Genomic DNA, 125558 nt, shown 5'->3' with positions numbered 1-125558 from the left:
CCTAAATGATCAAGGCTGGAGGGTGTCCTACAAGACCAGCCACAGGTTTGGGGGAAATGGATTCGCCCTCTTGAATCAAGATAAATGTCAGTTTAGACAGCACGACTTCAGCTTCAGCTCTGGCAGAGGGTCATCACGAAACGTCATCATCCACATGCATGTAAAGCCCTTATCAGAGTGCCCGGCACATAGTTGATACTTTACACGCTTCATTTCATTTAACCCTCTCAATCCTGTGCACACAGGATACTGAGACCCAGAGAAGGTTAGGGGCTTGCCCACGATCACCCGGATGGTAATATTTGCAGTGGTCTGCATGTCCTGTTTCAAATGATTGGCATCAGCAGTTCTAAATGCCCGGCACAGCCAAAGCACTCCTTCTATAATCAGAGAAATGCAGGTTCCCATTCGAGAATAGATGGAAAGGAACGGTGAGATATCGTTTCCCTGAAAGCTCTCTAATTATCCCAACTCCTTGTCCCCCATCTCTACTTGTGATGCCAACCTGCGCAGGAAAAACTCAATGCCTCTTCCGTTACTGTCACATGCAGTACTTTGAAACCTGTTGGGGTTTCTCCCCACACCAAGCAATTCTCAGTGACACCAGCTGGGTATCCTTCAACTCAATTCAATTCTGACACTAACCAGACTTAACCAGACTTAACACTAACGACTTAACTGCAGACCCCACAGGTTAAGGGCTCAGTCCCACAAGACTGCCCCCCACTTCAGATGCCCATCACAAGAAGAAGGCCCCAGGTTACCCACAACTTGTGTCCAACTTGGCTATAAATTGGAGGCTCCCACAACTTCCCTTCTTGGATCCAATCATTTGCCAGAACGGCTCACAGAACTCAGGGAAACACATTGACCAGTCTGTTATATAATAAAGGATACGATAAAGGTTACAGATGAACTGCCCAGTGAAGAGATACACAGGATGAGTTCTGGAAGGTCCTGAGTGTAAGAGCTCCTACCCCAGTGGAGGGGGATGGACCACCCTCTAGGCAGGTGGCTGTGTTCACCAACCTGGATGCTCTTGAAACCTCTTATTCTGGGGATTTTTAGAGTCCCATCACCGAGCGACGATCCATCATTGACTCAATTTGACTCAATTTCCACTCCCTCTCCCCTTCCTGGAGGATGGGGGATGGGGCTGAACGTCTCAAGCTTCTAATCATGGGGCTTGGTTGTTCTGGTGGCCAGCCCGCATCCCGAAGCCCTCCAGGAGCCCACCCAGAGTCAGCTCACTAGAACAAAAGACGCTCCCATCATCCAGGAGGCGCCAAGGGATTTAGGAGTTCTGTGCAAGGAACCAGGGGCAGGGACCAAATATTAGAACAAAAGGTGCTTCTACTGCTCTTATCACTTAGGAACTTACAAGGGGTTTAGGAACTCTGTGCCAGGAACGGGGGGCAGAGACCAAGATACGCATTTTCTATTATTTCACACAACCAATGTTGGAACCAGCTGCAGAATGATTCCAGAGATCTTCCTACACGAGATGCAGTCCGTGGCGGAACGTCGCCACACCCTCCCTGCTTCCTAGCTGCTGCAGGAGACGCACAGTGCTGGGACTGAGCAGGGAGTGTGGCGCCAGGTGTCATCTGTTGCACCCCAACAGCCTGGTCCAGGCAAAATGCTGAGGAGTCAGACTCAGGTCCTGGAATGAGCTCACAGCAGACTATGGCTTTTGGATCCCATTTTCCAGGCTGAATTTAGGAAGCGAATGGCCAGTGGGTGCTGTGGAAGGTGAGGCTCCGACAATCTGAGGCCCATCAGCTGGAGAGGACGCGGAGTATTTCCATTTGGTCAATAAAACGTCTCCTGAAGCTCCGTATGTGTGAGCTCCCACGTTGCTGGCTGCATGAGATGCAGAGAAAAAAAGTTTAGTGCGAATGAATTTACCTCGCCCCATTCAGATGAGGTGTCATCTTGCTTTTCATGTCCAATTCAACCTGACTTGGAGCCCCCACTCAGGTGGGTGATGGAAACTCAGTACCCCCAAGGGCTTTCCAGGGATGCAATGGGGTGGGGGTACAGAGGCTAGCAGGAGATCCACAGCCTGACCTCTTCCAAGGACTTCCTTCCAACCTGTCCCCTTAGCAAGGAAGATACTCCATATTTTCTCCCAGTGGATCCTTGGAAACAACAGTGGATCACACTGTCCAGGACTCGGGGAAGAAGAAGCTGGAAAATGTCAAAGTGTTCTTAATAATTTACCCCATTAGCCTATTAATAATTAAATTAGTACTAATACAGTACTTTGGTTTTTGCTGCCATGTATTCAGTACCCACTATATGCCAGCTTCTATCCTAGGCAATTTATCCTACACAATTTCTTTTTTTTGTTTGTTTGTTTATTTCAAACCCCAGAGCAGACTCTGAGTTAATTAGACTCTCCAGGTCCTGGGGCCCGGCCACCCAGGTCCACACAAGGCTTGCCTCTTGCTTTTTCACTCACTCATTGTTTTTCTTTTCCTCTCCCACACCACAGGCAACCATTCAAATGTGTTTAATAATGCAATCTTTCTGTTTATATGTGCTCCTTAAAATGTATAGTGTTGATTTTTGCCTGGATGCTTTAATTTGAATAAGTGGGGCCACCCTGTGCATGTCATTCCTTCCCACTCTTCAGCCAGCACGGCTTTCATGGTGCTTCTGTTTTTGCTCCATGAACACGTCACCCATGCTCCTAATCACTGTCTAGCATGGCGCGGTTGACACCCATTGCCCTTTGCCTAAATCCCAGTGACAGATGCCAGGAAAATGAGATCGAGAGGCCAGAGTCACGAGCTCATCTCCCAGATCTGACCCTGGCTCAGCGCTTCACCTGTGCCAGGTGGCCTCCAACTCACCAGTGATGCTAAAACAGAGACATCTGTCTCCTTACAGACCTTGTGACCATGTCTGTGGGATACGCCGAGGAGTGACATGTCCGAATCATGGGATATGTGTACACTTAATTTGACCAAACACTGCCTTTTTGATTTACAGAATGGAGCTCCAGTTCGTATTCCCACAGGCAGGGCATGACGGCCCCCCACCCCCATTCCCAATAAACAGCCCAGAATTCCTCAGCCTCAGCACCACTGACATTTGGGGCCGGATAATATTTGCTGTGGGAGCTGTCCTGTGCCTTGCAGGACATCCACCATGACCTCCACCCACTAGGTACCAGCAGTGCCCCCATCCTCCACTGTGGCCACCAAAAATCATCTCCAGATATTGCCACACGTCCTGGGTGGGGGAAGGGGGTTTGCCCCCAGTTAAGAACCACTTAGGTTTATCTAGTATTCTGGTTTTCGTCAATCTAATAGTGTCCCTTGAATACTCAACCATCCCACGAGGGGAGCAGTATTACTTCTAGCTTACAGCCGAAGAAACAGAGGACGGAAGCGATCTGCCTGCAGTCCCTGATCCAAGAGGTAGAGGGACTTGCAAGAGCCCGCAGTTTACCATGAAGACACATAATCCAATCATAAAACTGGTGGTATGGGACCGAGCACGTGATCTGGGCACAGGAAGGAAGGAAGGTTAATTCCACCAAGGGTAGCAGGGAGGAGAGAGAGGGGACGGCATGAAGTGGAGGTCCTCAGAGGATAAGAACTGGAGGCCAGATTCTTCTGACATGGAAACCTGAGGTTCCCACCACTGGGTCACGAGATCCCCTCTGCATGTAAGAATACAGGTTATTAGAATTCCAGTAGTATTATTTTTCTTTCTGGCTCCTGTGCTGTCCTCTGCTCCAAGGCCATTAAACAACCATACCGCCATTTCTCCTCCAAGAAGTCTTCCCCGGTTAAATGGCTCAAGAACAGCCACTCCCTTGCCAGCTTCTGGGGAGACCCAGAGAATGGCTAGAAGGCCATTTCCAGAGAGGCTGGGTGGGTTTCAAGTTTGCCTGTCACGAGGCGATATTGCCAGGAGCTCACGTCCCGCTGCTCCCACCCCTGTGTGGACGGGGGCCTTTCCTAGAGGCCCCCTCGAGCAGTGAGTCACCAGCTCCTGGGCCCCAAACCCCACAGGAAAAATGCAAATGAATTCTGGTGAATAGGGAGCTAAAGCCACCTCTGTGTGGGAAAGGATGCTATAATATCAGGCTGTCGCCAAATTAACGTTATTAAACAAATGCACAAAAATAGCAGCCATAATTATTCCTATACAGTAGCTCAATCTGGAGCTGTCGGCATGTTTTGTGCCCCCTAAACACAGGGCTGTCGCTGCTCCAGCTCCCTCGGTCCTTCCTTCTTTCCTCTCCAAGATGTTGCAGAGGAAAGAGGCCCCAAGCAAGCTCCCAGAACCTCTTTGTTTCCTTGGGAAACTATTATTTCTTCAGCACCTACTATGTGCCTGGCCCCTGACATATGGAATGCCATTTAATCCTCAGAACCAGCTAATGAACGAAGTATTGAAACTCCCATTGGACAGATTAGCAAACTGAGTCTGAGAGAGGTCATGTAACTTGCCTAAAGGTCACCGGGCTGGCGGATATGATGGCTGGGGGCAACTATCTCCAAACCCTATGCCCTTAACCTTCTGATATTTTGACCAATATCTCCTCAACCGCTCCTTCCCCTCTGCACAGGTACCTCACGTCAAAGCACCTGCCCACGGCACAAAGCTTTTAGAGTTGGCTCTGTCCCAAGCAGGCTCTGTGTCTCCCTGTCCATGGCCTGCCTGCTGCACCAGTTCAGCCCCAGGGCCAGGCTGGGGCCCGGATCTCTGGCAGGAGAGCGGAGCAGGTGGGAGGGAGGAGGGGCGAGCTCAAGCAGAGGCTGCCTTCCTGGCAGGCTGGCGTGAGGACACCAGGTCATGGCAGGGAGGTCGGAGGCTCAGGAAGGGGGCGGCCAGCACCAGTCTGGTCACCAGGCCAGCCTGTCCAGCAAGGGTGGCCACATCATCTTGGGAGCAGGCACACTGGGGCACGCAGTGCCCTGTCCTCGCAGCAGCGGCCTGGTCCTCACTCCAACCAGACCAAAGGCGTCACCTCTCTGAGTCTCTGTCTCATCCATCAGGACGTAATGACGCCATCCTCTGTGTTCGTGTTATAAACGTAATGCGTTGTACGGAGGGTGTGTCTACCGGTTGGCCATTAGTTCAGTGGGCGCACAGCCATTAGGACCTGCCCAAGAGCAGGCTCTGGGTTGGAGCTGGGGGTAAGGGCAGCAGAGGGCAAACCCAGATCTTGTCCCTTTGTTCTCAATAAGCTCACAGGGGAGCAGAGAGATGTGGCGATGACGATGATGGTGGTGATGACGACTATTACCGCCTGGTGGGCACTGTGAGCACAGCCTGGGCCCCCCTTCCGTGAAGGACTCTTCCCTGCTGCCTGCAGGACCGTGGGCGGACCCTCAGCATCCGCCTGCCTTGGGAACTGCCTCAGCTGCAGAGAGCCACCGTGCCACGATCACGCCCTTCCTGGGCACCCGACATCCAGGGACCGCCCCATTTGGGACCCGCTACCCCAGGCCACTCAGGATAACCCTGGAGGACCGGTCTGCCTTCAGCGCCCCCTAGCGGTGGGTCCTGGGCCACCAGCTCTTTCTCACCGCGGGCTTCCCCGGGGACCGAGCCTGCACCAGGACAGCCCTGTGATTGTATCACTGCTGATAAAATCTCCTGGGGGTGCTCGTGGGTGAGCCTGGCGGGGAGGATTCACAGGCTGTTGCAGGCACGGGCCCTCTCTCCTTTTTCTCTGCCCAACGAGCACATTCCCCTTCTGACCAGGAGTAGGAAGGGACTCAAGCTGGACAGTTACAGGCCCTCACCCCGGATGAGCTAAGGCGGGGAGCGCTCCTGCCCCCACCCCACTTCAGTGAGGGCAGCTCACCCTGTTCCCATCTCACATGCCAGGCAGACGCCTCCCTGTGCTGGCGTCTCAGGCAGCCTGTGCTTGACGTCCCCAGCGTTGCAGTGACTTTCCCCTGCAGAGGAGGCTGTGGAGCTGGATAGCTCAAACAGCTGATGCTCCTTCCTGCCAGACACAGGTCTATCTCTGCCTCAAGTTGCTTTAATCTATTGGCTCAGCCCTTAGGAACCGCAACAAATAAACCCTGCTTTGCAGCTTCACATCTGAGAGTAGACTCAGTCCCCACAGGTAGGTCACCTCTTTTCCAGACAAACCATGTCCATGTCCCCTTCACAACTGGTAAGTTCAGTGATGACATTTTGTCACCCTGGTCACTGTCCTCTATGGACCCTCTGGATTGCAATGTCTCTTCTAAATGTGATTTCCAGAATTGATTCAAAACTCCAGCACCAAATGCTAGAGACCGTCATTTTCCTTGATGTGGGCATTTGTCTGTTTTCTTAGTGGAGAAAATGACATATACCTGCAACCCAAGGTGCGTCCAGGCCAGTAGTCTTTAAGCCAGTCTTTACCAGCCTGTACCTGGAAAACTGACTTTTGGAGTCCAACGTCAGTATTTCACATTCACCTCCTCTCTTTATGAAATGACAGACTTGTTCATTCAACACAGAACTTGTACCCACACAGAAGCATTTTTTTTTCCTTCAAATTCTGAATACTTCCCCAGTCTTAGAAGAAAAAGGCTAACAACTCTGCCCCCTTATGGCCAATTTATTTTTTTTCCTCGTTAATAGATTTCCTTGGAATAGAGTGGAACCAGCAGATTTCCTTCACACTTTTGACATTACCCTGCCTGTGCTGCCTTCTGAATAACATGAATCACACACATCTGCTTGCAGAAATGCAGAAGAGCCTGTTACCATGTGGCTGATGAGGTTTCCAGAGCCTGGCTTGTCAACTCCCAGACATCTACCTGCTGCTCCGGTGTTCTGGAGCCTTCTGGCATGCCGGGGCCTAGGAGACAGGAGACACTTCTGTCTACAAAGAGCCTCCATAAAGACTAGGTGTCAATCTTAGTACTTCATGCTTTATTTTGAAACAATCTGAAACTTACAGAAAAGTTGCAAATCCAGAACATAGAATTTTTTTCTCAAGTTTCCCTCCGTGTCTCAATAATGTTTTCATGGCACTCCAAACCCCCCAATCAAAAAAAAAAAAAGTAGCTCACAGTTCCATTTATTAAGTAATTAGGTTTCTGTTCCTTGGCCATCATGTCGTCAGTATGCATGTGCCCAGGGTCCAATGGATGGACATTTTGATTGATTAATAGTTGCTTAATTAATAGAGGCTTAATATATGCTACTGTGCTTCCCTGTACAATGTAAAATGCCCTGTGGTGCTCCTGGGAGTTCGCTTCAGTGCCCTGGGATGCTTTGGCACACAGTTTGGGAACAGTGGTCCGAGGTCAGTAAGCTGCTGACTTGAAGCCCCATCACCTTGAATTCTTTTTTTTTTTTTTTTTTGTAGATAATTATTTTTTATTGAAGGGTAGTTGACACACAGTATTACATTACATTAGTTTCAGGTGTACAACACAGTGATTCAACATTTATATACATGATAATTCTAGGTACCAGCTATCACCATACCAAGTTGTTACAATATTTTGACTATATTCATTACATCCTGGTTACTTATTATTTTACAATTGGAAGTGTGTACTTTTTTTTTTTTTTTTTTTGTGAGGGCATCTCTCATATTTATTGATCAAATGGTTGTTAACAACAATAAAATTCTGTATAGGGGAGTCAATGCTCAATGCACAATCATTAATCCACCCCAAGCCTAATTTTCATCAGTCTCCAATCTTCTGAAGCATAACAAACAAGTTCTTACATGGAGAACAAATTCTTACATAGTGAATAAGTTACATGGTGAACAGTACAAGGGCAGTCATCACAGAAACTTTCGGTTTTGCTCATGCATTATGAACTCTAAACAGTCGGTTCAAATATGAATACTCATTTGATTTTTATATTTGATTTATATGTGGATACCACATTTCTCTCTTTATTATTATTATTTTTATTAAAATGCTGAAGTGGTAGGTAGATACAAGATAAAGGTAGAAAACATAGTTTAGTGTTGTAAGGGAGCAAATGTAGATGATCAGGTGTGTGCCTGTAGACTATGTGTTAATCCAAGCTAGACAAGGGCAATAAAACATCCAAGTATGCAGAAGATTTCTCTCAGAACAGGGGGGGTGAGGTTCTAAGCCTCACCTCTGTTGATCCCCAATTTCTCACCTGATGGCCCCCCTGTGACTGTGCCTGTCTTAGGTTGTTCCTCCCTTGAGGAATCTTACCTGTCTCTGGCTAACCAGTCATCTTCCGGGGCCATACAAGGAAATTTGAAGTTGGTGAGAGGGAAGCCTTATTGTTTGAAAAGGTTAGCTTTTTACTTCTTTGCATATTTATGCCCTGTGGCTTCTATGCCCAGCATTTGTCTTGAGGTGTCTTTACCACTTGGAAGAATTATGATACTCGGTAAATTTCATATGAGGCACGAATTCTATTTAAGGGTTGTAATTAGGAAGGAAGAAGAAAAGCTATAGAAGTAGCAGAAGGAAGAAAACATGGGAAGATTGATTATTTCTTTGACATATCTTCTTGTAGAGTAACTTCAGCATGTATAGGTTTTAAGCTACTACTTAAATTGCGCACACACATTAACATAATAGGAGTACAGTTACCTAACCAAAGCAGACCTGTAATTACCAGCCATCTCCAGTGAAACCAAGAAAACCAGTTAGGCACCTTAGGCATTTGTGAAAACTTATCTATGATATGGTGGATATTGTCCAACTGAACTTGAACAGTCTGAGAGAAATCAGACAAATTAAAACAACCCATTCCTGGGGACTGTTCACATCCCATATGTTCTTTTAACAGTAAATAGTCTGTAGTTGTAAGATTTTGGAGCGCTACAATTTGCACTTCTCCTAATTCTTGATTGAGTTCCAACAGTATAGATCCAGTCAAATTTGTTGTTTTACTGTATGCACAGGCCAGCTTAGATATCTCCTTCATTCCCATGGCAAGTCCAGGAGCTGGTGGGATGAGTGCATCTACAGCTGTAGCAGTGCGTGGATCTTTGTTGGGGTTTTTTGATGATCATCTTCTGGCATGAGTCTTCCAGAGAGTGCAGATGTTGGAAGTTCTTTTTCATATCGTATCTTAGTTCATTTTCGGGGTAGCCCAATTAGGCTTTGATCCTCTGTAAAAACACAAACAGACCCTTTGCCTACACTTTTATATGCCCTTTATACCCTTGTGTAGAACTCGTTGGAGGTTACCACACAGGAACTGCCCTTTTTTTTTTTTCCTTTGTTTTTGGTATCACTAATCTACACTTACATGATGAATATTATGTTTACTAGGCTCTCCCCTATACCAGGTCTCCCCTATAAACCCCTTTACAGTCACTGTCCATCAGCATAGCAAAATGTTGTAGAATCACTACTTGCCTTCTCTGTTTTGTACAGCCCTCCCTTTTCTCCTACCCCCCCATGCATGTTAATCTTAATACCCCCCTACTTCTCCCCCCCTTATCCCTCCCTACCCACCCATCCTCCCCAGTCCCTTTCCCTTTGGTACCTGTTAGTCCATTCTTGAGTTCTGTGATTCTGCTGCTGTTTTGTTCCTTCAGTTTTTCCTTTGTTCTTATATTCCACAGATGAGTGAAATCATTTGGTATTTCTGTTTCTCCGCTTGGCTTATTTCACTGAGCATAATACCCTCCAGCTCCATCCATATTGCTGCAAATGGTAGGATTTGTCCTTTTCTTATGGCTGAGTAGTATTCCATTGTGTATATGTACCACATCTTCTTTATCCATTCATCTATCGATGGACATTTAGGTTGCTTCCAATTCTTGGCTATTGTAAATAGTGCTGCAATAAACATAGGGGTGCATTGGTCTTTCTCATACTTGATTGCTGCATTCTTAGGGTAAATTCCTAGGAGTGCAATTCCTGGGTCAAATGGTAAGTCTGTTTTGAGCATTTTGATGTACCTCCATACTGCTTTCCACAATGGTTGAACTAATTTACATTCCCACCAGCAGTGTAGGAGGGTTCCCCTTTCTCCACAGCCTCGCCAACATTTGTTGTTGTTCGTCTTTTGGATGGCAGCCATCCTTACTGGTGTGAGGTGATACCTCATTGTAGTTTTAATTTGCATTTCTCTGATAATTAGCAATGTGGAAAATCTTTTCATGTGTCTGTTGGCCATCTGTATTTCTGTTTTGGAGAACTGTCTGTTCAGTTCCTCTGCCCATTTTTTAATTGGGTTATTTGTTTTTTGTTTGTTGAGGCATGTGAGCTCTTTATATATTCTGGACGTCAAGCCTTTATCGGATGTGTCATTTTCAAATATATTCTCCCATACTGTAGGGTTCCTTTTTGTTCTATTGATGGTGTCTTTTGCTGTACAGAAGCTTTTCAGCTTAATATAGTCCCACTTGTTCATTTTTGCTGTTGTTTTCCTTGCCTGGGGAGATATGTTCAAGAAGAGGTCACTCATGTTTATGTCTAAGAGGTTTTTGCCTATGTTTCCTTCCAAGAGTTTAATGGTTTCATGGCTTACATTCAGGTCTTTGATCCATTTTGAGTTTACTTTTGTATATGGGGTTAGACAATGGTCCAGTTTCATTCTCCTACATGTAGCTGTCCAGTTTTGCCAGCACCATCTGTTGAAGAGACTGTCATTTCGCCATTGTATGTCCATGGCTCCTTTATCAAATATTAATTGACCATATATGTCTGGGTTAATGTCTGGATTCTCTAGTCTGTTCCATTGGTCTGTGGCTCTGCTCTTGTGCCAGTACCAAATTGTCTTGATTACTATGGCTTTATAGTAGACCTTGAAGTTGGGGAGTGAGATCCCCCCTACTTTATTCTTCTTTCTCAGGATTGCTTTCGCTATTTGGGGTTTTTGGTGTTTCCATATGAATTTTTGAATTATTTGTTCCAGTTCATTGAAGAATGTTGCTGGTAGTTTCATAGGGATTGCATCAAATCTGTATATTGCTTTGAGCAGGATGGCCATTTTGACGATATGAATTCTTCCTAGCCACGAGCATGGGATGAGTTTCCATCTGTTAGTGTCCCCTTTAATTTCTCTTAAGAGTGACTTGTAGTTTTCAGAGTATAAGTCTTTCACTTCTTTGCTTAGGTTTATTCCTAGGTATTTTATTTTTTTTGATGCAATTGTGAATGGAGTTGTTTTCCTGATTTCTCTTTCTGTTGGTTCATTGTTAGTGTATAGGAAAGCCACAGATTTCTGTGTGTTGATTTTGTATCCTGCAACTTTGCTGTATTCCGATATCAGTTCTAGTAGTTTTGGGGTGGAGTCTTTAGGGTTTTTTATGTACAGTATCATGTCATCTGCAGATAGTGACAGTTTAACTTCTTCTTTACCAATCTGGATTCCTTGTATTTTTTTGTTTTGTCTGATTGCCATGGCTAGGACCTCCAGTACTATGTTAAATAACAGTGGAGAGAGTGGGCATCCCTGTCTAGTTCCCAATCTCAGAGGAAAAGCTTTCAGCTTCTCGCTGTTCAATATAATGTTGGCTGTGGATTTATCATAGATGGCCTTTATTATGTTGAGGTACTTGCCCTCTATTCCCATTTTGCTGAGAGTTTTTATCATGAATGGATGTTGAACTTTGTCAAATGCTTTTTCAGCATCTATGGAGATGATCATGTGGTTTTTGTCTTTCTTTTTGTTGATGTGGTGGATGATGTTGATGGACTTTCGAATGTTGTACCATCCTTGCATCCCTGGGATGAATCCCACTTGGTCATGGTGTATGATTCTTTTGATGTATTTTTGAATTCGGTTTGCTAATATTTTGTTGAGTATTTTTGCATCTACGTTCATCAGGGATATTGGTCTGTAGTTTTCTTTTTTGGTGGGGTCTTTGCCTGGTTTTGGTATTAGGGTGATGTTAGCTTCATAGAATGAGTTTGGGAGTATCCCCTCCTCCTCTATTTTTTGGAAAACTTTAAGGAGAATGGGTATTATGTCTTCCCTGTATGTCTGATAAAATTCTGAGGTAAATCCATCTGGCCCGGGGGTTTTGTTCTTTGGTAGTTTTTTGATTACTGCTTCAATTTCGTTGCTGGTAATTGGTCTGTTTAGATTTTCTGTTTCTTTCTGGGTCAGTCTTGGAAGGTTGTATTTTTCTAGGAAGTTGTCCATTTCTCCTAGGTTTCCCAGCTTGTTAGCATATAGGTTTTCATAGTATTCTCTAATAATTCTTTGTATTTCTGTGGGGTCCGTCATGATTTTTCCTTTCTCGTTTCTGATACTGTTGATTTGTGTTGACTCTCTTTTCCTCTTAATAAGTCTGGCTAGAGGCTTATCTATTTTGTTTATTTTCTCAAAGAACCAGCTCTTGGTTTCATTGATTTTTGCTATTGTTTTATTCTTCTCAATTTTATTTATTTCTTCTCTGATCTTTATTATGTCCCTCCTTCTGCTGACCTTAGGCCTCATTTGTTCTTCTTTTTCCAATTTTGATAATTGTGACATTAGACCATTCATTTGGGATTGTTCTTCCTTTTTTAAATATGCTTGGATTGCTATATACTTTCCTCTTAAGACTGTTTTTGCTGTGTCCCACAGAAGTTGGGGCTTAGTGTTGTTGTTGTCATTTGTTTTCCATATATTGCTGGATCTTCATTTTGATTTAGTCATTGATCCATTGATTATATAGGAGTGTGTTGTTAAGTCTCCATGTGTTTGTGAGCCTTTTTGCTTTCTTTGTACAGTTTATTTCTAATTTTATGCCTTTGTGGTCTGAAAAGTTGGTTGGTAGGATTTCAATCTTTTGGAATTTACTGAGGCTCTTTTTGTGGCCTAGTATGTGGTCTATTCTGGAGAATGTTCCATGTGCACTTGAGAAGAATGTATATCCTGTTGCTTTTGGATGTAGAGTTCTATAGATGTCTATTAGGTCCATCTGCTCTACTGTGTTGTTCAGTGCTTCCGTGTCCTTACTTTTTTTCTGCCCAGTGGATCTATCCTTTGGGGTGAGTGGTGTGTTGAAGTCTCCTAGAATGAATGCATTGCAGTCTATATCCCCCTTTAGTTCTGTTAGTATTTGTTTCACATATGCTGGTGCTCCTGTGTTGGGTGCATATATATTTAGAATGGTTATATCCTCTTGTTGGACTGAGCCCTTTATCATTATGTAGTGTCCTTCTTTATCTCTTGTTACTTTCTTTGTTTTGAAGTCTATTTTGTCTGATATTAGTACTGCAACCCCTGCTTTCTTCTCGCTGTTGTTTGCCTGAAATATGTTTTTCCATCCCTTGACTTTTAGTCTGTACATGTCTTTGGGTTTGAGGTGAGTTTCCTGTAAGCAGCATATAGATGGGTCTTGCTTTTTTATCCATTCTATTACTCTGTGTCTTTTGATTGGTGCATTCAGTCCATTAACATTTAGGGTGACTATTGAAAGATATGTACTTATTGCCATTGCAGGCTTTAAATTCGTGGTTACCAAAGGTTCAAGGTTAGCCTCTTTAGTATCTTACTGCCTAACTTAGCTCGCTTATTGAGCTGTTATATACACTGTCTGGAGATTCTTTTCTTCTCTCCCTTCTTGTTCCTCCTCCTCGATTTTTCATATGTTGGGTGTTTTGTGCTGTGCTCTTTCTAGGAGTGCTCCCATCTAGAGCAGTCCCTGTAAGATGTCCTGTAGAGGTGATTTGTGGGAAGCAAATTCCCTCAGCTTTTGTTTGTCTGGGAATTGTTTAATCCCACCGTCATATTTGAATGATAGTCGTGCTGGATACAGTATCCTTGGTTCAAGGCCCTTCTGTTTCATTGCATTTAATATATCATGGCATTCTCTTCTGGCCTGTAGGGTTTCTGTTGAGAAGTCTGATGTTAGCCTGATGGGTTTTCGTTTATAGGTGACCTTTTTCTCTCTAGCTGCCTTTAAAACTCTTTCCTTGTCCTTGATCTTTGCCATTTTAATTATTATGTGTCTTGATGTTGTCCTCCTTGGATCCTTTCTGTTGGGGGTTCTGTGTATTTCCGTGGTCTGTTTGATTATTTCCTCCCCCAGTTTGGGGAAGTTTTCAGCAGTTATTTCTTCCAAGATACTTTCCATACCTTTTCCTCTCTCTTCTTCTTCTGGTACCCCTATAATACGGATATTGCTCCTTTTGGATTGGTCACACAGTTCTCTTAATATTGTTTCATTCCTGGAGATCCTTTTGTCTCTCTCTATGTCAGCTTCCATGCATTCCTGTTCTCTGATTTCAATTCCATCAATGGCCTCTTGCATTCTATCCATTCTGCTTATAAACCCTTCCAGAGTTTGTTTCATTTCTGCGATCTCCTTTCTGGCATCTGTGATCTCCTTCCGGACTTCATCCCATTTCTCTTGCGTATTTCTCTGCATCTCTGTCAGCATGTTTATGATTCTTATTTTGAATTCTTTGTCAGGAAGACTGGTTAGGTCTGTCTCCTTCTCTGGTGTTGTCTCTGTGATCTTTGTCTGCCTGTAGCTTTGCCTTTTCATGGTGATAGGAATAGTTTGCAGAGCTGGGACGAGTGACGGCTGGAAGGACTTCCTTTCTTGTTGGTTTGTGGCCCTCCTCTCCTGGGAGAACAGCGGCCTCTAGTGGCTTGTGCTGCGCAGCTGCGCGCAGACAGGGTTTCTGCTTCCTGCCCGGCTGCTATGGAGTTAATCTCCGCTGTTGCTGTGGGCGTGGCCTGGCTCGGGCAGCTGCTCCAAAATGGTGGAGTCGCGTTGGAGCAGGAGCTGCTGGGAGGCTATTTATCTCCGTAAGGGGCCTCCCTGCTCCCTGCAGCCCAGGGGTTAGGGTGCCCAAAGATCCCGGGATTCCCTACCTCTGGATTAAGTGCCCCGCCCTGCCCCTTTAAGACTTCCAAAAAGCACCCACCAAAACAAAACAACAACCACAAAAAAAAAAAAAAATTTGTAAAATTAAAAAAATAAAATAAAAAATGGCCGCTCGTTTTTCTTTATTCTCTGGTGCCAGCCTCAGGCATCTGCTCACCGGTCTTGTTGCCCTGTTTCCCTAGTATTGGGGTCCCTATCCCTTTAAGACTTCCAAAAAGCACTCACCAAAACAAAACAAAACTCGCTTTTCTTATGTCCTCCGGTGCCAGGCCTCCGGTGCCCGCTCACTGTTCTTGCTGCCCTGTTTCCCTAGTATCCAGGGCCCCCACGCATGCACTGTATCTGCGCTCTGGCCCGGATGGCTGGGGCTGGGTGTTCGGCAGTCCTGGGCTCCGTCTCCCTCCCGCTCTGCCTATTCTTCTCCCCCTGGGAGCTGGGGGGAGGGGTGCTCGGGTCCCGCCGGTCCGGGGCTTGTATCTTACCCCCTTTACAAGGCACTGGGTTCTCGCAGGTGTGGATGTGGTCTGGATGGTGTCCTGTGTCTTCTGTTCTTTACTCTAGGAAGAGTTGTCTTTGTTATATTTTCATAGATATATGTGGTTTTGGGAGGAGATTTCTGCTGCTCTACTCACGCCACCATCTTGGCTCCAGTGTCCCACCTTGAATTCATAATGCATGTTTCCTGCAAAAGTGGCCATTGCCCCACACAGCCCAGGGCACCTTCACCTGGAGAATTAACACTGACACGTCACCACCATCCAAGTGTCACTGTGGAGGTCCGTATAAAGGGCCACAGTGGACTAACAGAGGGAGTGACCAAAGAGCTAATGAGACTGTTGAAGAGGTGAAGGGTGCATGGTAGCCTCTATTGCAGGGGGTACCCACGCCACGCCACACAAATGTAGGGAAGCTTGGTGTGTTTGCAAATGGTGAGCTTTCTGAGGCTGAAGCTCAGAGACGGAGACATAGGCTGGGGCCAGAAACTCAGAACCTTGAACTCCAGGTGAAAGATTTTGGACTTCCTTTTGGAGGCAATGGGTTAAGGCAGGCCAGACTCATTTTTAACAACAGGATCCCAGGCTGCAGAATAGAGGGTGGAGAGGAACAGGTGGGGCTGGGCTGGGGAGGAGTCGGGAGGCTGTCCACGGGCAGGTGGCATGGATGGAGGGTGAGCCCCTGAGGAGCCAGGCCCTTCTGAGTTCCCTTCCCACAACCCCCAAGAGGAGGAAGCAACACGGAGGGGATCAGCTCTCAGGACATGGCCTGACATCTAGGGTGATTCTGGAAGCTCTGAAGTCTGATGACTGGTGTTTGTTTCCAGGCTTCACGCTCTCCTCACCTAACAAAAAGGTGAGAGGAATCATCCCAGGGGTTGTCATGGCTATTAAATGAAGATGCCTGTATCAGGTTCTTAGGCAGTGCCTGGCACAGAGTAAAATAAATATTAGCTAACGTCATCACGCTTCTTGACAGATCTGTGTCCTCACAAAGGAGTCACTTTAATCATAGACCAATCCAAGAACCAATAATTTATTCAATCAATAAATTTTTAAGAACTAGGACATTGGCGGGGGTGGGGGCTGGGCTCCAGGAAATGGGGAAGGAGCAGAGTGGGCTCCCAGCCTGCAGAATGGGGAGTGAAGAGAAAGGAAGGTTCCAGAAAGGAGGCTGGTGTCCAGAAGCCAGTACAGTGGTCAACAGATGGTTGACTCAGGGGCTAGGCTGAAAGGCAGAGATGGAGAGGTGATGGGTGGACCGGGGAGTACCAGACAGGATGTAGTGTAGCTGGGAGAGGCTGGCAGGCACGGCGTGGGGGGAAGAAGGGACACAGGAAGCTGAGTCGTGTGCTCCATTCACTCTGAGCACAGGAGGCTCCTCCCATTCATTCCAGGTGTCTTCACGGGCAGAGGGAGACAACAGGAAGGACTAGTGGCCTGGGGTTCAGGCTCAGGGGTGTACCTATGGGAGAGGAGGAAGCACTCCCAGCCCAGGCTCAGCCCAGCTCCCAGGGAATGTGCTGGTGTGCATGGCCACAGAGAAACCATGATAAAAAGGGAAGCCATTCCTATGGCATTTCTTGGCATGTATGCAATCACTGGCACATATCCTTTAAGAGAGAAGGGGATTTCCTTAGGGATAGCAGTCCAAAGGTGATTAAAAATTGGTTTCTTTTAAAGAAGAAGCACCAAAGCCCACCACATTCAAACACATTGACCTGAACAGAGAGAAAATGTTTGGCAAGAAAACCCCAAAGACCCACCCCCACCAAAATGCCAAGCTTCTGAAGGCACAGCATGGGCATCCTGCCTGGGGGACACTGCAGTCAGGATGCTGATAATTAAGCCAAAAATATGTATGGAGACACTTCTTTGGCCAGAGAACGTTGCAGATTGCTTGGAAATCCCACCATCTCTAGGCAAGAAGAAGAACATGCTGAATCTAATGATTACCTCTGAAAGCTTCCGCTACGGATGGACTCTGAGAATGAGGAAGAGGGCAGAGAGGGGCTGTGAGGGAGGGCAGGCCCCGGACACCAGGGTCTGAGCCCAGGTGTGTGAGAAAGCAGGAAAGGAAGCTGTGGTCTGGGCTCCCAACCTTGGGTCTGCGGGTGCACTGCCCATTCCTCCAGGCTTCGTCTTGGAGAATGAATTTCTCAACAGCAGAAATCCAGTTCTATGACTTCACAAACTGTAACTTTAAAACAAGTTTCCTGCCTTAGTAAAAGCACGTCTGTAGTTAACCTGGGGGGCCATTTAGGGAAGCAAGTGCTCCTCACTGGGGTCCAGCTGGTTGGCATGGAAATGCCAAGTGCACAGATGCAGGTTCTGGCAGGTTCTGGTATATTCTGGGGCAGAGCATATCTATCCCACTGTTCTGGGGTAGGCATCTTGGTGCTGTGGATATTCTGTGGCTAAAAAACAAGCCACTTCATAGGGGGGTATTAAGATTAACATGCATGGGGGGGTAGGAGAAAAGGGAGGGCTGTACAACACAGAGAAGGCAAGTAGTGATTCTACAACATTTTGCTATGCTGATGGACAGTGACTGTAAAGGGGTTTATAGGGGAGACCTGGTATAGGGGAGAGCCTAGTAAACATAATATTCGTCATGTAAGTGTAGATTAGTGATACCAAAAACAAAGCAAAAAAAAAAAAAAGGGCAGTTCCTGTGTGGTAACCTCCAACGAGTTCTACACAAGGGTATAAAGGGCATATAAAAGTGTAGGCAAAGGGTCTGTTTGTGTTTATACAGAGGATCAAAGCCTAATTGGGCTACCCCGAAAATGAACTAAGATACGATATGAAAAAGAACTTCCAACATCTGCACTCTCTGGAAGACTCATGACAGAAGATGATCAGAAAAAAACCCGAACAAAGATCCACGCACTGCTACAGCTGTAGATGCACTCATCCCACCAGCTCCTGGACTTGCCATGGGAATGAGGAAGGAGATATCTAAGCTGGCCTGTGCATACAGTAAAACAACAAATTTGACTGGATCTATACTGTTGGAACTCAACCAAGAATTGGGAGAAGTGCAAATTGTAGCGCTCCAAAGTCTTACAACTACAGACTATTTACTGTTAAAAGAACATATGGCATGTGAACAGTCCCCAGGAATGGGTTGTTTTAATTTGTCTGATTTCTCTCAGACTGTTCAAGTTCAGTTGGACAATATCCACCATATCATAGATAAGTTTTCACAAATGCCTAAGGTGCCTAACTGGTTTTCTTGGTTTCACTGGAGATGGCTGGTAATTACAGGTATGCTTTGGTTATGTAACTGTACTCCTATTATGTTAATGTGTGTGCACAATTTAAGTAGTAGCTTAAAACCTATACATGCTGAAGTTACTCTACAAGAAGATATGTCAAAGAAATAATCAATCTTCCCATGTTTTCTTCCTTCTGCTACTTCTATAGCTTTTCTTCTTCCTTCCTAATTACAACCCTTAAATAGAATTCGTGCCTCATATCAAATTTACCGAGTATCATAATTCTTCCAAGTGGTAAAGACACCTCAAGACAAATGCTGGGCATAGAAGCCACAGGGCATAAATATGCAAAGAAGTAAAAAGCTAACCTTTTCAAACAATAAGGCTTCCCTCTCACCAACTTCAAATTTCCCTGTATGGCCCCGGAAGATGACTGGTTAGCCAGAGACAGGTAAGATTCCTCAAGGGAGGAACAACCTAAGACAGGCACAGTCACAGGGGGGCCATCAGGTGAGAAATTGGGGATCAACAGAGGTGAGGCTTAGAACCTCACCCCCCCTGTTCTGAGAGAAATCTTCTGCATACGTGGATGTTTTATGGCCCTTGTCTAGCTTGGATTAACACATAGTCTACAGGCACACACCTGATCATCTACATTTGCTCTCTTACAACACTAAACTATGTTTTCTACCTTTATCTTGCATCTACCTACCACTTAAGCATTTTATTAAAAATAATAATAATAAAGAGAGAAATGTGGTATCCACATATAAATCAAGTATAAAAACCAAATGAGTATTCATATTTGAACTGACTGTTTATAGTTCATAATGCATGAGCAAAACCGAAAGTTTCTGTGATGACTGCCCTTGTACTGTTCACTATGTAACTTATTCACTATGTAAGAATTTGTTCTCCATGTAAGAACTTGTTTGTTATGCCTCAGAAGATTGGAGACTGATGAAAATTAGGTTTGGGGTGGATTAATGATTGTGCATTGAGCATTGACTCCCCTATACAGAATTTTATTGTTGTTAACAACCATTTGATCAATAAATATGAGAGATGCCCTCACAAAAAAAAAAAAAAAAAAAAAAAGGACAGACTTCCAATGGTAAAATAAATAAATAACCGGGATGTAATGTATAGCATAAGGAATATAGTCAAGATATTGTAACAGCTTGGTAGGGTGATAGCTGGAACCTAGAATTATGTATATAAATGTTCTACCACTGTGTTGTACACTTGAAACTAATGTAATGTAATACTGTGCGTCAACTACCCTTCAATAAAAAATAATTATTTAAAAAAAAAAAAAAAAACAAGCCACTTCAAGTAACCTAAGTGTCCATCAGTAGATGAATGGATAAAGAAGATGTGGTACATATACACAATGGAATATTATTCAGTCATAAGAGGAAAACAAATCCTACCATTTGCAGCAACATGGATGGAGCTAGAGGGTATTATGCTCAGAGAAATAAGCCAGGTGGAGAAAGACAACTATCAGGTGATTTCACTCATCTGTGGAGTATAACAACAAAGAAAAAACTTAAGGAACAAAACAGCAGCAGACTCACAGAACCCAAGAATGGACTAACAGTTACCAAAGGGAAAGGGCCTGGAGAGGATGGGTGGGAAGGGAGGGAGAAGGGGGAAAACAGGGCATTACGATCAGCACATATAGTGTAGGGGGGTAGGGGGGACACGGGAAAGGCAGTATATACAGAGAAGACAAGTAGTGATTCTATAGCATCTTACTACGCTGATGGACTGTGACTGTAATGGGGTATGGGGGGGACTTGATAATAGGGGGAGTCTAGTAACCATAATGTTGTTCAAGTAATTGTACATTAACGAATCAAAAAAAAAAAGCCACTTCAATTTTCAGATATTGCCTACTGACAAGGTATCAGTCAACAAATAGTGGGAAAGCTAGACACTGAGGAAGTATACAAGTTTGAAGAGCAGAACCTAAAGGAGGTTTTTTAGCGTGAATGTTTTTTAGTGTGAATGATTTTAGTGTGAATTTTGTGTTTAGTCTTATTATTTCCCCAGAAAAGAGTGGGAAACCCTCATTTTGTTAGGTTGCAACCACATGCCAGGTGCTGGATCAGCCACTTGACATAAATTATCTCCCACTTAATCTTCAGAAGGACCCAGTGAAATAGAGACCATTTCCCCATTGCATAAATGGGCCAGCAGGCTTGCCTGACTCTAACACCTGTGCCACCTGCCACCTTCAACTAAGTTTTTAACCCAAGGGTCCCTCACTCAGCCACGGAACTATCTACTGAGTGCCTACGGTGTGCCAGAGGCCATTCTAGCCAGAGCCCTCGTTCTCTTTACCTTCCAGTGGGCGGGGCTGGAGATGGAGCACAATAACCACCTTAACACACACCTGAGGTTCAGATGCAATGATGACCGTTAAATAGGATCAGGAGAAAGGGAGTGTGGGGGAGGGGGACTCTCTGAGGAGGTGACATTTGGCTGGAGCCTGAACTGTAGGGAACATCTGTGGAATCTATTAATAATAAGGGTTTGGAGTAAGTTCAGAAAATGCTGGCATAACTCAGAGGGAGAACTGTGCAGTCAAGGCTGCCAGCTCAGACACCAAGTCAGAAGCCCCATCTAATGGCCAGATCCAGCAACTGCAACGACCAAGCCGAGAGACCCGAAGAACTTAACGCACTCAACATCCACAGGTAAGAAAGAGACACAATCCATCTAAAGCCCCCTGCAATTCAGACAGTACAGTGCGCGCTCGTAACTCCCAAATAAGTAAACAAACAAATAGATAAATAACCCCCTAAATTAATAATTAATCTCCAAACTTCACATCTCTGTGCATGCACTTATTCTTTATTTTTTGCCACATCTAAGTACCACTTGGAACATGAGTATCAATTACCATTTTTAACAACCAACTCACTTGTTTACTTAAATACATTTCATTAAAAAATCTTTTGCCAATCTCTTACAGTAAGTGGAAATCCAATATCATGTGCAAAAGAAATAGAAAATTATCATCAAAATGAAACCATGGAACTTCAAGTTGCAATGTTGACTTCTAGACAGACGGCCTCCTGAGGGTTCTGGACACTAAGAAGAGAATAACTTTCTCACTGGGAAATCAAATGTTATTTAAAGGCATGCCCTTGCTCCAACTAAAGTTCTAGGGTGCCCTGCCCTGGGGACTCCGAAAACACATGACTGTGTGCATTTGCTTGTCCAGACATGGAATCTCAATGATGAGCCCTGGAAATGGCCCTGGGACCATAAAACAGCCTTCCACCCCTGCATTCCTGAGAGATTAATTGACATGAGCAAGACCACACAAGGTAGGAACCAGAAACTAGGTCTCCAGCGCTCTTACTGTGCACCTGGGGAGGCGAGTGTGATCGGTAAGTGTGGCAAAATCCTCCTTCATTACAACTGTTGCATTCCTTGAAAGCCACTTTGAAACAAATCTGAATGATATGTATGATTTTTTGAGTATTGTTGAGTAAGTTCTGTGCATCACGATTTAGTAGTTAATGGGGGAGAAAGGGAAATTATTACCCCAATGTAATTTTCTTGCATCTTCAAAATTTTCATTTTTAATAGGCTTTAGTTTCTAGAGCAGTTTAAGGTTCACAAATACAAATGTCAAAGTAACATTTTCAGAAACTTTGTCCATTGCAATTGTTCTTCAAAACCCCTTTCACAACCTCACTCCTGATCACTCTATAGAAAGAGGTATTTTTCTGATCCACCTGGGGGCTTGGGGCAGGCTTGCTGGGTGAGGCTGCCTGGACAGTGACCTGGGCAGGATGGGATCTCATAGCAGGTGGCTGTGACTTACTAACACGTTCCCAGAATCAGACATCCCTAATCCATCACTTGCCAGTTCCCGTATCTGACCCAGGTGCTACATTTCCAGAAGGAAAGGCTCCACCTATCGATATCTGGGACCCAGCCTGCAAGGTTGGGAAGGTGAAGCAGAGATCCCCAAGGCTGAAGAAAGATCGGTTGTGCATCCATCTCAGGGTTACTTTTCTGAGCCTGGGACCCAGAGCGACTCTCCCACCTTCCCTGTGTCCTCTCCATTGGAAGACAGTGGAACTCAGCGTTTTGGTGTCCTGGGGAATAAGACTTTGACATCCCCCCGACTGCATCTGCTTCCCTGCCTGGTGAACTCTGTTCTGCAGACACAGAATCCAAAAAGACAATGGCCTTGACTCCTTGTGGGGGAGGAGAGACCTGGGAGAGCTTACTTTTCTTTGGGTTTGACCAGAGCTTCCTAGATTTGGAGGGTTCTGGCCTTGTTTCCATAGGGTCCACATCCCAGCAGTTGCCCGGTTAGTATACACTGGTCGAGAATGTACAAAACACATTAAAAGTTACTGAAAGTCTGCAATGCTTGGGGAGAAGTTTGTAGTTGATTCATCACAACAGCGGTTTCCAAACACAGCAACCTGTACAAGCACGAGACCCAGCATTTACTCTGTGGGCAGAGCTGCCTTCCACGTGGACTTTGAGACCCTGAGAATCAGTCGCAGTCCCTTTGCGGTCTGTGGCCTGGCAGTTGGGAGCTCCTGCTTTAGACCGTTTGTGAAAATAGCACCTTCATTCCAGGGGGTGCTGGGAACAGGGGCTTTACCTCACTTTCAGTTCTTGTTTATATTTTAGTTTGATAATCTCTTTTTCAAACTCTGGGTTTGAGGTTCCAGAATTGCAGATCAAGCAGTATCTTTGGATTCATGGGACCTAAAGAGCTTCCCTCCCACCTGGGCCCAGGGCGCATCTCCCTTTCACCATCTCTGTTCCGACTGAGTGGCTAATTGAGATGAGTGGGTCCTGCCCACTGCTATGTGCCAAAGAGAACATGGCCTTGATTGAGACAAGGCTGGGGACAGAGAAATGCTGGCTTTGCCGGGACATGTGAGACCTTCACCTTGGAAATATTCTGATTTGAGTATTTAAGTGAATTCTAACTCTTTGTCCTTTTATTCTGTCAAAAATACTGTACTGCTATTCACATAAAAAAATTTATTTGTGTTTTATACATTGCAGAACATGATACACGTGCATATCAGGGCAGAGGTTTGGATGCACAAAACAGGAATTTTTCACTTACAAGGCATGTTCAATTATTTTCAAGGGTAATTTTTTATTACACTGTGTTTCCTCCTTAGGTGATAACTTTAGGACCTGGCGCCTAAGGAAGGGTTAACTTTGCAGTGTGAGAGAGAAAGGGAGTCTTTCATCATAGCCCTGGGGGTGGCAAAAATGAATGATGCAATCATTGTGAGGACTTTCACTGACAGCGCATGACACAGCTGTATGGCACTGGGGATTACGTTGTAAATATTCCTCACTTACTTGGTATGATTTAGACAAAATTTTAATCCCCGCAAGAAGGGATTCCACCCAAAATTTCATATTCGAAACTGTTACAGGTACAAAAAGCTGGACCCCACTTGTGTAAATGATGAAACTAAGGCCAGAAATCAGTGGGTTCATTATTCAGTCAATGAACACCAATTACATTATTGCATAGCTACTGTGAGTCAGGCTCTTTGTTGGAGATGGAACAGCCCACAGCGCCCCTTTACTAACTGCCAAGGCCCCAGAATTCTAGATGCTTGCACCGGGCCTGGCACAGCCAGAGGACACAGGAGAGACTCAGACTGTTGAATGTGCTTCTTGTCCCTCGCAGACAGTGGGTGCCCAATGGGTTTCACTGCCCCAGCCGGCAAGGCAGCAAAGACCTCAGGGCCGGGAGCCAGGAGCCCTGGCTCCTCATCTCAGCTCTGCCCCAGACCCCAGCTGCCCTGATCCTTGCCCAGTGTGGATGCCAGTCCAAGCCTGCACTGGCGCCCCTGGGCCCACACTCTGCTTCCCTGCCACCTGCCGCACCACCGCACCCACCTGGCGGACCCCAGCCCTGCTGGCTCCACCTCACTCTACGCTCATCAGGAGCTGCCACCCGGTCCTCAGGGCTGCAGTCAGACGCAGTTCCCATGTCCGGCCTGTCTCCGCACGCTTGCATACGTGCTGACCCTCCTCCCCTTGCCTCAGATCCTTGGCAGTGCCCCACCTCCCTCTCAGGATGGAGCTGCGCACCTTCCTGCCCTGAAGACACAGAAGCAGCCCCTTCTCTGCTTACACCCATGCCCTCATCCTCTGCCGTCCCTCCCGTCACTAGGGATGGCGGGTCTGTGCCCCTCCACTCGTGTCCCACTCAAGGCCACGGTTCCAACCAACCTCCCTTCCTCTCCTGCATCACCAGATTCTTCCTCAAAAGGAATGTCTCCCATCTTTACGACAGAACAAGACGAGACAAAGCTTTTCTAGGCCCACGCCCCCCTCCGCTATGCATGTGCTGCCTCCCAACCCTCCCTCCCATTGCTTCTTCACCCCATCCCGTCAGACCCCAACCCCTGCCCAGACATGGCTCTCCTGGAGGTCACCCAAGGTCTCCACATAGCTAAATCTAATGCTTCCTGCTCCCAATGACCTTTCCTGGTCCATCTGCAGTCAGATGCCCTTGATTAGCTCTTCCTTCTCAAAGCATGTCATCATTTGGCCTCCAGGACACCACCCTTTCCTGGCCACTCAGCTGCCAGCTCCTTGCTACGTTTTCCTCATCTCCAGCACTGTAAATACTGAAGGGGCCCAGGGCTCAGTTCTCAGACCTTGTCTCTCCGTACTTGTTCCTCGGGGCCCCACCCAGTCTCCTGACTTTACATCTCACCTACATAGCTACACGGACGCCTCCCTGCCACGACCTCTCTCCCGAGCTCCAAACACTGCTGGCGGGTTGACATCTCCATTGGGAGAGCTATAGACATCATTCGTTAACTGTCCAAGCTGAACTTCTGATTTCCTTGGTCTCCCCCAACTTGGTAATATCCACACCACCTTCCAATGCTTGGACCAAAAGCTTAGAGTCATTTTTAGTTCTCTTTCTCCCTACCCTCTCCCAATCCAATCCTCTTGGCTCTGCCTTCAAAATACATCCAGCATCTGTGTCCATCAATAGATGAATGGATTAACAAGAGGTGGCATACCTTGCAATGGAATATTATTCAGCCTTGAAAAGGAAGGAAATCTGACACATGCTACAATATAGATGGACCTTGAAGACTTGTGCTAAGGTGATTCTGCTTGTGAAAGGTCCCTAGAGTAGCCAAATTCATAGAGAAAGGAGAAGGGTGGTTGCCGGGGGCTGGCAGAGGGGAGAGGGGAGTTAGTGTTTAATAGGTAGAGTTTCCATCTTGCAAGAGGAAAAGAGTTCTATAGACAGATGGTGCTAATGGCTGCACAACAAATACACTTAACGCCATTGAATTGGATGTTCAAAAATGGGTAAGATGGTAAATTTCATGTTATGTGTATTTTACCACAGGTAAAATTTAAAAAAAGAAAAAACACAATCTGGCTGCTTCTTACCCATTTTTATTGCAGCCACTCTGGTCTGAGCCACCATCGTCTCCTGCCCTGCTTATTGCCGTAGCTGCCTGCTGCACACCAGTTTCCTTTCAGACTCATCTCCACCCAGCAGCCAGAGGATCTTGGTAAACCTAGACCTGCTCCTGGTAAAATTCCTCTGCTCTGAGCCCTCAGTGACTCACATCTCACTCTGGGTGCTGGTGGCCTTATGACATCAGGGCTTGGTTCTCCAGATGGTCCCCAAGTGCTCAAGTCCAGGGTCTGGGTGGGACACAGAGGCAAAGGAAAGATAAGGGCCAGTCCTAAGTCTGCACCTGCACCTCGATGACCTCCTTCCCCAGCTATTCCCCAGCTGTGCTGGCCCTCAGCATTCCTGCCCCAGGACCCTGGTTCGTGCTGCTGCTTCTCCCTGAAACTCTTCCCACCAGTATCTGCCTCTCCTCTCACTTCCTTGAGTCATTCCCTTACTGGCCCACTGAAAATTGCACCTCCAGCCCAGACACCCCATACTTCACCTCCCTGGTCTAATTTCCTCCAATTTCTCACATACTACGCACTTTGCTTTCTAATTTTCTACATTGAGTTTCTCTCCCAACTAGAACATAAGCTCACAAGGGTGGGGATTTTTGTCTAGTCTGCTCACTGATGTATCCCCAGTGCATTAGACCATTGCCTACAGATAACAGACACTCAATAAATCTTTAAAGAATAACTGAGTGAAACCACGGGCCAGTTACTCCACCCCACTGTGCCTCCCAAACCTTGGCATATATCAGAATCACCCAAAAAGCTGTCTGAACAGACCGTGGAACTCTCCCACCCACCCCTCCAGAGACTGATTCAGGAGATCTGGGGAGGAGGCGAGGCTGGGCATTTCTAATGAGCTCCCAGGTGTTGCTGGTCTCATATCTCACTGCCTTCGGGCTGGCTGGGGTCGGGGGTTAGGGGCCCAAGGGCAGCCCGACACTCGCACCCTTGGAAGACTGGCCTCGGGCTCCCCTGGCACACGCCAGGGCTGGGTGAGACCCTGGGGCGGAGAGGGAGGCCGGAAGAGACCTGGGGCAGGGCCGGGATGAGAGTCCCTCCCCAGCGGAGCCCTGGGGCTGCGAATGCCCACGAGGGGGCGCCTCAGCTCCGCGGGGAGCAGGCAGCCCGCGGGGGGCGCTGCGGGAAGTGGCCGGGAACAGGCGGGGAAGGTGCCCTTTGTAGACAAACAGTGTGACAGAGGTGGCGGCAATGAATTCACCTCCAAAATATGGAGACATCACTGCCATCCACACACCATCCACAACACCCAAAACTCACTCTAAGAAAGGTCATCTAGAGTCTCTGCACAGCCAGGCGCAGCCCTGCTCCCAGGCTCTGAATCCCGTCAGCACGCAGCCTCAGGGTCAGAGATAAGGCAGAAAGCTGATTTTACAGAAGCCAAGCCATCCTGTCCCAGAGAATCGAGGAGGAACCTCTAAGAGAAACAAAAAGCAGTTACCTCCGTGCAGGGATGTCTGCTAAGATCCTTGCAAGTTGCTACTTTATGTGTCTGTGAACAACCACAGCCTCTTCCCCACTATTTCCCCTCAAAAAGCCCTAACTGCTGGTGTGTGGCCAGGACAGTGGTTCTTTAAGACGTGAGCCTGCCACTCCCTCATTTGCTGACAAATTAATAAACTTTTCCTTTCCTTTCCTCAAAACCTTGTTGTGCTTTGGGATTTGACTTTGGTGACAAAGACCAGTTTTCAGTAACACTCTGACGTCTTGAAGACACACCTGCAGGGCACACCTCCTCACACCTAGAAACCCAGCACGCTGCCCACCCCCACTCCAACTGCCTGGGAGACCCCTGGTCTGCCCACCTGGCCAGCCCCCCACCTGCAGGCCAGCACTAGGAATGAACACTTACCTTCAGACACACTCCGGGAGCGGCCAGAAAGCAGCATCCTAGGATTAACATGGATTATTTCCGCTGGTGCCTAAGAATCAACATTTTGCTGGTGTGCAAAAGCACCTACAGGGTGCCAGCTGCCTGGCACCTGGTGCCCCTTGCCCCCAGAAATAAGGAGGTGCAAGCCCTGCCCCAGTGAGCTCACTCTCCAGTGGCAGAAGGGTGGGGGTGCAGCTCTGGGTATCACTGGTACCGTGGGGACCCAGAGGGGGTCAGAGCTACTTGGACAGGACACAGAGGAGGGGATGCTCGGGCTGGACCTTACAGAATAAGCAGGCGCTTGGCCAGGCAGCCAAGGAGACTAAGATGTCCGGGCAGCCAAGGCCAGAGACCTCAGGTGGAAAGCTTCTTCTGGGGCGGTCCGCTGAAGCCCAGTTCTCCAGCCCTCCCGAGAATACCCTGTGTCCCTAACATCCTTCCAACAGGTCTCCTCCGATTATGTTCACCAGAGTCACTTTCGCCACTGTCTCCCCTCAGCGTATCTTCTTCTCAACTTTGCTGTGAACCTAAAACAACTCTAAAAGTATTACATCTTTAAAAACAAAACAAATAAACATCTATTGAGCACCTACTCTCTGTCAACAGCAGGACATACAGTGAGATAAGACGTCAAGAGTGCCCTATGTCTCTCTTGCATCCCCTGGGGTGCCCAGGACATAATGAGAGAATCAGGTTGGATTCTACAGACCCATTTGTGTGGAAAGCATGTCATCTAAGGGAGGAAGATAAGTGTGTCCCTGTGGTTGCCTTTGGTCAAGGTTACGAAGGGCAGGAAAGCCACTCCCAGTTAAAGATAGGCCTATTGTTCTTTCCTTCTTCCATAGTCACAGAATTCTTGATGTTTGGCTGGACATAAGACTGTCTTGAATTAAGACTAGTTTCTTAGTTTTTCTTTGCAATAAGCTGAAACTCATGGGACTAAGTTCCACCTGAAAGGATGTAAGCAGAAGTGGTATATGTAACTTTCAGGAATTGTTCTTAAATGGAGGGCTTGTATGCCTTTTTCTCCTTTCACTTCCTCCTAATTGGAGTGTAGATGTGATGCCTGGAGCTCCAGCAGCCATATTGGACCATAAAATGACTGTGGGAATGGAAGCCACTTACAGAGGAACCACAAAATAGGAGACTGGGTCCTGACACCATGAAAGTCACACAAGCCATACCTCCAGACTTCTTGACTAGGAGGGAGAAATACAATTCTATCTTGTTAAACTACTATTATTTTGATTTTTTTGTTTGTTTCTTATGGCCACATCTAATCCTATGATATATCCATTGGTACCCTTCTGTCTCTGGTTATATTTCCACTCCAGTCCCTCCTTCCTGTCCCCACCAGTGTGACCCCCTCACAGCACAAATCTACTGGCTTCCAATGGCTCTATATCACCCATAGGATAAGAAATAAACTGGTTGTCCATTCATGATCTTGGCTTGGACAAAACCAGTTTAATTTCTTCTCCTTGCAAGGTGCCTGGCTACGACATTTAAAAGACATATTGGTGAAGATGCAGGCCTGGGCATAGAACCTGGGGGTGAGGGTCCCTCACTGATCAGAGGAGAGTGAAAATGTAAGACAAGCCTTGTTGTGATCTGGGAGAAAGTCAAGCCATGTGGATGGCCCAGCAAGCCTTGAGTCTAACAGGTAACACAGTGGAGAAAGAACCCAGCCAATCATTGGGAAATCAGCCAAGGCCTGCAGTCTTGGGTTTCAAGAAATAATGGTTCCTTAATTGAAATGAAACTGATACCTTGTTAGATTCTAAGAAAGGGAATCACGTGACTCATTCAGTCCCCATATCCTTTACTGTGGCATCTTAATTTGGTATTTGTGTGTCTGGAATGAATACTAAGAAAATTGCAGCCACAACCCCAAGGGAATGGATTTTCTGTTCTAATCCCTCATCCAGGGCGTTGGTTTTCGGCTTGCCTGATGAAAGGGGCACTGTGACCATTTCAAGTCCTCTGGCTTCTGGGTGGCTGCTGGCACAGAATGTGAACCGTGTTTCCAAGGAGTATTTGACCAGTCTGTCTGGGGCAGAGATCCAATTTTATTTACTGTCCCAGAAGCCATGGTGGAACCAATAAATGTCTGATTACTATGTACTGTTCTTCACAAGCAAAGATGGTACTGTACAGGGGAAGGAAGTTTTTACCAGCTTTTATCAGAGCTCTTCTTAGGGAAGGAGAAACGACCTTTGATTAGGAGAACATCAGGATCAACCAGTTTGGGATGGCAAAGGAAGCCCCGGGATGGAGATCACAAGTGCTAAAGATAAGCAGAAGTCTGGTGGTGGGTGTGCATGGAGGACAGGGATGTGGAGGATCATGTCTCATGAACGTGGCCACATGAAGTGCCCAAGTTAGTGGAAATGACCAAGGGACTGCTTAAAATAATGAAGTCAACTTCAAATGCTCTCTCTTGGGGTGCTATGATGTGCCTTCCTCTTGCCTTACCAGGGTGGCCCCTGAAACAGGTAGTTTGTGAAGGATGCCAGGTAAAGGGCAGTATTCCACGCTGGGGACAAATCCAGGGTGGAGCTGGAGGAAATCCTATGAGATAAGGAGCCAGAGGAACCTTGTGAAAGTCTTGGGGAGGTGGGATGGAGATTCAGGCAGATCTCATCTTGATCAGTGGGACTAGGTGTCTCTCCGGAGAGCAGATGCTCAAAAGTATTTCTCCAGGAGTCGGAGGAGGTGAGCTGGGTGGTCTGGGTTGTCATATGCCCAGTATGGGTACACATGAGCCGCTAGGACTCATCCACCTAGACCCGTTTGGGACCAAACGTTCAAGTTTGGGAAGATGCTAGTCTGGTTAGAGGTGCTTCTTATGGCTTTGGGGAAAAAGGAAGTTAGCTGAGCCATTCAGGCACTGAACTCATGACCTCAACGTAGAATCTGTGCCTAACTCCATATACAAACAATTCCCACCTTCCAACAGACTGTGATCGATGGCAGGTTCAGGGCTTAGAAAACATTTTTCAGTAGAAATGGCCCTGTGCAAGATTCTTAGGTCTTGTCCAGCCCACAAAACTGAAGTTACTATTCACTATGTCTGGCCGATGGGGCTAAGAGGACTCAAGACTTGATATCCTAACCACCGTTTAAGATATTTTTGCCATGAATGAAAACACAGTGCTACTTGCAAGTTTAAAGCAAAACAAGCAAGCCAACAAGGAACATGGCTCCTCTAAGCCCATCGTGAATGCAGTCACCCCCAGGCCCTCACTGCTCACTCCCGTGGGGGGCAAGTGCGGAGAACTCAGCTAAGAGAGAAACTCTGAGAGTGGAAACTCACGGGGGGAGCGGGGGAAGCACAAGTTCAGTATGTGAATCAGTTAGGAAAGAGGTACCTGACATCGGGCATTACTTAGTTACGCAATCAGAGAATCTCAAAGATGGAAGCACCTACGCACCCACCATCCTGAATTCTCCCTACACATCCTTGCCAACTGGTCATTCAGCCTCTGCTTGAATACCCCCAGGGACAGGACACTTACTACCACCCAAGAAAGAACTTCCTGCTCTGGAGAGCGATGCATTGCTAAAAGATTACATGAATGTACCATCTTCCCTAATCTCGTCCTTGGAGTGGGAACCCTCCGGCTTCTGGGGCTGGGGAGGAGGAACAGGTGGGGAGTATGCCTGTCTAGGGGGGAGAAGCCAGAGCTGGGGTGGTTTTCAGAGATCTATGTAGAAGTCCCTCTCTGCACGTCAACACGTGCCAGTGTCTGATGGCACTGTGACTATTTGTCTTAGTTTCTGCTGTTGTAAGAAGAATACTCCAGGCATGGTGGCCTATCCAACAATCATTCATTTCTCACAGTTCTGGAGGTGAGGAGGTCTGAGTTCAGGATGCCAGCATGGTGGGGTTCTGGTGAGATCTCTCTTCCTGGTTTCCTTACAGGGTGGAGAGAGGGAGCTTGGACTCCACCCCTGTGACCTCATCCAAATCTGCTCACCTCCTGAAGGGCTGACCTCCAAATACCATCACATTGAGGTTTAAGACTTCAGCATGTGAATTTCAGGAAGGGGATGGTCACAAACATGCAATTCCTAACACTAATGTTGATTGAGCAATTATTATGCTAAATAGACACAATTATTATCCCCATTTACAGATGAGGAAATCAAGGCTGGCAAGGTTTAGTAACTTGCCCAAAGTCTGTCCAGGAAGTAAGTGGCAGAGCTGTCTGCAGACAGCTGTCGGGTGTCTGAAGTCCCTGCCCTTGAACCACTATGCACAGTCCTGCCTGGAGCACTTGATGGGCCTGCATCCCCTCCATCCTTCCTGGACAGCTCTTCCTCTTTGCCTTGCAAGAAACTCAATGTACTCTGTATCCACTGGCCACAAGAGGACCAGGACAGCACAGGGCCTTTTCTGGGCTCCTCGCTCTGTATTCCATGGGAAGTTGTGAGCTCTTCAGAGGGAAGGAGGGTCTGGCATAGATTGTGGCCATGCTTCTGTGCTCCCGTCTCAGTGTCTGGCCATCTCAGCAGGTGTAGAGCAGAGAGGTAGATGCACACAGCAGATTCAGAAGCACTTGCTCCCTGGAGAAGAAGACATCGATTTTTTAAAATAAAAATCCTACAGTAAACCAATATCTTCAGAGGCATTCTGTATTCTGTTCTCAGAGATTGGAAGCTCACCACGTCCCCCTACCCCAACACACACACTCCCCCCAGCCTTCTTCCCCACTGGCCTCCCCTTGCTCTGAAGCTTGCTCTTCTGGAGTGTCTAGACTTGGTATCTGTGGTAACATCAAAGAAATATTCATATGCCTGTCTGCTTGTGTCTAAACCCAGGATAATGACTGTCTCCTAAATGAATAGATCTTTGCTGTTTTCTCTCCCCTATGAAGTGAAGCAGCCAGCAGTTTGCTTGCACTGGATCAGGCTGCACCCCGTGACAACTCAGCATATTGTTTGTCTTAGAAGAAACCTTTCTTTGCTTTCATGTGAATTTGTCCCTGAATGATTTAATGTGACATACCATGCCAGGGGGAATAAGAGCAAAGCTTATTGGTGTAGTTGGTAGGAGGAGCTGAGGCTGTGTGAGCTCTACATCCCTCCCTCTGCAAATATTCCCTGAGCATCTACTATGTGTTTGGCACTCTGAGTGGGTGAGATTGTATTCAGGTGAGATGTATATGTCTCTTCCCCACTGACAGTAAAGACAGTGTACTTAGCACAGTGTGTCACTTAGAGTAAATATTTGTCAAAGAAATGACTCTTCAGTATTACTATATGATAGACTGCATAAAGCACCACAATACTCTGCAACTTCATCCATCAGGACATGAAGTTGTCAGTTTCACTACCCCTTGAATCTGGGCTCGGCTTTGACCAATAGAATACAATGGAAGTGACACATGATTTCCAAGCTTAAACTTTAAGAGTCTTGGCACCTTCTGCTCTTGCTGCTCTTGGAACCCTAAGCCATCATGTGAAGGAGTCCAGACTAGTTTGCTGGATGATGACTGACATGTCACCCCCATATCCCCCAGCCAACAGCCAGCTGGCTTCCAGAGACAGCACCACCTAACTAACTGGCAGCTAAGCACAGACACATATTTAAGCCCAGCCAAGATCTGACAGAAACCCAACCAACATCCGCTGAGTATGACCCAGTTTATCTAAGAACTACATAGATTATCACAGAACAAAATGCCAACTCACAAAATTGTAGCCTTAAGAAATCATAATTGTTTTTTAATCTTTAATGAAATTTCCTCCACTTTTCAATTAAAAAAATAAAGCATGGTTTTTATAGAATACTTAGAAAATCCATAATACCACCATTAATATTCTATATTCTTTGTCTTATGCATATGTGGATAAACTGTATTTTTTAAGTGGGATCTTAAAATTCCCTGAATTATATCCCCTTTTTAACTTAATGAATTGGGAACATTTTTGTTACAACAGACCACTATTATATTGTGATTTTTCTATGAACTGTATATAGTCTATTACATTGTAATTTATTGAAACAATCCCCTATGCGTAAACAATTCCATTGTTTTTAATACTTTATTATCTTAAATAATATTTTGATGAATATGTTTACAAAAATATCTTGATATATATCACTGATTATTTCCTTAGGACAAATTATTTTTAAATGGAAATGCTAGGTTAAAGAAAAGCTCTATTTTTAAGGCTTTATCACATCACTCTACAAAAGCATTTTTCAAAAAATAGAAATACCATTTAACCCAGGAATCCCACTCCTAGGAATTTACCAAAAGAACACTACTTCTCACATTCAAAATGACATATGCACCCCTATGTTTATCACAGCACTATTTACTATAGCCAAGATATGGAAGCAACCTAAGTGTCCATCAGTAGATGAATGGATAAATAAGATGTGGTACATATACACAACGGAATACTATTCAGCCATTAGAAAAAATAAATCCTATCATTTGCAACAACATGGATGGAGCTGGAGGATATTATGCTCAGTGAAATAAGCCAGGCGGAGAAAGACAAGTGCCAAATAATTTCTTTCATTTGTGGAGTATAACAATGAAGCAAAACTGAAGGAACAAAACAGCAGCAGACTCACAGACTCCAAGAAGGGACTAGTGGTTACCAAAGGGGAGGGATGTGGGAGGGTGGATGGGTAGGGAGGGAGAAGGGGATTGAGGGGTATTATGTTTAGTACACATGGTGTGAGGGGTCACAGGGAAAGCAGTGTAGCACAGAGAAGGCAAATAGTGAATCTGTGGCATCTTACTACACTGATGGATAGTGACTACATTGGAGTATGAGTGGAGACTTGATAATATGAGTAAATGTAGTAACCACATTGTTTTTTCATGTGAAACCTTCATAAGAGTGTATATCAATAATACCTTAATAAAAATAAATAAATAATAAAATAAAAAAGGGATAACTGTTAAAAAAAAAGCATTTTTCAAAACTTTCTAGTCTTAAGAGCTTCTTTTATAGTCGTAAAAATTAGAAAGAGCTTTTTTTATGTGGGTTATTTTTGCCAATACAAGCCATTTTAGAAATTAAGGCATGGAGATTTTAAAAATATCAATTCATTTAACCTAACAATAAGAAATGTATTGTTAATACACATGATTTATTAATAAAAAAATAAGTTTTACAAAACAAAAAATGTAATAAGGAAAGTGGCATTTTTTTCACATTTTTGCAAGTCTCATTAATTTCTGACTTAAAAAAAAGATGCTGGATTTTCATACCTGCTTCTGCATCAATATGTTGCAATATCACAGAGCAGGAAGCTTCTGGAATACTCCACTACACACTAGTGAGAGAATGAGGGTGAAAAAAGCAAATAACATCTTAGTATTATTATGAAAATAATTTTGATATTTCAGACACCCTGAAGGGCTTCAGGGAGCCCATGAAACATTGTCTTTAAAAAAAACAAAAGCTTTGCTAATGTGTTAACCAAAAAGCAGGATCTCTCTGTGTTGCTTTGTTTTTAAAAGAAAAAAACATTTTTTGAGATATAAATTACATGCTATAAAATTTACCCATTTGAAGTGTATAAATCATGATTGTTTTAAGCCACTAAGTCTTAGGGTAGTTTGTTACACAGCCAAAGCTAACAGATATAAATTATACATTAATATTGACAGAAGAAAAGCATTAAATAATATATGAAATAAATAGCTTCTGTACAGTCAGGACAGCTAAATCAATAAGTGGCATTATTATTGTTATTGTTACTCTTTGCAACAGTCAAATATTTATCAAGTTCCTCCTATAAGCATTTATTATTCTCTCTCTCATTCAGATTGGTTCATAACCAACCTGTGAAGGAGATTTTATTAGCTCAGTTTCTGTCCTTATAGATTTTTAGGAAATTGCTATTGTCTACCACAGTGGTGCTGGGAAGAGCCCAAAAGAGTGAGATGATGCCATCCCAGCTCACAAAGAGTCAGCAAGATGTACAAATGTGAAATGTGTAAAGGACACCATCCATTCATTCTTTCATTTATTTATTTCATTAACAAGTGTTGATTATCTACTTTTCACAAGGCTCTGTGTTGGACTCTGAGGGACACAGAGCCTAAGCATGGATTTCCCCCACCTGAAACCTGCTCCCACCTTAAGGTGTCAGCTGGTGGCGGTCTGCATATATAAATGCTGAGTGACACATCACAATGTAGATTCCAAGAAAATAAAGATCTGGGATGTCGCTCCTGCTGCCAACATGAGCACCTCGGCTCACACCACAAATGTGTCCTACGTGGGCGTCCCCACCTAGACCAGTACCACTACTATTCCTGAAAGTCGGCCTCTCGCCACTGAATGGTAAACTGCAATCTCTGTGGCCTAATACCACTCTGCCGATGGAAGGCAGGAGCAAGTGCGTGGTCTGATGGCGGAGTCCAGGCCCCGGGACAGCACTGAGGCTGCAAGGAGTTCTGGATTCTACCTGGGGCTGGGGGCAGGAGGACTCACAATGTGGGAAGTTCTCCAAACATAGAGAGGGCGGTCTTCAGTGTGACGGACGAAAGGAATCCTCGAGACCACACTTAGCCTGAACTTTCAGTGAGCACGTGAGGACACTGAGACCCAGAGAGGCCCAGGGACTGGTCCAGCATCACACAGAGAACCATGACGCTGGGCTGACTTCTGGGCTAGTGTCTTCTGGTTTTACCACCATGTCTTCATTCATTCCTTCAGCAAGGATTCAGTGAATGCGTGCGCTAGCGAGGTCTCTCCAACACGCATATGCCCCAGTAATGCCAGTGTAAGACTAGGGCACAGGGTCACATGTGACCTTCCTCCTGCCTTCTGGAAGTGTACTTGTAGTAGGGAAGACCCCTGGGTATGTGAGTCAGGCAGTGCCAGGTGCTAAGCGGCCCCCTCCCTGCCACCCGGCCAACGCCCGGCTCAAAGGCCCCTCCCGGGAGCCTCCTCCCACCTGCGCAGCCTGCAGCCGACGCCTCCCAGGAGTGGCCCCTCCTCCAGCCGCATCGACCCCGCATGCTCAGTCCGGAGACGAACCTGGAAACTGCTGAGAGACTTAACGTATCCACAGGGGCTGTTGTGGCCCAGAAACGGCACCGGAGGGAAGAGGCATTCTAGTTTCTGCATACAAATTTCTGAAGTTTCTGGGAATTTTCCCCAGAAGAGATGTTGCTTCAGTTGCTGCTTGAAAGATGGAGAGGTACTTTCTGGGCAGATGAGGTGAGGAAGGGCATTCCAGGAAGCGGGAACAGCACGAACAGGGGCCTGGGGCAGGCGGCGGGGCAGGGTGGCGAGTGGCCTTTGAGGCCCTGCAGGTCACGTGACCCCGAGGCACCCGCCGTCCCAGGCCACGGGCCTGTTTCTCAGACCCCTGGGGAGCGAGAGCCCCATCTTATTTGTACCAGGGGATTGTCGCTGCACCTCCCCGTTCAGCACGTCGGCCTCCCAGGTTCCTGTTCATTAGCCACATGGAGATGATTTAAGCCTCTCCGTGAGTGCCATTTTCTTTCCCTTTCCTCTTCATGTAAAACATGTCACCACATTTCTGCACCTAGTTGCTCTCTGGTGAAAATAAATAGGTAAATAAATAATTTTTCACAAAACCAATTAGCAGAGAGGAAGATGCTAACGTGTTCTGCCAAGTGTATCTCTCTGCCGCTCGCCTCCAGCCGGCCGGGCCTGGGGGGCTTTCTGGCTGGAGCCTGCGCCTCCAGGCCCCCGGCGTGGGACGTGCCTCTCCACCTTCTGGCTGACCGTCCACCACCTGTTGGCCAAGCGGACTCTGCTTTAAGGATAAATGAGTCCTTGTGTTGGTGGAAAGGCCTGTGATGATGAGCCCAGGTTCTACAGCTGGACAGGCCCAGGTTGGATTTCTGTGTCTGATGTTTACTAGCCATGAGACTGTCTTAGCCTCCGTTTCCTAATCTGCAAAATGGGGTTGCTGAAGATGCCAATCTCCCAGGGTTGTTGTGAAAATTCACTGGGGTGAGGCACGGAAAGCCCCAGGACCAGGAAGTGTGATCTGCATTTTACAGTTAAGGGCCCTGAAGCTCAGTGAGGTGACGTGGCCTGGCCAAGGTCACACTGTCAGTGAGCTGGGATATGTCTCCAGGTCTGCCTAGTCCAATCTTCATGATCCCCCGCTGGGACATCCTGCTTGGCAGACACTGTGATGTCCTCTGAAACAGGCCTGGGTCTCAGGTCCTCTGACAGTGGGAAGCAGAGGGAAGTCCAGCCCGCCTTCCTCTGGGGCGTCCTTGGGTGTCCCGCCCTGAGACAGCTCTGATCGCTGCAACATATTCTCCAGCCAACACTGGGACCTGGGGTCTGACCATAGGGCTCCCTTTGAAATCAGGAGGCTCCTGGGAAACCTTCCTAATGGGCAACCTTGGCATGGAGAGAGGGGCACACTGACAACCAGTGAGCAGTCTCCCAGAGGGCTGCCTCTCTTCTTGCCTCACTGGTGTTTGATTAAATGGCTGGATGAGAGGGTTCCAGGGTGGTGGAGCAGGTTCTTAGAGATTTCCTTTGAAAGTTGTCATATGTACATTTGCCACTTCAGTAACTGCTATGGAATCAGAGGCAGGAAGGGTCTGAACCTTGTTTACAGTAAATGCACCTCAGCACCGTGCTGAGCACGGACATGCAGCTCTAGGAGACAGGTCCTGCACCCCTTCCCACATTCAGATGAGGAAACCGAGGCCCAGAGAGATGAAAAACGTTGCTCAGTGACACAGTCAGTGAGTAGCAGAGCCGGGCCAGCCCTGCAGCAGCAGCACGCAGACTTCCCAAGTTTCACCGCTTGATCAGGGGGCAAGTCGACAACACTCCCAGGGATTACACTTCTGGGAAAGTAAGAATTATCAAAGTTATGTTCACACTGTACTGTAGTCTATGAAGTGTGCAATAGCATCGTGTCTAAAAAACACCACACATACCTTAATTAAAAGTATTTTATTGCTAAAAAATGCTAATCATCATGTGAGCTTTCAGCCAGTCGTAATCACTGCTCACAGGTCCCCAAAAATACACGTCCTCAGGCTCAGCCATCAGCTGTGACCTCGCACTCACAGGTCCCTGTGAGGCTCAGCTCCTGGACAGGACACTGGAGGGCACCACTGAGGGTGACAAACCAAGTCCGGGGGACAGAGCAGGACGCTGGTAGGGAGGAAAGGAGGAGAGGGCTGGTGGTGCCACCTCTCCTGTGGGCAAGTAAGGGAGGGGGCTGCAGCCCCCCAAGCTGCCACCGCCCTTCGTTAGAAGGGACACCTCATTCTTGCTTCACTGAAGCTCCCTAGGGGAGACCAGAAAGACGGGCCTCGAGAAGGCAATTTTGTATTACATGTTGTCTCTCTCCCTTTGCCACCTGCTGATTCTCCTCCCTAAATAGCTCATGGATCCACTCCTCTCCATTTTCTTGCCACCACCTTAGTCCAAGCCATCTGTGTCTCATCTGGGTCATGACAACAGCCTCCTGCTGGAGCCTCCCTGCCTCCAGCCTCACCGCTATCAATCCCAACTCCATGCAGTACCCTGAATGACAAGTCCCCCACGATCTAGCCAACCTTCCAGCTCCTTCTTTCCCAGCACCTACAATACTTAGTTGTCCAGTTAATTTTTGCATTAACTGTCCTCATCCCTCTTCCTCTTGAACTCTAGTTGCAGCAGTTCTGACCTTTGCCCAGTTCACCAGGCAACCCATGCTCTGCCTGGACAGTTCTATCTCCACCCTGCCTGATCTTGTCCTGCCAAAACATACCAGTCTCCCCAGACGTCAATTTGAATGTCCCCCCCATCTCCAGGGAGGCCTGGCCGCTAGATTCACCCAGCCACCCACTGTTGTACCACGACGCTCAGGGCCCCTGCCTGTCATTGTGTGTTTAATGCCTGTCTGCCCTGCTCGCTGCTACCAGAAGTGAGACCTGCCTGGTGCATTATCATGCACCCTGTTACCTCTCCCTAAATATCTGTGGGAGCCCCCCACCCTCCAGAGAAGAGAGCATAAGCCCTTGGCTCTGCTCCCCCAAAAGAATGTGATGTCAGCCCACCGACCACAGATTCAATGAACGCACGTCCGACCCTGGGCAGCACCCAGGAGCCCAGCTTCCAGTCTGCGGCTCTTTGCCCAGAAGAAGCCACGGGAGGGAGAAGAGCACGTCAGGGGACAGCTGGGCCTGGAGCGAAGCGGCCTGGATTCCGACGCTGGCCCTGCCCCCTGGAGGCTGTGTGACACAGGGAACGTTGCCCGGCACCTTTGCGCTTCTGTCTCCTCTCTAGAACGGGGATGCTGACCCTGTCCTGGGCTGTTGAGTTGTCAGGATGCGTGGAGGAATGGCTGACTCACAGAAAGCACTCAGCACTGTCTGCCATTAGGCCCATTCTCCAGGCTTTATTCCCCCTCTTCCACTTTATTCTTGGGCTTCAAATTGTTTACCTATACGATAAAAGGGTCGGATCGAATGGTCTCTGAGTTGTCTTCCAGCTCTGGAATTATAACCCTGCGTACATCAGTGAGGTTATTTTGGTTGCACGCCACGGATTTGCAACTCTGGCTCACTCTGCAGAAAGGGATTTGCAGGATGGGGTTGGGGGTCGGGGTGGGTATCCCCAGAACTCAGGATAAGGACAGAACCAGAGGGGCTGGTGAGCAGGGCTGCGACCTTGCAAGGCCTTGTCCAGGGAACCAGCGCCAAGAGGGGTCCACGTCTGCACAGCAACCTCTGGAGAGCCTCACTCCTCCACCAGCAGAGGGCAGGGCACTCAGATCCACAGGCCCGCCAGGCTGCACCCAGGGAAGACCGGGTCCTTGGGGTCTCCCCTTTTCTGTGGCCCACAGAAAGAGGAATAAATGCCCCAGGGCACCACCAGCTGACACCCGCCATCCTGGGCGATGCAACAGAGGTCTGGAAATACTGACTTCTGATTCTACTGAAGGTGGTGAACAAACCTAAGTGAACTAGGCTGGCTGCTGTTGAGAACTCGGAGATGCTGTTTTTTCCCATGGTCACTGTCTGTGGGGGTGGGTGTTCCTTCCTCTCCAAAATATCTGTGCAAATACCACTTGCCCAGGAGTTCCTTGAAGGCCAAGGTCAGCACTGACACAATGTCCAGCACGCAGTAGGTCCTTGATAGAAACCAACTGAATGGGGATGGTCAAGTAATTTCCCTGCAGAGGAAATGTCCAGACTGACTAAGGGAGGCAGCAGCATATTGCCACAAAGGAAAGAAGTGCACACAAAGGAGAGGAGATGGCTCTCTGGATCTGCAGGGGCTTCAGTGCTGGGTTCTGAGTCAAGGTGTCCAGCTCTGCCAATTACTAACTTGTCTGACCCTCAGCTTCTTCACTTGTAACATGGAGATAATTACAAAACCTACCTAATCAGGGCTGTTGTCAGTTTTGATGAGTTAATTATTCATTCTGCTAACATTTGTTGAGCACCTAGTATGTGTTGGTCGCAGTTCTGGGTGCTTGAGATACTTCACTAACCAAAATGGACAGAGACCCCTGCCCTCGGGGAGCTTGCATTCTAGTGAACATACACAGCGACTACTGCGATGTAGGTGCTCTGATTGTTACTAAAGTGTGAGTGACTTTCTCCTCTACAAGCAGTAGCAGTGTGGTTGGCTGGCAGCTCCAGCCACTTCCGTTGGGATGCATTTGCTAAGACTTATCAGAGATTTCCACAGTCTCATCTTTGTAGCAATGTCTTAGCAGCTGCCCAGGAAGCAAAGCTGTAGGTCACCAAGTGGAGAATGCAAAGGTAGAAATTCTGCCTTGATTCCTCACTCGATCAGTGAAGGCACACTGGACAATGGCCACATCTCGAATTTACTGTTTTGTATGAACAGTGGCTGTAGGTCCATCAGCACCGTCTCCAGGATGTTAAGCAACTATAGGCCCCAGCACAGCCTGGAGGTGGCTGGGCCTACATCCGGCGTCCTCCCTGAGCCCAGCAGACTGGCATGTCCCAACATGGATCCCGTCCATCCAGGCCTCTCAACCTTGTCGAACTCAGGACCCCTCTTCCATCCTCCCCTTCCCTCTGATCCAGCACCCATCTGCTGCCCTGTCTTTCCATCTCTGTATATTGGGGCCTCCCGTGACCATTATTTTGGGGAATAGGCAAGGAGAAGGGCACGGCATGGATGTGAAGCAGGCTGGCCCAGAACCAGTGTGCCAGGCTCCCCCCCTCCAGCCTCCACTTCCCCAAAGCCCTCCCGGGGAGAGGCTGCTTTCTCTCCCGTCTTTTGCCCCAGCACATGGGGCGACACTGTCTTTTCCCCTTAACTTTATTCCATCTTTGTGGGTGACCCTGCTGGCCCAGTACCCATTCCCAATGCCTTTCCTCCCTTCCTGCCTTCCACTGTTGGTGCTGGGAAAGTTAAAATTCACTTTCCCAGCCTCCCTGCAGCTAGGGATGGACATTGACTCACAGGCAGAAGCTTCTGGAAGGTTTTTTTTCCCTTGATTAAAGGAAGCTGCCAATGGCTGTGGCCACCTCTTTCCCTTTCTTGTTGCCTTGAATGCCATGAAAATGTCTGGAGCTGCAGAAGCCATCTCACAACCATGGGGTAAAAAAGCCAATACACTGAGGATAGGGGAGCAAGGAAAAGGAAAGGTCCTAGCCTTTAATGATACTATTGAGATGTTACACCAGCCTTAGATGGCTCACCTCCAGATTTCCCAATATGTGAGATAATTAAATGTCTTTATTGCTTAAGTCACTGTTAGGTTTCTATCCCCTGCTGTTGAAAAGCATCCTTAAAGAGACAGGTAACATCACCTACCCAGCTCACCAAACCAGGTTCCCGGGAAGAAGTTCACTCCTTGGCGTCTCACTGTCTCCCCCCATCACCACGCTCACGCCCACACCATAGGCCAGGGGCTCATGATCCCCATCTCTCTCTGAGGAGCCTCACCCCGCTGCAGAGAGATCTTTCTAAAATGCATGCATGGCACATTGGGTAGTGTCTCATTGTCGCTTAAAAACTTGTATGCGCTGCCCATTGCCTGCAGAATACAACCTAAACTGCTTAGCAAGGCAGGCACAGCCCTATGATTTGCCTCATCAAACCTCAGCCATCTCTCTCCTTGAATCTCTGCTAATAGTTCCCTGAAGTCACCATCTGGTGTCACGCCACAGGCCTTTGCATACTCGGCTCGGCTCCCCCACGCCCTCCGCTGCGGGCGAGGTGTCCGGAGGCCTGGGCTCCATCACCCCCTCCTCTGTACCTGCTTCTTCCATTGTGTGCACCGTGCTCTGGTGCTTTTTCTTGGCTTGATTTCTTCTTCCTCCCTTACTGGAGAGTCAATTCCTTGACAACAGGGCCACGTGTGCTGTTCCTCTCTATGTCCCCAGAGCCTGACACGCCGCGGGGACTTGATAAATGTGTGTGGGGTAAGAGAGTGAGTGAGTGAGTGAGTGAGTGAATGCGGCCATGCATCCAGGAGCCTGTGAAGTCAGCTGCAGGCTGGAGCTGACTTTTTGTGTCTTTGCCGGGAGGAGAGAACAGCGGTGACCTGCCTTTGCAAACCTGCCTAATAACCTGCCTTCCTGGAACTTTGCCCAGCAGCTTTGGGGAGGAGAACACCCTGCCCGTGTGCAGACAGAGCCGAGTCCTTTCTCATTACATAAATTTGGTCTCAAGCCACCTGCCTCTGGGGAACCATCTTGAAGCACGATTTCCCCCCCAAATGTGACCATTTGTCTTGGCATGCCGCAGGAAGGGTGGCTGTGACTTCAGAGTCACCTCCACAACGCCTCTGAGGAGTCCTGCCCCCCTCTCTCGTGTCAGAGGGGAAGGCAGCCCACGGAGCCCTGCGATTGTCACACCTGCCTCGGATGGGGAGTTGACAGGGTGAGAGCCAGGCATCCTCCTCGTGACACAAAGCACCATTTGTCCTGCTGGCGAATAAATGGCTATCATGTGAATTACACAGCCCTCCTGTTACACAGCAGCCTGGTGCCAGAGCCTCCCAAGTTGTAAAAGAAGGCATAGTAAAGAATTATAGGACCCAGTAAAATGAATATTGGAATCAATTAGTTCCCTTTAGATGAGAGCTGCTCATAGAATGCCCATTATCTTAGCCCTGCTGTGTGTTGGGGTGGGGGGTGTAGAGGGGAGACCTGTTCTCTCACAAGCGGCCACTGTCACCCTCTAAAGAGCCTCCCACACAGCTCATCACTTTCCCCATGTTCGCACCTCCCTTTGGGGAGATACAGAAGACAACAGATCAAAGGTGCAATTAACTCCAGCGACAGTCGCTGCAATCCCAGTGCCACCTCCATTTATACATTTGGACTGTTCTCAGCTGCAGCTGTAGAGTCAATGCAATTTTAGGTTTCATTCAGGAAACGGCAGCTCCTCAGCTGATGTATTAAATCAATTAGACACCAGTGGCTGCAGAGGCCATGCCAGCTTCCCAAGTGCCCGTCACAGGGAGCATGAATCACACAAGTGTCAGGATGGTGTTGCTCACTCAATGCTGAGTGACGTGTCCTGAGAGCTCAAGACAAGGCATGAAAATAAACACAGACAGCCTGTCCTAGGGGCTAGGAGGGATCAGGAAGGGGTGTGGGACATAAAGGGCTGCTTTCCTCCTCTGTGGCCTCTCTTCTCAGGAGAGAAAGCTGGGGAGGAGATGGGCCCGCCGCCAGGAGCAGAACCCATCCTCTCTACCGCACTGTTGTTAGGTTTGGTGACCACGGGAGGGATGCACGTGGGACGTGGGGCTGGTTGGAAGATGACCCGGCTCTGGAGGCAGCTGGGAAATGCTGCTTCTGAAAGGGCCACCAGAGATCTCCCCTCTCAGAGCACCCCACCCTAGGACAGGTCTCATTGGAGAGGCTGGGACAGTGGCCAGAGACACAGAGGAGAGAAATTGGCTTGAGAGGCCAGAGACCTGGATATGACCCTTAATTCTGCCACAGCTACACATTGGTGGGAAACCCTGAACCTCACGCTGCTCCTGTAATGGGGAACAATGCCCATCTAGCAGTCACTGAGGGGGTTAAATGAGGTCATGCTTGCAGAGCCTATACTATTGTTCCTGGGGGTATGGCAGTTCTTACATCAAATGATATTGTTGTGGTGACCCAGAAATACAGACAAGACAGGATCCCATTAGAGCTGCAGAGGACAGTGGGGGGTGTGCCCACAGGGACTGAGCCCAGGCAGGGGACCCTGAGCTGCATCATGAGAGGAATGAACTTGGGCTCCCCCTCGGAGCAGGGATGAGGGCAAGAAGCCTAGCTCTGTGCCTGGACTTGACCTCAGCCTTCCAGAACCCAGATTCTGTTCCTCCACTGGCCTCCCACCTGCCCGACCATGAAGCCAAGGCCGTCCTGAGGGTCCACACCGTGCCCCCTGGCAGCACGAGGGTACCAGACCTGCTGTTGCTTCCCTCGCAGGCTGCCCCGGCCTCAGCCTGTCATGCAAGGGCCCCAGAGTAGACCCCAAGCTGGGGCGTATCTGCCCCGCAGAGCCAGCTGCAGCCTGGCCTGGCCTGAGACAGCCCCCCACCTCCAGAGGGGTTCCCTTTGCAGCAGGTTCATGAAATGAATCAAGTGCCTTTCTTCATTCTGGCTTTTAATCCATCACAGCGTTCATCCCTGCTTTTTTTTATTTGAAAATAATGGTGATTATGCCTTAAATAATCAATTTTTACAGTTTATATTTCATTTATGAAGGGATGGCAAGCCTGGTGCTCTGCCTGTGACCACGGCTTCATTTTCCATTTTCCTTTTTTTTTTTAGTGCCCTTGCCAATTGGGAAGAGGAAAGTGCTGGCAGGTGGGGATGGGGGCAAGGCCTTTCTGCCTAGTTCTGATGACTTCTTTGAAGCAAGTCAGGAAATACCGAGGATCTGGGCCCAGCTGGGAAGGGAACTGAGGGGGCGAGGGGAGGGAGATGCAGGGCCCCCTTGAGAAAGCTGCCCTCTCTTCCCCGGAGCATGACCCACCTCGGCCCAATGCCTCATTAAGCTTTTGTTTTGATCCATTGGCTCTATTTCTCACATGCTCTGCTTCTGGCTGATTTTTCTGGTCAGGTTGATCAAAATATGTCAGTCTCCAGCTCACAACCCTTTGGAGACGCCCCTGCAGCCCTCCAGGTGAAATTCATGCTGCTTAGCCTGGTTCACGAGGCCAGCGTCAGGACTGCTTCCCTGGGCACCCACTCCCAGCCCTCCCACGGGTTCCTCCCTCCGTCCGGATGTCTTTCCTAGGCCCTCTTTCATTAGCCAATCATTTAAGTAGCTCTGGGAGGCCTCCCTGGGCACATCCCTCTGCCACCTCCCAGAGCCCAGAGCATCCACCACTAGCCTCCGGGCCTTTGCTGCTGCTCTTCCCGGCTGTTCCCCTCTCTGGACTACAGACCCGGTAGGGGTGGAACCATGCCTCATTTGACTGTCTCCCTGGCACAGGGTTTGGCACTTGGAGGGTATATCTGTCCTCGGGGTGCTGTAACAAATTACTGCACACTCAGTGGTTTAAAACAACACAAATATATTATCTTACAGTTGTGTAACTCGAGAGTCTGAAAAGGGTCTCCCTGCACTAAAATCAAGGTGTCAGCAGGGCTGTATTCCTTTCTGGAGGGTCTATGGGAGAATCCGTTGCCTTCCGTGGCTGGTGCCCCCTCATCTTCAAAGCCAGCAATGTCAGCTCCAGTTCTGTCCTCGCATCACTGGGACTTCCTCTTGTGCATCCCTCCTCTACTTTGGAGAGCTCGTGTCATTATGTTGGATCCGCCCAGAAAATCCAGGATAATCTCCCTATCTGAAGGTCAGCTGATTAGCCACCTTCCTCCATCTGCAGCCTGAATTCTTCGTCATGTAATGTAATATATGCACAGGTTCTGGGGACTAGGACGTGGGCATCTTTGGGAAATCGTGATTCTGCCTTCCACAGACAGAATTCAATAAACGCACGTGGAGCAAAGAAGAATGAGTGAAATGACCGGCAAACGTCTTGGACCATCACTTACCAAGAGCCTTTAACACAAATATTCTTTGCGCCTTTTCCCCGCTTATCAAACTCCTTTAAAGTGCTTTTTTCTAATCACATGCTCCACAGAGAATCTGCCCAGAGGAAACCAGCGGAGGCTGGGCTGCTCACTCGCTGGGCCCAGCACATTTCACCAGCCGGGCCAGGTGGCGGGGCCTGCCCGCTCCCTCCGGCAGCCGGGCACTGGGTGTCCTTGCCTCCGGAAGTGGTTTCCCTTCCCCGTAAGCCCCAAATGCACATCGGGAATCACCTCTCAGAGTTCACTCCCCACTCTGATACCTTCGGTGAACTCTCCAAGCACAGTGGGTGGATTCCACTCTCAAAAACCATATATAGATAAAAATCTGAATTTATAATGAGAGTCTCTTAGAAGCTGATTACTCATTATTGAAGGATCCAGAAAAGGATCTCTTTAAAAGAGCAAGTTTCTGGGAGCATTTCATACAGGAGACGGTGTACAACTTGGAGAGGGACAGAGGCATTGCCTGACGGGTACTGAGCATTCTGCTGCCCCCCCAGGAGGCAGCCAGGGAGGCAGGGGAAATGGTAAAGCAGGCTTAAGAAGGGGGCCCACTACCCACACTGAGGCAAGCGTGCAAATATCAGTTTATGCTGGTAACATGAGACGTTTCACAATATTGTCCCGTAATTCTATTTGGATAGCTCTTTCTCTCAAGCTTAGACCAAAGGTAGCTGACTTTCTTTTTTTTTTCTCTTTGCTTTCTGTGTTTTTCTGCTGGGGGAGAACCAGGACTGGTTGCTACAGCAACCAATTTATTTCTGCAAGGGCATTTTAACTTTCATCAGATGTTCCATTTGATAGGGAAGTTTTTCCTTCTGGGTGTCTGACTTTTGCAATCATGCTCTTAACTAAGCCCCCCCTTCCCCTCCTGTTGCCCTAAGAGTTAAGGCATATTTATTCCACAGGGAAAAAGAAGAAAGAAGACTTTAAAAACAAGGCTTTTGGAGGAGAGAGAAAAACAAAGTAATTACATTTCTAAGCCCGCCCTCATGAGACAATAAATTTGTAGGATCTGGAGAAAGTTTGCCATGAAAGGGTGGAGTCTTTACTCTCTCCTCCCCTATATAGCTCAGGCAAACTATTCATTTAAATTTTCATTCAACAAATATTTATTGGGCATTTCTATATGCCAGGCCCTATGCTAAGGCGGATGAGAGTCAGAATGGAATAAAACTGCCCTCCTAGGGTGTGCCAGGCTTGGAAAAGACATTAAACATAGCAACCCTCAATCACTATGTAGTTGTGGGGATAAGAGCTAAGAAGAAAGGTACATAAGAAAGAAGGCAGAGGCACTGAGTGCAGACTGCAAGGTGCTCTGGAAAGGTGACCCCTTCAGTTGAGCCCCATCCTCTGTTCTCTGCTGTGTTCCAAGTGATGAATCCAGGCCCTCACACCTGTGGGCCTCAATACTCATTGTACTGGTTTCTGATGGCTGTAATAAATTACCATAAATTGGGTAACTAAAACAAAAAAACATTTTTTCACATTCTGGAGGCTAGAAGTCTGAAATCAGGTGTCGGTAAGGTTGGCTCCTTCTGGAAGCTCTGAGGGAGATATAAAAAGGCAGAGGAAGGATGAATTTCCTCTCTCTCTTCTTGGGCTGGTACGTGCACCCTGTCCTGCCCTCAGATATCAGAGCTCCTGGTTCTTGGGCTTTTGGACTTGGACTGAATTACACCGCTGGCTTTCCTGAGCCTCCAGCTTGCAGACAGCATATTGCGGGACTTCTCAGCTTCCATAATTTTGTGAGCTAATTCCCATAATAAATCTCCTCACCTATGTCTCTGTATCCTTCTGGTTCTGTTTCTCTGAAGATACCTGATGCACAGGTCAACAAGAAATGCTGCTCCAAATGTCTTGGTCAAGGTCCCTCTGACCTTCCATCCCATCCCTGTGGACAGACATCTCATCACACACCAGGATTCAAAGGCAGCTTCCCCTTCACATGCTGACCTGTGCCAAAGGCCCCTTTCTATTGTGATGGCACCAACTGTAGGAACCGAAGAATGTCAGCTGCTGAAGACTGGGAGGATTGTTTGTGGGCTCACATCTCTGGGCAGAGAGTCCCAGAGCAGAGAGGACCTCCTGCAGGTGATATGGGGTCTTCAAAGGTCTCAGAACACATCTGCCTTTCCAAGTTAACCACAGGCACCAACACTTAGAAGGGAACCCAACCTCTCCCAATGAAGAAAGTCCTCCCCAGGACTGGTCCTGCCCCCGCTGCCCATCTCCCCTCCAAGATGAAGACACCATCTGCTGGCCCCAAGCAGGCCCATGCATCAGACAAGGGAGTTTGCATGCGTGCAGGTGGGCAGAGGCGGAGCCCAGAGGCCAGGCACCCCTCAGGGTGGGGCAGCAGCTTGTCTCTAGGGACTCACGGGGGTAGTGTGGCTGGACGGGCACTGTCAGGGGTCAGGCCAAGGTGCTCTCCCTCGGGGGTGAGTTTCTCTGAGCACAGAGCCCGAGAAGGCCCCTTTCGTGGGGAGGCTCAGGATTGCTGACTACACTGCCTGGCTTTAAAATGCCCTGACTCCCCTGAGCTGAGCCCCGGGGAGGTGGGTGGCCCTCCCGCTGGGCCTGCCAACTCAGCATGCCACTCTCTTCATTGTCTGGGCACCAGCCCTGCCCTGTTAGCTCCTGAGCCACCAGGGCCTCTTTACTCCTCTCCCAGGGGCCCCCCTGCAGGCCACGTTAGCCTGTGCTCCACCTGTAACAGTCTCAAGGCAGCTGAGTTTAAAGACACCATTATGCATTATGGATAAAGGGCAGCCCAGCTGTATGTGCTCCGTGGCTTCCTCAAGCAGGCTGGGCCGCTCTGTCCTCTGCCCCAGGCCGCAGGGCCAGCCAAGGCGCTCCGTGCCGCCGGCAGCCCCAGAACCAGGCACGGGGCTCCCGCCTGCTCGCTGGGACTGCGCTACAAATTGATGAATGTTAACGACCTGCATCCCCATCTGTTCGCAGCAATCATGAAGATGTTCCCAAATGCTGGGAGTTTGGGGTTAGTTTTTTTTTTTTCTTTCTTTTCCTTTTTGCCTTTTTTCAAATATTTATGAAGAGATTTTCCATTTATCCTGACACATCTTCTCCACCGTGGGTGTCAGATGGGAGGGTTCAGACAACAAACTCCAGAAGGTATTTTCCCCAAAGCAGCATCTGGCTCCATTGGCAAGTGCAGCCGGAGGCCTGCCGGAAATTGGCCGAGGCAGGAGGAGGAGGAGCCGTGGGCAGGCGGCCGTGCAGCCCCCAACCTGGGAGCTCGGCTCTGGGATGCCCCAGAGACCAGGGTAAGTCCACCACTTGACATCCTACAGCCCCAAGCTCCCAGGCACAGGGCCCTCCTGAGCACCCCCTGTCCACCTCCCTTCCTTTTCAAGCCCTCTGGTCTGGTGACAAAGCTCCCCAACTCTACCTGGTAAACCACCTGGGTTGACCAGCACCACAGGGCAGATCCCAATTACTGGAGGGCAGGGTGCTGGGGGAGAAGGGGCTGGCTTGGTCCCTTCATCCCTACACTCCCATTCCAGGAGGTCTTCTGGAGGCAGAGCCAGAGCCCTCCCTCGGTCTCCCTATGGGGCATTTCCCACCTGCTGGGTGGGAAGACAGGCAAATGGCAGGACAGCAAGATCCACGCTGGGGCCAGGAGTGTCAATGAGCGCCTTCTAGAATCTCCCAGAGCACACCGGCTTCGACAGCTGCCTTCCCTGCTCTCCCAGGGCCCAGCTGGTGAGTTACCACAGAGACTGATCCAGGCTATGCACGCTGCTGATGAATTCCCTGGAAAACCACACGTTTTACTGGAGAACTTGAGACTCAAGGCATCACGGCCTTGAGCTCTGAGACTTTCCTGGGCTGTACATTAGGAGTCACTTGGGGGCTTTAAAAAATACTGATGCCCAGGCCCACTCCAGAGTGGTCAGAATTTCTGAGAGTGGGGCTTATATTTCTAAAGTGCTCCTAGGCCACTGTAAAGAGTATCCAGGGTTGAAAACTATTGAACTGTGGAAAGAATATGTTTCCTGGAGAAAGGCAGGCCTCGACTAGAATCCTAGCTCTTCTGTTTACTAACTTTGACCTTGAATAAGTTACTTGCCCTCTTGAAGCCTTGGTTTCATCATCTGTAAAATGGGGGTAACAACAATCTTCCTGGTTATAAAGTGCCCAGCAGGTGTTCAATAAATTACAGCTGCTGGTAATCCATCACGAACCCATCTTGTGAGACAAGAGACTATTGAACCCGGGCATGCAGAGGAGCCCAACAAGGTGGGTCAGGGAAGTGCGAGCAGGAACACTTGGTTTTTGGATGCACAGTACTGTTACCTGCAGAACTGCCTCTGCTCTGGGCAATTCAGTCCTTGGCAGGTGCCATGCCACAGGTGACAACACTCTACAGATACCACACCAGTCAAAGAATGTTTCTCCTTGAATCATAAAAGATCTAAAGCATTTAAAATATCTCCCCCAGGAAGTCAATTTATTCTCCATCCCCTGTTTATCTGGAGATGGTCTGCTACCAGATCCAGCCCAGTGTGGAGCCAGATGCGAGTGTTTGAGAATTTACTCTGTCTAGTGCTGCCTTGAAACAGGGTGAGGTTGGGAAAGGCCCTGAGGTGCACAGTGGCCATGCCAAAAAGCAGGTAGTTCTGGAAGGACATGCCCAAGGAGACCCCAGGGATTCTGCAAACCACTTGAAGAGAACCCCAAAGTCCTGGGTGGTCACTCATCCATACAGTTAGCACTCATTTCATATCATGTGCATCTACTCTTGGCATTTGATGATGTCGGACCACTTTGCCTGGGCCCACACGCCGCACACATCACCTTGCAGTCCGGCAACAGCTCTGTGAGGGTGAGTGCCCCCGGGCCCCATGATCACTGGGGTGCACTGTGTGACTTGCCCCCATTCTGCCTCCTCCACCCCTGGGGGCCTCAGCTGTGGCCATGAGAAGATTTCAAAGAGTTTCGGCAATGGATGGCAGTGACTTGAATAATGTCTTTGTCGCTGAGAAGATCCACATTTGTAGGTTCCCAGGGGACAAGATGAACCCACAGGGAGGGCCCCACTTCGTGGACTGCAGAAGGTATCCGGTGATGGTCTATATTACAAAGGAAATTTGAGTCTGGGGAAGTCAGTGATTATTAGTGGATGAGGATGCTGAGTAACATAAATGTAATTGTTATGGAGTATTAATAAGCCAGATAATAAAAGCTACCATTTACTAAGTACATATTTAAATCAAAACTATAAAACATGTGTTCTGGAGTTTGACTGCTAAGGTTCTTAATCAGGTTCCTTCTGCACATCCCTTGGTGAATTATTTACCTTTCATAACCTCCATTATCGCTTTGGTAAAATGAAACCAGTAATAGTACCTATCTCAAAGGGTTTTTGGGAAAACCAAATGAGTTATATTTGGTGAGCATTCAGAATAAAGCCTGGTGATTATGAAGGGCTCAGTAACATCAGCTATTAGCATTGTTGTGTCAGTGCCTTACCTGGGCTTCTTAATCTGCCCAACCCCAGAGGCAGGTGCTTGGTTCCACATTTTACAAAGGCCCAGAAGGGTTCAGCCATTAGTCCAAGGCCACACAGCAGCAAATGGCAGAGCAGGACTAGAAACTTGGGTCAACCTGAATCCAATGACCTTCCCTTTTCTGTTCATAAGAAAAGACCTTGGAGAGAAAAGCAGTAAAGACCCAGCAGCTCTTTGATAACAAAATGAGCAGGAATAACCAACACAGGCAGAGTGCAGATATTCCATGGATATCCCTGATTCAGAATGACATCAGCAGTATAAAGCCCTCCCACCCAGCAGCAAGCACAGCTGGGAGGGGGCCAAGAGTGGCCGCAGCCCTAATCCCCAGCAGGCAGGCGGTGGAGAGCAGCAGAAGGTAGGAGATGAAAAGGAAGGTGTGGCTCACCAGTGGAAAGTAGCCAGACCTACCCTGAGCCAGACCTCTCATTCGGCCGCCTGGCACTTTGCAGGGAAATTCTGCATGAAACACTGTTTCTTCTTAGAGCTCCTGTGCAAGGCTGTTATATTTTAGGAATTAAAGCTCCACTTTTGCAAAAGCACAAGTGATATACATTAGTTGCAGAAGGTGCTGTCATTGACCATCTTCCCCATCTCAATTTTCAAACGTTTCCGCCTCCTGTGCTGCTGATTCCTTCTTGGAGTATTCTTCTCAACCCTTTGAGAGTCGGCTCAGTTTCAGAGGTTGGCTGTGGACAAAGAAACCTCTCGGCCTGTTTGTCCTGTCGAGTGTTTTGAAAAGAATGTTCTCAGAATAACCAGCTAACTGTCAAGCGTGCTGGGCCGGAAGCTTTTGGCCAAGTCAGGCCATAAATATCAATATATTCATCAACGGGGCTGGTTCCAGAACAAATTCTAGTGGGGGAGACTGCCCAGCATGGTGACAGAGCACAGCCCCTAATGGGATCAAGTTTGAAAACACAGTTCTTGAACAAGCCCACACGGACTTCACTCACAGTTCACCGTTTTGTTCACTGTAACACTGACAGCAGGACACTGCGTTTTCCTCCTACGACAGTCAATGGAAAAGGCCCAGGATAGGGTAGCAGCCAGAGGACTTGGGATCAGGAGCTGGCCCTCTGCCCTCCACTCTGGCCAGCACCAGAACAGGCAGCGGGGGTAGGAGCCGGGAGGGAAGAGGAGGGTGGGTTCCTAAGACTGGTAGCTTCCAGCACCTGCCATCAGCCCAGCTCACCTCCTACCTGCCCAAGAAATGGAGAACCTGCTCCACCCCATCTGGCTTGCAAGGTACAGCTCTTTATAACCTCTCCACCCCCATGTGACTTTGACAGTCATTTGAACCTGATTTCAACTGGATAAAATGAAATGAAAGAGGAGTCGGGGAGGAAGCAGATGTGGGCAGAGGGACTTTGAAGATCCTGTACCTCTGCACCCTCCCAGCAGTGGGTGCATTTTTAGGAGGTGACAGAGCCTGGCTATGCTCCAAGCAGAGCTGGGTTCAAATCCCAGTTCAGACACTTACTGTCTGTTTAGCTACAGGCTCATCTTCTCCAAAATGGGAGGGAGTAAAGGTATCCACTTCACATGGTTGCTGTCATGAGTAAATGAATCATGCACCCAGAAGGCATTCATTGAGTACTGCTTCCATTCCAAGGGGCTGGGCTGGTGTGGGGATGGTGCATGTGCCACCACTTTGTTGCAGTGGAGTTAAAAATGAACACTGAGTGCATATCTGGCTCCAACCACCTTGAATGGAATATAAGTGATAAGCAAATGAAATGGAATAAACTTGAGTACAGAAAGCCAAGTAGAATTTTCTGATCTGCACTCTTCCTCAAAGGAACCTACTGAAATATTGAAGAAAAAGAAAAATGTCATTCTTGCAGTGTGCATAATCTGATGTTAGAGAGGCTGTCAGTACCAGGATCTGGAGGCATTCTCCTTGTATTGAGCCATTTGGATAGGTTGCAAATAAGCCTCCACACTGAACCTTCGAAGACTCATCCCCGACCCTCTGCTGTAGATATTCAAAATCATTCTTTATGTCTCTTCACCCAAGATATCTCCCAGGCTCCCCAAATCACATGCCCCTACCCCCACCACTAAGCCTCTGAAATCAGCAGAACCATCTGCTTTGGGCATGAAAATGAGATATTACAAAAAGTTGTCACACAGAGGTCATTATTTCTAGAGGACAAAGGGGGAAAGCAAAGCTTTTAATAAAGGCTTTGGGAGCCACGCTCCCCTAGCTGGCAGAGGGCCTCCCCCTCCCTTCTCCCTGTGATTACAAATGCAGTCTCCGAGGCAGCTTTGACATGCACGTTACGCAGCGTGAGCAGCCTAATACTGTATTCTTCTCCAGAGCTGCTTCACCCTGGAGCTGGGCTTGTCAGAGGGTTCTGAACTCATTCAAGCTTTGTCTTCACAGCCAAAGTAAAGTGAAGAATTGTGGTAATTACCCAAATCATCTGTTAAGAGAGCAAGTATCCACTCTGTGTTGAAAAAGACAGCTTTGGAGGACTGGTTTAAATATCTCCGTCTTCTCAGCTGTCCAGAGAGGTAATAATATGCGTGCTGACTTGTCCTGTCTCCCAAGAGTCAAACTTCCACCGTCCAGCCTCTCTAGAACCAGACCAATCACGAGCCTCCTCCTGAGCATGCAAAGGTCACATCCCTCCCCCAGATCTGGAAATGTCACATGGGAGAGACCCAGGGACCTCAGGCAGCAGTTAAATACTACCATTTAGAGTTCTCTAATCTGGCTGAGCAGAAATTTCCAGATTTAAGTTGTGCTCGCCCAGGCATGATGAATGGTCTCAGCCTGCCTTGAGTTTGTTCCAGCACTCCACGGGCGGACAAGTCCCAATTTGACTCCACAGTCTACACCTCCACCAACTCAGAACTAAGCATGGCTTACCAGTTGGGTGTCCACAGGTAGAAAGGCAAACCGCCAAGCCCCCACTGGAGTCCCATTCTGCTGCACCCAACCTCCAAATTAATAGGTAATAATAACAGTACAGTCAAGCAGAACTTGACCAGGACAAAGAGGCTGTTTAGTGTCCTTGAAAATCCCTGGCCTGAAGTCAGCAGGATCTGAGCTGGGATCTTCCAGGTGAGAGAATTTGAGCAAGTTACTCCACTTCTCTGTGCCTCGGGTTCCCCCGGTGTTTTAAGGAGAGAATAGTAAGAATAACAGAAAATGTAATATACATTCCCTAGATAGAGTCTGGCTCACTGATTCCAAGAAAAGGTTGAAGGGAGTGTTTGCTACTCATTCCACAAACAGTCCCTAAGTATGTGCAACGTGCAAGGCTACTTTATTTGACCCTCGGAACAACTCTGAAAGGGGGACTGGGGAGGTGTCTTTCTCCCCGGTGGCTTTGGCTTGTCCAAGATCACCCTTTAGTCAGTCATGGAGCCGGTACTTGATAGAGACTGTCTTGCCCCCTAGTCCGGTACTGTCTGAACTCTCCACAATGCCCCTCGGTGAGTGGAGGGGTGGGAGCTGATCTAATAGGGCTCTGATGACTGCAGATTTCTGTTCTTCTGTCTCAGTGGGATTAACGTGAGGATCACGTGCTTGGAGGAAGGCCCTAGCACCCGTTTCATCTCCCTCACCCAAGAGGAGATTGAGAGAAACTACTCACTGCCACCCCCCCACCCCTCGATGCCATGCCCACACAGACCAGATCCATCATCCCACTTTCATTTGTTTCTCTCGAAGTCCCTGGCAAAGGCTGCCAGGACTGGGTGGAGGGGATGTCCCTGAGTGACCCAGGAGCTGGCTCAGGATGGCAGTTTTCAACCACATTTCTGGAACCTTAGGTCCACAGAGGTGCTTTGGGGTCTGCAGGGGCTGGTTGTGGGTGGGTGGGTACTGGCACTCTGGGTACCCTATTCAACCAGAGCAATGCCAGCTCTTATTTGCAGGGGTAACTGGTGGGAGACCTGGTTTATTTATGTTGGGCTTCTGTTTGAGATAATTTGAGGAAAAGATATGCTCCTTTAAAAAAGAACAAGAAGAAGGAAAGAAAAGAAGAGAAAAGCTTGACATCCACTTTTCTGGGAGCTTCTGAGAACAGAAGCCAGAATTTATGGACAGATGGAAATAGCCATGCTCTGAGCCAGAGCCAGGGGTCTCACAGGTGGTATGCACCTTCAAGCACACATTGGACACCTGCTGTGTGCAGAATCCCAGACCAGGTATTGGGGGGATGAAAGTAAAACAGAGGTGGTGACTCTTGTCCTTTGAGACTTTGGTGGGAGGGGGACATGAACAGACACCTCAAAGGCAGGAGAAGGGGCCCAGAAATGCTAATTAACCAGTCTGGCCCCCGGGCTATATTATCTTGGATTTTTTCCCCCTTTTATTTATATGCTCTATTTCCCCCAACCAGACTCTAATTTTCCACAGGTTAAGAAAACACCTCTCACTCAACAGACATTTCTTAAGCACTTACCTTGTATGTCAGACATGGCAAAGGTTCGCGATCTCTTGGGAGAGCAGCCAGCATTTTCAGCATGGGAACATTACTTTTCTCAAGGTGGTAGGGCCACAGAAGGTGTCACAAAGGAGGCAGGATTCAAGCTGCATCTTGCAAGAAGCACAGTAGCTGTCTGTATGCCTCTTTCCCTTTCCTGGGGGTCCAGTGCAGCATCCCAAAGGACACCCATCCGAATGCCAACGGTGCGAGCTTTCAGGAGGTATGAAGTAAAGGTGCTGGACGCCAGGTGCTGGTCTCAGGGCGTCCCGGAGGGGTGAGTTTGGAGTTGGGTTTTGAAGGAGGAAGAATCTGGGCTGGTTCCGAGGAGAAGGGAGTGTGTCCAGGCTGGGATCATGCCTGAAGTCAAGGCAACTAAGTGAAGCCACGGGGGCTGAGGCAGTGACTGGTGGTGAAAGGGAGCAGGACAGGAAAGCCAATAAAGCTCGAGCAGAGAGAAAGGCAAAAAGAAGTCAAGGTATTGAAGAGAGCTAGAAGAAAGAGGGTAGCAGCTGCGGGCTGGGGTGTTCGCAACTAACGCAACTGGGGTGTTCCCAGACTCCAGTGATGTACCCTCAGAAACGCAATAATGACGGGGGCCCCTCTCCCACGAGAGCCTCAGCACCTCTGTGAAACAGGGATCTTACGTTCTTTCCAAATGACCTCTGGCTGACAACTCCCTTCTCCCTCAACCCCGAAGTCCGAGGCCTCCGGCCCCTGCCTGCGGATCCGGAGGAGCCGGCAGGGGCAGGGGCCACCTGGTGGAGGGGGAAGTGGCCCTGGCCTGGCTTGGCCAGTAGTGCCTCCCAGCTGTGACCCACCTCTGGGGCTTCTGGAAATCGGCTCTGAACACTCCCACGCCCACCCTCAAGCCTACACATTCTTCGCCAGGTAAAGGAACGGATATGCACACGGGGAAAGGAGGGACACACGCACAGCCCACATATTAAAGAGTCCCCTGGGTGTGCTGGGTGGGGTAAGCGGGTGCCTGGAAACGCGCTTCCCTCCGGTCCTCCCGGGGAGCCCGTGCCTCGGCTTCCTGCGCTCTAATAATGTGAATGAACCCTGGGAGGGCAGGAGAGTGCGCGCGAGCGCGGGGAGGGGAGAGGCGGGGAGCGGAGAGAAAAGCGGGCTGGGGGAGAGGGGAAGAGAGAGGAGCGCAAACCCGGGCGGGGGCCGAGGCTCGAGGGGCGGCGCCGAAAGGAGCCGGGCGCGGGCCGGGAGCGCGGCGGCTGCGGGCGGAGGCGCGGAGGGCGCGGGGCGGAGGCGCGGGCAGAGCGGGGAGGGCGGGCCGAGAGGGAGGAGCCCCCGGCCGCCGCCGCCAGCCCGCACTCGCCGCCGCACCTCGGAGTTTGAGCCGCTGCGGGGCCGGAGCGCAGGCACGCCCGGGGCGCGGGGTCGGAGCGCGCAGCGCGGCGCCGCCCCCCGGCCCTCGGCCCCCCCGGCCCGGGCGCCCCCGGAGCGGCGCGAGGAAGGAGGAGGGCGGGCGGGCGCGGCGGGCCGGGCCGGCGGGCGGCGGACTATGAGGCGCCCACCATGGTGCGATGCGACCGCGGGCTGCAGATGCTGCTGACCACCGCCGGAGCCTTCGCCGCCTTCTCGCTCATGGCCATCGCCATCGGCACCGACTACTGGCTCTACTCCAGCGCGCACATCTGCAACGGCACCAACCTGACGATGGACGACGGGCCCACGCCCCGCCGCGCCCGCGGCGACCTCACCCACTCCGGGCTGTGGCGAGTGTGCTGCATCGAAGGTACGGCCGGCCCTGGCACCCCCAACCCCAGCACACGCGCGCGCGCACACACACACACCCTGCCCGGGGCGCCGGCCGAGAAGAGGGTGGGCGCGGCAGTGGCTCCGCGCGATACACAAAGGAGCCGGAGCGAGCGGGCGGGTCCCCTCGCGGCCCGCTGTGCACCAGCTCAGGGTCCCTCCCGGCAGCGGACCCCCCAGCACACCGATTCCACAAACTCTCCACTGGTACACGCACACGCCCTCGCGCACAGACACAATGAAGCACACCGAAACTCACACGCGCGCGTGCAGCCCCGGACCGGAGCGATTCCCGAAGGGCCCGCGCTGGCGCCCCCGGGGGAGGTGGAGGCTGGCGAGGGGGCGGGAGGAGGCTGGGGCTGGGGGGAGCTAACGGGGAAGGCGGGGAGGGAAGAGGGGGAGGGGTTGCTTGGCAACCGGTGTCAGTGCGATTGCTATGGGAACTGGCCATCCTGGGGCGGAGCCGGCCGGGGGCGGGGAGCGCCGGGGCAGCTCTGCCGACTCCAGGCCCGGGCCGTGGGGCGGGAGTCGTGGCTGGGCTCTGAGGGAGTCTGGGGGAACGGGGTCGCCCGAGTCTAACACCGCCGAGATCCTGCTCCGCCGCCTACTCTTCCACGCGGCCGCCGGCCGACTCCTCCCTGCTCGGTGGGGAGAAGGAAGCGTCACCGAACCTCCTCCCCGACTAGGGGAGCGAGCCCTCCGTCACAGTCCCTCGGCAGGGAGGCTGCGGGAGACCTTGGAGGCGAACTGGGGTGCCCAGGGGCGACCCGTGGACCGCAAACTGCTTAGGAGGGGCGTGGCCGCCCCGTTGGGGCAGAAGGGGCGGGGCGCTGCGCCCCTCTAGGGGCGCGAGGAGGCGGAGTGTGTCAGGTTGGAATGCCTCTGGGGGCTGAGGCTGGGTGCCCCGGGACTGCGGAGACCGCTCCCTCCGGGGGAGGGTCCCGGACCCTTCCAGTGACCACCGCGCCGGTCTCCAGTGCCTCCCGCCCGCCCTGCTGAGGAACTTAAACTAACAGGTGGCTGTGGAGGGGCGGACTGGCCCAGCCGGGTTGCGGACACGTCTGCCGCTTGGGCTTGGCATTCAGATTGGAGAAGAGATGGAGGAAGTTTGCCGAGCGTTCGTTCCTTTTACAAATCCTTGGACAGAGTTTCCTCTTTCTTTTCCGTAACCTTTCCCCGTGTATTAGATCCGCCCCTCAGTGGTTCGGGAAGTTCTCCCACACACCTAACCTTCCTTACTGCAGTTACAACCCCTGCTGAGAGTTCAGCGGGTTGGATCTTGGTGGAGGTTGGTAGGGAGCTCCGAAAGAGATGGCCCTTTTTCTGGCCGCGAGCGTTGTCACCTAAAAAGAGGCTTTGTAAAATAAAGCCGAGTCTGCTTAGCGAGGTCGAATTTATCAATCCTTTCTCTCCCTGCTAGACGATGCCTGTTCTCACCTGGAAAGCTGCCCACCTCTGTCCCCCACATCCTTGCCCAAACGCAGCTGCTTTGCCCTTTGCAATTTGGAGCTTAATGCCCGGGCTAAGTGGAGTCTTTGAGGAGCAGGAATATGCAATCAATAGTTTGGGAAACAGCCACACAAAGGATCAGTGGGCCCACGATCACACCCTCCTTTCTTTTGAAAAACATTTCTGGTGTGTAGTTGCTCAGATCACGAACACCTACTCATCGCATCTGGAGAGTGTACCCACGTCACTACCTGCCACGGCACCTGAGTTAGACACAGAATGGGGGTTGCATGCCCCCATTCTACCTCACAGGCTCCACTGGGCGCTGTCTTTGTGGCACAGTAAGCCATGCCACTGTCACCATGCAAACACATGTGTGGACCCCAGACCTTCCTGCAAACTGGAGTTAATTCCCCCAGAGCATCAAGCCTGGCCTCTGCAGAGTGGCTCAAATGCCTCCTTCATTAATTCCTCATCCTAATGAGGATTGATGCTGCACTTAGCATCTTGCCAACTGCCTCGAGCCGTTTGCACTCAGTGTTCATCAAGAGAGCCCCAAGCTGATCTGGGCAGCTGGCTCCGCTGGCAGAGGGAGGGGAATTGCCATCTGGGGGACCTCACCAAAAGAACTGGACTGACTCTGTCATCCCTCAGGGCTCAGGTGTTCCTAAGGCCAAACCAGGCCACATGCAAGGGTTGGAGCAGCCTGGGTCTAACCCAGGGCTGGGAGGGCTGGTTCAGGATGCCTTGTCGCAGCTAGGATCATTGTTGACAGTCCCTCAACCAGGGTGGAAATCGCCAGCTTATCTCATAAAAGCACATCGCAGAGTCCGACAGCTGTTGACACCTATGATGCCCCCACCTGCCAGCGAGTGTCCAGGCTGAGCCCTGCCAGCACACGTACCCCAGGCCACTCCCTCCTGCGTGGTCACCTCAATGTCAGCTTTTGTGTGTAAAACACATTATTTCCACCTGTTCTCTAGAAAAGTACCAAATCATTACATGAAAAAAAAAAAAAGGAAAGATGAAATCTGTGAGCTGAAACTAAAGGAATACTACAGGAGGCAGCCAATAAAGCTCAGGTCGTGACGGCCAGACTGAAGGGTTTACTGGCGACTCATGAAGAGTGGGCTCAATGTCCTTGTTGTTTCCTGTAAATGACGTTGCTGGGCCAGGAGAGCCCAGCCCTCTGTGTACGTAAGGCATCCACCCAGTCTGGCAGGGCTACGTGCAGAAGACTGCTGTGCCACCCTCACCAGAGCTGGCATCGCCCCAGCCTCTTTCTGTCCCCCAAAGCCTGGTCTCGCCTCTATTTGACACTTACTGGACAGCTGTCAAAATACTCAAGCACACAGAGCCCTGTGCATGTTAGCCCATGGCATGCTCACACTGGTCCTGAGAGGAAGCTGCTCCCCCCCCCCCCGCCATCTGCAGCTGAAGGATCAGAGGCTCAGAGAGGGTAAGGCACTTGCCCAGAGACACCCAGGCTGGAGGCTGCAGGCCAGATTTGAGCCTTTGTCTCTCTACAAAGCTTTTCCCACCATGTCATGCTGCCCTTTCCCAAACAGCTTCTGGGTTGCCATTAAAAATAGAACCAAGTACTTGACTACCCAGTGGAGCCCAGCTCTGAGGTTGGGCCGGTGGCAGCATGAAGGCATTTAGAACTGAGAATGTACAACTGATACACGCATTGCATAACGCATTCTTTCTCTTCTCTATTTCTGTCTTTGCCCCTGTCTGTGTTTCTGTCTCTGTCTCTGTCTCTCTCTCTCTGTCTCTCAGTCTGTCTCTGTTTCTCTGTCCCTCCACCATGTTCTGGACTAGCCTGTCCCCACCACAATCAGCCATCTGCTCCTCCTGACCTGAGACCCCCCCACCTCATTCTTTGGTGATGCTCAGCCCAAGGCTGGGACACAGGAAAGGAGTAATAAATCTTTGTGGACTTTTCGACCAAAGGTATCGCCAATGATTATTTGTTCACTCTCTAATGCATTTTGGTATCAGGCAAGCTGTGGGATGTGAACAAGCATGGGGGAGCATGCAGTGTGCGCTTGGGACAGCAGACTTCATGTAAACAGCAGAAGGGGAAGAAAAACTCTGAGCTCAGAGGGCAGCAGCCTGTGTCAGCACGCCAATCTCCCTGCCCACTGTCAGTGTCTGAGTGTCCCCTGGGGCTGCTGGGGGCCACAAGGGGCCTGTCACTGTGCTGCCGTCAGGAGAGATCTGGGCCCAGAATAAACAGTCCAGGCAGAACTCAGCCTTGGTGGCCCCCCTCTCCTCCCACGTCCCCCACAGATGAAACTGCCCCCAGCACACCCCCAGCTCCGTCAGAGCCTTACAGTGGCACCCCTGATTCCAGGGGTGGCCCCGCTCTGGCTCCACTCCATGCCGGCTCTGTCTGGACACTGGCAGGGAAGGGTGCAGAGACATTCTGAGCCCTGAGTGATGTACCTGTGCCCCGGTCACACTCACCTCCCTCACCTGGGAAGCACCTCACACCAGTGTGCCCAGGCTTTATTCACACCAGGACACACGGAGCCAAAGAAACTGTTGGTCCTGCACCCTGCAATCTTCTCTTGTAACAACCACAGGCAGCCTGTCCAGTCCGGTGCAGAGCAGGCCTCCCTCCCCACAGCTCCGAGCGCAGCAGCCAGTCACCTCCCGGCCCTCCACTGCCTCTAGTGTTGATAATAACAGTCACCGCTTACTGAAGACCTTTGGGCAGGAGTTAGATTAGTTCGTGTAATTGCCAACACTTCAAGGTAAATATTCGTTCTCTGCCTTTTCTAGGTGTAGAAAATGAGGCTTAGGATGGCCTTAGTGACTGAGCATCAGGAGTGCCTTCCACTGTCTAGATCTCAACTGAAGTTGGGTCAGAGAGCCTGGCTTTCTGTCAGCCAGGGGTTGGCCCTCATTTGAACCACACAGATGTGGGCAGGGACAGGTAAGGGGATTGTCCTAGTCCGCTCAGGCTGCCGCAACAAAATATGATAGACTCGGTGGCTTAAAACAACAGATATTTATTTTCTTATAGTTCCGGAGGTTCAAGTCCCAGATCAAGGTGCCAGCTGACTCGGTGCCTGGTGAGCACCCACTCACCCACCTCCTGGCTTGCATATGGCTACCCTCTCACTGTGCCCTCACATAGCAGAGAGCCACCTCTCTGGTCTCCCCGTAAGAGGGCACTAATCCCATCATGAGGACCCCTCCCTCATGACCTCATCTAAACCTAGTCACCTCCCCAAAGCCCCACTTCCAGATGTCCCTGGGGGTTGAGCTTCAACATATGAATTTGGCAGGGGACACAAACACTCAGTCTGTAACAGGGGCGTTCTCCCTTCCTGTCCCTGCTCATTCAGGGAGGGGTCCTGGCAGTCCCTTCTCGTGTCTACCTTCCTAATGCCCTGCTCTGTCTCTTTACCCTCCTTGTTATTCACTTATTTCTCTCTTCATATATATATATATATATATATATATATATATATATATATATATATATATATATATAAATCAGCTCCTTTTAACTGAAGCCAGCTGACTTAGTGAGGCGAAGCTGGGGATCTTGGTGGACCCCAGCCCTGCGTCTGATTTAATGGCCTCACTACAGAGCTGGCCTTGGAGGGACTTCAGAAAGGCTTGGTAGAAAACCAGAAGCTCTTTAACATAAAGCTCCTGTGTCAGTCTCCTCAGACAGATGAGAATCTTGGGATTTCCAGAACGTAGTCCTAGAAGCACAGGGTTGAAAGAGACCTCAGGTATCAGATCTGGCTGTTCTGGAATATTCCTTCCACCTCTGACTTTCTGCGACACACGCCCCAGAGAGTCCCTGCCACAGCTTCCAGGTTGAACCAGGTTCAGAGTGGCCTCAGTGTGGGCTTGCAGGAGGACGGCGGGGCAGGGGGGTGGGGGTGCCTCCCAATAGGAGAACCTTTACAACTAATTCAGTGGCTGTCAGCTTTTGTTCTGCTAAGACACACTTATAAGGGATATAAGTCACCCATCTGGGGGGCACACTTCTATTCACTCATTCATTCACCCATCCATTCATTCAATAAATGCTTGCTGAGTACCTGCTCTGTGTCAGGTGTGTGAGCCTCTGAATCCCAGCAGTGGGCAGGACAGACACGTCTGTGCTCTCCTGGAGCCAGCAGTGTAGTGGGGTAGCTGACACTTCCAGGGCTAGTGAGTGTTGTGGCAGAAGTGGCTGGGGGTGTGCTGGGAGAGGTCAGAAGGACTGGAGGAAGACACCCTCCAGGAAGAGAAAAAGACCCCCTGAGGCCAGAAAGACCCTGGTGAAGGATGGAGGGGAGAGACAGCAGGCGGAGGAGGAGGTGGGCGGGGCTCCATCGCCAGAGGGGCTGGGGGCGCTTTGAGGTCAGGGTCAGGGGCCTGCTTTATAGCAGGACAGGTCAGTGATTTTGAGGGGTGATGGGCAGGAGAATGAAGTGATCGGATTTGTGTTTTTTGAAGATCCTCTGGCTGCTTGTGGAAAATGGAGGTTCTGGAAGGCAGGGGAGGCCTCCAGGCGACAGGTGTGGACGTCCTTGCGGATGTAGCCTGGAGGCCTGGTGTGGACATCCTTGCGGATGTAGCCTGGAGGCCTGGCGTGTGGCAGCGACAGGGATGGGGAGAAGGGGACGGAGGGAGGGAGGGAGGGGTGAGGAATCCAGGATGGCCGCCTGGATCCGGGGCTAAGGCAGCTGGTGAGAGAGGGGTGCCTTGTGCAAGTGGGGAAGACCGGCAGGAGCAGGAACGGGGAGGAATTCAAGCCTGTGCTCAAGGAGCGGGAGCGGGTGGGGGTCCCAGATTTTGACACTGCTACTCAATGCCCCCACAGACAAAAGTCGTGCTAGAAAGTTCTGGAGAGCATAACTCCGGAGAACCACAATCATTCATAATAGTGCCAAGGGTTGTGAGTTCATCATAAACCACCCCTCACAACAGGCCAGGGCTTCTTGGCCTGGGCCCCATGGATATCTGGGGCCAGGTCATTCTTTGCTGGGGGGACTGTCCTGTGTTACAGTGTGTTCAGGAACCTCTCTGGCTTCTGCCCACTGCAAGTCAGGAGCATCCCCTGCCACCAAGTTGTGACAACCAAAAGCATCTCCAGACGTTGCCAAATGTCCCCTGGGTGGGTGGGGTGGGGAAGTAAAATCACCCTCTTGTGGAGAACCACTGCTCTGTGGAAGCCTCGTTTAGGTGGGAAGCAGGGCAGGCCAGGTCCTGGTGGCTGGTGGGAACCCCATTCAGTTCCCCTTCAGGGAAACACCTGGAATGAAAGTGAAGGAGCAGCTCTTCATGGGATGACCTGGCACCTGCTTTAGGTGACTGGAGGCATGCATGGTGCTCAGTCGCATTCCTTTCTTAAAAATAACAAGTCGCACACGCAGGCGACCCAGCTCACCCTGCTTGTGACACCCCAGCCTGTGTCCACACTGGGAGTGAGAACTGCTGCTGTGGCCCAATCCTTACACTCTGCAAGCAAAGGAAACTCAAGGCCAGAGAGGCAAAGTGACCTACCCAAGGTCACACAGCTCACTGGGAGCAGCTGGGAGCAGAAGTGGGTGTGGGGCCTCTTGGTTAGGGCTCTGTCAGCACAGCTGTCCCTTGGGTGGGCACCTGGGTGAAGGCTGGACAACAAGCAGCCACCACAGCATGAGGTAAGCAGCAAGAAATGCAGACAAAGGAAGGGAACTCACTCCCTCTGGGCCTCCCCCTGCTGCAATGCCTCATCCCCATCATCACAGTTAACCTGTGATACACTCAGAAGTAGCCCCTGTCCCTGCAACAAAGACGTTCTCCTGGGTGGGCACGTGTGCTTGGGCTAGTGCTCCTGGGAACGGCGTCACAAAGAGACCAGGGACAGGCTCGGCAAGCCCTGCCTAGATCCACCTCCAAGCTCCCCACAATTCTTGCCCTTTACCCCCATGGCACTCTGGGAAGTGCTGCATGACACCAGCTTTTCTGAACTGCAAGTCAGGACTTGGTACCCAACGCAGGACTTTTTTTTTCTAACGTATCAATTTCTTCATATGAAAAACTTCAAAGCTGTGAAAATCACATCAAAACAATTTTATTTTGTTTGGCGCTTCTTCCTCCAACCGAAAAAGATAGAAAGAAGAAAGGGACAAAATAAATAACAAAACAGGAGATGGACTGGGGTAGAAATTAAAAGTAGGAAAGTAAGATGATGGTTGAGTCTGGTTGGCACACAAAATGCCCACTGCAGAGGCTAGTGGCATTACTAGAGGTGGGCCACCGTTTATCTCTGAGCTTCCTGGGGGCTGAAACGAACAGAACAGACCAAACATAAGGGTCACAGACCAGCTGTAAGGTGCATTTAACCAAGGAAATGATTGCTCAAGAGAAGTCTACTTCTCCCTGATACAGAGGCCTGGAAGAAATGTGTTCCATGTCTCCTTGTAGGGATATTCTATCACATTAAAAGGCAGCACAGGGTACAGAGAAGAAACCAGGTTTGGGGGAGAGAAGATGAGTTCAAATCCGTTTTGCCAGATAGCTGTGTAGCTTCAAGAAGGTTACTTAACCTCTCTGAATTGTTCACATGTCTGGAAAATAGGATGACGCAGCGAATGTGAAATACCCAGCACATACCTACGGAGTAGGTGGTCCCCGAACTGAATGTGTGTTCAGAGAGCACTGGGTGGAATCAGGACTGCCCTGGCCTCTGTACCCTACTAGGCTCGTGAGTGCCGGCCAGGGGCCAGGCGAGGAACGCAGCTGCCAAACCCCAGCACACGGACTGTGAGGGAGGCCCAAGGGTCAGTCGTTGCCTTCGGCAGTCTGGGCAGGGGCTAGACATCCTTGCCGCTCTGCAGTCAAGGGCTCCCTGGTGTCTGCAGTGTCAGAACAGGGTTGGAGTCAACCTCGAGGGTCTTTGCAAAGCAGACAGCACCTCCCTCGAAAACCCCAGGCTGTCTGCTGGCGGGAGGACAGCAGAAGGTGACTTCACACCTGGCCAGGCCTGGCCTCCTTCTACTCCCAGCTTCCCCGGAGCCAGGACCTCGGCCGGACAGCCGTGCTGTTGGGTGCTGGAATCAGAGGTGTGATGGGTCAGGAGAGTTCTCTGGTTGTTTTTGCCCCCCCCAGAACATCAGGATCTCTCCACCACCCCCACTTCTACCCCCACCCCAGATTTCTATCCATCCTTCAAGCCAGCCTCCTCCATAAAGCCTACCCCAGCTCCTTCCTTGGGTTCCTCAAGGGAGAGTATGTCCCCCAGCCAGAGGTCTTCACTGTGCAGAGGCCTGCGAGGGCTTCGGATTTTCAGCGGGGCTGCTCTTGCCCCACCCCCATCTCCGAGGATTGCAGACCCGGAAGCAGGGTCCGCCCCTACTGTCACTGTGCTGTGCCATCGCCCCTTCTAGGAGAGTGTGGAAGGCCAAAGGGAAATTCTTGACTTAAGCCCGGCTCTGGAGCCTGAGAGAAAAACTGAATAAACTAAAAATGGTCAACCTCCCTGGCTCAGCAGCCGTCAGCATCGCTGTCCCATCGTGGCCCCAGGGAGACAGGCGGGGGCTGCATACTCGTCCTAGCTCACTCTTTCCAACTCCCCTTAGTCCACATGGATGTGGCAGCGTCAGATGGGCCACACTGAAGTCACACAGACCTGGGTGTGAGTTCAGACGCTGCTGCTTGTCGGCTGTGTGTCTCCAGACAAATTACCAAACGTCTCTGAACTCTAGCTCCTTCATTGTGAAATAGAGGCATCATTGTTGAAGATATTCAGGGTGGGACAGCCTTCTCCCCATGTCCTTGTAGCCTGAACCTTGGACATTTCCCCGGAGGAGTAAGTCACTCAGCCTTTGCGGCCTGCAAGGCCTGCAGTCGGCTCACTGGCCTCGAGGGTCTGGGAATGGGAGAAGCTGAGCCTTCCCGGGGATGCTCAGGCCAGTGGAAAGCATGGCAGCACCTCGGAGAGGCAGACCTGCTCTGAATGGCTTCTGTGAACGGTAGGAATCAGAACCTGAGGCAGCGCGGGTGGTGACGGCAGCCACCGGGCCTCGCCCGCATCCCATTTCCTGGCAGGCACTGAAGCTGCAGCTGTGATGAGGGAGGGCAGGGTGCAGGAGTGTAGAAGTCCTGATGGGAGTCAGGAGACCTGTGGCCTCATCTCGGTTCTGCCACTGACGATCTGGACAATCACCTCCTAGAGCCTTGGTTTGCCCGGCTGTCAGACGATAGCTGTCCTTCTTTCCATCCTTGCGTCCGCTCTCCCCCTGTCCTCCTGCCGTCCTCCCTCCATCTTCCCCCCTCCCCACCCCCACCCCCACCCCCACCCCATCCCACTGAGGGAAAAGGGCAGCGGCTGCTCCCACCGAGGCGCTGCAGAGGACGCAGGACTTGGGGCTCATTTTCTTGGAAACACTGTCGCCTGGGCCTCCTCCCACCTGACAGGTCAGCAAGGCCCTCACGGTGGCGGGAGCCTCCACATCAGCTGGGCTGCTGCTGGCTAGTATGGTGCCAGCCCGAGAGAATCACCCTGCTCCCTCTCCCACCCAGTCGGTCATCAGGCCCCCCACCCGGCAAACACCGAGAGCCTGCTCTGCGCCCAGCACGGGGCTGGCCACCGCAGAGACAAGATAAAAACCCCTTTCCTGTGACGTCCCCGCTGGATGCAGTGCAGCCCTCCCCGCTCCCGCCCTGCTCCAGCCTGCCATCTCTTGCCCGATGCCCCCAGTGGTGTCCTGACCCGCTCTCCTCCTTGCGGGCCCTCCCACGCGAGCCCTTCACACGCAGCCAGACAGATCTTACAAATGAGATAATGTCACTCCTTTCAGTGGGGCCGCATCTCACTTGTGACAGTCAGGCTCACTCCCAGGTCTGTGAAGCTGTACACGCTTCTGTGACGTCCCCCACCACGAGCTCTCACTGTCCAGAAGAGAGTCAGGGAAGGTGGTTACCATCCGTGTGGTGGCTAATAACACGGGTGGGGAGGGGCTCGAAGAACCTGCATTTGAATCCTGCCCTCCCCTATATGGGCTCTGTGGCTCTAGCTTCTCTGAGGCTTGGTTTTCTCATCTGTAAAATGGGGATGTAATGAGAGCTAGCCCCCGACAGCAGGGCCATTCCCAAGACGCATAACCGAGGTGGAGTGGTCTGGGGGTTGGGAAGGGGACAGGAGACCTCAGCCTCAGATGGGCTGAGAACACAGGGCTGGGACCCGCCCCTCTCTGCAGGGGTGTGTCAGGGCTGGCCTGGGGACACAGGTGTGGGAGTCACCTGCTGAGAGGATGGATGGAGCAACTTCTGCTCATGATCAGATGTCAGGCTATGAATGTTGAACCCCAGTGGCTTCACTTCCCCCATGGGACAAATGGCATGGTGGCATTTCTATTTTCTGGACCAAAACCCTAGGTAAAAGAGCAGGTGACAGATTTTCTGTTCTTGTGGAAGGTATAAGAGGTAATACAGGAGATGTTAGTGAGATCCTGAAATGCTGGCATTTTGAGGAGGTGGCAGGGGGAGGCAGGAGATTGAAAAAATTTAAAATCAGGACTGCCTTGTGCAAAGGATATAATGCAACTCTTGTCACCAGGGCTATGTTCACGGGCCTGAGACCTGTGCACTTGGACCTTATGCGTTTAATGCTCTGCTGTTACCTTTTTGAAACTTAATCATTTTTTGAACAAGAGGATCTGCATTTTCATTTTGCAGTGGATCCTGCAAATTATGTAGCTACTCCTGGGTGTTCTGTTCTGCCCTGGGAAATGACTTTGATTAGAAGAGGGGGACAGGGAAGCTGGCCCTGGAGGGTCCCAAAGTTGCATAGAAATTGGCAGCTGGGCTGGGGAACAGAGGTGGGTGCTAGAGCTGACATCCTTCCCTCTCATTTTTCCCATGGGCCCCCACAGCACCGCTCAAGACCAGGACTGCCTTAAAGAGCAGTGTTACTTACAACTCTGCCACTGGTAAGCATCTGTGGGGTGCCTGCTGAGAGCCTGGCTTCGTGCAGGGCACTGTGGGTATAGAAGGCCCTCAGGGAACTTGCTCTCAGTTTCCAGAGAACCTGCAGGAGAATAGATGGGCAGCCCAAGAGAGCACAGGGTGTGGAGAGCATCAGCACCCAGCTGGCTGTCAGGGCGTCTTCTGGGGGCTCTGATAAGACCTGTCTCAGAGGGTCGTCAGGAGGTTAAATTGGAGAATGGATGAGGGTTCTGTGTACATCTGCCTCCCCATAGACTTGAAATGCAGAGCAGCTCTTATGAGGAGCCTCTTAGAGAGGAAGTAGGATGTGGTGGTGGAGGGCATAGATGCTGGAGTGAGTTGGGGTTGGTGGCAGGCTCTGCCTCCTACTAGCTGTGGGACCTCAGCCAGTCGTTCCACCTCCTTTGAGCCTCAGTTGCTTTCTCTGCAAAACGGGGATGTTAGCAACACCCTCTGTGCAGACCTGCTGGCTGGGCCCAAGATGGGATGTCTGTGCTTGGCTTGAGGCTGGAATAGTGTCCATTGCCTGCTAGTTGCTCTCATTTGCTAACCCGAAGAATGCCCTGCACGTGGGGCAATGGGAAGGGGTCCCACAGTGAAGCTGGGTCTGGGAGGAGGGAGTCTTTGGTGAGCCCCCAGCCTCCAGCCCAAACAGCAAGCACGGAAAAGAACAGATCCCCAAGACTCCCCGAGGACATTTCAGGACACCCAGGCTCCCTTCCAGGGGCCGGACAGTCCAGCCAAGGCCGCGTCACCAGCTCATCTTCGCCGCGTGGAGGGGGGAGGATGCCCCTCGCTCGCTTCCGGCCCTTGCTCTGAAAAGCCCCGATAACAAGCGCACATTGACGGCGGATTCCCCTGGGCGAGCGTGCTGTTCCCGGCTCGCATCTGAGCCCGCACCCAAGACATTTTCTCGCTTCAGCAGTTTGGCATGTCATACAAAGGGGCTCTGATTTTTCCTGATGTCCACCTCCTCCTGCATGAAAAATAGCTTTTGTTGTCTTTCTGCCCACTGATTCCTGCCTGTGAGTCAAGGCCAGATGCCTGGTGGGTGGAGAGACCCCATTTGCTTAACCGTTTGGAGGGTCTCCCTTCTTCCACCTTGGCGGCCACTTGTGGCCCGTGGCCTGTGGCCCTGAGGCTCAGTCTCTCAGGGGGTTTCCTGCTGGTCCCTGGCCTGTGTCCCACCTTTGCACTGCTCAGCCCCTCTTTCCTCTCAGTGGCCGTTTTTGATGTGTCCCAGGGTCCTTGTTTGAGTTGCCACCTCTCCCGCTGTCCCCACCATCACCATACCCACCTGGCCAACTGAGGTCCCCCTTCTTGAGCATCCTCTGCAACCCAAATCATTTACTTACCATCCCCCAGCACTCCACCGCGTCTTCCCTTTCTTTCTTTCTTGTATTTCTCCCCATCTTCCTTCTAGTCTGCCATATTTAAATCCCACAAGCCTGCTCCGACTTCCTGTTCAAGGCAGTTTTTTAAATTTCTTGAAGCAGTTCCTCGACTTTTAAAAAAATGTGTTATTTAACTCTCTGATAATTAGGAGGGTTATTAAACATGGGGAGAATTCTATTACACAGCAAATTGAGTGAGTCAAAAACTCACAGATGTGGAACCTCTAAAGGTCATGTGGCACCAGAGATGTAGAGACGCCTATGGCTGTCCTAGGAGTCCAGACAAAAATATTGGAAGGAAATGAACTGAAATGTTACAATGGTGGTCATGGGAACTATAAGTGATTTATTATCTCCTCCTTCTATCTTTTTCAAATGTTCTATTATTTCGGAGGGGAGAAAAAAAATATATATATATATATATAAACCTGATATTTACATTTAAAAAGCACCAGGGCCAGTCTCCAGTCCTTAGATGAATGGATATGTATATTCATTCAACACTGATGGAGTTTGTTCTCTTTATTCTTAAATGAATCTAGGAACACAGTCCCTGGCATCACACCCAGGCACCTTTTGTCAGTGTTTTATTACTGGCCACCCCTGACTTATAACCAAATTGATTCCTGGATAAGTCTCTGTGAACCATCCACCATTGAATCTTTATTTCCCATAAGCACGATTTAAGCAGTAGGTTTCCATTCCTCGAAATCCATCTTGTACAATCAAAGCACCCAAACTGACCACAAAAGTAAGCGAAAAGAAAATAAAACCCAGATGTATGCCCTCACAGGCTTTTATCACATATGTAAAATGAGGTACTTAATATAAAAGCCATGTCACAGAATGTTCCTTTGGGGGAATTTTCCTGCCTGAGCCACACTAGCCAAGGTTTCTTAAAATATGAATCCAATGAAGTTTGAATGGAAGATGCTTTCTTTTTCTCCCGAAAAATTTCCCGGTGGCAAGTTTGAGCATGCTCCGTCGCACCAAAACAAATCCTCAAGCATCACAATAAAAGGTTCTTCTCTTTGAAAATGTTTCCATTGCCAATTCCATTTGTGTAAATTCTTTAGAAAAACCTCTGCAGGGTGAATACTGAGGTAACGCCCTGTAACGCTGTCTTGCTCTTCGTGTCAGTGAGTCAGTCGAACGTCCAGGCACCAGTCGATGCTGGGGTATTAGCTTCCCTGGGTCCTGGCTGCCAGGTGCTTGTTAATGCTGCTTTTAGCCATTAAGGTACAAGTGCAGTGACTGCGTAGAAAAGCAGACGGTGGGGTCCCGAGAGCAGCAGTCTGCAGCCTTGATGTCCAACCTTTAGACTCTAAAATTTTATTCCTCAATTCTCATCAAAATTGCTGCACCTCTAAAATGGTAATGTCTCTTCCCTCTTCTTCAGTCTTTCCTGAAGCTGCAAACAAACACTCATCTTCGGCCCTTAAAAGCCCTTCATATTCTCGGAAGTGGAGTTTATATCCATCTCCAGAGCAGGACTGCAAAGGAAATTTACTTCTTGTCTGTTTTGTTTTTTTCTTCTTAAACCTGGTTGCTTTCTCTGACTGTTTCTCACCGTCTGCTGGCTGGAGCAAAATGCTCTGCGCGGTGCTGGGGCCCAAAGACCCTCAGGAGACCCTCCACCCTCGTCAAAGGTGGGCGTTGAGTGGCCCACAAGCAGAAGGATGCGCGCAGGCTGGCCCCGCACTGCTCCGTCGACCCTGCCTACCTCTCCTTCCCGCACTGTCCTGCTCACTTCTCCATGTAGGATCCAAATTACAAATACTAAAAAAAAATTAGGGCTGATATCTAGTGAGCACCGACTGTGTACCAAGCACTATGTGTGTTGTCTCAAGAACTTCCCATATGTTATCTCATCTTATCATTATAACAACTCTAATTTAATATTATTTAATTATATAATAACTATTAGTTAATCAGGTATATTAAAATTAAGAGAGCTAATACTGACATGGCCCTTACTACATGCCAGGAACTGTCCCAGGAACTTTATATATATTGACTTAGTTAATCCTCGGCCAGGTAGGTACTTTGCTTCCATTGTACAGATGGGGTAACGGAGGTCCAGAGAGGTTAAGTAACCGGCCCAGGGCCCAGAGCTAAACAAGCGGTGAAAGCGGGTTCACACCCCAGCTGTTCAGCTTCAGATTCCATCCTCTTCATTACCGAGCTGTCCTGCTGAGCTGCAGCAGCAGCAGCTACGACTTCTGAGACTCTCCTATGTGCCAGCACTTCAGCTCATTTCATCCTTACAGCACAACCGAGGGATACTGAGGCAGGCTCACCGCCCGGGACGCAAGCCAGGTCTCACTCCAAAGCCCATTCTCAGCTCTTGCTCCGGCCCCATGCGTGCTGCGTGTCGGGGAGGAAAAGAAGCCTGAATGCCCTGAGAAGAGGCTGTGGGGTGGCTCAGTGTCCTGTAAACACCCCAAACTGCCCACAGTGACTCCAGGGGCCCAGGGGCCACAGTGCAGGCCCCTGATGCTACGGCAGGTGGGGGTGTTAGATGTGAAGAAAGAGCAGACCCACCCCACAGGTGCAGCCCAGCCAGACGCCAGCTGTGAGCCGGGCTGGCACGGCAGGCTTCTTGCAGGAAATGGGAAATGGGCATAGCGTCGTGACCAGAGCAACACATGACACCAGGCCCGGGTCTGACTCATGCAGGCTGGAGAAGGAAGCTTCTGCTGTCAGACTGAGGGTGGCTCTTGAGCTGGGGTGCTCTCAGCAAAAAAGGTGAAAATCATTCTGCTCAAGACAGCTCATTTAAGGAGACATTAACTGCACTTCGAACCCCCGGAACCCACGTTTTGCAGGGGATGCCACCTGCCAGCACACTCTCACACCCAGATTCCAATTGTTGGCATTCACGTGGTGACTCCAGGCTCACAGAAAGCATACAGAAAAGCAGAGCCTGATCGTACTGTTTGCTTCCATTCATATCGAGTTCAAACGCAGGCAAAACTAATCTAGGGGGATGGCAGTCAGCAACGTGGCTCCCCTTGGTGGAGGACTGCGTGGGCGGGGCCAGGGGGAGCCTCCGGGAGTGTGAGCGTGATCTAGGTCTCCATCTGGATGGTAGCTACACGAGGGAAGGCGTGTGTTCATCGAGCTGCGCACAAGATTACTTTCCGTGTATTGTCCTCAATCAAGATTAAAAACAGACAAATACAAGTCTGTAGTGACAAAGATTCCTCAGGTGGTCTGTTATCAGCCCTCACCTGGCCCCATCAGTCTGCACCTGCCGGCCTGTGCTTTCTTCGGTTCTAGTCAATCCAATAAATATTGTTGGGAATGTGTGCAGCCTGTGCTAAGTTCCGAGGACTCAATGATTCATTCATTTATTCATTCAGACAGCGATTCTTTTGCATCCAGCCCTGTGGGAACGCCATTTGACCAGCTAGTGGAAAGAGACAGTCCTTTATCAGCAACGTCCAGGCTTCAGAGCTGTTCCGAAAGAGGAGGCCTCCCTCTCGTGACTCTTGGCCTGTGATCTCTCGTGGAACCCCACAGCCCCTTGGGGAGGTGGGTTCTGAGATGGTTGAGCAGCGCAGATGGAGTTTGGCTTGGACTTGCCTGCTGGGGTGAGGCTACCCCAAGGGCTGCGCTGGCTACAGGACTGGGAGTCTGTGCTGGCAGTGAGCTGAGTGCCTGTCTCCCCTCATACAGCCTCGGCCTTACAGAAATGCAGCCCTGAGCCCAGGCCCCTGCCGAGCCCAGTCCACTGTCCAAAGGGAAGCAGAAGCTTGGGGTGTTTCAGGTGAGGAGCATCTGGCCTGCGGGCAAATAATGGCCTTGCTTCACTGAAACAATCGCTCTGTGTCTTGCGGGATGTGTAGGAGTCCGCAGGCAGGAGGACTGACCTGAGAGGCCTGTCTTCATGTCCCTGCCAGGGGGGACGCACACCACGAGAGCTCATCCCGCCCCGCCCGCCCCCAGTGCCCCACCAGTTGTCTGAGTCTCTACGCAAATCCAGCAAGTACTCGGTGAGAATTTAAAAACCAGACCCCAGGCCGAGTCCTGGGCACCCAAAGATCCATCCATTCACTCAGCAAACATTTACTGAGTGCCTGCTGTTTACCAAGCAGTGTTCTAGGTGGTGGAGAAACATCCCTTCACAGCAGCAAATAAAACAGACAGCTCATGTGATGATTATATGGAGATAGACAATAAGCAAGAAAAATCAAGGGTGTCAGGGGAGTGCTGGCATGTTGGGTGGCTAGGGAGGGCCTTGCTGGGAGGGGACGTTTGAGCAGGCCTGGAGGTGAGGAGGCGAGCTTTGTGGAGGTCTCAGGGACAAGTGTGTTGGGCAGAGGGAACAGCAAGTGTCATGGCCTTAAGCAAGCCCGTCTGATGCCCACTTGAGGCCCGAGTGGCTGGAGGAAGGAGCAGGAGATGTGGGTCAGAGGGGACTGCGGCCACCAGTAAGGACTTGGCCTTTTACATGGAGGGAGGAGATGCTGGGCAGCTTGGAGCAGAGGCCTGACGTGTTCTCACCCGGGGTCTCTGGCTACCAAGTTGAATAGGGTGAGACCTGCCCTTGGGTGGCTCCTAAGTGGGTGGGGCTCTGCTGGAATCCTTGGTTAAGAGAAACTTGCCTCAGTGCTCTCGATTCCAGAAAAGTCTGGCCTCTGTCAGCCTGAGGAAGGCAGGGAAGGCTTCCCAGAGGTGGTGTCATGCAGGATATGTAGGAGTCTGCAGTCTGGGGGAAAGGACCATGCAGAGGCACATGTTTTCATTCGTTCACTCCTCTATTCACCCTTTATTCATTCAGCAGACATTTTATTAAGCACCTGGGTGAGAAATAGAATCCTGTCCCGTTCCTTGAAGAAATCAGTGTCCAGTGGGGAAAGGGAGAGAGGAACAGCCAGATCCCTCTGAACCCACGCAGGAATGTGACCATAAATGCTCCTTCAAGGAGCTGGGGTCACACAGGTAGGAAGAGGGGGGCATGGAGTGTACTCACAGGCATCTTTCTAGATGACAGGTCATCTGAGCCAGTTTTTTTTTTTTTTTAATAATTATTTTTTATTGAAGGGTAGTTGACACACAGTATTACATTACATTAGTTTCAAGTGTACAACACAGTGGTAAAACATTTATATACATAATTCTAGGTTCCAGCTATCACCCTACCAAGCTGTTACAATATCTTGACTTTATTCCTTATGCTATACATTACATCCCGGTTACTTACTTATTTTACCATTGGAAGTCTGTCCTTTTTTTTTGTTTTGTTTTTTGTTTTTTTTTTGTGAGGGCATCTCTCATATTTATTGATCAAATGGTTGTTAACGACAATAAAATTCTGTATAGGGGAGTCAATGCTCAATGCACAATCATTAATCCACCCCAAGCCTAATTTTCATCAGTCTCCAATCTTCTGAGGCATAACAAACAAGTTCTTACATGTAGAACAAATTCTTACATAATGAATAAGTTACATAGTGAACAGTACAAGGGCAGTCATCACAGAAACTTTCGGTTTTGCTCATGCATTATGAACTCTAAACAGTCAGTTCAAATATGAATACTCATTTGGTTTTTATACTTGATTTATATGTGGATACCACATTTCTCTCTTTATTATTATTATTTTTAATAAAATGCTGAAGTGGTAGGTAGATACAAGATAAAGGTAGAAAACATAGTTTAGTGTTGTAAGAGAGCACATGTAGATGATCAGGTGTGTGCCTGTAGACTATGTGTTAATCCAAGCTAGACCAGGGCAATAAAACATCCACGTATGCAGAAGATTTCTCTCAGAACATGAGGGGGGAGGTTCTAAGCCTCACCTCTGCTGATCCCCATTTTCACACCTGATGGCCCCCTGCGACTGTGCCTGTCTTAGGTTGTTCCTCCCTTGAGGAATCTTACCCGTCTCTGGCTAACCAGTCATCTTCCGGGGCCATACAGGGAAATGTGAAGTTGGTAAGTGAGAGAGAAGCCTTATTGTTTGAAAAGGTTAGCTTTTTACTTCTTTGCATATTTATGCCCTGTGGCTTCTATGCCCAGCATTTGTCTTGAGGTATCTTTACCACTTGGAAGAATTATGATACTCGGTAAATTTGATATGAGGCATGAATTCTATTTAAGGGTTGTAATTAGGAAGGAAGAAGAAAAGCTATAGAAGTAGCAGGCAGAAGAAAACATGGGAAGATTGATTATTTCTTTGACATATCTTCTTGTAGAGTAACTTCAGCATGTATAGGTTTTAAGCTACTACTTAAATTGCGCACACACATTAACATAATAGGAGTATAGTTACATAACCAAAGCATATCTGTAATTACCAGCCATCTCCAGTGAAACCAAGAAAACCAGTTAGGCACCTTAGGCATTTGTGAAAACTTATCTATGATATGGTGGATATTGTCCAACTGAGCTTGAACAGTCTGAGAGAAATCAGACAAATTAAAACAACCCATTCCTGGGGACTGTTCACATGCCATATGTTCTTTTAACAGTAAATAGTCTGTAGTTGTAAGAGTTTGGAGCGCTACAATTTGCACTTCTCCAAATTCTTGGTTGAGTTCCAACAGTATAGATCCAGTCAAATTTGTTGTTTTACTGTATGCACAGGCCAGCTTAGATATCTCCTTCCTCATTCCCATGGCAAGTCCAGGAACTGGTGGGATGAGTGCATCTACAGCTGTAGCAGTGCGTGGATCTTTGTTGGGGTTTTTTGATGATCATCTTCTGGCATGAGTCTTCCAGAGAGTGCAGATGTTGGAAGTTCTTTTTCATATCGTATCTTAGTTCATTTTCGGGGTAGCCCAATTAGGCTTTGATCCTCTGTAAAAACACAAACAGACCCTTTGCCTACACTTTTATATGCCCTTTATACCCTTGTGTAGAACTCGTTGGAGGTTACCACACAGGAACTGCCCTTTTTTTTTTTTCCTTTGTTTTTGGTATCACTAATCTACACTTACATGATGAATATTATGTTTACTAGGCTCTCCCCTATACCAGGTCTCCCCTATAAACCCCTTTACAGTCACTGTCCATCAGCATAGCAAAATGTTGTAGAATCACTACTTGCCTTCTCTGTTTTGTACAGCCCTCCCTTTTCTCCTACCCCCCCATGCATGTTAATCTTAATACCCCCCTACTTCTCCCCCCCTTATCCCTCCCTACCCACCCATCCTCCCCAGTCCCTTTCCCTTTGGTACCTGTTAGTCCATTCTTGAGTTCTGTGATTCTGCTGCTGTTTTGTTCCTTCAGTTTTTCCTTTGTTCTTATATTCCACAGATAAGTGAAATCATTTGGTATTTCTCTTTCTCTGCTTGGCTTGTTTCACTGAGCATAATACCCTCCAGCTCCATCCATGTTGCTGCAAATGATTGCATTTGCCCTTTTCTTATGGCTGAGTAGTATTCCATTGTGTATATGTACCACATCTTCTTCATCCATTCATCTATTGATGGACATTTAGGTTGCTTCCAATTCTTGGCTATTGTAAATAGTGCTGCAATAAACATAGGGGTGCATCTGTCTTTCTCAAACTTGATTGCTGCGTTCTTAGGGTAAATTCCTAGGAGTGGAATTCCTGGGTCAAATGGTAAGTCTGTTTTGAGCATTTTGATGTACCTCCATACTGCTTTCCACAATGGTTGAACTAACTTACATTCCCACCAGCAGTGTAGGAGGGTTCCCCTTTCTCCACAGCCTCGCCAACATTTGTTGTTGTTCGTCTTTTGGATGGCAGCCATCCTTACTGGTGTGAGGTGATACCTCATTGTAGTTTTAATTTGCATTTCTCTGATAATTAGCGATGTGGAGCATCTTTTCATGTGTCTGTTGGCCATCTGTATTTCTTTTTTGGAGAACTGTCTGTTCAGTTCCTCTGCCCATTTTTTAATTGGGTTATTTGTTTTTTGTTTGTTGAGGCATGTGAGCTCTTTATATATTCTGGACGTCAAGCCTTTATCGGATGTGTCATTTTCAAATATATTCTCCCATACTGTAGGGATCCTTTTTATTCTATTGATAGTGTCTTTTGCTGTACAGAAGCTTTTCAGCTTAATATAGTCCCACTTACTCATTTTTGCTGTTGTTTTCCTTGCCCAGGGAGATATGTTCAAGAAGAGGTCACTCATGTTTATGTCTAAGAGGTTTTTGCTCATGTTTTCTTCCAAGACTTTAATGGTTTCATGACTTACATTCAGGTCTTTGATCCATTTTGAGTTTACTTTTGTATATGGGGTTAGACAATGGTCCAGTTTCATTCTCCTACATGTAGCTGTCCAGTTTTGCCAGCACCACCTGTTGAAGAGACTGTCATTTCGCCATTGTATGTCCATGGCTCCTTTATCAAATATTAATTGCCCATATATGTCTGGGTTAATGTCTGGATTCTCTAGTCTGTTCCATTGGTCTGTGGCTCTGCTCTTGTGCCAGTACCAAATTGTCTTGATTACTATGGCTTTATAGTAGAGCTTGAAGTTGGGGAGTGAGATCCCCCCTACTTTATTCTTCTTTCTCAGGATTGCTTTGGCTATTCGGGGTCTTTGGTGTTTCCATATGAATTTTTGAATTATTTGTTCCAGTTCATTGAAGAATGTTGCTGGTAGTTTCATAGGGATTGCATCAAATCTGTATATAGCTTTGGGCAGGATGGCCATTTTGACGATATTAATTCTTCCTAGCCACGAGCATGGGATGAGTTTCCATCTGTTAGTGTCCCCTTTAATTTCTCTTAAGAGTGACTTGTAGTTTTCAGAGTATAAGTCTTTCACTTCTTTGGTTAGGTTTATTCCTAGGTATTTTATTTTTTTTGATGCAATTGTGAATGGAGTTGTTTTCCTGATTTCTCTTTCTGTTGGTTCATTGTTAGTATATAGGAAAGCCACAGATTTCTGTGTGTTGATTTTGTATCCTGCAACTTTGCTGTATTCCGATATCAGTTCTAGTAGTTTTGGGGTGGAGTCTTTAGGGTTTTTTATGTACAGTATCATGTCATCTGCAAATAGTGACAGTTTGACTTCTTCTTTACCAGTCTGGATTCCTTGTATTTCTTTATTTTGTCTGATTGCCGTAGCTAGGACCTCCAGTACTATGTTAAATAACAGTGGAGAGAGTGGGCATCCCTGTCTAGTTCCTGATCTCAGAGGAAATGCTTTCAGCTTCTCGCTGTTCAATATAATGTTGGCTGTGGGTTTATCATAGATGGCCTTTATTATGTTGAGGTACTTGCCCTCTATTCCCATTTTGCTGAGAGTTTTTAACATGAATGGATGTTGAACTTTGTCAAATGCTTTTTCAGCATCTATGGAGATGATCATGTGGTTTTTGTCTTTCTTTTCGTTGATGTGGTGGATGATGTTGATGGACTTTCGAATGTTGTACCATCCTTGCATGCCTGGGATGAATCCCACTTGGTCATGGTGTATGATCCTTTGGATGTATTTTTGAATTCGGTTTGCTAATATTTTGTTGAGTATTTTTGCATCTACGTTCATCAGGGATATTGGTCTGTAGTTTTCTTTTTTGGTGGGGTCTTTACCTGGTTTTGGTATTAGGGTGATGTTAGCTTCATAGAATGAGTTTGGGAGTATCCCCTCCTCCTCTATTTTTTGGAAGACTTTAAGGAGAATGGGTATTATGTCTTCCCTGTATGTCTGATAAAATTCCGAGGTAAATCCATCTGGCCCAGGGATTTTGTTCTTTGGTAGTTTTTTGATTACTGCTTCAATTTCGTTGCTGGTAATTGGTCTGTTTAGATTTTCTGTTTCTTCCTGGGTCAATCTTGGAAGGTTGTATTTTTCTAGGAAGTTGTCCATTTCTCCTAGGTTTCCCAGCTTGTTAGCATATAGGTTTTCATAGTATTCTCCAATAATTCTTTGCATTTCCGTGGGGTCCGTCGTGATTTTTCCTTTCTCGTTTCTGATACTGTTGATTTGTGTTGACTCTCTTTTCTTCTTAATAAGTCTGGCTAGAGGCTTATCTATTTTGTTTATTTTCTCAAAGAACCAGCTCTTGGTTTCATTGATTTTTGCTATTGTTTTATTCTTCTCAATTTTATTTATTTCTTCTCTGATCTTTATTATGTCCCTCCTTCTGCTGACCTTAGGCCTCATCTGTTCTTCTTTTTCCAATTTCGATAATTGTGACATTACACCATTCATTTGGGATTGCTCTTCCTTTTTTAAATATGCTTGGATTGCTATATACTTTCCTCTTAAGACTGCTTTTGCTGTGTCCCACAGAAGTTGGGGCTTAGTGTTGTTGTTGTCATTTGTTTCCATATATTGCTGGATCTCCATTTTGATTTGGTCATTGATCCATTGATTATTTAGGAGCGTGTTGTTAAGCCTCCATGTGTTTGTGAGCCTCTGTGCTTTCTTTGTACAGTTTATTTCTAGTTTTATGCCTTTGTGGTCTGAAAAGTTGGTTGGTAGGATTTCAATCTTTTGGAATTTTCTGAGGCTCTTTTTGTGGCCTAGTATGTGGTCTATTCTGGAGAATGTTCCATGTGCACTTGAGAAGAATGTATATCCCGCTGCTTTTGGATGTAGAGTTCTATAGATGTCTATTAGGTCCATCTGTTCTAGTGTATTGTTCAGTGCTTCCGTGTCCTTACTTATTTTCTACCCGGTGGATCTATCCTTTGGGGTGAGTGGTGTGTTGAAGTCTCCTAGAATGAATGCATTGCAGTCTATATCCCCCTTTAGTTCTGTTAGTATTTGTTTCACATATGCTGGTGCTCCTGTGTTGGGTGCATATATATTTAGAATGGTTATATCCTCTTGTTTGACTGAGCCCTTTATCATTATGTAGTGTCCTTCTTTATCTCTTGTTACTTTCTTTGTTTTGAAGTCTATTTTGTCTGATATTAGTACTGCAACCCCTGCTTTCTTCTCACTGTTGTTTGTTTGAAATATGTTTTTCCATCCCTTGACTTTTAGTCTGTACATGTCTTTGGGTTTGAGGTGAGTTTCTTGTAAGCAGCATGTAGATGGGTCTTGCTTTTTTATCCATTCTGTTACTCTGTTTCTTTTGATTGGTGCATTCAATCCATTAACATTTAGGGTGACTATTGAAAGATATGTACTTATTGCCATTGCAGGCTTTAAATTCGTGGTTACCAAAGGTTCAAGATTAGCCTCTTTAGTATCTTACTGCCTAACTTAGCTCGCTTATTGAGCTGTTACATACACTGTCTGGAGATTCTTTTCTTCTCTCCCTTCTTGTTCCTCCTCCTCGATTCTTCATATGTTGGGTGTTTTGTGCTGTGCTCTTTCTAGGAGTGCTCCCATCTAGAGCAGTCCCTGTAAGATGTCCTGTAGAGGTGGTTTGTGGAAAGCAAATTCCCTCAGCTTTTGTTTGTCTGGGAATTGTTTAATCCCGCCGTCATATTTGAATGATAGTCGTGCTGGATACAGTATCCTTGGTTCAAGGCCCTTCTGTTTCATTGTATTAAATATATCATGCCATTCTCTTCTGGCCTGTAGGGTTTCTGTTGAGAAGTCTGATGTTAGCCTGATGGGTTTGCCTTTATAGGTGACCTTTTTCTCTCTAGCTGCCTTTAAAACTCTTTCCTTGTCCTTGATCTTTGCCATTTTAATTATTATGTGTCTTGGTGTTGTCCTTCTTGGATCCTTTCTGTTGGGGGTTCTGTGTATTTCCGTGGTCTGTTCGATTACTTCCTCCCCCAGTGTGGGGAAGTTTTCAGCAATTATTTCTTCTAAGATACTTTCCATCTCTTTTCCTCTCTCTTCTTCTTCTGGGACCCCTATAATACGGATATTGTTCCTTTTGGATTGGTCACACTGTTCTCTTAATATTGTTTCATTCCTGGAGATCCTTTTGTCTCTCTCTATGTCAGCTTCTATGCGTTCCTGTTCTCTGATTTCAATTCCATCAATGGCCTCTTGCATTCTATCCATTCTGCTTATAAACCCTTCCAGAGTTTGTTTCATTTCTGTGATCTCCTTTCTGGCATCTGTGATCTCTTTCCGTACTTCATCCCATTTCTCTTGAGTATTTCTCTGCATCTCTGTCAGCATGTTTATGATTCTTATTTTGAATTCTTTGTCAGGGAGACTGGTTAGGTCTGTCTCCTTCTCTGGTGTTGTCTCTGTGATCTTTGTCGGCCTGTAGCTTTGCCTTTTCATGGTGATAGGAATAGTCTGCAGAGCTGGGACGAGTGACGGCTGGAAGGACTTCCTTTCTTGTTGGTTTGTGGCCCTCCTCTCCTGGGAGAACAGCGGCCTCTAGTGGCTTGTGCTGGGCAGCTGCGTGCAGACAGGGTTTCTGCTTCCTGCCCGGCTGCTGTGGAGTTAATCTCCGCTGTTGCTGTGGGCGTGGCCTGGCTCGGGCAGCTGCTCCAAAGTGGTGGAGTCGCGTTGGAGCAGGAGCTGCTGGGAGGCTATTTATCTCCGTAAGGGGCCTCCCTGCTCCCTGCAGCCCAGGGGTTAGGGTGCCCAGAGATCCCGGATTCCCTACCTCTGGATTAAGTGGCCCACCCTGCCCCTTTAAGTCTTCCAAAAAGCACCCGCCAAAACAAAACAACGACCACCAAAAAAAAAAAAAAAAAAAAAAAAAAATTTTTAATTAAAAAAAAAAAAAAAAAGGTGGTCGTTCGTTTTTCTTTATTCTCCGGTGCCAGCCTCAGGCCTCTGCTCACCGGTCTTGCTGCCCTGTTTCCCTAGTATTGGGGGCCCTATCCCTTTAAGACTTCCAAAAAGCGCTCGCCAAAACAAAACAGCAAAAAAGCAAAAAAAAATGGTCACGCGCTTTTCTTATGTCCTCTGTCGCCCAGCCTCCAGTGCCTGCTCACTGTTCTTGCTGCCCTGTTTTCCCAGTATCGAGTGCCCTGCACTCTGGCCCGGATGGCTGGGGCTGGGTGCTCGGCAGTCCTGGGCTCCGTCTCCCTCCCGCTCTGCCTGCTCTTCTCCCGCCAGGAGCTGGGGGGAGGGGCGCTCGGCTCCCGCGGGGCCGGGGCTTGTATCTTACCCCCTTCGCGAGGTGCTGGGTTCTCTCAGGTGCGGATGTGGTCTGGATATTGTCCTGTGTCCTCTGGTCTTTATTCTAGGAAGGGTTGTCTTTGTTATATTTTCATAGATATATGTTGTTTTGGGAGGAGATTTCCGCTGCTCTACTCACGCCGCCATCTTCCGCCCCTCCAGTTTTTAAAGATGGACATGAGTTCATTAAGAAAAGAGGTTTCTGAGCAGAGTATCAGTGCGGACAAAGGCACAAAGCTCTAGCATGTGCACGCCAGCATTCCATAGTTACCAAGTGCCTGCCGAGTCCCAGGTCCTGAGTGAGTCACTGGGAGGCACTGAGCCCAGGGCATCTTCTGAAATGTTGAGGAAAGTTGGAACTGCTAAAGCCCAAAATGAGAGGAGGCCCAGGAGCTGGGGCTGGGGAGCAAAGCAGGGCCAGAAGCTGCAGTCCTTCTCACCGTGCTCAGGAGCCTGCATTTGGCCCCCTGGGTAGGAGCTGCTGGTTCAGGGTCTCACCAAAGCAGCACCCAGATTCTGACTTGTGCCCTGAGAGCTCACCGTGGCTCCACGACAGAGGACAGAGTAGGGGGAGCAAGGCTAGAAGCAGGGGGACCCGTCAGGAAAACGCTGGAAGGGCCCAGGCCAGGGGTGCCCAGCCTGCGTTAGGGCAACAAAATGGCATCGAGGAGTGGATGCGAGATCCTGGAGATAGACGGGATGGGGGAAGAGAGCCCATCACAGGTGACAGGGTGCACGGTGGGTCACCGGGCAGGACAGGACGCTCTCAGGGCACTAGAATTTTCTGAGTGGGACTGAGGACAGCCCCAGGGTGAGAGCACAGGACGTGTGCTGGGAGGGGACAGTGGCCTGGTTGGACCAGGCCATGTCTTAACAAAGACCGAGGCTCTCATGTCTTAACTAATTTCTTCACTATTAACTATCAAAGATAGGGAAACTGAGGCATAGCAAGTGACAGTAACTCTCCCAAGTGGCGGGGCATGTAAATGGCAGAGCTGGCCCTGGGATTTGAACCTGGGCAGTCTGGCTGTGGACACCATGTTCCCAATCACTGCCCTGAGAGGCCTCCCTAAGGAGGCCCAGCCCCTGGATGCAGGGTGACAGCTGGGAACTCTCTGGGGTGGGGAGAGGAGCCGCGCAGGCTGGTGTCTATTTCTCTGCAGAACGTGGGGTGTCTGCACCCCAGGATCCACAGGTAGGACCGTGAGGGAAGCAATGGAGCTTCTCACGGAGGCCTCCTCAGCTCTGCTGCCTGGAGGGACTGTACATGCCGGCTGGCCTGCCCACCTCATCAGGTCTCCACCCCGCAGAGGAGAACCGCTGCCCGCTTACTGTCTGGAGACCCTGGGTTATCGGGACTCTAGAACCAACCCTGACAGATCCAAACACAGTGACCAGACATAACAGGACAGCAGGGATGAACCTCAGAACCTTATGCTAAGTGAAAGGACCCGGAAACCTCTAGCTGTCCTAAGACGGTGCACAAACTGTGTGGCCTGAACGACAGAAATGTTATTTTGCCCCATGGTTCCGGAGGCCACAAGTCCAAGATCGACGTGTCAGCGGGACTGGTTCCTTCCGAGTGTGGTGAGGGACTCCTCCTGCTCTGGGGGCGTGCTGGCCACCCTCGGTGTCCCTTGGCTTGCAGGTCTCTGCCTCCATCTTCAAGGGCTTTCTCCCTGTGTGCGTGTGTCTGTGTCCAAAATTTCCCTTTTTATAAAGACATCAGTCATATTAGATTAGGGCCCACCCTAATGGCCTTCTTAACTGTAACTGCAGTGACTCTATTTCCAAATAAGGTCACATTCTGAGATGCTGGGAGTTAGTACTTCAACATATGACTTTGGGGGAAAGGGGGCACAATTCAACTTTTAAAAAATTTTTATTTTATTTATTTATTTATTTAATTTTTTTTGTGAGAGGGCTTATCTTATATTTATTAATCAAATGGTTGTTAACAACAATAAAATTCTGTATAGGGGACTCAATGCACAATCATTAATCAACCCCAAGCCTAATTCTCAACAACCCCCAATCTTCTGAAGTATAACGAATAAGTTCTTACATGGTGAACAGTGCAAGGGCAGTCATCACAGAAACTTTCGGTTTTGATCACGCATTATGAACTATAAACAATCAGGTCAAATATGAATATTTGTTTGATTTTTATACTTGATTTATATGTGGATCCCATATTTCTCCCTTTATTATTATTATTATTATTATTTTCAATAAAATGCTGAAGAGGTAGGTAGATGTAAGACAAAGGTAGAAAACTTAGTTTAGTGTTGTAAGAGAGCAAACGTAGATGATCAGGTGTGTGCCTGTAGACTATGTGTTAATCCAAGCTAGACAAGGGCAATAAAACATCCACGTATGCAGAAGATTTCTCTCAGAACAGGGGGGGTGAGGTTCTAAGCCTCACCTCTGTTGATCCCCAATTTCTCATCTGATGGCCCCCCTGCGACTGTGCCTGTCTTAAGTTGTTCCTCCCTTGAGGAATCTTACCCGTCTCTGGCTAACCAGTCATCTTCCGGGGCCATACAGGGAGATGTAAAGTTGGTAAGTGAGAGAGAAGCCATATTGTTTGAAAAGGTTAGCTTTTTGCTTCTTTGCAGATTTATGTCCTGTGGCTTCTATGCCCAGCATTTGTCTTGAGGTATCTTTACCACTTGGAGGAATTATGATACTCGGTAAATTCGATATGAGGCACGAATTCTATTTAAGGGTTGTAATTAGGAAGGAAGAAGAAAAGCTATAGAGGTAGCAGGCGGAAGAAAACATGGGAAGATTGATTATTTCTTTGACATATCTTCTTGTAGAGTAATTTAAGCATGTATAGGTTTTAAACTACTAATTAAATTGCACACACACATTAACATAATAGGAATACACTTACATAACCAAAGCAGATCTATAATTACCAGCCATCTCCAGTGAGGCCAAGAAAACCAGTTAGGCACCCTAGGCATTTGTGAAAATTTGTCTATGATAGGATGGATATTGTCCAACTGTACTTGAACAATCTGAGAGAAATCAGACAAATTAAAACAGTCCATTCCTGAGAACTATTCACACCCCATATGTTCTTTTAACAGTAGATAGTCTGTAGTTGTTAGACTTTGGAGTGCTGCAACTTGCACTTCTCCTAATTCTTGGTTGAGTTCCAACAGTATAGATCCAGTCAAATTTGTTGTTTTACTGTATGCACAGGCCAGCTTAGATATCTCCTTCTTCATTCCCATGGCAAGTCCAGGAGCTGGTGGGATGAGTGCATCTACAGCTGTAGCAGTGCGTGGATCTTTGTTGGGGTTTTTTGATGATCATCTTCTGGCATGAGTCTTCCAGAGAGTCTGATGTTGGAAGTTCTTCTTCATATCGTATCTTAGTTCATTTTCTGGGTAGCCAAATTAGGCTTTGATCCTCTGTATAAACACAAACAGACCCTTTGCCCACACTTTGATATGCCCTTTATACCATTGTGTAGAACTCATTGGAGGTCACCACACAGGAACTGCTTTTTTTTTTTTTTTAAGAGAAAGGAATATTATCAGAAAAGTGTACCTCCATAGCCAATCATCTGACACCCTTTAAGTTGTCAAAATTAAGGATATTTAAAGCATGCATTAATCGTTGATTTACAGTTAGTTTTATCCTATCATGGAGTAATCCCCCTTTTCTTTCTTTCTTTTTTTTTTTGTTATCTTTAATCTACACTTGCATGAAGAATATTATGTTTACTAGGCTCTCCCCTATACCAGGTCCCTGCTATAAACCCCTTTATAGTCACTGTCCATCAGCATACACAATTCAACTTTTAACAGCCTTGTAGTATTCCACTTATTATTATTATTATTATTGTATTATATTATATTCCATTATATTATTATTATTATATGTATTATTCCATTTATACAAAATAGCCAACGTAGTCATAGAAATGGGAAGCAGATTCATAATTGCCAGCATCTGGGGCAGAGGGGATGAGAGTGACTACTTAATGGGTTTCCATTTGGGGTGATGAAAATATTCTAGAATGAGGAAACAGGTACTTAGAAAGATGAGGTAACTTGCCCGAGGTCAGATAGCTGCTTGCTGGGTAAAATTTGCCCCAAAGCCTGTGTTCTTTCCATTACATCTGGATTCAAATGGAGATTTCTCCTTGGGCAAGCTATTTGAGTTTTCTGAGCCTCGTTTTCCTCGTCTACAGAATGGAGTCAGTATATCAACCCCATCCTCTACCCATGTGATGATTCAAGGAGATGTGTGGCAGAGTCGCTGGCACACTGAAGTGTTTAATAAATGGTCATTATCATTACTGCATAAGTCAGAGTCCATCAGGAAAACAGAAGCCACTCTATGCCTTTCAGACAGAACAGATTTAGTAAAGGGAGTTGAGGTCCCACGTGATGGAAGAACTGAGAAGCCAAATGGGGAAACGAAGAGGCACCCAGGAGAGCAATGAGAGATACCCCTTCACCCTGCAGTGGAGAAAAAGCAAGGGGATATGGTTTTACCAGAGGCTGGCCCACTCAGCAAGTGTTTGGATCGTGAAGGAAGCTGGAACCACACAGGGAGGGACTTTCCAGAAGGAACTGGACCCTCAGAGGAGATGCAGCAGCTTACCAGCACTTTCCAAGGAAGAGGGAGAGAAATACCCTGACTTCTCCCTTCCCCCTGCACGCTCATGTTCTATCAGAGCCTCCCATTGGCCAAACCTACCCTGGAGCCACAGGAAGGGGCCCTGGGAAGTGTAGTTCCTTGGGATGAAGGAGCACCCTGGGTGGTGGTGGGCAGTGTTTACTGTTGATCTGTGCTGGTTCACACATGATACCAGCCTGCTCAGGATGGACACGCCCCTGCTCTGTATACACCATCGGTCTGCCCTGAAGGAGGAAACCAGGTTGCAGCATGTCCGTGCATGCGCACATTGTGGCTGCACTTCCCCTTTGTGTGCGTATGGCACATGCAGCTGCACACAACACAGCCACAGAGCTGCCAGCCTAATAGGACATGGCCTGTCTGCCCGAGTCCCTGTGTGCCAACACCTGGCATCAGCATCTGGAGCTGCATCTGCCTGCAGCCCCACCCATCCTGTGGTGGAAGGACCCGGCTGGAGCACAAGCTTCAAGGCTCAGAGCTCTCTCCTCTGTGGTGCCCTGTGACTGGGCCAATCAGTCATGAGCCACTGGGCCGAAGCATCTTCCTCTTCTAAACTGCCCCCATTGAGAGAGGACAGAGCAGCTGGCAGAGAAGGCCCCCAGGATTTGCAGCGCCAGCTTTTCTTTGAAATGAGGAATCAGCTTTTACTGTGTTCCTTAGAAATCCAGCTCCATCGCTAGGGATTTTGCTGCATTTACCTACTGATGTCGCATGCGGGCCCGGCCTCCTGCAGGAACTGAGCCCTCCCTTCCCATCACCTCTGTGATTCACTGGGCGCTTGCATCCCTCACCCCTCAAACGGCACCCAGCCGCTCTGCATTCCACTGCTCTCCAGAGGGTTCCCAGGGATATGGGACATCAAGGGGGCTCTTTGCCTCTCTCAGGCCAAAGTGTTTCAGAAATTCGTTGGTGAGGGCTTCCCATTTCTGGTTCTATCACGCGTAAGGCATTGAAAAATCTAAAGAGTTAGATGCTGGGGGATTCTCGCTCCCATCTTTAGCATTGGGGCGTGATAGTTGAATTGCATGCCCCAAAAGATACGTTGAAATCCTACCCCTGGTACCTGTAAACAAGACCTTATTTGGAAATAGTGTCTTTTCAGATGAATCATGTTAAGATGAGGTCATATTCAATTAGGATAGGCCTTAATCCAGTACACCGGGGCCTCAGCAGAAGAGAGGAGACACACTGACAGGGAGAAGCCCAGGGGAAGATGGAGCAGGCACCGGAGGGACGCAGCCGCCAGCCCAGGAGGAAGGATTGCAGCAAACCCCAGAAGCTAAGAGAAGAGTCTTCCTTCGGTCTTTCAGAGAAAACAGGGCCCTACTGACACTTTGATTTTGGACTTCTAGCCTCCAGAACTATGAGAAAGTAAATTTCTGTTGTTTTAAATTATCCTGGTTTGTGGCGCTTTGTTTAGGCAGCCCTAAGAAATGAACACAGGGAGATGGATTCAACCTTGCAAGTAACTGCCCAATTAACTAACCTCCTGAAATGTCTCCCGTATCTATCTCCAGGAGTGGGTAACCTCAAATGAAAGAAATGCGATTCTGTTAGTGACTGTGGGTTGAGAACTCACCATGCAGGCTAAGAACAAATATGCATCATCTCATTGAATCCTCCCACCAGCCCTATGATGTAGATACTGTTACTGTCCTCATTTACAATTGAGGAAACCGAGTCCCAGAGAGGTGAAATAATTTTCCCAAGGCAACATGATATTTTTATTTCTTTCTAGGTCAGTGGTTATTGTCAGGGCTGACCTGGGCTACCAAAAGCAAAATGGACTTACTTAGATGAGAAATATATTCATTTTTCTATGCTTCTTAACAAGTTACTACATGCTGAGTAGCTTCACACGACAGATTTATTATCTCAACAATTGTCCTGGGTTGGGAGTCTGGGCTAGCTTGGCTGGATCATCTGCTCAGGTCTCCCAATGGTGGCGATCAACGTGTTGGTTGGGCTGTGCTCCTTTCTGGGCCTTGGGGTTCTCTTCCAAGCTCGCTGGTTGTTGGCAGGATTCGTTTCCTGGTGGCTGTATGACTATGGCCCTGTTGTCTTCCTAGCTATCAGCCAGGGGCCCCTCAGCACCTAGAGGCACCCACATGCCATATGACCCCACTGGCAGTTCACAACAAGGCAATATCCTTTCTTTCAGGCCCGACAGCAGCAGCTCTGACTTCACCCACTCCAGCCTGTCCCAGTGGAGTCTTATGTAACATAACCTAATCATATTCACAGGTCCCACCCACACTCAAGGGGAGCATACCGGGGGTGGGGATTTCGGGAACCTTGTTAGGATCCTGCCTACCAGGTTCAAATGAACTTGACTTTGAGACAAAGATGAACTTAACTTGGAGTGCTGGCTCTATCCCTGACTCAGGGTATGACCTTGGGGAATTTTCTTCTTCACCCTTTATATCTGGGTCTCTTTATTTATAAGGGAGGGACAATAATACCAGACTCAAAGGGCTGTTAGGAAGATGAGATCAGTTCAGCTGTCAAGCACTGGCAGTTGCTAGGAGCTCATTAAATGGCAGCTCCCTCTCTTCCCTTTGCAAGCCTATCTCCGCGTCACAAAGGAAAGAGAAGGGTGGTGCGTGCAGAAGGTGCCTGACCCTGGAGCCGGTGGGTCTGGCCAGGCTCCGGCCTGTCTCGCAGTTTCTGCTGCCCCTTCCCCTTCTCCCAAATGGGAGGCATTACTGCAGCTTCGCCTGGTGAAAGGTGACGATGAAAGAAGATCCCCAGACAAAAAAAATACTTTGGAAAGGCCTTCCTCCCAGTACGGTGTGAGGCCCAGTCCACCTCCTCCCAGAAGCCAGATCCCCTAGAAGGAGGCGTACACTCCCCTCCTGGCTCTGAACTGAGCAGTGGGTGCGTATGCAGGTCGGGGGCAGATGTCCTTCCTCCCGTGCAATCAGTTGGTACCTCTAGTGTGCTTTCTGTCACAACTCGCAGGAGGCTCTCACACAGACTGGTTTTTCCACCCAGACAGTGCATGGCCCTCCCTATGCAGCCCCCAAATATTAGCCCTGGGTATTATCTGCAACTCCCAACCACATGTTCATTCTTGGGCACATGAATAATTAAGAAGGCAGCTTGCCAACTGAGGGCCAGAAACCTTGTATGTTCAGGGCATAATCTGGCCCAACATTGAAACATACAGAAATCAGAGACATGAAGGCCCAAATCTGCAGACTGAGCTTTCTTTGCCACTTCAAAGAAGAGTTCCGAGTTGAAATTCCACTCTCTGCTCATCATCTCCAGCCTTACCTGCTGGAATGCCATGGGACCCTCCCCAGGGAGAGCCCCCTGCCCACCCAACTCTGTCCTTAAAGGCTCATCCCAGAGGCAGTCTTCCCCATGAAGGTTTAGCTTCATTCATTCATGCATTTGACCTAGGGCTGTTCTCTCAGTCACAGGGTATATGTCAAACAGGAGAGTCCTCCCAACTATACGAAAGGGACCCGGCCCCGGCCCCTCCCATGTCCACCTTTCTCAGACAGAGGGGGCTGCGTTCAGAAGGCAGTTCATGGGTGGGTGGGGAGGGGGTCAGACAGGAGCTGCCAGCATGAGGCCCTCGGAGGCGTTCCAAGGTTCCCCGGAGCCTGATGGGGAGTCTGCCGCCCTTGCGGGCTTCGTGAGCAGCTAACGAAGCTGGAGGGGCTGTGGTGTTTGTACTGCTTTCCCTGGACAAGCCCAGCCCTGGGACCCAGGAACCCTGGCCTGGCTCAGCCCAAGAGCTGACTTGCTGTTATGCCAAGAAGCCTGAGCTTCAGGTGCTTCCCTTGCACAGGCCCTTCCTAGGCCTGGAGTCTAATTTTGTATTTGCAATCACGTGTCCCTTTTCTTTTCTTTTCTTATGTTAGCTGTAGATTTTATTAGGTTAGTTTAAGGAGGTTTCCTTCATATTCTTAATTTGCTCAGATTTTTTTTTGTAGAGGTAAGATTCACATAAAATTGACTATCTGAAAGTGAAGATTCAGTGACAGTTAGTGTGTTCACAATGTTGTGTAAGCACCATCTCTGTCTAGTTCCTACACGGTTTCATCACACCCCAAAGGAAACCCTGTACCTACGAAGTAGTCACTCCCCACTGTCCGCCCCCCTCGGCCCCTGGCAACCACCAGTGTGCTTTCTGGATCAAGGACTTCCTTCTTCTGGATATTACATACAAGTGAAATTGCACAATATGTGACATTTTATGACTGACTTTTTCACTTAGCATCATGTTTTTTGAGGTCCATGCACATTGCAGCATGTATCAGTACTTTATTCCTTTTTATGGCTAAATAATATTCTATTGTATGGTTATTCCACAGTTTATTTATCCCTTCCTCTGTTAATGACAACTAGGCTGGTTCCATCTTTCAGCTATTGTGAATAGCACAGCTGGGAACATGCATATACAAGTATCTGAGTCCCTGCTTTTGATTCTTTTGGATATACGCCCAGCAGTAGAATTTCTGGGTCATAGGATAACTCTATGCTTACCTTTTTGAGGAACTGTCAAACTGTGTCCTACAATGGCTGTATGTAGATAAAGAGAAGGTTCCTATGGCCAGGATTCTCACCTGGCCCTGGTTGGCTAGCTCACTACACAGCTGTGGGCAATACGTTGCTGTTGACATGTCCCTTTTCTTTAAGAGGGTCTGTCTAGCAGCACACACTTGAGGGCCCAGTGGAATCTGGCTCTGTCCCCACTTGGGCTCTGGATATAAACATCACCCAAGCAGGACTTCTCAGGAAGATGGGGTCCCTGTCTGTGGGGGCACCACGAGGCCCTTTATGAAAGAAGGTGAGGGGCCCGGAGTGGAAGTGTAATGTCAGGGGTAGCCCACTCTTCCCCAGCAGGAAAGCTCTGTGGGGACCAGGACAGTGAGCTTCCGGCCCTGCACAGGGCTGGTCTCTAGGGTTGGAACTGGGGATTCCTACTGGCTGAGGCCAGACTGCTGAGCCTGTAACCTCTCTCTCTCCAGGCCAAGTAGGGGTCCCCCAATAAGGATTGTGAATGTGTTTCCTTTCCTCTCTCTATTTTCCAGCTCCCTAGACCCTTGGAAAACACAGTCTAGCCAGCAGCCCCAATCTCTGCCAGCAAACACAGAGCTCTCCAAGCTCGGCTGCCCCTAATTCCCTGAGGGAAATCCTGGAGGGAAGGCCCACCCATGTCCAACAGCCAGCCCAGGTCCCCCCGCCCAGGCCCGGGCCTTACGAGACAACCTGCCCGCATGTGTGCTGCGGTCCCAGCACCTGAAGGCAGCCCGGCTTGGACTGCTACCGGCCTGAGGCCCATTGGCGGGAGCTGCACCATGCCATCTCTGGGCTTGGCATTTGCTGAGAGGTTTTTCCATCACTTATTAATGAGCGTCAGCAGCAGCCCTGGGAATTAGGGCTCGGCTGGGGACCTGGGCTCTGAGGGCTGAATAGGCAAAGTAGTAGCTCCTAGGGGCTTGTCATCTGCCGCTGGAGGGCGGTCCATGCTGCTCCTGCCTGCAGGTTGCACCCCAAAGTACTCATCCACTTAAAGCAAAGCATGAGCATTTGGGGGCAAAAGGCAGCTTCTCAGGCCTGCTGGGGCTGGTTGAGGCCCCTGTGACAGGTACACACCTGTCCATCTTCCTTCTCCCCATCGCCATCCCAGCTGGAGCTCCCCATGCACTGGCTCACCCACACACCTGCCCACACAGAGAGGTCAGCACATCCTGTCATCCAAGGTCAACAGGGCTCCAAGATCTAAAGTCTACATGGTGCTTCTCTAAGGCAGACACACATGGAGATGGCATGGCAGGCCTTGCGTCAAGGACCCCTCGCGCTTTACCTAATCCTTACTTACCCTTAGACGCAGGCTCTGTGATCGTCTGGACTGTTTGGAGCAGGAAAACCAGGCACCGAGGGGTTAAGCAACCTGCCATGTAGTAACAGCCTGTAATGGGCTCAGTCAGATGCCAAATGGCCCCTGAATGGCCAGGTCCTGGTGACCCCTGAGCTGGGTGTCATGTAAGCAAAAAGCAGGTACTTAGGAACCATATCATTGAGTTCAATGCCTGGCTCTCTCTACTTGCTCTTTTTATCACTTCCTGCAGCCTCAGTTTCCTCCTCTGTGAAACGGGACAGGAAATGAATACAATAGCAACGTGGCCCCGTGCTCACACCAAGTCAGCTCTCAGTTGCCCCCTCCTTCCTTCTCAGAGGCTGACAGTGGGCAGAGGGTGAGTGAATGAGTGACATTTCCAGGATGCAGTGGGTGGCGAATGAGGGAGGGGGAGTCTCAGCATTGATAAAAGGAGGGCTTAAAACGTTTGTTCCCAGGTTACCAGAAATCCACAGCCTTGTGAACATGGGTGCAGCCACCTTGCAAAGTACCATAGACTCTAACATCTTTATTCCTCTTTAACAAACTTCCCCTGGGGCCAATTTCAAATCAAGTTTATTCTGGTATCTAAAGGCATAAAGCCTATAACTCAGAGGCATTAGATGTAACATATTCATGCCCCCCTGGACTCGGTGCCGGCCCCCCGGCCTCGGCTGGCGCTGCTGACCTGGATCACAGCCCCTGGACAAGCTTCATTTTCCAGCTGTTACTTGAACTGCTAGAAATGAGCATCCTTGGGACTGTCCGCAGACAGGGCGGCTCAGCCTGGGGGCTGAAGGATGTGCTGTTCCTAAGTCTGGATCCGGATTTCAGCTGGGAGGAAAAATGGCTCACTGAATAATGTAAACCTTGCTGTCACGTGGCAGCGCTCCTCACAGTGCCCTGGGAAGCGCAGCACAGGCTTTCGAGCTCTGCCTAAGGAGGGTGGTGTCCCAGGGCAGGGTGGAAGGCTCAGATCCTCCAGGCCTCGCAGGGCCGGGGGCTCAGGAGTCCACACCTCCACTTGCCGGCATCTTCCCCATGCGAGGCAGCATTTCTTCTGAAATATCAAGACCGTCAGAAATTTATGACAATGTGTGTTGTGTTAAAAATGGGATCTGGGCAAACCTCTGGGTTTTTCCTTTCTTCCTCGTTGCTATCATTTCAACCTGTTCACAAGGTGGTGATTTTTACTTCGGTTTTTGAGTTGGTTAGGGTGGTACTTGCGTGACAGCCAGTCGTGCACCGGATCCCGAGCTGTGATTCTCAGCGTGCGGCCCAGGGATTCACCTGAAAACAGTCCATCATGTTTTTCATGTTACAATTGACTCATGCCTCCAGGAGTTGTTTACTTAGGAGGATTGACAGCAAGCAACACATTTCATTGGCACCTCTGAACAGAGGCACTGCACGCCTGCCAGGGCCTTTCAGCTTCGTTATTGGACGTCCTGGTGGCATTTCTGGGAAATTTCACCCACTGGTGGGCAAGACAGCTGGGAATGCAGAGTGGACATTTTTTCCTCCTTTCCCACGTGGGCATGAAACCAGGTGGCCAGGAGAGAGCAGGGTCCCCACACCCCCAACCCCATATAAGCACTCTTTAGAGAAAGAAGTTAAGTGCCATTCAACCAATGTGAATCAAGCAGACTAGACTAGGAGCTTGAGATTCAAAAACAGATTTCAGACCTGGCCCTCTGGCTCATGGGGGAGACACAATTTCAATATAAAGCAGGAAGATACAATGATAGGGGGTGCACAGAGCATTATGTGTACTCAAAAGGGAAGGTGCGGGTAAGTCCAGGAAGGCTTCTTGGAAGGGGCGGCATCTGCCCTGATGACTTTTAGAAGTTCACGAGGTGAAAGGTGGGAGGAAAACTGCAGACAAGGGGAGGAACCCGAACCAGACGTAATTCAGAAGAGCAGGGCATCAACGAGGAACCCTGCACAGCTCAGTGCCGTTGGGGGGCAGGGCCAGCCATGAGGCTCAGGGCCAGCAGGAGCCAGCCTGTGGTGGCTACACATCCCACTTTATCCTGCAGCAGGTGAAAGGCATTGATGGTGCTGGGGTCAGAATCCCGTGTCAGCAGATGACCCTGGCAGGTGATTTTGAGGGAGGCAGTGACAAGGATCCCAGTTAAAAGAAAGGTCATGTGGATGGCGCTGAGGCATCTTTAGGAAGTAAAACTGCAAGACTGGCCAATGGATGACATGTAGGCGAGGTAAAGAAGAGGAAGGAGACAAGAAACCTTCCATTGAGGACCCTTTGGGGGCAAGGAGAGGGCAGTAAGATAGTGAGAGGAGGTGGAGGGCTGCCAAGGGCAGGCTGATGGGTGTGAGACTGGAGGAGCTGGCATCTGAGAACCACAGCTGCAGAGAGCAGCTAAAACCCCCTGGAGGTGTGAAGACAGGAAGTGAGAGTGTAGGGGACACCTCTGAGGATGGGGGAGAAGAGACTGAGGACAGTCAGAGTGAAATTAGGCAAGTGTGAGCAGTGTCTCCCACCCAGGCAGGCAGCAACCTTTCAGTGGCTTGGTTGAGCCTCCACCTGCTCCTGGACTGCCCATCCAGCCCCGGGCCCTGCCTCCGGCTCCTTTTCCAGGCCCGTGTGATTTGCAGATGATCCGTACCTTCTTCTCCCTCACTCAGGCTCTGCCTTTCCACCCAGCCCTTCAGCACACACACCCATCATCTTGGTGAGTCCACTCGGGTACCCAGCGTGGTACAAGAGGTGGCAAGAGGGCAGTGCTCCTGAGATGCTCATGGAACCTTCCAGCAGAGGGGTTGGGTTGCCCTCAGCCCTTGCTTTGCCAGCTGTTGCCTGTGTGTACATACATATTGCATAGAATGCATGATGGTGGAAAAGCCCTCAGGCTGAGGGATGACTGCCCATGCGAGGAGTGTAGTGAGGGCCAAGTGAGTTAAAACACGAACAGTGAAACCTCACCAGGCGTTAGCTGCTGCCGGTGGCTGGTCCTGTCGTGACAGTGGTAGTCAGTGTGGGAGCAGCTGCTGGACTCCAGAGGGGCTTCGCTCTGCACATCTGGTCCTGTGTCCCTTGGCATCACTGTGAACTGGCAAGAAGCAGAGCAACTGAAAACTTGGAGAGGAGACCTCCAAGTTCAGGGTGTCCGCCTGGGCGGCCTCCAGGAGGACTCTGTTTAGATGACTTAGGGACAGGGCCAACTCCTCCTTCCAAGCCACTCAGTGCGCCTGGGCAGGGGTGGGGGGCAGTTACGCCCGCAGATGAGATGGCATTGGTGATGTCCAAACGCTGATTGCCTTCCTAATCAGGAGCCGCGTGCGGCTCCTCACCACCTGTTTCCACTCGGCTTCCAGCCGGCTGGTCCGGACTCCCGCAGGCACAATCCTGCTGCATTCTAGGCTCTTCTCTTCTTCTTTGTCTTTTGACAGCATTTCTCTTGCTTAATGGTGAGGAGCTGCAGTATGGCTTCCCATTAACTTTTATCCTCCCCATAAATGGGTTGCTTGACTCACAGTGACAGTCTTTCCGTTCTGTTCCAGAGGTTTCTCTGTCGTGTTCTCGCTCACAGCCAGCCTGTAACTGCCGCGTCCCAGCCCACCAATGCGCCACTCGTGGGCCCTGCTGTGCCCGTGGAGGGAGGGAAGCTTTTACGTTTTATTTACTTGTTTCTTTATGCAAGCAAGAGCGCCAGGCCTTAGCTCCAAACTTGCTGGAGGGAGCTGAGGCTGAGGGTGCAGGCGCCTGCTCTGGAAAGCCGAGCCCTCAGCAGAGCCGGGGGTGTCGGCGTCGCCGCTGGGACAGACTGGAAGGAGCACTGGAATGGTGGACAAGTGAGGGCTAGGGGCCAAGTCTCCCAGGCCCTGAGTCAGGGCACAGCCAGGAGGAGGTGAGTGGCCACTTTGAAACGGTGTAGGGTCCCTAAGCCAGGGCTGCTTTCCAGAGAGGTGGATGTTATCTAAAGATGGACAGGGATGAGGGCACAGATTAACCTTGGGGCATCCTCCCTCTTGCCCCAACTCAGCAGCTGACCTTGAGTGAGGCTTTTGTCCCAGAGCCTGGGTTCCAGCTGGCCTCACTGCCTCCATTCTCATGGGGAGAGGGACAGACCTTTCTAAAAGGCAAATCTGATCATGTCCAGTTGCTGGTTTAGCATTCTTCCGGAGTTCCCTACACCCCGAGGCTCCCCCCCAAACCCTGCTCCTCCCCTGCCCTCCACCCGCCGCTGAATGTACAGCCTCCTTCCACCTCTCAGAAGCCCAGCCTCCCGAGCTCGTGCCTCTGGGCTTCAGCAGTGCCATTCCCTCTGTCTGGAGCATGCTGCCGGTCTCCAGCTCACTGCCTCCTGCTCATCCTTTGGGGCTCAGCTGCAGTGTCAGTTTCTTGGGGAGCATCCCTGACCCCATTACAGGCTTCCCTGCCCTGCTTGGCACCAACTCAAAGTCGAGAGATTCTTGCTCAGCCCCCACCATAGCCCAGCACCCAGCCCCGTGCTTGCACACATGGGTGTTGACCTGAGCTGAGCGGCCGCTGAGTGTCTGCAACTATGAAGGTGCCCTTCAGCACTCGGGAGGCCCTCATCAGGGCGGGGGACCTGCCTCGCTCTCTCCGGCTCCGAAGAGAACGGAAGGTACAGGGGCGCCCTTGCTGGGAAGCCACAGGACGGTGGACTGAGCACAGGCAGTCCCGGGTCAGGTGCCCTGGGGGTTAGGGGACCAACAGCCCAGTGCTCTAAGTCCCGTCTAGGGCCGCAGCGTGCTGGTTCCTCACCAAGCAACCTGGAAGCACCAGGGTTCCAGCAGGTGAGGGAGAATTTTAACCTTGCGCTCTGGTGCCAGGGGCAGTGAGAGGGGTCTTGAACCCAGTGTTTGAACCTGGTTTCTGGCTGCCCAGGAGGAGCTTCTCCCAGAAGAGGGGAGCTGCCCTGTGCATTATAAAATGTTCAGCAGCATCCTGGCCTCCACCATTAGGTACCAGGAGTGCTGAGGTCCCCCCTCGCTCTGACGGTCACAGCAGTCTCCAGCCACTGTCTCCTCGGAGGCAGAATCCCCCAGCTCGAGAACGTCGGGGGGAGGGCAGAAGAGCTCCGAACCAGGCTTCTCGGCTCGGCTCTGTCTCCAAACAGCCTGTCATCGTGGAAACAGCCCTTGCCTCCGCAGGCATCAGTTTCTTACTGTGTAAAATGAACGGGATGAAGGGATGGTCCCGTGGGTCCCTTCCAGAGGTTTATGATTCCACACTATGGTTCTCCTTCCCCCACCCAGGCGCTTCAATTAAAACTCTCAGGTTATTGGAGCATAACTTTCCAGAGATCTGCAGAGGCAAACCAACGGAAAAGCCTAGAATCTGCAGAGAGCTGTTTCACCTCCTTGGAGCTCCATATTTGCTCCTCATTAAAAGAAAGAAAGAAGCAAAGGGGGAAAAAAAAAATAAACCATGGTACTGAGATTTCTTCCAAGCAATAGTTATCAAGCAGATACAAGTAGAAAAATCACAGAGACAATAACTGAACACCCATTTCCCTGTGTTAGGAGAGAAAAGGAGCTATTGGTTGGGGAAATCTCCCCGGCTCCATTCAATTATGAATCTCGGCAGGAAGCCTGGAAAATCCCTGCCGGCCCTGGAGCGAAGGGTTGGCAGAGGCATGAGGCTGGCACTCCGGGTTCACTGAGCGACATGGGGGGTGGCGGGATGGCTGGAGAGCGAGGCCAGGATGGGTGGGCGGGAGCTGGGCCAGGAGGATGGGGGCCTCTGGGGCCCGAGAGCCATCTCTGGGGTCCGCAGCTTGTGTGGGAGGAGACTTGGTTCAAGGGCTTGCTCATTGGCCACCAGAAGGATCGAGGAGAAACCATTTATGGGGAGTCTTCGCTGTGCTGGCCACACATGGTCACAGTTCCTTATTCCTCATGACAACCGTGTGAAGTCCACCAGTGTCCCTACTTTACAGACGAGGAAACAGAGATGCCGACAGGCGCAGCAAGGGTTTTCCCAGCTGACTGAGACCTCTGGAGGTCACACAGCTTCCACGTGTCAGGGTGGAGACTGGCGTCCAGCATTCCTGTCCCTCCTGTCCCCTAGGATCTGTGTGAATGATCTTTGGAGCCCGTGAGAACTGGGCTGGACTCTCTTTCCCCTGATGGAGGCACAGCTGGGTGGGTCTTAGGGTTCTCTTGGCTGCAGGCACAGAAACTGACCTCTGCTGGCTTGATTCCAAAAGAAGATCTTATTGGACATGGAGGGTCCCAAGGGATTAAAGGAGTTTAACAGCCAGGATAGAGGAAGGAGAGAGGCAGGAGTGCCTGTAGCTGGCATCCTGGACCACCGAGAACACTCCATCCATGAACTTCCCAGCATTCCTTGGCCCCTGGGTCTCCTCTCCTTTTGATCTGAATCCATACTTCCAAGAGAGCATTGGATTAGTCCAGCGCAGGCCAAATGTGTGTCTAAGATCCCTGGCTGGGAAGAGGGCCCTGCAGTGTGGCCACCTGGGGGAACTCTGTCTGAAGGACCCCTTCCCAGAGGGTCTCCCCATGGATATACCCCAGAGGTTTATCAGAACCTCAAGATGAGCTTGGCACCAGGCAGGTAGCCTACCCCTTCTCTCCCCATCTTCTGCTGCTCTGAGTCACCGACCAGAGCACAGGGTCCTTAGCGTCCACGACCTAGTAGATGCCTCAGTTTACCAGACTAACTTTAATCTCTAGGTTTCAGGTTTAAAAAGAGACAAAGTTTGGGGGCAGAAATAGAGTTCTGCCAGGGGGAAGGGGCTTGAGCCAGATGGTTTCAGACAGACCCTGAACCAGTCTAGTTCCGTCTTCCTTCTGCTGCTGATGACAAGAGTGACTTCTCTCCTAAATCCTCCATTCAGGGAACACACTCTTAGACCTAGCAGCTCACCTAGACTGCCAGGGAGAGGAGGGGTCTTCAGGTGCAGCCCCCACCCCACCACCTAGTTATACAGGCTGGAGCTGCAGAACACTGAGGAGACCCAGGGGCACAGCCCTGCAGCGTCTATTCTCCTCTGAACGGCCCGAACCCAGCCAAGTTGCGGCCCGTCACTCCTTAAGATGGCTCTCTCCTCTTGAATGGCAGTGGGGATGGGGGAAGGCAGGCTGAGTGCAAGGACCCGCGGGCCTCCCCGCCCGAACCCCTGACAGCCCTGAGCACTGAGCCTGGGGGGCCCCGCCTGGCAGCTGCAGGCAGCTGCTGAATCTGAGCCAAAGCTTAAATGTGTCCCGCCTCACAAGGAGCACCAGCTCAGCGGGAGCACCTCAGTGCAGGGTGGACATAGGGCCTGCAATGCCCCAGGCAGCTGAGCTCCCCTGGAACTAAAACAAGACACCCAAGGGGCCCAGGATGAGGTCCCCAAACCTTACACCCGTCCAGGCTGGAAATAGTCACGGACATGCACAGCCACGAGAGGCCAGCTCCCCCCGCCTCAGGCATGAGGAGATTGTCCAGCTGCAGGAAAGCTCACAGTGGCACCGCAGCTCCCCTGCCCAACAGGGTGATTCAGGCCTCCTGTGGCTGCAGCCCCACCCACCTTTCCATCCTCAGCCCTCTGCCCCCAGCTCCCTGTGCATGCTCTCTTCCAGAAGCCCACTCCCCAAGCCGCTGGGCTTTCCCTGGGCCTGGCCCACCTGCTCTTCAGCTCTGTGTGAACTCCAGCCCCCCCCAGAGCTGTCCCAGTCACCCCACTTGTCCCTAATTCTTTGAAACTCCACGAAGCTTCCACTTCCCTCGCAGCAGCTGTCAGTGGCTCCCTTGTTCTAAGTGATGTGGGCAGTCACCTCCCCAGCTAGGCTCTGAATTCTTATAGACAGGACCACGAATGCTGAATTGAAGAAAGAATGGCAAAGGGTTGAATGGACGGGCCAGGTCTTCTACATCAACACAAAGACTCCAAACAGATCATAGAGGGACAATGAGGCATCTCAATGATGCTAAGCTGTGACTGTCAGAAGGAGAAAAGGGCATGTGTGAGACTTGTTGCAGGCACCCTCGTTGCCTGGACAGACTCAAGCACATGGCCATGGAGGGTTCCCCCAAACTCCAGTCTGAAAACCAGCTGATCTGATAGCACCCCTAAGAAATAAGGAGTTAAAAACTATATGTCATCAGAATTTATCCACACCAATGCTTTGACAAACATGGGTGTCACTGGTCCCACGTCAGTTCTGAAAGATTGTAAAATATTCCCCATTTTCCAGCTAAGAAGTTGTCCTGATCTCTACGCCACTCCTAGGCCAACTTCCTCCATGCCGTGCTCTCTGCATTTCTCGTTCATTCCTCTTTCTCCAGTCATAACTGAATGACTGCGAAACTGAGAAGCTCCAGAATGGCAGAGGCTATATCTGTCTTGTTCTCTTCTTGTATTATTACTGTTGCTGTAACAGAAACACAACAAAATGTACAATGTCTTAAACATAATAGAAGTGGATTTACTGCTCATGTAATAGTTCCAAGTGCTGGTGCTCTTAGTGGGAGACTTCCTCCACAGTGGGACCCAGGCCCTTCCCACCAAGTGGCCCCACCGTTCCCGGTGGCTAGTGGGGGAGGTGCTGGAGATGGAGGGGCGCCCCCACTTCTCCAGAGCCTTGTCCAGGAAGGGCACACATCACTTCCACTCATATCCATTCACCAACTCAGCCACGTGGCCATATCTACCTGCAAAAGAAGCTGAGAGTACAGTGTAGCCATGTGCCCAGTAAGAAGTGGACATGACTTTTCAGTGAGCAGAGACCCTGCCACATCTGAGTCCTCAGCATCTAGCACATAGCAGCTGCTCAATAAATGGAAGGTGGATGAAGGAACTGCAGGTCACAGAGGCTTAACAGGGTCTCACAGAGAATCACTAACAAGCCAGGAAGCTAGGGCTCCCCCAGGAAAGTCCAGCCCCGCCCGTGCTGCCCCCACAAGCCCAGAGTTCCTCTGTAGGACCTCGTGGAGTGGTTTCTGTTCCCAACACCTGGCCTCGCTTCAGGTGGAGACAGGCCAGCCCTCAGGAGGACATCAGTGTGCCAACTGGAAAATCACAGTTGTTAGGAGGGTTCCCTGGAGATGGGCATGGAAGTAGAGGAATCATGAGGGAGAGGAGGCCGGGCAGAGGGCTGGAGGGGGTGGGGGGTAAGCTTGGGTCTGCTGGAGGCGGTTAGGCCCCTGGCCCGGACGCCTGGCCAGCACATAACTCCTGACCCTGTGTTATGGACTGAATTGTGTGCCTGAAATCCTAGCCCCAGGACCTCAGAATATGGCCTCTTAGGACATAGGGTCTTTACAGAGAGAATCAAGTTAAAATGAAGTCATTAAGGTGGGCCCTAATCCAATATGACTGCCATCCTATGAAAAGGGGATATTTGGAGACAGACGCCCACAGGGAGAATGCCATGTGGAGACGAAGGCAGAAATGAGGGTGATGCTTCCACAAGCCACGGGATGCCAACGGTTGCTGGCAAATGACCCAAAGCTGGGGGAGCGGCCCGGAGCACATCCCCCCTCAGGGCCTCAGAAGGAAGCCACATGGCCAACACACTAACGATGAATTTCTGTTGGTCAAGCTGCCCCGTTTGTGGCCCTGGGTTATGGCAGCCCCACGAATGAGCATGCACTGCCTCTGTGCTGGAATGATCTCAGCAAGTCACTTCTGTCCTGGCCTCTAGTCCCTCGTCTGCAACCACATGGAAGGACAATAGTCAGGGTCTCTCCAAGCCAGTGCACTGCTGGCCGTGGCCCTGAGCCTCCTTCCTTCTTTTCATACCTCCTTCTACCCTCACCCCACACAGTTGCCTCCGGGAGTGACTGCTCCCTGCGCCCAACCTTCCAACCTCCAGTCACAGGCGTGAACATCTAGAAGCTGGATTCCAGAGGCTTCCGCTCTGTCATGTGCCCACCAGGCATCCCCAGAGCCTCTGCTATGAAATAGGGTGAAGAACATTTTCCTTTGTATCTCAGGGTAGAATGCCTGTCGTTCAGGATTCAGCCTCTGCCATGGGGCTTTCATGACATCTCTGAGCCTATTTCTTCCGTCGTCAAAGGAGTGTTATTACAAAGCTGGGAAGGGCTGATGCGTGGAACATGCTCAGCACACCAGCTTTCATCTTAGTCTGAGCCCAGGGCTTGCATCTAGGTGGCGTAGCTTGGGTGGCCACCCTAGGGAGCAGGGAAGGGGAAGCGGGGGCAATGGGAAAGTGAAACCAAGACAGAGAGAAAGCCCCTGCAGGAGGCGTCCCTGAGTTGATCATCCCTGGCTCCATCCTGCCGGGACTTGCCTCTGACCCAGGTGGAATGGACCCAAGGGATGCAGGATGGGAACATTCATCCACCAGCTCCCATCCTCCTGCTCAAAGGTCACCCCGGGATGGGGCGTCCTAATCCTTGAACTTCCAGTTCCTCATTCAGGGATGCAGTGCAACCTACCCAGTGCCACAGGCAAAAAGTAAGATACAATGACTGCAGCTGAATCAAGGTATGGGCAGATGACACCTGCATGGAGCTGCCTGTGGCATCAGTGAATGGCTGGAGTAAAAGGTGTGTGTGCAGAGAAGCATGAGGTGGGGCAAAAGGTCTCTGTACGCTCTCAGCAGGTGCCCATTGCTGTTGTGTTTGTGAGGCCAGATGAAGCTGTGCTTATAAAAACACTTGCAAGCGATAAAGGATTACACAAATTCCTAAGTCACTCTCTAACATTCTTTGCTCCAGGATTCCCTTAATTACAACAGACCTGTGAGGTGGTCCATATGGAGGCTGACGTCAGATGCCAGCACCCCTGAAATGACTCATACGGTGCCCAACTTGTCTGGTTGGCCTGGACTTTCCTGGCTTTAGCACTGAAAATCCCGAATCCTGGGGTTGGTCACCCTGGCTGCATATAGGGGTGTGTAACCCCCGGGCACAGCCCACAGGGAGAGCAGTGGGGAGATTCACCCAGGAGGGGCGAAAATGCCACCTACACACCATCCCGCCACCACAGTTCACAGCCCGATCACCAGCTCTCTGACCTGAGTGGGCCTGTGGTCATTTCAGAGGCACCACCACATTTCACTTAGAATCAAAGATTCAGTTTCTTTTCTCTTGTAATAAGCTTTAGTAATGCATTTTCAGACATTGCAGGAAATACACAAAAAAAATGTAGAGGAGAAAATCTTAATTCACTCATAACCCTATCACCCAGAAATAAAAGGCTGGATACATTTTAGGATATTTTTTCCAGATGTTAACTATGCCTATAGAAATGTCTCTAACAAAAGTGGCTCATGATGTACATAGAGGAATAGATCTGTGAACATATGCACAGGCCCCGATACCTTTTCTCCACAAAACAGTCCGAGAATCTTAACAGGAGAGGCTCCCTCTGGCCCAATTCCCAAGTTTTATAGATGGAGAAAATGGCTCACCTGGGGCCACATGACTAATGAAGTCTCTTCACACCAGTGGTTTTCAGACCCTCAGGAAGGAGAGAGCCGTCATGTCTCTGGGAGCACAGGCCACTGACCCCAAAAGCACCTCAGTATTCCTACAGTGTGGCCAGTCCAGGATCTCAAAATTAACAGCCCTAAATACCGCTTAATAGAGAACACAGCAAATGGCCCATTTACCAAGTGAGAACACGTGTGAAGTGGCTTGGAAATGGCTCTCTCTCTTCTCACATCAGCCATTAATTTTCCCCTTTTAAATGCCTTAGGCCAGTGCTAACAGAATTAAATTTGACAGGGATAAATGTGAAGTCCTTAAGACCAAACACTGCACTTGAAGAAAACAGGCTGGGGGAGGCGAGGCAGCTCTTGTGAAAAAATCCTGGGAAACTGAGTTGGCATCAGGTCCCATTAACAGAAGCACAGGGTGCAGAGAAGAGGAGGGGGCAGCAGCTGGAACGCTGGGTTCGGTGGTGGGTGCTGTGCTTCTGGGGACAGTGTTGGGAGCTGACCTGGAAAAGGGAGCAAAACTGGTCCTGGAACCATCAATAAAGAACTGGCTGAAGGAACTGGAGGTGTTTGACCTCCAGAGGACATCGATCCTGAGGAAGTACCCACATTCCTGACGCTGGGGACAGGGGGCAAGCACCACTCTCCTCCACAGCCCACTTCCCTGGACTGGGGATGGGGGTGAGGTGGATGGGAATGGGGTCAGGCTTCCTGCCTCTTCATAAGGTCTGTCCGGGGAGAGGCCTGGTCCCAACGGTTGGCAGCTTGTAGGCCGCCTCTTGTCCAGCTTAGGGCCTCACCCACAGACCCTGGGCAGCTGGAAAAGCAGCGTGTGCTCCCCTCCTGTTGGACACCGTTCCTCCTACAGCGATTTGAAGGGTTGACACATGACAGGGAGGTTCTTTTATTCCAGGGATTAGAAGTAGCAGCCATGGCTGGTGTTTGGGGGAGGCAGGAGATCTTTCAGGAAGTTAAAAGTTAAAGCTGTCTGAAAATGGAATGCCTTCGGAGGGGGTCAGGCCCTCTCCACTGGCAGCCACCAGGTAAGAGAGGCCGGGTGGAGGACTGGGGCCCCAGATGGGGACATGCACCGGAGGGCTGGTGAAGGCGCTTTGCAGGCCTACACCTGGGAGGCTGCGTGAGTTTCACGGCAGCACACTCAGCAAGAAGCGCTTTTGTAAATGTAAATGCGGCTAAGAGCCTCTTGCCCAAAGCCTAGCAGGACTGTGAGCCAGGCACTTTCACCTTCCTGCATGTGAATGGGGAAGGGATGGGAACGGGGGCAAGGCTGGAACCGGGGATGAGAGGATGAGGCTCACACAGCGACGCACCTGTATTAGTTTCCCGGGGCTGTTGTAACAAGTTACCACAAACCAGCTCGGCTTAGAAAACTGAAATTCATCGTCTCACAGTTCTGGAGGCCGGCAGTCAGGAATCAGGGTGTCGGCCGGGCCGCTCTCCCTCTGAGACCCTGGGTACCACCCTTCCTTGCCTCCTCCCAGCCAGCAGTCCCTGGCTTTCCTCGGTTTGTAGACACAGCACTCTGATCTCTGCCTCTGTCTCCACACCCCCTTCTGTGTGTGTGTCTATGCCCGAATTTCCCTCTTGTTATAAGGACAACAGTCATTGCATTCAGGCCCACCCTAATTCCGTGTGACCTCATCTTGACTTCATCACCTTTTCGAGACCCTATTTCCAAACAAGGTCACATTCACAAGCACTGGGAATTAGGACTTCACCATATCCTTTGAGGGACACAATTCACCCCATGACAATACCCATTCCTTCAGTCTGTGCAGACAAGCTCAGCATAGGAGGAAGGAGAGAGGAAAGGAAAGGGGTCAAGTACTGGATAAGTCAAGGTATCTTTGAGCATAATCCCACACGGTGGGATCCATAGTGTGTACACACAGCCCCCAAAAAGGGAAACATCTGTTTCTATGATACAGTGAATTGACAAACTGTAACTGGATGGATATGCAGCCACTAAGAAAAGATGTGTTAAAAAAGGAGTTAATATGTTGGACAGTGTGGTTCCTATTTGTAATTTCTATCAAACATAAAATACCACCCTAAATACAGAGTGGAGGTTAGCAAAATATACTGGAGGGGCATTTGAAGTAAATGTGTCTACATGCAAACTGGTGCTTCAAAATGAGTTTTGCTTTCAGATTGAATACATAAATATATGGTTTCCTCATTTCTGCCAAAGTGAAGTTTCCTTTTCACAGTACCAGCGTGGGAGCAAGCCTTACTTCCCTAGGCCCGGAGCCCGTTCCTTCTAGCACTGGGAGCAACTTTTACATTAGTCTCAACTTAATACTTTTTATTTAAAATAAATAAAAGTTTTTTTTTTAATTGTACATATTAACATAGAGAGATGTTTGTATATGTTGCTAAGTGAAAAAAGCAGGTTACAGAGTAAAGTGTATTGTATAACTCCATTTAAAAAACAGAAGGCTAGCCATCCCCAAAAACCAGGTTAGCAGTCCCTTATCAGAGTAAACATGCAACTATCATATGACCCAACAGTTGCCCTCCTGGGGCAATGAAATGAGAAATGAAAACAGGTTCACCCAAAACCTATGCATGAATGTTCACAGCAGCATTATTAGAAATAGCTGGAAACCACAGGTGTAATCCCTGGAAATAAGCAGATGTCATAAACTATGATCCATGCATTCCATTGAATATTGCTCTGCAATAAAAAGGAACAAACTATTGATACATGCAATAACTTGGATGAGTTTCCAGAGGAATATGCTGAGTGAAAAAAGCCAGTCCCGAAAGGTTACCTGCTGCGATTCCATTTATAGGACATTCTTGAAATGATAGAACTGTATAAGCAGAGACCATCTTAGTGGCTGCCATGGGTCAAAAGGGGCTGGGGCAGGAGGGAGGTGGGTGTGGCTATGCAAGGGCAACATCAGAGGTCCTGTGATGGTGGAATGTTCTGTATCTTGACTGCAGCCATGCCAGTATTCTGGTTGTGATACTATGGTTTTGCAAGATGCTATCACTGGGGGAACCTGGGTAATGGGTATGTGGGATCACTACGCATTGTTTCTTGAAGCTGCATGTAAAGCTACAGTTATCTCCAAGAGTGTAATTTAGAAAAGCAAGGGAGGAACCTCCCAAATGTGTACATACATAGCGTGCACATAGAGGAAGATGTAGAAAGGCACATGGCAGACTGTTGACCTCTAGAAATGAATCTGGAAAGAGAGATTATTTAAATTTTCATTTTCAACCTCTTACTGTTTGACTCATTCCAACGTGTGACCTGGTGATTTTGTTTATGTCCATAAAGGAGCCCAGAAAAGTGGGCGGGGAGGAGAGCTCTGTCTGGCCCACTCAGGCCTGGAAACCTGCTCCCTGTCTCCAGACATCCTGCATCTGGGGGTGGGAGCCAGGAGCGGGGGGCGGGGGGCGGTGCGTGTGGCTGGCCTGCTCCGGCCTCCGTGGCTCCCTCTCCCCATCCTGACACCACTCTGCCCTGGGGCTCCTTCCTCCTGCTCACAAGCACTGTGGTTCTCCACCCACTCAGCCGGTCACTAGAGTAAGGACCTGCTGAGGACAAGGCCGGTGACTTCTGGGCCCAGCAGCAGCGGCCCTCCCCTGGGCTGGGCAAGGCTCTTGGCCTTGGGCTAAGAATCATCTAAATGCCTTCCAAGTATCGACTCACAGGATTCTCCTAGGATCCCTAGATGATGAAAAGCCTGTGTTATCCCCATTCTACAGATAAGGAAACCGAGGGAGGTGCCTAAGTCATTTGCGCCAGCACAGAAAGCCCTGTCACAGCGCGTCCCACCCAAGTCCTCACCTCTGGGACCCTCAGTCTGTCTCCCACCATTTTAACCAAGCCCAGCCCACCCACTTACTGCCCTCGAGGCCAGGGGGGTCTTCAGAAAGCACGGGTCCTTACCAAGCGCTGCAGTTCTCCGGAGGCGGCAGCTATGGAACCCGCCCGAGGGAAGAGCTTGGGAAGGTAGCTGGTCAGCCAGCTAACTGGCAAGCAGGTGGAAGAGCAGCGTGCCCCGAGCTCATCAGAGGCTCTCCCGATTGGAAGTACCAAGGAGACAGACGCTGGTCTGGTGCAGGCCTTGTTTCCAACATTGTGCTTCTGACCTGGAGGTCCGGCTGGGCTCTGGGAGGCCAGCAGGACACTTGGCAGCAGCTACAGAACTAGAAATGGCCCCAGTTGGAAAGAGCCCCACCCTGGGCCAAACAGGGGTGTCAGGATGTACTCCCTGCAGAAGCTGGGGGCTGCCTCGGGCGTGAGCATGCCGGCAGGGCAGGCCTGGGCCCCTGTACACCCCTCTCCACCTGTGTCCAAGTCTGTGCTGGCATTCCCAAACTTCAGGGCACAGGGGCTGGGAGAGCTGGAGAGAGGATTCTGGAAGGGGAGAGCCTGGCCTTTCCTCCTGCAGTCACTGAACTACCCAGGGTGTCCTGCCTCCCACCCTGCGAAGGCTACTTCTCAGAGTCAGGGGGGAACCCAGGGAGGAGATGGTCCTGGCCTCTCCGCAAGTGTCTCTTGCTCCGTGTTCTCTTCCTTCCATCGCACTGAGGGGTTTGGAATCATGTTGCCAACTGTGCTCAGAGGCAGCATGTCCCTTAGGAGAGATTCATCATAACTGTGTGCTTGAGAGAGAGGGGAAGACACAGACAGACAGATAGACACCACGGGGCAGGCTTACTGCTGGCTCATCTGCCCCCCTACCCTCCCATGGCCCCCAAGCTCCCCCTTGCACAGGCCCTTCTAAGTCTGGCTGCACTGAACTTCCCACCACACCCCAAACACACCAGGCTCCCACCCCCGCCCCGCCTTCTCACACTTTCTTCTCTCTGCCTGGAACATTCCCCGCGGTAAGGGGCTGGCACATCCTGGCTGCCCAGGGGGCTTCTGCTTGATGGCTCCTGGCCCTGCATAGTGTTTAGTGTTGTTCCTTTCGCCAGTATGCTCATTTTGGGGCACTTTCTCACTGTGCAGTCCTCTGTGAGTGTGCCCGCCCCTACCAGCCCGGGACGCCTGGGACAGCCTTTCTTCTCTGTGCCCAGGGCCCACAGTCTGGCTCACACACAGTAAACAAGTCTGGAATGAATGGACTCACGGACCCATGGAACATCCACAATGTTCTTTTCCCCTTGTTCCCTCCAGGGATCTATAAAGGGCACTGCTTCCGGATCAATCACTTCCCAGAGGACAACGATTACGATCACGACAGCTCGGAGTATCTCCTTCGTGAGTGTCAAGGCTCCTTTGCTTCCTTTGTGCTGAGAGGGGCTGTGGGTGGCAGGGTGGGCGGCCGGGGGAGGATGGGCCACGGGAGTGGCAGGGGGGCTCTTCTCTGAGGGCTCTTGTCGCTGCCTTTCTGATTCAGCACTGCTGGTTCAAAGGACGGGATTTTGTTAACACTGCCACAGATGCTGGGCATCCCAGGGGAGCTCCTTGGCTGATAGGCCCCCACGTGAGGGGGACAGTGAGGGGGTGGGCGTCCCCACTCCCCAGCCCTGCTGGGCATGCCTGACGTCTGGGCTGCTGACTGGCACAACTGGGCTGGGGACAAATAGGTTAAAGACATAGGTTTTCCCAGGCAGAGCATCCCTGGGGGGCTGTGACACCCCGAACACACTGTCCTGCCGGCACTGGACCTGCTCACCCCACCCCTCCTTGGCACCCAGCACTCTATTCATAAAAAAATCAGATGAAGTCACACACTAAGACAGCCTGGTGGGGTCCAAGCCGCCACGGGAAAAGGTGAGGAAGGTGGCAGGAGCGGCCTTGGACACGAGGGCCTTCAGTGTTTGCAGCAGCACCACCGCTGCCCTGCGAGCCCCTACCCCCCCGGGGACCCACGCTGGGCTGCCGCCCACCACTGGACTGGAGCCCAGAAGGCACAGCATACGCTGAACCCCGAAAGGCAAACCCAGCCCTGTACCCTAAAGCCACATCTCATGCCTGGGCCTGCAAATACCTCCCTGGGAGGAAGGCTGGAGCCTCAGCCAGGCAAGGAGGCTGGAAATGGAAAAACAGCACCATTTCTAAGTCATCTTCCGCTTTCACATTAGCCAAGACCCATGCAGAGCAGCTCACAGCAGCAGCCCCGGGGGCTCCGTCTGGGCTTCATTTATGGAGAATCGATACCAGCATCCTCAGAGGGAGCACCGTTCACTCTGCACCTGCTCATGGATCGTTTTTTCCAAGAGAAAGGATGTGGGTTCTGAGTCATCTAGTGAAATAGAACAGCATGTGGTTCCCACGGAACCTGGAGCAGTGTCAGGCTGCTCTGGCCAGGCCCAAACCTGAAAGGGTCTGGCCAGATCTGTCTCCCATCCTTGCTCCCTCACCTTCTCCTCTTCCTCTTACCTGTCCTCTTTCTACTTTCTGGGGCCAACACTGAAGCGAGCAAATGATATTCCATAGGTGCACCAGAAATGGTTGTGCCAACTGTACATGGCACAATTCGAGGGGTGCTACGGTATAAATGACATCCTTCAAGTTGCGCAGTCTGTGGCCTGCACAGCCGTCTAGGGTGGTCCCTGGTGCTCAGCGCAGCTGGGATGGCTCAACTGAAACATCGACTCTGACTCAAAACCTGCCCTCCTCCCCTCCTCCCAGGGCAATCAGGGGGTTCTTAAGGCTCTGAGGCCAATTCGCCCCACTGACCAGCCCTGGGACTGTGTTGAAGGAAGCAGTGGAGAAATAAATCATTCCCTCTCCATTTCTCACTTGAACTTGCCGGGGGTTATGGGCAATGGCACTGGCTCTCCCTCTTTACCCCTTGTCCCTGTCCCCTCAATGGTCCCCAGAGCTCTGGGATCTCTTTCTGAATTGGCCTCAAACCCATCAGCCCAGAAGTCAGACCATGTGGCTTCCTGAAGTTCCAGCAGGAAGCAGATGGTCACTTAAACGGAGTAAATGAAGGCCGCTAAGGAAGGACTATTTACAAAGCTGCAGGCACTTTAAGGGAAACTTGCAAGGGATGGTGAGCACCCCAGGCTAGCCACCCAAGGAGCCCTTATCCCCCTGGGCCTGAACAAGTGAGGGAGGCAGGTAGAGGAACCTGGAAGGGGACAACAGCAAGAACAGGGCTGCCAGGCAGGAGCTGTAGCCTTTATGAAGAAATGCAGCCGCCCTAGAATTCGCAGCCTGCAAGAAGGAAGCCAGGGAAATAACTCACCTGCACTGTCCTCCCCAAAGTCAGGGTCAAGGAAGCTGGCTGATTCAGTCCACAGCATCAGCCTCCAGGCCCCAGAGTGGGATGCAGGGACGTAGAATGAGGCTCCGGAGGGCAAACCAGGAACGTGCTGCGCCTGCGCACATCCAGCTTCAGGCTCCAGCTGTCCTGAACCCCCACCCCCAGCAGTGTCCTCGGGGAGGCGTGAGTGCTGGGAGGCCCCCGCAGTACCCTGATTCCTGGTATTCAGTCCTCTGGCGTCTGTGCGGACTGTTGCTCCCAAAAACATGTAGAGGCACAGGAGAGAGAGCTCTGGGGACTGACGCTGCAGGAGACAAGCATTCATGAGATGTCATTTGTTCACTCACTGAACACAGTTTCCATGGGCCTACGATGTGCCAGGCACTGTATCAGGCACGCGGGATACAGCAGTGAACAAAACAGCTCTGCCCTCCTGGTGCTGACATTCCAGTGGACAGCGGGTGTACTAGAGAAGGTCACAGAAAGTTCCACAGTGGCTGCCGGTGGCAGGGCCTATAGGAGTGGCAGCCAAGCTGGTCCAAGGCTATGCTTCTTATATCCTGTCTTCAACAATTCAGGAACAAAGTCAACACCCCAGCCATGCATTCTGAAGCCTCCCAGAGAAATCAGGCTCTCGATGAGTTATGTCACTGTCACAGGGCTTCTTGATGGCCTCCAAGCTCTGCAATACCTCTGTGGTTTATGGGGTTTGAGTGGGTCACCACCCCACACCCCACCTGCCATTTCTCTTCCACCAGCCTCGCTGGCCTGGGCTGGGTTGGGGGTGGGGAGTGGTCCTGTCCATCTGATTTCCAGGTAGGTGTATGATTTCCATGCTAAGCCTCAGAGGGCTGTTGTCAGGGCCGCTGGGAGTTCTCGGTGTGCCTGAGGACGAGTTAGAAGGACGTGCCCATCCTCTGGGCAGACACAGATCCTTGCCAGGGCTTGATTTGGGCATGTGGCAGGGCTGGACATCAGCCCTGCTCAGCCCTCAGTTCTGTGCAAGACCCAGCCTGCACATCTGTCCACAGTGCCCCCGGCTGGCGCCTGCATATCCAGAGCTCCAGAATGAGCCCATGTGGCAGAGGACAGGGGCTCACATGACCTAGCTGGGCAGGACGGACGGCTCTGGGCCGGGCGCAACGTCAGGGACCTTAGAGGCACCGGGCTCCCTTCTCTCCTGCCCCCCTGCCCTGTCTGCAGTCCCTGGGCATCGAGGGGGCATGACTCCCGGCTTTGCTGGTTGGCCCAGCTCAAACCCCATTTCGGAAGCCCACAGGAAACCTCCCAGAGCCTGCGGCTGCAACCAGACAGAAGAAGAAGGGGAAGGTGCCAGAGAGAAGAGCTTCATTTAATGCCCCAAACAGACCCCTCTCTGTGAAGCGCAGGCACACACTGGTGGGCTTATAAAAAAGAGACAAACGCTGCCTTCAGAGGCTGAAAAGCGGCAAACTGGCTCAGCTGGCTCAGGAGGGTCCCCCCTGCCAACGCTCCCCAACTCACTGTCCCCTGCCGGGGCCACTACAGGTCCACGTAGCAGGATTTCTACGGGGCCAGGGCCGGGAGACAGACCTGCCGGCCCACCGGAAAGCCCAGCTTGCAGCTCCGCCTCACCCCGTCCCTTCCTCCTGCCCCTCCTCCTGGCCAGAGGCTAAGGAAGGGGCCCTCATACCCGAAGCCTGCTAAGTGCTTCACGTACCTTATTCCAGCACATTCTCGCAACTCCCGCAGGTAGTGTCCGCTTTTTCTAGGGCGACCGTAACAAATTACCACAAACTGGGTAGCTTAAAACAGAAATGTACTCCTCTCGGTATGGAGGCCGGCCGTCTTCAGGAAGATGTTGGCAGGGCTGAGCTGCCTTTGAAGTCCCAAAGGGATTGTCTTTTTGGTTTCTTGTAGCTTCTGGTGGTTCCCAGCACTCCCTGACTTAAGGCTGCCTCCCTCCTTTCTGCTTCTGTCTTCACACGGCTTCCCCCTTGCACATCGCCACTTCTGCCTGTGTCTTTCCCTTTAACAAGGGCACTTGTCATTGGATGTAGGGTCACCCTCATCTAGGGTGGCATCACCCGGACACCCTTAACTCAATCACATCCTTAACTCAATGACCTTTTTTCCAAATAAGGTCACATTCATAGGTGCCCGTGGTTAGGACTTGGACATAATCTTTGGCAGGGGCCACAAGTCAGTTCCTTACAGGCAGGCATCACTTCTGTCCCCAGGTTATAAAAGAGGGGACTGAGGTGGTCAGACGTTAGCTGCCCTGGTCACCCTACTAGTCAGTGGCAAAGCAAGGGCACAAATCTCTCTCTGCTGGACACCTCAGGCCACGCTTGTCTCCCTCTGTCCAGCCACCTCCTCCTCTGGGGCCTCAAGAGCTCCTGAGCTTCCGTGTCCTCATCTGTCACCTGGGGGTGATAAATGATGATGATGATGTAGATAAAGGCCATCGCTAAGAAGCATGTCCTATGGCCTGGCCCTGTGCTGAGCCCCTTATACATAAAAACCAACCCTAGGATGTAGGTTCTATGATGAACTGTGTCCCACAAATGGGAAAACTCCGTTTCAGAGATGTGACATGGCCTGACCAAGGCCACACCACCAGCACATCCCAGAGCGGGCCTCGCACCCACTCCCACCTGATGCCAAAGCCTGTGTCCTCAGCCACCCATGGGAGCTGCCTCCATCGGACGCCATTCCCCAGCCTTCCAGAGGCTTCTTGGACATGGTGTCCATGAAAGGGCTCTGTGGGCTGAGAGGTGTCGTCTGAATGGGAGGCAGTTCAGTGTTGTCATGGCTGTTATTACAGCCTCCCTGGTGCCACTGAGGGGCTCTCCTCCCTTCCACCTGGCAGAAGTGTGACCCACAACCAGGACAGCCTAAGCAAGACCTGGGCAGACGCGACTTGAGCCCCCTCGGCGTGCAGTGGGGGACTAACCAGCAGGCCTGGGCCCTCACGTGCATCTGGCCCCACCCCACCCCAGCTCCCAACCCACCTCAGGTCTCCAGAGCCTAATGGGAACCTTCAAAGTCAGGGGAAGGGCCTTGGGCTTTGGGGCCCCAGGACAGCGCCCCCGGCCACCGCAGGAGGGAGGCTGGTCTCACGGCCTCCCGGCTCTGTCTCCCACCTGGCCCAGGCATTGTGCGTGCCTCCAGCGTCTTCCCCATCCTCAGCACCATCCTGCTCCTGCTCGGAGGGCTCTGCATCGGCGCTGGAAGGTTCTACAGCCGCAAGAACAACATCGTCCTCAGTGCTGGCATCCTCTTTGTGGCTGCAGGTGAGCTGCCGCGCCGGGCCCTGCGCACAGGGGGAGGCGGGCAGACTGTGTAATTAACTTCAGAAGTCCAGGAGCGTGGGCTGGGGCAGGGACTGGGGAGCAAATGCTGAATGGGTCCTTTCTCAATGACACAAAGGCTCTGGCCCTAGATAGAAGTGGTGGTAGCACGCACTAAATGATGCTGAATTGTTCACTTTAAAGTGTTAGTTTTGTTATGCGAATTTCACCTACATAAAAGTAACAGTAAGTCCAAATGTGCCAAGTGCCACAAAGGGGCAGCGCTGGGACCTTACAAGCCTTCCACAGGGGAGCCTGGGTGAGTCGGGGGGCTTGGGGTGGCACCCAGAGAGACTCACAGAAGACCAGACCTGAAGGGGTGCAGCAGATAAAGACAGGGTGGGGGCACAGGGCTGGCAAGGGTGCTGAAGAGGCAGAGAAGCCTGGTGTGCTAGGGTGGGGTGTGCGAGGGGGCTCCAGAGAGCAGGTCAGATCCTCCGGCCCATCCTGACTGCCCAGCTCTCTGGCTGAGAGACAGACAGCAGAACCTTAGAGCCACCCCCACTGCAGCCCAGTGGGAACCCAGGAGCAGTGGGTGACAGCAGCAGGCCCCTGCCTAGTGGGCCCCAGAGGGCTTACGGTGATCGCTCCCCTGAGCCTCAGTGAGGACGGTGCTGTGGTGCCCTGCCTCTGCAGGCGCAGAACACATTCAGGCCAGATGTGGGCCTCCCAGCTGGTTAGTGGTCTGTGCATGTCCACAGGCCAGTGCAGAAGCCAGGTTTTCTGGCCTGAGGTGCTGGAGGAGAGCGGAGGGAGTGCCTGCCAGGGCAGACTCAGCCAGGAGCATCCTCAAGGCTCCAGGCAGCGCCGCCGTGGAGTTCAGAGAAAGGTGCAACAGGGCCTCTGGCAGGAGAAGAAGGAACTGCCTGACATCTCAGGCCCTGCTCCAGTAAATAAATGTGAGAAATGTTACAACGCTCAGCAATTCTTTCCTAAATTGTTGTCTTTGCTCCTTACACCATCCTAACAAGCATCTTTTTTGCTTTCCAAGTATCTTTTTTCCTACACCGGACTGGCTCCTGCCATGTCCCTGTTCCTTCCCTTCTTGCCCTTCTTATCCCTTCCCTTCACCTTAGCCTAGAACATGGGCAGAGAGGGAGGGCAGGGAGACAGCCCATTCTCCTTTAAGCAGTCAGATTTCTCAAGGTGTGAACCATTAAGGAAGTCCCTGCTGTGACGTTGAGATACTGTCCCCTTTCCTGTCCCAAGGAAGGGAAAGAAGATCACAGTAACACCAGCCACCATGTTGCCAGATGATCTGTGAGCACAACTGCCTCACCCCAGCTCCCGAGGAGGCCGTCAGGTGGCAGGGTTGTCAGCCTCCAAAGAGAGATGCCCCCTGCAGCTGCCCTTTCCCCCAGGAGGAACATCCCGAAGGCGTATCCAATGCTCCAGGTTACCGGAGGAGCCCAGAGGTGCTCAGCTAAAAACGTGGGTCCCGCCAGAGACGACAGGACAGAGTAGCAGCTGTGGGCAGGCACGGAGGCAGGCAAGGGGAAGCCGCTTATTCCCGTTAGTTCCCTGGTTTATGGCACTTTGATCGTGGTTGAGGCAGAGGCAGGCCAGACGTCACGTGTAGGGCCCAGCTCCAGGCCGCCCCAGCCCCAGCAGTGATGTGAGACAGGCCCCTAAAAAATCCTAGGTAGGAAGTGGTCAGAGCCTTGGGAGATGTTCAGTGCAAAGGCTGGGAGAGTTGGAAGAAGATGCAGTTAACTTCTCTGGGCTGTAGTTCAAAGAGCATTCTTACGGTTTATATTGAATACAGGGTGGGGCAGGAAGTCCAAAGCTAGGGAGGCAGGGAGAGAAGGGGTGAGAAAGAGAGGAGGGGAGACAGAAAGCAAGCCATTCAAGTAAAAAGCCATTGTCTGTGAAGGTTCTACTGGAACACAGCAGAAGGGGCGAGAAGTCAAACCTACAACGGGCTTGCTTGGGGGAGGATCTTTAGTCCCCTTACCAGGAAATATTCTAACCCACCCACACTGGGATTGGAGCAGTAAGCACATGGACCAAGGCCATGGGCAGTGCCTGGACAATGCAACACATCTGTAAGTCCGGGGAGAGGAAATTCCAGGGCAAAATACTGCTAAGAACTGAAATCAGTCAAAGGGAGAAATAAAGTTTAAAACCCATTTACTGGTCACAAACTGCAGTCCAGTGCCATCTCTCTCCTGCTCCGAGGAAGCAAGCCAGCCAGCCCCTCCCCTTAACCTCTCAGGTTCAGACACACCCTCTCTGTTGCCCAGGTAATTATCCATTGACATGGAGATGAACTTCTCTCCACCCCTGAGGATGTGCAAATGCACCAAAGCCAGGAGAGATACTCTGGAGATGTTACAATTTTACCCACAACGTTGCTTTACAATAAAACACAGTAGATTATAATAGAACTTCAAGCATGCTATTGTAAGCACACTGTAGATGTTGGCTCATTTAATCCTCACATCTACCCTGTGAAGTGTGTACCACTGGATTCCCATTTGGCATATGAGGATACTGAGGCAAAGGGCATGACCTACCCAAAGTCCCCCAGCTGACCTCTGGCAGAGCCAAGAGTCAGCGAGGCAGCTTGATTTTCCTCAACCTCACTTAGGAGGTTTAAGAGACACAACAACGGGTGACTATGTTTCACCTCCCAGATTGGCAAAGATCCACAAGTTTGATAGTATATATTATTGGCTGTGGAGACATTTTGTACCCCTATGGAGGACTCTGGGGTGGTGACTGAATTCAAAACACCAAATGCAGCATGGTACCCTGGAACAGAAAAAGGAACTAGGGGGAAACCCCACTGAAATCCAAGTAAAGTCTGGAGCACAGAGAGTAGTGATATAGCAGGTGGGTTTCCTGGTTGTGACAAACGTACATGATGATGTAAGGTGTTAATAAGGGAAGCCAGGTGGGGAGTTAGAAAGGAGTTCTCCATACTATCTTCACACCTGTTCAATAAACTAACATTATCCCAAAACAAAAGTTTATTTTTTTAAGTTTTTAAATGCACATACCCAATGAGGCAGCAGCTTTACTTTAAGGAATTCATCCCACGGTTGTCCTCATGTGTGTGGAACAGTGTGGACACAAGGAGAGGGCTGGAAGCCCCCTGAAAATCCACAGCAGAGCCCGGGCGAGATGTCTATGCAGTGGGTGCCACGTGCAGTTAGGAAGACAGAGACAGCTCTTCGTGTCCTGATAGGGACCCATGGACTCAAGTGAAAAGGCGAGAGGCCTGAGAATATTGTGTAAAGAGGAAAATAGATATTGTGCGTGTGCATGTGTGTGGGCACAGCACGAGTAAGAGACGGAAGGAGGAAGGGAGACTGGGTATAAGAAAGGTTCAAAATAGAAAGTACCAGTAGCTGCTTCAGGCAAGGAGCTGGCCGACTTAGAGCCTGTGTTTTCTCCTCCACCTCATCGGAACTTCGCACTTTATTACCCATTCAAAATTACTTACAAGTGAGCAACCAGGATAAAGCAATACCCATCAAGTCAGGGAGAGGCTACCAGCTCCTCCTCTGCCCACCTGCTCCCTGGGCCCCTGTGGGGTGCACTCTGCCTCGCCCTCCCACCCCCTCTTCTGCTTCCCTTTCAGGCCTCAGTAACATCATAGGCATCATCGTCTACATCTCCAGCAACACAGGCGACCCAAGCAACAAACGTGATGAAGACAAAAAGAACCATTACAGCTACGGCTGGTCTTTTTACTTTGGGGCCCTGTCCTTCATTGTGGCTGAGACCGTGGGCGTCCTGGCTGTAAACATTTACATTGAGAAAAATAAGGAGTTGAGATTTAAGACCAAACGGGAGTTCCTTAAGGCTCCCTCCTCGTCTCCCTATGCCAGGATGCCAAGCTACAGGTACCGGCGACGGCGCTCGAGGTCCAGCTCGAGGTCCACCGAGGCCTCGCCCTCCAGGGCTGCGTCTCCGGTGGGCCTGAAGATCGCCGGGGCCATCCCCATGGGCGAGCTGTCCATGTACACGCTGTCCAGGGAGCCCCTCAAGGTGACCACTGCCGCTAGCTACAGCCCCGACCAGGAGGCCAGCTTCCTGCACGTGCACGACTTCTTCCAGCCGGACCTGAAGGAAGGCTTGCACGTCAGCATGCTGAACCGACGGACGACCCCTGTGTGAGCCGCCCCCTTCTCTCGGCACCAGCCTCTCCCCAGAACAGCTGTTTGGGTCTCATGGGAGGGCATCTGACCCTAAGACAGACCAACAACACCCCCTGGTCTCCAGAATGTGTCTCAGGCTGGCTTGGAGCGAACCACCGGGAGGCGGCAAATGGGTGGTGAAAGCAGAAGCAGAAGGCTGACTTTATCCCCAAAACAGGTTGTTTTGATGCCCCCGGGTTCCAGAATCTGCCAGGAGGCCCAAGTGAGCTCTCCTGAGACTGTACAGCCTTGACTGACCCAGGAAAATGGACTTGAGCCATTATCTCCTCTTGGAAACAAATCTAGCCAGAAGAATGGGCTTTCAGGGTCTTCCCTCGCCTGGGTACTGGGCCACCTGGAGGGCTTTGCTGGGGACACGGGGACCTCTGGACACTGGTCAGCTTCTTTTAAACCTGAAGTTCCCATGTCTGGGAGCTGGAGAAGAGGAAGCCAAAGCCGGCCCCCTTCCCCTCTGTCTCTCTCTGGCCGCGGCCTGTTGCTGACATATGTGTGGTCCCGAGGAGAAAGCCCTGCAGCCAGCTGGTGCTTTGGCCTTTGTGCTGTCCTGGGACCGGCTTCCTTCAACCTGCAAAGACCGGGGCCTGTGGAGGAATCTGCAGATGGGAAGGCCTTTGCTGGCCTGCGTGTGAGGGGAAGGCCAGAGTCTGTTGCTGGTTGGCTTATCTACTTCTGGAAGTTTCTGCCTCACACAGAAAAGGCAGAAACACTGGCTGTACATGAGAGCTGGGAAGATTCCACAGGTCACTGGAAAGTTGGCCATGTGGCCTCTTGCTGTGTCCTCCCGACTGGCCTGAGGAGCAGCTCTCTCCCTCCTAGGGGCGGGGGGCAGCCCCCAGCCCCCACTGGTGTTTGGCAGCAGGAGCCTGAACTTCTGTACAAGAAAGGGAGGCCCGAGGGTGAATGAGGACCAAAAAATCAGAACAAACATCCATTTCCGAGGTGGTTATTAATCACGATTTATTGCAAATAAATGCCAGGAGAGAAAATTACATTCATTTCCTCACTTCAGAAAGTCACAGCACTATCTCCCCCAACACCTGCTATTGTAATTTATTCTGCCAACACCTGGAAGGGCTCGGCAGGGGAAGTCTGGGTGGAAGGGCCACGCTGTGCTTTCCCTCCTCCTCACTCGAGGGACGTCTCAGCACTGGGGACTTCGGAGGTGGTGCCGGGTCTGACATTTGTCCAACCATTCTCCCCCCTCCAAAGCAGAGACCGTGGAAGCATGTCCGGGTTCAGAAGAAAACCTTTCTGGAACACGGAGCTTGCCCTCTTTTATATAAAACACGTGCTTTCTAAAGACAAGTCCTTTCTTACTTTTTGAGATTTCGGAATCCAATCCGGAGCCGTTGTCTGTGATCCCGGTAGCCGTCATACTTGGACGTGACAAGCAAATTCTTACCTCAGCCAGCTGCTCACGGACCCCTGGGCGGACCGGGCCCCTGGGAGTTAGGTCCGGGTCTCGGTCCTCACCATCCCCCTCTGCCCCCAGAGGGGGAATCTCCACACGTCCCGCCTCCTGCTGACCGGTGACTGAGGGGCGGCGGGCCGGGGCCCCGTCGTGCTTGCTCGAAACCCTTTCCTCCCGCCGAGGTTGGCTTTGTGTGGTGGCCTGTCCAAGCATGTGCAGCAGCGAATGCTGGAGTGGCAGGGCTCGTGGCCTGCCCCTGCTGTGGGCCCCCGTGCGTCCTGCCCCCACCCCGAGACCCCACCCTCTCCCTGCCGTGACACCATCTTCCCGGGCTGGAAGGAAGGGGGGCCCACCACCCACAAGGCCCCAGGACCCTTCTGTCACTTCCAAGAGTGAGGTGGCCTTGGCATTTCTTCCACATAAGCCACCTCCCCACCCGCTGCCCCAGAAGTTCCCATCACCCCCTGGAGAAAGCCGTGTTCCCATGCAGCCTACCTCTCGCCCAGTCCCAGGCAGAGAATGCGGGGCCCACTCTAGGGACCGAGAAAAGTAGGAAGAGGTGACAGAGGGACAGAAGAGCAGGGGGCAGAGCAACCTCAGCCGGAGCCCCCGGTCTTCACGGCTTTTCTCACCGCCACTGCCCCAGGCTCGGGGCCCTGGCCTCGGGGTGGCCGCTGCTCCTCCCCGCGCCTCGGCCAGGCTTTCCCAGGAAAAGGGGCAGAGCTGGCACCCTCCCACCCGCCACTCTGCGCCCTTGCGCCACAGGAGACGCGGTGGCCTGGGCCACCTCTTCCGCCTCCTCCATCCCACCACCCTCTCCGACCAGCCCCCGTGTGTTCCGCCAGTTAAGCACCTGTGAATCCTGTACCTACTACTGGTTTTGGGTTGTTAGTTTTGTCTTTTTTTTTTAATTAAATAAAAACATTTTTAAAATGTTCTCTTCTTCATGTGGGGGGAGGGGTAGAGCTCCCCTCAAGTCCTTGTGGGCACTTAGGGGGAGCAGTGTCCCTGAGTCTGGGGAACGTTGTGGACCCTTCCAGGAGAGGAGGGAGAAAGGACAGATTCTGTGCTGGTCAGGGCCGGTTTCTCTGGCTTTAATCTGGGTCCCTGGCCACCTCCCCGGTGCCACTGGCTGGTGTTGGACCTCTGGTGGTAACATCGAGGTGCCATGTCCCGGATGGGTGGGACGATGCACAGGCCACACCAGGATGTGGTGTGGGCATCTGGGCAACTAAGCAAGCCAGGCCCGTCTTCAGAGCCTGCAGGGGGGTGCCGGCTGGGCAGAACCACAGCCTCAGAGGCCCGGAGCTGCCTGGTGGGGTTTACAAGAAGTCCACTAACCAGCCTCCTGTCCCTCCAGATTCATCTGAAATGATGAAGAAATAGAGAGAGGTACCCAAGTACAAAATGTGAACCTATGACTGGTAAAGCTGAACAAGAGAATGTGGCTCCAGCCAGAGGCCGAGTGAGCCGAGGCCCCCAGTCCCAGGTGGGGCCGCTGGCCCCCACTGCCCTGGCCACCAGAAGAATTGAGATAAGGGGCAAAGAGGGGGACAAGAGTGGCCTCTCTGATCAGGGTGACACTGACCTAGTGCAAGTACACTGGCCCCAGCCAGTCACGGTGGACACCTGTGCAGGGTCACCTGTGCAGGTGGGCACTGACCGATGTCAGCCTTCGTATCTTGGGAGGCAGAAGGAGAGGATCTCAGTGTCCTCCCCTAGTTCTACCTGACTTGCAGCCCAGAGGTCTTCCCATCCAATTACACCTTCCCCTGCCTTTGGGACTAAGACCTTGAGTTTTCTTACCAGAACCACCTGCTCTTCCTACAACCAAGAGGCACCAAACTCCAGAGCCTCACGAAGGCCTTTCCCACCCTGGTCCCAGCAGAGGAAGCCGCGGGCCCAGTGTCCCCACATCCCTGCCCTGGCGGCTGCAGGAACCATTCCTGGCTAGCCTGAACTTGCAGCCTTGCCTTTTAAGTCTCCTTCCACCTGCCTGAGATGGGCCCCTGGGGAAACGAATGTCTGGGCTGTGCTGAACCACCAGGTCTGGAGGCCAAGGGAGTGCAGGCCCCACCCCATCAAGTGACCCACTGTGAGGCGCCAGGCTGATGTCTCCTCCAGCCGGGAGCCCACACCACCCAGCATTGGCCCTGTGAGCCAGAATTGTGTGTCTCCTGTTTATTCTTAGCCCTGAGGGAACTCTGACTCAGCACAAGCTTTGCAGCCGTCCTGGTGGACTTCCACGGGAATCTACATTTGGTAGCATAGTACAGCCTCCAGGGGATCATGTGGTCATGCATTCATTCAGCAAAACTTTCTGCCTCCATAATTTGCAGTTAGATCCACAAGAACTGGCCCAGATGTGGATGTGCTAGTTCCCTAACAATGTGCCGCTCAGAGCCCCCCTCCAGCCCAGGATCCCCATTCTATCCTTCGCTGATGTTACTGAAGGTAAGCTAATGACAGAACCAATGTCCCCCAAACGTAGACTGGCTTAATAAATAGAAGTTTATTTCTCACTCATGTAAAGCCCAGTCAACTGGGAGGGGTGATCTGCCCTTCCCAGCCATTCGGGAAGTTAAAGACCCATTCAGAGGCTCTGCCATCTGCAGCAAGGGTTTCTAAGGTTGTCCCTGGCATGGACACGCAGCGGGACAAGGAGAAGAGAGGGTAGGTGATCTTGTGGGAAGTTTTAACATGCCAAGGAGTTGTGACTTTCCCTTCTGCCCACATGCCATTGGCCAGAACTCAATGACACGATCACATCGCTAAGAGCCAGGGAAGATGGGAAATGTAGTGTAGCCCAGGGGGAAAGGAACAGTTTGGGGAAGAACTGGCCAGTCTCAGCTCCTTGTCCATGTCTTTCAGTACCTCCCTTTTGCCTCCCTACCCCAATCTTTTTGGGAGTACCTACTTGAAACCCACACCTTTGCTTGGGGCTGCATCCACCTCGAAGTGGCTACGGCCCCTCCTTCATCTCCAAAGTAATGACTGGCCACTTCTCTGCTCCAGGGGCCCCATCTGTAAAATGGGTCCATGCTACCTTCTTCCTAGGTTGGAGGAGCAGGCTTGAGCTCACTCCTTGACCCAAACAAGAACCACAGAATCACTGGACAGCACGACCAGCAAGAGTGGCAGGTACCTTAGGACTATGTCATTTGATGTAC

The 125558-nt window shown here is 50.2% G+C and overlaps 1 protein-coding gene and 1 long non-coding RNA gene across 3 annotated transcripts; one reads left to right on the top strand and one right to left on the bottom strand.

Annotated features, from left to right (window-relative positions):
• Positions 1-48270: 48270 nt before the first annotated feature.
• On the bottom strand, positions 48271-58919 carry LOC118919712 (uncharacterized). Of its 2 annotated transcripts, none has more exons than XR_005027619.2 (3): positions 58847-58919; positions 56791-58466; positions 48271-48729 (listed from the first exon to the last, which is right to left on the bottom strand). It is a non-coding gene; the product is annotated as an uncharacterized LOC118919712 (long non-coding RNA). The 2 variants fall into 2 exon arrangements; XR_008997423.1 differs by lacking the exon at positions 48271-48729 and adding an exon at positions 50799-54798.
• Positions 58348-123292, top strand: CACNG4 (calcium voltage-gated channel auxiliary subunit gamma 4). Its single transcript, XM_036899892.2, has 4 exons — positions 58348-58567; positions 111439-111522; positions 116614-116754; positions 120398-123292. Exons 1-4 carry the CDS (start codon positions 58348-58350, stop codon positions 120934-120936), a joined length of 984 nt encoding a protein of 327 aa, XP_036755787.1. The 3' UTR covers positions 120937-123292.
• The last annotated feature ends 2266 nt before the right edge of the window (positions 123293-125558 follow it).

This window comes from Manis pentadactyla, chromosome 4 (assembly GCF_030020395.1).
Source record: "Manis pentadactyla isolate mManPen7 chromosome 4, mManPen7.hap1, whole genome shotgun sequence".
In the NCBI taxonomy this organism is placed as follows: Eukaryota; Metazoa; Chordata; class Mammalia; order Pholidota; family Manidae; genus Manis; species Manis pentadactyla.
Note: the sequence above shows the minus strand (reverse complement) of the source record. Positions and strands in the feature narration are given on the sequence as shown.

Excerpts from the sequence above, each read along its gene's own strand:
- CACNG4 (XM_036899892.2), top strand. The coding sequence starts at position 58,348 with ATGGTGCGATGCGACCGCGGGCTGCAGATGCTGCTGACCACCGCCGGA. Across the intron at positions 58,568-111,438 it reads GCGAGTGTGCTGCATCGAAG|GGATCTATAAAGGGCACTGC; the intron begins GTACGGCCGGCC and ends TGTTCCCTCCAG. Across the intron at positions 111,523-116,613 it reads CAGCTCGGAGTATCTCCTTC|GCATTGTGCGTGCCTCCAGC; the intron begins GTGAGTGTCAAG and ends CACCTGGCCCAG.